The sequence below is a fragment of the Elaeis guineensis genome, chromosome 8 (assembly GCF_000442705.2).
Source record: "Elaeis guineensis isolate ETL-2024a chromosome 8, EG11, whole genome shotgun sequence".
Lineage (NCBI taxonomy): Eukaryota > Viridiplantae > Streptophyta > Magnoliopsida > Arecales > Arecaceae > Elaeis > Elaeis guineensis.
The window spans coordinates 131938147-132082325 of NC_026000.2; the positions used below are offsets into that span (position 1 = coordinate 131938147).

The 144179-nt window shown below is 37.1% G+C and overlaps 2 protein-coding genes, 1 long non-coding RNA gene, 1 other non-coding gene and 1 pseudogene across 13 annotated transcripts; 2 read left to right on the forward strand and 3 right to left on the reverse strand.

Moving 5' to 3' along the window:
- Nucleotides 1-4000: 4000 nt before the first annotated feature.
- LOC105049620 (uncharacterized) lies at nucleotides 4001-9047 on the forward strand. Of its 9 annotated transcripts, none has more exons than XR_012143463.1 (5): nucleotides 4001-4288; nucleotides 4456-6235; nucleotides 7514-7668; nucleotides 7783-7867; nucleotides 8312-9047. It is a non-coding gene; the product is annotated as an uncharacterized lncRNA (long non-coding RNA). The 9 variants fall into 9 exon arrangements; XR_012143464.1 differs by having other exon boundaries at nucleotides 5888-6235; XR_012143461.1 differs by having other exon boundaries at nucleotides 6188-6235.
- Nucleotides 9048-14693: 5646 nt separating this feature from the next.
- Nucleotides 14694-69070, reverse strand: LOC105049621 (exocyst complex component 5-like; annotated as a pseudogene).
- LOC114914469 (small nucleolar RNA R71) lies at nucleotides 42951-43056 on the forward strand. Its single transcript, XR_003801726.1, has one exon. It is a non-coding gene; the product is annotated as a small nucleolar RNA R71 (small nucleolar RNA).
- A 507-nt stretch (nucleotides 69071-69577) lies between the features above and the next one.
- Nucleotides 69578-82144, reverse strand: LOC105049622 (kelch repeat-containing protein At3g27220). 2 transcript variants are annotated; one of them, XM_010929339.3, is made up of 7 exons: nucleotides 81776-82144; nucleotides 79867-80055; nucleotides 79235-79464; nucleotides 78868-79038; nucleotides 75473-75578; nucleotides 71746-71952; nucleotides 69578-70007 (listed from the first exon to the last, which is right to left on the reverse strand). In XM_010929339.3, the coding sequence occupies exons 1-7, from the start codon at nucleotides 81977-81979 to the stop codon at nucleotides 69843-69845; spliced, it is 1272 nt and encodes a 423-aa protein (XP_010927641.1). In that variant the 5' UTR covers nucleotides 81980-82144; the 3' UTR covers nucleotides 69578-69842. The 2 variants fall into 2 exon arrangements, with proteins under 2 accessions (XP_010927641.1, XP_073098634.1); XM_073242533.1 differs by lacking the exon at nucleotides 71746-71952 and having other exon boundaries at nucleotides 81776-82111.
- A 23910-nt stretch (nucleotides 82145-106054) lies between these two features.
- Nucleotides 106055-109408, reverse strand: LOC105049629 (uncharacterized; the record flags this gene model as incomplete). The annotated part of the gene is made up of 3 exons (XM_029266343.2): nucleotides 106055-106436; nucleotides 108644-108800; nucleotides 109275-109408. Coding segments are annotated over 3 exons (372 nt in total), but the record flags the coding sequence as incomplete, so codon positions are not given.
- Between the last annotated feature and the right edge of the window lie 34771 nt (nucleotides 109409-144179).

The following is a 144179-nucleotide window of genomic DNA, read 5'->3' on the forward strand; positions in this document are numbered from 1 at the left end:
TATCAGTTGTATTCTTTTTAAACTATTTTGGTTATATAATCATATCATATAAATGCTTGAAAAAATTTATGAAATAATCCTATTATTAATGTTGGCTATTTATCGTCTTTGATATTTCTTACCATCTTTGATGTTTCTTACTATCTTTATCATACACTCATCTTTACATTTTGTACCTTAGACATGGCTGGTTCAAACTTTGACATGCATCTGGGGCTGACTGACCCTACCATGCTCTATCTCTAGACTCGATACCATAGTGACAGTATATATTCTAGGAAGGACATGGGGCCCCTATGCTGTAGACACAGAGGTTCGATCGCCATGCGCATCTGGCGGCCATATGAGAGGATTCGAAAGTATCTTCATACATCAGATTTTTATGAAATACTTAGAGTTTGCGATATACAACTGGATTGGGCTCTCATCACAGTTCTGTTGGAGTGATGGCATCAAGAGACTCACACTTTTCACCTACGCATCGAAAAAGTGACGATCACTTTTTTGGACATTATCGTTTTTATCAGATTATGGGTGCATAGGCCTGCCATCACCGGTACTGTACAGATTATCTGGTCAGACCTATGTGAGGAGTTATTTGGGATTAGAGTGCCGGAGGCGATATTGTCGAGATCTTCGTTGAGACTTCACTGGCTTCATGATACATTCCACCACTTATCGGATGATGCAGATGATGAGACCATATGAGGGCATGCACGATCATTTATTCTTTGCCTTATCAGTGGCCATCTGTTCACCGATAAGTCTGGTTCCCACATGCAGTTGTTATACTTATCCATGCTACGTGATCTCGACGCATGTGGGTAGTGGAGTTGAGGCAGCGCTACTTTAGCCTTCTTGTTGCGCAAGCTCTATAGGACCACCAGACCAGATGCACGTGAGATAGCAAGGCCATTAGTGTTGCTTCAGCTTTGGGTATGGGAGCATTTACATGTCGGATGGCCAGATCGGATGCTTCCCAGAATAGGAGCCCACCAATCAACAGTGGGAGGTGATGTAGCAGGACATGACCCGTTAGATGTAGATGATGCTGGTTTTGAGGATCCATTTGATGGTATATAGCACGATCGAACTGATCCACTGGGATGCCGGTATGTAACTAGTAGCATTGATTTTATATAATAAATGACTGCATATTTTCACATAATAATATAGTGATTTTATTTTGAACAGATGGAGGACTCGACTGACTGGTGCTAATAATCCGATAACGCACACAGTCATATACTATAGGGATCAGCTTGACTAGTAGTGCAACGATCAGATGATGTGGGTGCCTTACACACCAGAGATATTGACTGTATTGCCCAAGGTATGCTGATCAAATCAGCATATATGGAGGATATGCGTACCTTTCATTTGCTTCGATATCATGGAGATTTATTATTTGGAGTGTGTGATGCGACAGTTTGGCATGCATCAGGACATCCCCCTACCATGCGACACTCATGATGTTCTCTATAGTTTGGATCGATGAGGACGGCATAGCCACGATTGGGTTCGAGAGCATCGGAAGCATATTAATGCATGGGAACAGCAGGAGGATTTGATTATGGCTGGTCCACCCATGCTCTCTATGATAGATTATTATGATCCATATCTATAGTGGTACAGAAGCATCACTAGGCGATTCATCTTGCCATTGATGAGTAAGTGGCCCAAGATGAGGTTTCGTCTTTCGAGCAGTGTAATGAATATTGTGGTAAGTATATTTTACTTTTATCTCATTTTGTTATGTTGTTATTGGTATATTTATAAAAAATATTTGTTTTCCTTTCCATACTGATATTTTTAGAGGATCACGTCGCTATACCATATGGCAAGAAGCAACTTTCATTCGGTCACTGTTGGGTGTAAAGATCGAGCACTTACCGTGTTATGGACGGTTTTGTCGATACTATGCGAGTCGTCTTAGAGGATAGATGACTTCAGACTGTGCCATCGACAGATGATCCGAATACCTCTTCATATGCCCAGCACACCTCATACTCAGACTTCTCAGACTTCGACCTCTCTGTAGATGATGTGTCTATATCACCGAGGATGAGTGAGCCTGGAGACATATCGTACCGATCCGATGAGCAGGACGTCGATTAATATGGGAGGGCCAAAGGCAGGGGTCAATTGAGAGTTTTTCGAGGTAGACGCCATGTACATGTTGATAGACCGAGCACGCCATTACCTCGCACCTCATCTGTCGATATCGTGCTTGAGCCATCACGCCAGTGGCCACAGATGACGTGTTTATGAGAGGCGGACACGGAGGAGGCCCAAATATTTTGATATATACGTCTGTCGATAGTTGTAATACTTATACATTTTTTTCTTATTAAAAAATTTTGTAATCATCAACCATTGGATAATATTATTTTGAAATTAATATTATATTTTTTTAATCTGAAAGCATATGTTACAATTTTTGTTAGTTGTGTAAAAAATTAATTGTTGACCTTGATACAGGTTATATGGTTGAAGTTTGGGATTGTCTATCATTTCTAAGATATTGTGCCATATTAATTATAAATAAAATTAAAAAATTTGAATTTATATCTCAAAAAAATATATTTAATATAATAATATAATATGATACTATATAATAATATATATTTATATAATATAATATAATATAGTATAATATAATATAATATACTATAATATATTATAATAATATAATATTTTTAATAATAAAATATAATATATTATATATTGATATTTATAATATTTTATACTATATTATGATATATAATAATATTATATATAATATAATAATATTATATTATATAATACAATAATGTATAATAATATAATATCATATATTATATATTGATATTTATAATATTTAACACTATATTATTATATATAATAATATATAATAATATAATATATTAAAATAAAATATTAAAATAATATAATATTTTAATATATTATATTATATTATATTATAATAATATATAATAAAAAATAATATAATTATATATTAATATAATATATTACTATATAATTTATAATAATAATATTATATAATATATATTATATTATATTAATATAAAATATTAATATAATATAATATTATAATATAACATTATAACTTAAAGTCGTCCTGTGATAGGATGATTTATAAAATCGTCCTATGTTAGGGCGACTTTATAAGCCGCCCTATATTAGGGTGACTTATATAATTGCCTTATCATTGGACGATTTATAGAGTCACCCTACTATAAGGCAATTTATGCTGTGTATCCACGCTGGTATTAGGATTGCAGTAAGAGAGCTGAGTCAGCATACAAAGTCGCCTTATGATTGGACGACTTTATTTTGGACAGTAGTTTAGTAAATATTTTCGAAAGAGTATTATTTTGATAATTTTTTAAAAATAAATATTAAATCGATAAATTTGCCTATCATTCTAAAGTAAGTTATAAGGTAGTGTTTGGCACGAAGCGATAACCTCAAAATCAACAATGATGTGGGTGTGATCATTATATGTGATTGTATCTTAGTGATTTCATATGGCAATAATTGCAAGTTATCTTTAGTATTGAAATCACCGTCCAAAGTTGACTAGTACTAAAATGGGATAGGTTGTCTGGATGGCCATAAAGCAATGACATTGGATTGGAATTTAGGTACAAAAATATATTATCCGACTCTCTATCTTCCAATCTCATTTAAAATATGCCGAAGATTTATAATAATAAATATATATATAAGGATAGTTTGAATAAAGCCAATCAAATTTGAGATTAGATCCTATTAGATCAAAAAAAATTAAATAATTAAGATTCTATATCGATAATCTAAATTATTGAATATGATCTACTATTTTAAAATTATTTGCATACTAAAATTTAGATGGTTTAAAAATTTTTAAATTATCAAAAAAATATATTTATTTATTTAATTTAATTTAAATTATTTAATTTTTAACTACTTTCAGTGGCCTTCAAAACGTATAATTTTAAACCTGATCTATCTGTTTTCAAGTCTGACGCGCGTTCTCTCTCTCGTACACACGCGAGGGACGGTTCTGATATTACATGGACGGCAATCGCCAGGGCACACCGAATAAATCAATCATGGATATCCAAGATGAGCTCGCCGTCGCCGTCCTCCGCCATGGTCTCCACCGAGAAGGCGCTCCGCGTCGTCCTGAGTATATCCCAACGCCTGCCCCTGGTCATTGTCCGTTGCCATGATTCTAGGGCTGGTCTTGGCAGAGGACGTCGGCGCCCCCGATCCATTACCACCCTATCGGGCCTCCGTCAAGGTTTGACGATCCTCCTCCCCCTCTTCAATTCTTAAATCTCATGGCTCTCTGGTTTCAGTAATTCTTGGATTATATTAGAAAGATTGGTTGCTGTTTTTTATTACTTTGCTGGGGATTGATGTTGTACTGTAGGTTTCAGCTAACTTTTTGAGTTGTCTGATTGGAAGATTGCCTGCGATGGACAAGAATATCGATGGGATTTCTGAGCATTCCATGAAAAGTTCTATTTTTGATTGATACGAGTGGTCGAGCGGCTTCAATGCAATTTTGAAAGTTTAGGAGGATTGGAACCATATTGAAAGGAATGATGATGCTTATGGTGTTTGCGGATGTACCGTAAAAAATTATAATATTTTGTGATTTTTTTCTTAGAATTACACCTTATGATTTGAGACAATTTGGTGTTTGGTAGCACACTGAAATTTCATAAAATCTCTCAAATCATGGAATTAGAAATTTCTACTTTGAGTAATGCTTTTGAAGTTCATGATTTGCTCCTCTATAGCCTTTTAACTTTCTGATTTTGAATTTTCTCCCTTTTAACAACCTAGCTTCCACTTAAAAAATAAATCAAGTTTCAAAACTGAGAAGTTGTAAATCAAAGAAACAGACAAGATCATGATTTCAAAATTTCAGATGTCTAACACGGCCTAAATGGATGAAGTTTTCAGAATTATGGAACGTAGATTTGTTAGATGAATTACCGGTCACATATATAAAGGAGGCAAAAGTGCCTAGCCAACTCCATAAGGAAGCCAGTCCACTTAATTGAGCTCATACACCTAGGTATTTTTTCAATGGATCATCCACTCCTTGGCTGCCCTGGGGATCCAAAGGTAAAAGTTGTCCCCTCCCTCATCTGATAATCCAACCATGTTAGCTGCTTATAGACATTATCTACATATAGCATATGTATAGATTATGTTGGAAACCATGACCATGCAAAATCACTGGGCAAAATGGCTCTGACTACTTGTCTCATCCTCTAGATGGAGGTGAGGTACCAGATTGGCCCTTAGTAGCAGGAATCTTCTATTTAGAATGGTGCACCCATGTCGAAATCTCATTGGAAACTTGTTCTAACTCACTTCATAAGTGCTTATTATTATTTTTTTTATGAGATCCACTTTCTCATACATGCAGTTTTGGACCCACATTGACATCTGCTTCTGGTAACTAAGGGTTGATAACTTGCTGCACCTTGTGCCTTAGTTGTGCCTTTAATAACAAGGGTATTGTTTTGGAATTTGGAGGTTACCTAATAACATGGCAGAATGACTAGTAAAGTGTGGCTCATTTTAGGACATTAGTTACTATGGTTGAACGCTCTGTAGATTGAATATGCATTTTCAAGTCGCACTACCAATTGAATTGTTTCATGATAGTTGGGCTATGGTTTATGAACTTGTGTTTCGTGAGAGAAGCAAGCATGTACACCTTGTGAGAATTTTGAATTATGGAAGTGTGTATTTGTGATTTAGTACCTTTTGAATCAAGTTGCTGACCTTTTCACTATGTCCCTTCAACTAGTGAAGTTATTAAAATTATTCAACAGGTTTGAATACTTTGGTTTCGTATCTAAGTTTTGACTTGTGGCAGAGTAATGTAGGTTGGAACCGCACCCTCATCGTGACAAGATTAGCGGGTGACCTCTGGACCACCCTTAGACAAGTTATGGGAAGTTCACTCATAAGTGGCCAAAGGACTTAACGTTTTGTAAAATTAGGTCAAGTTGCAGTGTTAGAGGCAATCCAATGCACATCAAAGGCTCTAGAGTCTACAAATACTGTATTATATACTCAGTTTTACTAATAAAATTTACTTTCTTTTGAGTACACATTAATTCATGGTTGCCCTCTATATACTTTTGCATGGTGAATTCTACATGAGCTCTGGTAGATTTGAGAATCGACGATGTGGAGTCCTTGTTTGCGGAGCACTTCAAAGGTATGTCATGAAGTCTTTGGCAATGACAAGGCTTTCTTGGTAGCAAGATGGTAAAGATACTAGTTAATAGTTATCCCTCCTAGTTACTTAGCTTCCAGTTACCTTTGCCTTAGATTTTAAACTCATAATTACATTCAAAATTCTGGGTTTATTTTACTTTGATTTGGATAGCTCTGAAGCACATGCTTGGCATCCCAAAATGCTTCATAGAGAGTTGACGATGAGATGGTCAGACCATTGATTGTGGTGGTTTGCTCATTTATAAAGCTGCCCAAAGTCTTCCCCAAATAAAATTTGGTTATCGGGCATTGTTTGGGCCCACAATCTGAACCAATTATAATTAATTAGCTACCCTCTCTCTCTCTCTCAAAAAAAAAAAAAAAAAAAAAGAAGAAGAAAAACAGCACCATAGGGGCCAATAGGATAAATTGATGCTCAAATAGTGGTTGCCTTGCTCGGTAGGAGCTGTAGAGCAATGACTAGCTAGTCTAAGCAAGCTCCTCTTCACCCTGTGCCTGACCTAATTGCTCCTTCCTTTTATGTTGTGTTTTCAAACTTCGCAACAAGAAATATTCAAAGAAGTACTCCTATTTTAAGATGTTGGAATATTTAATTTTAAAAGCTAATGCAGGAATATTGGATCCAAGAAGGTGGCCATTAAAAATTTGGGGATTTGAGAAGGCGGGACATCTCCTTGGAAATTGGCATAGATCTTTTAAGAACTAAGAGATACCATGAGTGTTGCTGGCATTTCCTCTAACGCTCTGGATTCCATTGAGATGGAGGACTACATTGCAGTGGAATAGTTGGCATAGTTATCTTCTTTTTTCTTTTTTTTTTTTTGATTAGAAGCTTTTGTTCGTTTTGAGGCATGATATCTTATTATGCTTAATAACTGATTATGTATTTTTTCTTCTTTTTTCCCCCTATTTTCAAGGAGAAGTTTCTTCACTTGTACAAAATATGCATCTTGATACACCTCTTTGGATCGTTATTTCAAAGTGGTCACATATGTGATGCAAAATGAAGTATGGCTGAGTTACTGTTGCTCTTTGCAGAAGATAGCAACATAGCAACAGCGAATACTCTGCAAATTTCCTTGTGCCATCACCGTATCCTCCTGGAGTCATTCTAGTTGTAATTATAAAAGGCTGTTTAACATTATTATGACATACACAATACTGGAAAATAATACATGTATAGGTGGTAATTGCTGCTTTTGAGAACTCATATTAGGCTGTGGCTGTTTCATGTACATTGGCTCTTTCTGCCCTGCAGTGGTCCAAGAGTGATATCTATTGTGAATTCTTCAGAGAACCGAGGAGGAGGACGTGTGGTTGCCGCAGCTGTAGTTCCTGATGAAGTAGATGGAATCAAGGATGTGCTACAAAAATGGAGTGATCTTGATAAAGTTGACCTCATTCTAACTTGAGGTGAATTTTACTTCTAAATTGGCAATAAATGTCTGTCCTTATTCATGCTTTTCATGTTGTATGGTTGCCTCTTATTATATTTTGTCTAAGAAGTGGACCTGTCTTTTCAACCAGGGGCATTACACCTGAAGCTACAAAGGCTTCAATAGAGAAAGAAACACCTAGTCTTGTGCTTGTGATGCTCCAAGAGAGTCTCGAGGTATCATCATCTTTCATGACAATTGTCAGTGGAAGTCTCAAAAGAGCATATTCTGCAATGCATTCCTGCTCCGTAAATTCTAATAACAAAATACTACTACTACTCCCAAATATTATTCCAACTTCATGAAAAAAGAATCTCACTCAACAAATGATGATTTTTGTGATAATTTCTTTTTTTTCTCTCTCACAAGTTATGCTGAAACATTTCTAATGTTTTGACTACTTTAATCCGTTCCTTTTATTTGTTCACATAATCTAAATATTTCCAAATTTTTGTGGAATCACATATGGCTGTAAATGGTTGCTTGACCTCTTATCCTGAATTTCTTACTCTATTTTATATAATAGTTTCACATTCATACATACCTGGTGAATGCATATGTTCTTGGTCACTATAGAAAGATATGTATGGCTGACGATGGAACATGCAACTAAATTGCAGTTTTGGACATGTTCACTTTGGACACATGCTCATACATATCAGAGGATTGACACTTGTCGTATTGTACCAGTAAGGTACCGATGCAAGACCTAGTATTTGAGTGTAAAACCTTGATTATAATTATTTAGAAGATTCATATTTTCATTCTTGGTGTCTTCCCTTTATTTTGCTAAGTTTATATTCTGACCACTAATCCAAGAGACAATGCATTGATTTCTGCAAGAACAGGTAATACCATTTGCAGTGCTCTCTTGGGCTGCAGCTGGGATCAGAGGATTGACACTGGTGATGACATTGTTCTGATCCTATTTTGTTATTTGCAAATTTTTCCACTTCATCACTTTGTAGACCCCAGATAAAAAGGAGATAAAGGCTAGAAGCATCCTCACCATGTTCAGCATACTGCAGCGCAACCAGTGGACCAATGGGGATATAGCTTTAAGGCTGCAACTGCTGGTTCAAAATGCTCATGTTCTCATTGACACTTACAAGCAGATGGACTGCATAGAATTTTGCTGCCATTTCATGTTGAAGACTGCTATAGAAGAGCTAAATCAAGGATGATTGTTCACTTGGAGCAAAACATTGATGTGTAGGCTGTGTAATTACTATCTGTGTGGAGAGAACCTTTACTGTACAGGAACCTTACATGGTAAAGACATGTACTTGTGACTGGAGGCCATTTTTTGGAGGACAACTCGTTGTTGTTAATGGAATGGAAAAATGGTTTGCTGTTGGTGGACCCTTCTTGGGGGGCCTTTCTGTTGCTTGATCTCTTGTATGCTGGTCAATTTAAGCAAATATATGCAAGTATTTTTTTTTTTTTTTTCCTTTGCTGCCTTTCCTTACCTGCTTGCTCTTCTGAACGATGGAATAGCTTGTATCTTTAGGGCCTGTTTGGATGCCCCGGCAAGCTCCATGGATACGTTGTTGGGGTGGGGGCTTGAAGAAGTTGGTAGGAAGACATTCGGGGGGAGAGGATTTTTTCCCGCTATGGAAAAATTTGGCCTGCAGAGTCCTCAAAAAATTACCGTCGCTGGAAAACACTCCGCAACGGTCGGTGAATTTTTGACATATAATTGCTAAAGTTCAAGAAAAACACACTTGCGGTTTAAGATTTAGAGGATGCACATCCAGGGGCATGTTTGTTTGAGGAGAGCTCCCATTCCAGCAAGCAGGCTGGGGAGAGTTGTACATCAATTCTAAGATGAAATGAGAATGGTGCAATCCTATTAAATCCAATCCCGGCTCTCCTCAAATATTTAAGTTCCATTTTGGTTCTGATTTTAGTTACAACTCAAATGTATTGGAGGATATGACCATTTTGATTTCCATTGCAATTTTGATTGTAAACCAAAAGAAGTATCCTCTAACTAGTGTGAGAGAGTTCTTGGAGAAGTGAAGGGACTAGTAGTGATGATGTTGGACTTACTGATATTACCTAGTAGTCGACATGCACCATCAAATTTGTGGATCATCGTTTAATGGATGAACTAAGATAAGATGGTAGAGAAATTACTTCCTACACTATGTGCACCATTTGGCTGTGCACACCACCAATCATAATCACTCATTTCTATAATGATGCATCGAAATACATGTTTGATGAATTGACTTACAAAAATAAGTAGTTGCGATTGGTGGCATGCACGGCCACGTGGTGCATACAGTAGAATAATTTTTTCAAAATGTGTGAAACCATCACAGTTGGTACACTACCATAAAATTTTCTTTAGATATATTCAAACTTGTGATTTTGCTATGATCTTCTTAAGCATGACTGTTGGTACCTCCAAACTCTCCGAACAATTCCACATCAACAAGAAGCTATCACAACCACAAATACTAACCGGTCATTTTGTGGGAAAATGAGGGGTGGAACTCCCCTTTGCTTGGCCTTCATACCTTTGAAAAAAAGAAAAAAATCATGGTAGCTGTTCAAATTAAGTTGGTTTCCTAAGCTTCACAAGATATCATGTCATTCGACTGTCTGATATCCACTGCAGCCCCTTTGATGATAATTTCCAATCAAGTAATCCAATTGGGATTGTATCTCCCAATTGGATGAATTCCATGACTCTACAACATAAAACAAATGCACCAACATTAATTTGTAGAATTGTTTTCATATATGAAAAGAGGAGAAAGGGAAGAAGATGGATCATTTTAAGAAGACCCTGATGTCCAGTTATTTTAAGAAGATGGATCATTTTAAAATAGTATGTGTTTGGGCATACTATTTTATTAGTATATATGAAAAGAGGAGAAAAGGGATGAAGATGGATCATTTTAAGAAGATCCTGATGTCCAATTATTAGCTTGGGTTTAGTTAGCATCTTTCAAATATCATCTTGTTCATTGATCTCTTAGCTCATAGAATTGCTGCAATATATAAATTCATAGATTTGTAATTGATTTCTAATCAAACAAGCAACTGATTACAACAAATAAAATAAAATAGAGGAGGGTATTTGAGAAATAGTATATTTTTATGATATTATATGATGATCATATAATTTAATACATGATGGATCTTAACGGGAATGGATGGCTGCTATCACAAATGCACACATAAAGACATGCATGCCAAAAAAAAAAAAAGAAAAAAGAAAAAAAGATCAACAAGCTTTTGAAAAGTTTTGCACTTTAGGGTTGAAGTATTTCTCACTTAAAGTTGAAAGACTGTCGCGATTTTTTTTTCTTCTTTTTTAGTGGCCAAAAGTCTCTTCCATACAGGGGTAGTACATGTCAATTGCCTTCTCATCCTGGTAGAGTTTCTAACTACAATTTTGAGCAGGTCTAGAGTTGGCACTAAAAATTTCTTTATTTGGCAATCTTCTTGATGAACATTCAATCATTTCCTAATGTGTTTAGTAAATTCTTGAAAAAAAATAGAAATGAAACAATTTTTATATGCCAAATTAGATTATATGATCTAAAGGATATGACAAATTGAAATCTAATGATTCACTTTGATCCTTATCCAAAAACAAGATTTAGATTATTTAGAATCATGTTCATATGGTTTGTCTGATCTGGACTCCAGATGATGAAATCTAAAATCGTGAACTGTAAGATTCTGACAAAAATGATTATTGGAGACTACACAAACAAAGAGAATGCAAGGATCAACTCCGGCAGGAGATAGCTGGTCTTGATAATTAAACTCCAGCAGCAGATAGCTGGTCTTGATAATTTAGGTTACTTGACATTAACCGCAGGAAATTTCTAGACCATCCAAGGTAGTCTCTTCCATGTAATATCTTTCAATGATTGCTCATCTACCGACAGATGCATAAATTTCTTGTAACGTCATTATGCATTTGGAGCACCACAAAGAAACATCTATTTCCTAAGGTAGATCATTCCTATGGAGTTAAAGTAACATTTGACTATTTAGACCTTTTTGGTAGAATTGGATTGGACTATGAATATGATTTTACAGGTGGAAGGGACATGGTACCCAATGATATAAAATAATTTTTTTTTTAAAAAACAAGTTTGGCTGGTATGGGACATCCAATAGAAGAACAGAATGCAACTAACCTTGTGATATCCAGCCCTAAAATCCCACCCCTTGCACAAATTTTAGGGCATGAAAAAAAGAGAAACAAAACAAAAAAAAAAGAATATTGAAGACTCCCGCAGGGAGTCTTCTTCTAGGAGAGCAAAATCGGAGAGGAAGTCAAATCTGGGAAGGATTCGGCCTCTCCTCTGCCCTATATAAAACCCCTCTTCCCTCCTCCATGGTCGGCCACAGCGAGCATCGATTTTTTCTTCTCCTTCTCCTCAGATTCTTCCATTGAAGCCACGGACACTCTTACCGTGTTTGTCTTAAATCCTCATCAGAAATCTCACCGGTGATGGAGGTAAGCCTTGGTCCTCCTTCCTCTCTTCCTTCCCCTCCTTTCCATGGCATCGTGTACCTCCGCCGGCCGTCGGGTTTGCCGAAAAATCCATAAAAAGGAATGCCCTATTTTTTTTCTATTCGATCGAGTCCTCTCTTTCTCGTTTCCGGCCACCGACACCGTTGCCTGTGGTGCCACACCCCTGTAGCATAACCCCTACCTCCCTACCTTCCTTCTTCGAAAGTTTTGGCCGTCGGTGATCGGCCAATGATCGTGAAAATAAAATGAAAGGATTGGATCCCCTGTTTTTGAATCTTTCCCATGTTTCTCCTGTCGGCAACCCTTGCCGCCGGCCGTCCTCTACCCATTGCCGTCGACCACCCACTATGGTTAGCCGCTGCTAGTCCTCCGACCAAGAACCACTAGCCCCCACCCCGCATTCCTCCCTGTTCGGCCAAAAGAAGAAAAGAAAAAGAAAAAGAAGAAAAAAAGAAAAAAGAAAAGAAAAAGAGAGAGACAAAAAGAATTCTCTCTCCTCTCTTGTTTTCCCTCTCTTTCTCTCTCTAAAATTTTTCTCCCTCTATTCTCTCTCCATCTGATTTATGGACCCTCGTATGAACTTAAGATGATGTATCCAAAGAAGTCCGAAACTGCTTTAATATCCGTGCAAGATGTCGGACCCCATCTTGATCATGTCGAATGCCCTTGAAATCCATATTGATTAACTATATGATTGATCTTGATCTTGATTTCAATCTATGCCTCATAATTTCTTGATCGAGTCATCTAGATTTGATTTTCGTCTGAAAAATCTTGAATTATCCCAGCATCCGGACTGCCTATCGAACTGACCACCCGATCTACAGTATTCTTTCTTTATGATTGAATTAATAAATAAAAATTAATGATATTTTTAATATATTAAATAGGTTTGATAAATTTATTTATCAAAGTTTGAAGGGCTAGAACAAAAAAGGTAAGTAATCCCAATATTTCTTACTTACTTTTGAAATTATTGACTAGTTTATCATGAAAAAAATTATTCTATATTTTCATAAAATAAGGATCGAGTATATGCATTGTGAAATTCATGATTTATCATAAAATAGTGATTTATGAATATTTTAATATGAATGACTTTTTATGAAATATGAACTCCATATTTATGAAATATATGCCTTGTTATGAAAGAATGATTTTACGATTGTTTTACTATTAAAGATTATTTATGGATTATGAATTTTATGAAATTATCTAGTATCTTGTTTATATATAATTTAAAAAAATATAATTTGATGAAATATGATTTAAGAATGTCTATCTTAAGAAATATGGAAAAAGGCTCTCAGATAGCTATATATAACCCTGCCAGTGGGTAATAGTAATTGGCATATAACCCTACCAATGGGTAATAGTAATTGGCATATGACCCTGCCAATGGATAATAGTAGTTGGTATACGACCCTGCTAATGAATAATAGTAGTTGGTACATGATTATGATCCTGTCACGGGTATAATAGTGACCTTAGTATTTAGTCTGAGAAAATTATTAAAGATCGTGATACGAAAAGAATGACAAATGATTTATGAATTTATATACGAAGTTAATATAATTTATGAATTTGTTTATGTTATTCATTGAAAACTATGTTTATGTAAATTACATGAGATATGCATATGCAAAAGTATTATTGATTTATGATATATTGTTATTATGAAAATTTTATGTTTCAATGATAATCATCTTCTCTAAATGATTTATTGATGCATGTATAAACTTATGTTTGATCTGGATAAGATAGTATAAGATTTACTTACTAAACTAGTGTAGCTTATATCTTTTTCTTTTTTTGTCCAGACAAATAAGATTAGGAAACAAGGATGATCTAGACTGGAGGGTCTACACTAGTAAGCATGGAGATTTACGGTTGAAATTGAATTTATAAGATTATTATGGGCTTGTAATCAACTACTGATGAATTTTGATATATGAGTTTAGTATTATTTTTTGGATTTAGTCGCTCTGATTCAATATTGATTTATTTACTTGATGAATAATGAAATTGAATTTTTTGTTATAATTTATTTTTGATGAATTTTAGCTGATTATGATTGATTGGCTTCGTATTATCGTGGGCCCCATTCTTCGATAGTATGGTCGTATTATGTCCCAGATTTGGGGCGTGACAAACCTTCTCTTCAACAAAATTAGTTGAACCACAGCAAGGAATTGGACATCAGAATGCAATCAATGTTTCTTCTGTAGATGTGGAAGAATCAAGTACAGAGTTTATGGTAATGCTGCATCAGATCACAACATGCTAGCAAATCTCCTTATTCTTACTCAATGGCTCAAATAGAAGAGAGCAGCAGTTGGGGGTTTAAGTATTATTCAAACCACACTTCTCTGACATGAAGATGTTTGACCCATACTAGATTACAAAAGGAGGTTATGCAATCTGAGATTCTTTTTTTATATATAAACAAATGAATGACACTTACTCAGTTCTAAGTAAGTCGATACAAAAATAGATTCGAGGATTTGAAAGAATAATTATTTGCAGGATGCCATTATGAGCTTCAAGATACATGACAACAAATTTTTCAGATAAAAAAGAATATTCTACTTGGGAGCTCTCTCAAAGTTCCCTTGAAAATAATATATGACTTGCTATAGCTACCACATTTCAATTCTCACAACTCACTGTTGCTTTTGGGTGACTATAATTCAGACATTAAGTTGTTGAGCCTGGATGCGATCATTGCAGTTTTGTAGTCATCTCTAAGCTGAACGAATCTGGAATTGGAGCATATAAAAGAACAATAAACATGATCTCAAGCAGTGTCAGTAAGCAGCAAAAATAAATGACCTAAAGCAAACAGACAAAAAGCAACATATTTGGAATGTATACCTTAATGCATCTTTTCTTATGCTTGGAGTTCCCTCAACTAAGGAAGCAAGACTTTCCAGTGCAACAATAAATACATTTGCCATGCTGTGAAAAGGTAAAGAATTTTAGTCCCTCATGATAACAAATATACAGTTTAAAATACTGTCCACATGCAGTAATCCTATGATCACGTACATGCCCAACAACTCAAATTTTTCATCAACTGAAGGAGCATTAAAGCTGCAAACATATTCGCCATACTCCGTTATGTCACGCTTCAGGTGCAGCCCACCACTGCAAATACAACATAAATATTTTCATGGATATTGACTTAATTGGTATAATTACCATAAGCAAGTGGATGACGTCATTGTTCAAGATTTTCTGTTGATCTTAGCATTGAAACTGCAGTAAAGCTAGTGTAGAAAAATGGTGCGAACTGAATACATATTTATATGCCTACAAACATGACTGATCATCATATGAGATGAACCTCCAACATCTAGATCTTAACTTACCTTCATAAATTGGGTTTTGATGCTGTAAACTTAATTCTTGAATGCTGTTTTTATGCAGTACATCATTAGACATAAGATCTACTGTTGTATGATCCACAAATATATACAATGATATCTCGAGGGACTTGTGCTTTGATATATCTTACTGTATGAAAAAATTCCTCTTGAATAGACATATAGAGACATATAATGAAAGCCAAAAAGAGATGCATAAGAACAATAAGAAGGATATGAACAAGAGATGCATAAGAACAAGGCCTCGAAGTTGATAGGCAAAGCGTAACATCCATTAGAGAGAAAGAGTAAAAAAAAAAAAAAAAAATCAAAAACTACCTAAAATATTGGGATTTTTTTATCAAAATAAGGTTTATTCTAAAAAAAATTACCAAAATAATACTCTTCTCAAAGTATTTATGAAAATACTGCTCCACATAAAGTCGCCCTATCATAGGGTGATTTTGTGTGCTGACTCATCACTTCGCCCTCCATATAGAGTGTGGAGTCAGCAGCAAGAGACCCGTCTTATAGTAGGACGACTCATAGAGTCGCCCTACCATAAGGCAACTTAGTCGCCCTACCATAAGACAACTTAGTCGGGCCGAAACACCGATCCACATCCCTCCCTCCCCTCTCTCCGTCAGTTAGGAAAAAACCCTCCCCTCTCCCCGAACTGCTCCCCGCGCACCTCCCCAATGATCCTCTTGGTCCCCGACAAGAGAACCCCCCTCCCTCTCCCTCTCGATCCCCGATAGCCCTCCCTCCTCTCGACCCGCCCTCCCTCCTCCTCTCGGCCTGCCCCCACTCCCTTCCTGGCGTACCGCCACTCCTCGCTCCTCTCGGCCTGCCCCCTTCCTCCCCGACGTACCATCGCTTTTCGCTCCTCTCAGCCCGCCCCCATTCCTCGACATATCGCTGCTCCACACTCCTCCTCTCGGCCCGCCCCCACTCCCTTCCCGACGTACCACCGCTCCTCGCTCGTTTCAGCTTGCCCCCTTCCTCCCCGACATACCGCCATCCCTCCCTCATTCTCTTGGCGGTCCTTGATGCCCCTCCCCACCCTCTTCCGGCCTCCCCCACCTTCCGGCGGTCCTCAGCACCTTCGCCCTCTCGGTGGTCCTATTGTGCCGCACCACCCCCAATCAAGTATATTTCTTTATTTTAATTTTTTAATTTTTTACATAAATTAGAAATTTATTTCTTCATATGGTCAGTTTACAAGGAAGATAAATTTAATTTATAAATAATATTAATTTTATCTAAGTAATATTAATTTATAAATAAATTATCAAAATAATTATCTATTCAGTCATTTGTTTTTAAAAATTTTGCATTGCATAAAATCATAGACCAATCTTTTGATTAATGTACATATTCTAAAGCATCCATACAGTTATATTTTTTTATATGGATGAGAGAATTATGTACATTGATCAGTTGATTGTCCAGTTTGGATAGTTTGAAAATTATAATTAATTCTATAGGTAATTATGGTAATCAAACGATGCACAATAAAAGTCGAAAAAAATTTCAGACAGTATTTTTCTTTAGTTCTCCTCACATATTTTCAGCCGTGTGAGGAGAATTAAGAAAAAATACTGTCGAAATTTCTTTCAACCCCTATTGCGCATCGTTTGATTACTGTAATTACCTATAGAATTAATGTAATTTCTGAATGAGATAAAATCTAATTTTACTTATTAAATGGTGATTGGATGCATTTATTATGTAAGTTATTTTAAATATTAAGTACTTCCTCCTAGTGAACATCTGTTTATATATTCATGCAGTTACTTCTCACAATAATTTTCAATAAAATGGATCTAAGACTTGTCACTGTTATCTTCCATTAGCATGGGAGGATCAATCGTGACGCTAATGGTGTATATTATGATGGTGGAAGGTTTCAGATGACCATAGCGGACCGTAACACAACATATCAAGAACTTGTGCGAGTCTGCTATGTTGTCACCGGATGGAATCCCAATCACTGTGGAGTTTTCTTACTATATAGATTTTTAATTCATACTGTTGAACAATATTTGACTGTACCTATTGAAGATGATTAGAACACGAACATTATCTTAGGCATCCCATCAGAGGAGGCTTTTCGTGTGGTTGAAATTTTTATTGAGCCGACAATGGTAGGAGTTTCGAGTGGTGGTGAACAGTATGTGTCTCAGGTTGTATCTTCCCTATTTGTGCAATCGGGGATGGGGGATCTCTACCTGATGCAGTTCCAATGGTTGATGAAGCTGGATATGAGTATGGAGGTATCTCCGTATGTACCGTTGGTGAACCAACAGTATTCGTAACTGATAGTCCTCAGTTTATAGTAGGTACAGAGTCTGCATATCAATATCAATATAACACCGTATTTGATGATACGGGATCGGTCCTAATTATGTGGCAGCTTTCGTAGAGCATGTGGAGCACGAATCTTATAATTCTGTACCACTTAATCAGCCACATACAATACATGTCGGACTTGGAGGATTGGAAACCACAATGGCCGATACAATTTTATTTGAAAATGAAGTCGCTGCTAGTTATGATTCTAATCCTACCGATGACGAAGATGAGGATGATGATGCAGAATCTGATGGCAATGATAGTAGAGAGTCTAGTACAGAATAGGATGTCCCACAACATGAGGCACCCTTTGTTCCTGAATTCAGGCTAGTTGATGCATCCGACGATGATGAGGCCGCATCCTATGGAGCATCACCAGAACATCCATTTTTTGATGGGAATGAAGAGTTAAGGGAATAGTATTCAGGTCGAAAGAACAAGTCCAACATGCCATGAAACAATATGCCATTCACACCCACTATCCTTTCAAAGTTGTCGAGTCAGATAGAGTTAAATAGAGCATCATGTGTAAGCAGTTTGATATTTATAGTTGGCATCTTTGTGCATTCCTTCGGATCAAGATGCAGCGATGGAAGATTTATGTATATAAAGGGCCATACACACGCTTGAATATAGATGTGATGTGAGATCATCCACAGCTTGATGCACGCATGATTGCCGATATCATTAGAGGATCAGTTAGGATAGAGATATCTAGATCCATATCAGCCTGCCAGGCTTATGTACGTGATAGATGACAGTGCGAGGCATCTTACAAGAAGACGTAGATAGCCAAACAACTTGTTATGGGTGAGTTGTTTAGAGATTGGACAGAGTCCTATAACACATTGAGTCCTTAGCTAGCTGCAGTTTGTCTTGACAATGAGGGGATCATGGTAGATTTTGCAAAATTTTCTACAACAGAAGCAAACACAGAGGTGTTCCATCGAGTTTTCTAGGTATTTGGTCCATGCATTCAGGGCTTCTAATTCTGTCGCCCATTGATTAGTATTGCCAAATACTAGAGCAAGATGGTGGAGAAAAAGAAGAAATTAAAAAGTGAAATAATTAAAATTGCAGCACCAAGATATTCAAGTTTTGCACATAAGGTTGAAAGAGTCCCACCATAAAAAATGTATAGTTGCAACATGGAAGAGAAGGTAAAAGCATTTAATCTCATGAAAAAACAATATTTTTATTTTATGTGTTCCTTGTAGCTAAAGAATATAATGTTTAGAAGTTTGCTTCCCTTATCCTATTTATGACTCAAACAGCACTACTTTCTTCAAGTGACCCACTAAAGCATAAAAGAAAAAACTTCTACCAAAAAAAAGCATAAACCGAAAACTATTAAACTTATAAAACTGAACCCTGATGAGTTTAAGACTTTCCAAACCTAACTAGTTCCCATAACAGGGCCCTTGGAAACTAATCCTACTATTGAAAAGAGCAGAAGAAATAAGAAAATCAAAATAACACTAAAAATTCAATTATCTATCTACCCCTGCAAATCTAAGAACTCTACATACTACCAAGAAATCTTCCATAACCAAATGGTTGAATCATTGTGAAATTGATCTATTTGTCTGGATGGATTAAGCTTTTTGACCATCCATGCAATGTGCCCCTATCAACTGAGGAACAGTTTATTGTGTAGCATCAAATGAGATACTTTTCCTTGACATAACTTTCATTCTCGCCTAATTGAAAAATGGGAGACTTCCCTTGGAAATCTATTTGATTCTACATGTCTATCCATCACCCGTCAGCTTGACGCTTAATTTTCATCTTGGTGAAGTGGCTTCTCTCTTGTATGAGGCAGTGCTGACTGAACCAGTCCACCAATGTAGTGATTTGATATAGGAAAGCATGTCCAGGGAGCTTTCCTAGAAAATGTTCGCTGATAGTATATACATCCCCTGATTTTTCATCTGCAAAATTAAATGGATAATCAAAAGGATAATGCTGACATACTTAAACTGACATAGTAAAGGGTGAGTCAGATATTTAAAGTTTGAAGGCTGCAAGATAGCAAAAGCATAACAATTTGGATGCGATGAACTATAAAGCAGGTTTTTCCCTGAGCATTTAGGTAATAGATAATTCAGGCCAACTGTAAGTAATAGAATTTGAGGAAATAATTGGGAATTACTGCAGGTTTTATAAAAGGAAAGTGTTAGAAACTTAGACATTAGGGTTGCAGGAATCACAAGGCAAGATTTTGCTCAGGAATGCACTAGAAGGTTGGAGAGAGGAAAAAAAGGAAAAAGAAAAAAAAGACTAAGGATATGTCAAAATGGGATACAAGTATGGTTGCATGGAGATGATGAAGAGGGGGAAAAAGAATGCGAAAGATATGTAGCTTGCAACTTGAAAATACGGAGACAAAGTTAATGTTACATAGACGAAATTGTCCTTGTATAGTAATACATGGTCATGAGATCAAGTGTATCCATCTGATGTAAGCACGGAAGGCAATGGTGAGAGTATTTTGGGTCAGAAAATGCAGAATATGACATTTTGGTCACAATTATGGACTTTAAGCCGATAATGATGAAAGCCAAACACAAAACAGGATTAAGCATCTTTTACTTTATTTCCTATGCTCCTTTTAGAACTTAGACACATAAGGGCTGAAAATGAAGAACTGGAGCTGCCAACTCTCTCAAACATTTAATTAAGTTCCAAATGTTTAAAGAGAACAACAGAATTTTTCAGTAGATCTTAAGGCTAAACAGCTTAAGAAAAAAGGTTGACTGTCAGTCCAACATGCTCAATGGTTTTCCACACTCCCAGAAGCTTTTTTTCAACAGATCTGACATACATATTACTGAACAGGTAGTGAGAATGGTTACCTTGGGCTGAAAGTGAACTTTTTCCAATGATTAAGAAGCCCTTTGTGCAAATGATTTCCCTATGATTGCATTGTTGAACTCATCAGAAATCAAAGATAGGTGAAATCAAATCATACAGTTATCACAATACATAAAGTAGTGCAAGAAGGCACATGGTAATAAGTGACTATAGTGCTTGAGAGGCATGCAGGCTAAGAAGCAAGAACAAATGAGTTAATTACCGAAATGAAATATAATGTCTGAGTATATATTATATGTCAAAAATTGCTTTTCATTGCATGCATATAATGTCTAAGTAAATCATATGGTACTGGTCCTCCTGGATAGTTAATTATCCAATATCTGCTAATTTAATGACATGGGTCTTGTCCTTTTCTATTTGTAATACCAAAGGCTTCATAGCCAGCAGCAAGAACAGAAGGTTTTCCTTTTCAGTATAACTAATGAATATCATATTACTCATTCTTTTTTCTTTAACAAAATTAATCTGGAAAGAAAGAAAGGAAGAATAGGATATGTCTAACATGAAGCCATGTGCATGAGTCAATATACCCTTTGATTATACTATAAAAATGCATAAAATAAAATTGGAATATAATTTAAGTCTTGAATAACACAAACATCAATGAAATACCACTTCTTCTTTTTTACCACAGCAATCAAATGAATATTCCATCTTGAATCAATCATGTGCGTCACACATATGACATGGCATTCCATTATTTGATTGCATCACTTCTGTCCATCAAACATATCTTCCTCCTGAATCTCAAGTGCTGTCTATCATTTCGTAGATTAACTACATCTCAACTGTCCATAAAAAAATTCTCCTTCCTGTTGATCAAGAATTTCATCAAATACACCTTGATTTGCTAATTGGTTTCCAGCCAGGAATTAAATGCTCTGACTCTGTTGGTTGACAGCATCCAAAATGTATCAAATATTCCATCTTAATCTGATCAGATATCTACCAGATGACTTCCCCTTGAATCGTCATGTGCATTGCACGTGGCAAGTCCTAGTATCGCTAGATGTTCATGCTTTGGCAGTACTTTCAGAAGAAATGATGAGCTAGGAAAAACTTTTGCAAAATACCATGCATGCTGGATGGGGCTAGTTGGTCAATAATGTACAGCCAACTACAATCCAGTTGCATTGCCTCATCATATCCCAAGCAATGGAGAAAAGTGAATCAGAGGAGGGTGTGCATGAGGACGAGGTGGGGATGTTTAACTCTTATAGTCCAATACATGTGCGCAGCCATATGGTCCCTATCATGCAAATTTTGATACCAGAGATGCATCCCCTTAAGGATTATTTGACATTTTACAAAGTGCATAGTGTATTTTGCCAGGTCATTTGTAATAAGAATGATTTTGCCACATAATCATACTTACTAGCTCAGTTAAGAATGACTGTTTATTGAGACCTTCCAAAGTGGTGAATGCAGCATCAAGCACACGGGACAAGTATGCTACGACTCTGACAATCAACAAACCATTAGATAACGGTTCTATGTCAGTGCTAACTCACTTTTTGGTATCCAATTTACAGTTGAACACACCTTATGCAGGCATTTGTGGGTCGGTGATCATGAGCAGAACCACCATTGGGAGTACGATAATCTGAAGTTTTTTGCTCTGAAGAAAGCAGTCGTTCCACCTGTGAAGGTTTAAAATAAAACTAATAAACATTTCCAAAGAGGTATAAGAAAGTTTCCACATTGACAAATCAGTGTATGATAACGGATAACAATGCTATTATCCAAGCACTAACAATGCTTGAGAGGAAGCTGTATGCATCTGCATGAAAGCTATAGAATGTAATCTGATACATTGAAAAAAGAGGGAAGAATTCCCAGATGAAAGCTCCAACATAAAATCAATATAAGTGCTGCTGGGAAACCATATGTGCACAGGTAATTGTAATTATTCAATATTAGTTCTTAGTTGATGATTTCATCAGACTAAACACATATTAAGTATGTGATGAGGTACCTAAAAAGAAGGTATATCTGTTTGTGGTGACTCATGCATATGATTCCAGAGAATGTGTCAGTGCGATATAAAGGAAAAAACAACAGAAATAGCAAATTAAGCAAAACAGTTTTTTTTTTTTATTTATATTATTTTTGAGACTTCATTCTAGTAGTTCACCATTAACATGTCTAATAATAGTCAAAGAAAATTAATAAAAGAATTGATTAGAGGAATATGTGGAATAACGAAACATTTCATGCCAGAAGAGTTCAACACAACTGACTCATGCACTTATATGCAAAAGTTATATATCTGGCATAGGAACAGAACAATCAAGGATTCAAGACACAATTTTGAGTAAGGCTGAACTAAAATAGCTGAATGAAAATCTCAGGTTCCTCAGAGGAATAGATTATATCGAGACCGTACAATCTCCTCGAATGCTATATTATTAGCAAAATGTATGGAATATGCCATTTGGCTCCATTGTAGGTTAGGGAGCAATATGTTTCTTTGTAGTCAAGGAATACATCATACTCAAATGTAGGTGTGCAGAAAATGGATGCATACTTAAAAACATATCTCTGGAAGCATATGATCATATGGTGGGAAAACCTTATGGTACAGACCTCAGCCATCACAGTGTCGATGCACTGCAGAAGTCCTTTGTGAGCAGCACCCTCAACAGTGGACACAGATGTACCCATCTCTTCACAAGAAGCCACATGAGCACCATCCACAGGTAGTAAGAGGTGCGAAATAGAGTTTGAAAAGTACTGAAGAAAAGAAAAAAGTAAATGACAATATCGCAACCTGATAATAATAATAATAATAATAACAACTAATTGACATTTAAGAGTTAAAGGTTTACTTGTTGAAGTATTGCCACACTGCTAGCACATCATTGAACAGCAATCATGAAAGATCTGAAACTACTTTCACCAGCAGCAGCAGCTGCCTCAGCCTGCACATCAGAAGCAATGCACTGCTTACATGCCCTTTCAGCCATATGATAATTCTTTTTAATATAAAGCAAATATGTGACATGAATGGGTGGTCAAAAATATATTTGCTTCACTTAGAATGTTGAATGGAATTATCATACAGCAGAAGCAGCTGCAGCAGCCACCCTCCTACTGACACTTGTTCCAATAAAGAATTTGTCCCTAACGCAGCAGCCTCATTCAGGCTCTCTCTGGCCCGCTCAAGCCCTTCAGTCAAGTATTGACTGAACTGCAATCGTTGCCGCAAAGAATTCATAAAAAGGACTGTATTAATAGTTTAAGCCCAATTAGAGGTACAATAATAGAGCTCCAATCTTACTTGATCCAGCAGACAATTTAACACTGATTTCACATAAGTTGCAAGAGTAGCTGGCTGGAAAAACCAACATCATAATAAGTGAGTTGGTCACAGCTCCATAGCAATAAGTAACACATCTCAGAATCTTCCTAAAGATAGAATCTGTGTGATAGCAGCATATTCTATAGAATTCTCCCATCATATACCACTTAATATACAAGGATCCACTTTGCCAGGTAAATATGACCTTCAATTTCATAAGTTTGTGAGATCACATATGCAGCAGTACTTCAACTCAAGTAGTTAAACAGAATGGTTGTTTCACCTCAAAAAGGTCACAAAAGATTAACAAAACTTTCATTAAACAGCAAAACTTTTAAAATATATACAAGTTCAGACACATCAATAGTATTTTAATAGTTGATTGGAGTAAAATGTGGGAACCATAATAAGGATATGAACACATCTTACATACCAGTACTATATTAGGATCTACCATAAATTTACATTAGGCTGTGGAAAGATAAATTGAAATTTGAGGTTTTCCAATTAGGGATCGCCTACTTGTGCTTATGTGGACCAAAATGGTAAAGAAAATTAGAGTATAGATCAAGAAACTTCCCTGCAGTCATTTTACAGAAAACAGTACAGAAAAGGATTTTCTTTTGTCATGATTATAAAAATTATAAAACTTTTCTTCTTCTTCTTGTTTTTTTTTTGCTTTAATATTTGGAGAAGGTATGTGATGCAGGACAATCTTAGGGAACCTAGCAATTGATACCGCACAAATATGATAAACCCTAATCCAAACTTATGCAAACTTAAATGGAATAGATGAAAATATCTGAAAATGTGATGCTATGTGACACTAAACAGCAATCTGATGCTAAATGTTAAGAAATTACTAGGCCTAGGACTCAATCACAACCCATTCTAATGCAAAGAGGATGTTTGATCCGGATGCTTAAATGCTACTTGATGAAATCAGATTCAGATAATATCATTTCACAATTAAAGCATATGATCCTGCAATATAAGTATTGAAAGCCACCAGAATTCCTTGAAGGATGCAAAGCAACGGATCTTCGTTCACCTAGGTGAATATGCTACAATCGCCGTCCAGATCCAGTCTGTTCCTATTTCCTGCTCATAGATCATGTGTGAAAACCTAAGATCCGAGACTTTTTCAGTTAGTAGGAATCGGCACACTCCAAGGACTAGGGTTAGAATGCTAATTTGCTGCAAGGTTTTCCAGAACCAAAGAAAGAGGGATGCTGGCTCTGCAGAAATTGAAGATCTGATTGGACTCATGCAGATCAGGTTTTGGACAGATCAAAAGCCGAAAATAGGTGTTGAGTGATTGTTGTAAAGTGATGCCACGAGGAAATGGCCATAAAAATAGAAGCCTATGTGCTTTATGTTGTAATATTGCAGAAATGAAGAAAAGAAAAGAAAGCAAGGATCGCTGTACTGGTATCGGTACTCGTACCGGCACCGGACTGGTATGGTACGGTATCGGTATCGTACCGTGCCGACACACGATATGCTCCGGCGTACCGATTCGGGACTAGTACAAATTTTTTTTGTTGTTTTGTTTCTTTTTTTTTTGGGTCTCCAAGTTATTAGTTCATAATTATAACTTCAAAATTACATTATATTGCATATGATTGACATATTTGGATTTAATTTTTGAGTTTGGTAGCGGTACCGAGAATCTTGATCCAAAATTTTAAATATATATTTATTTACATTATATTACAACTCTATTATCCTAAAATTATAAAAAAATATATAAATATGCATGAAAATGTATCTGAACTTTTAAAGTATAAAGCATAAAGAATGATATACTAATCTTAAGATTTGTTCTACATCTAATTTCTTGTCGAGTGTCTGTGATGCTCGTAGATATCTGGATCATCGACATAGTCTAGAAGAACATCAGTCCATCTCTCTAATCAGGAAGCACTGTACTCCTGAATATTCATCCCATAAGGCATTCTATCTGGATTATAAGACATCTCAGATCCCTCACTCAAACTGTGACTCTGAGAAGTATCCTTGGGATGATGGTATGGCTATGGAGGAGCCCATCCAAATATGCCGGTAGCAAAATCTGATCCATAAGATGCTCCAGACTGCATAGAATAATAACTATTAGAAGACGATGCCTCGGATGCACAATATCCATATAGATCATAAGGTGGCTGCATGTAAGAAGATTCATAATGTGAGGATGATCTAGATACACCCATGGATCCTACTCCACGTGCAAGATCGTCTGCAGCTACATCGTGTGCTGGACGAACTCTAAGAGCCCGTCGTCTATATGAAATTAGCTCCCCACGGTCTCTACTGACTTGTCCATCATGGTCCCTATCTTGTGTGGCATAAGTATACCGAGACTCATCGGTGAATCGAATATCACCCTACGACTGTGTCTTATAAGCAGTGGTTTCCTATCCTCCAGTTCCTCCCTAGTTATCAGATCCATGACTACTACTAGTACCATCATCACTCTCCTTGATCTTTGAATATGAGCCAGATAGCTCCTGTACTCTCGAGAGATGCACGTGCAATTGTCTTTCCTTTTTCTTCCCTTGTTTCCCTCTGTGATTGAGTTTTCTATGATTAGGAGGATGGATATCTTGTTGCTGACCGACTTCGTCTCAATATTTCTCGCTCAAACCTCTGTGAGGATGTATCGGACATCGAGTCATGTGATGAATGAGTCCTCTGTGTCCCCTTAAGCTGTGGCTGATCAGCTGGAACCTTATGTGGAATATTTCTTTCTGCCCATTGCCCTGGATCCACCCTGATCTCCCTAGCTACCACACTAACTGGTCATGGAGGGAACCTTGGCTCATCAAGCTCTGGCTCCTACTACTGACCTGCAAGCCATCCGATGATCAGATCGTCGTCCTCGTCAGCATAATTATCTAGTGTCGGATCAATGTGCTTCGGTTGTACTTTCTTCTGAATGCATTTTAGCCTCAACCTCAAATTATAGTGAACATATACAAGATCATTGAGGCACTTTTGTGTCAGACAATTTTTTTGTTTGCTGTGGATAAAGACGAAAGTCGATCAATTACGCTCACAGCCACTAGCAGAGACCGTTTGGGAAAGAATGTGGACAGCCACACCTTTCAAATATTCTATGGATATTTCAAAATGAATCCACCATTCAACTGTAAAAGCAAAATTACATATCAAATTTTATGATATTATTAGACATATGATGTCAGTCTATGCTGCTCATTATTGATACATAATTTATCTAGATTCATTTTCTTTTTGCTTATGACAATTGATAGGACTCCAAAATTATCTGATCCCTCTCTAAACTGTTTCATCTATAAAAAATATATTTATTAAATTTATAAATATATCGTTAAGTACAGATCGAATTCAGTTGAATAATCACATCTATTTTAAACTAGTATACCTCTTGCAAACACAAGGATGCGATTTTTGGATTGGACACCATCTTATATATCACATTACGAAGAGCAGCAAGAAGCTCGTTATCCATATCTATCCCAGGAATGGTATATTGGAATCTTGAATTCAAATAGTAAGCTGCAGATAAATTCCATAATTGATTAAGTACACTTTTACAAGTATAAGAAGAGAAATATTTTAAAGTATTCTTGAACCTATGCTTACCAATTAGATACAAATCTCTATCCATCTGATAGTTCCAACGACGCCCAATGATGTTAATAAATTGTTGAGCATGCTGCGAATCATTCTCACTGATTTGTTTCTTTGTCCTCTCTATCATGTAATATAAGAAGCCCATCTGGAGGTATTTTTCACTATCCATGGTACGAAGCACCTCGTATAATGGCTTAATAGCTTTTACTATCTTCTTAGCCCGCTGCTATAATGACTGACTCATCATCAAGTTCTCCATACGACTTCCATCAGTGCTGGCCCTCACATATCTGCTCTCCTACCACTCGACACTGACAAATATCCGACGTAAGACTGCTTTCTTCTGAAGAAGACTATCAAGTGCTATGTAGTTGGTAACAAATCATGTGACACCTGATCTCAAGATCTCCCTCTCAATATACGTTCGCATCAATGAAAGAACCCATGTGTGATTGTACATGAATCTAGTAATAGTCTGAGCAATCTCCACTACCTGCTGCAACCTATGAATCTTTTCAATATCCATCAGTATAAGATCAATGCAATGTGCAGCATGTGGGGTCCAGTATATCTGCAGTCGTCGTTCCATCAGCAACTCTCCGACAGTCTTATATTGTAATCCATTATCTATGATGACTCGCACGACATACTGCTCATCCACTGAATCAATCACCTCCTCCATCAGACCAAGGATATATGCGGCATTGTGCATCTTATCTGAAGCATCAATTGATTTATGAAAAAATATTTTTTCATCACAATATGTCAAAAAATTAATGATGCTCCATTTAGTAGGATCGGTCCAACCATCACACATCATTGTCAGTCCGTATCTGGATCATTTATTTGTGTAAGAAGCAATACATCTTTGTAGATCCTTCTTGTTACTGTCAAGAAGCCGACCATAGATGTCCTTAGGTCCTGACAGATCTACACCCTGATCGGCAGTCTCTATGGCTAAAATAGTAGATCGATAGTAAGGGTTGCCTGCTGCATTTGCTGGAATATGGCTGAAATGAAATCATGATTCAATAGCTCGCCACATATCTTTTTTTTTATCTTTTTTCACCATAGTGTCAATCCTCTGCTGCTTTGAATTCTTGCTGAAAAAAGTATGTGAAACTAAATCTTGGATGGTGGCTCCTGCTGGAATATCTCTGGAGGACCTCCTCCTACTGTCAAAAACTTCCAACAAAGATGAAATACTTTGTCTGCTCCCTCTACCACCGAGCTCTCTGACTGAGGTAGTCCTCCTGAACTCGGATTCTCCCCTATCGGTCGCTAATCTAGACTCTGATTCGTAGCATGATGGTCCAAATCGCTCTCTATATCTGGCCATCTCCTCCTGTCGGTACTGATCATCCAAGCTCGTTTGAATCGCAGCCTCAATCTGTGCCTTCTCATCATTTGGAGTGGAAGCCTTTTCTGACTCTCTAGAGTGATAAAAAGATGGCTCTGTAACTCGACGGTCCACCTCTGCTCTCTTCTACTTTGCCCTTTTCTTCGTTGCTTTCGAATCAGTGAAGTGCTTCTTCATCAACTGTCGGATCTCCTGTAGGTATTTTCGACATATAGATATATTAAAATAACCACCAGTCAGATGCTGCTTTAACCTAATCACCCCTCCTCTTTTGAACTATGTATTGCACCATTTGCATTTTCAGTGATGCTGAGTCGAAAGCATCTCACCATGATCTCAATCAATGTCACGCTCTGAATTTTTTTTCTTACTCATTTATGCAAGTATAACAAAATACTGCAGTTTAATAATTATTAAAAAATATTATATATAAATTCAAAAAAATTTAATAATAATTTTAAAACTCATAAATTCAAAAAAAATATGTTATATGCTTCAAATAATATTTTTGAATTAGTTAAAATATAGTACTAATTTTATATATTTTTATTTGATTATATTTTTTATTATTTAAATAATTATAAAAATATTTTGTAATTTCAAAAATTTCAAAAAAAATTTGAGGTTAGATTCAAGTAACTTGAATCATTCTAAACATGATTTTGAATCTTTGATTTTATATTTTTTGAATTTATTTTTTTAATAATATTTTTACGAATATATATATATATTTAAAATATATATATATATATAATTAATGAAAATCAATGATTTTAGTGTCATCATGTAGATTTTTTAAAGATCTATAACATATGATCAAATCATACCAAAATCATAAAATTTTAGCATGATTTTTTCTTATTTTCTTACTTTTTCGTTCTTATCCATTTTTTAGCTACAAAAATATAAAAAATAAAATATTTACTAAAAGAATAATACATTATCTTACTCCCGATCGAAAATCATCATCTCCTCAAACTACTATAATTTGATAATTTTTTTTCTAATTTTTTTGAATATTTTTAATTGTTCGTATTGTCGAAAGCCTGAGAGCGTCTCTCGGAAGTTCTGAGAGAACCTCTCGACTTTCAATGAGAAAAGAAAGCCTGGCTACCATTAATTGATAGCCTAGGTCCCACCACAACATCCACATCCCCCCACTCTCCATGTGCTCTATCGATACGGTTTGGTTCAACGTCGAACCGTGCCGAACCGAGCCATATCGCCCGATTTTGGGTGGTATGGCTCCAAACCATGCCGAACCACCCGATTCGGTGCGCTTCGGAGGATCTTTCAAAAAAAAAATCCAAACTGGATCAGCTGGCCGTCGGTCTGGTTCGGTATGCCTCATACCAGGTGGTTCGGCCTAGTACGGCATTACATAAAAGAAAGAAAATAGGAACACAGATAGGAGACATTATTGAGAAGGAAAAATAAGAGGAAACAAACCAATCTCACATCGGTTTGGTAGGGAATTACTCCCTAGGGACCCCACCCCATATTCCACACCTTGTAGATAAAAGAGCAACACAACCTTGATTTCATTGATGAAAAATTCATCATACAACATCCCAAAAAACTCTAACACAAAGAAATCATAAAAAGGCATAGTAACCAGCCCCTTATTTAATTCCTAAAATGCCCTCTTGACTCTTTAATAATACATGTGACTTACCTAGTCACTTAATTTTAGACCCTTCCAAACCATACTAAAGAAAATCTAGACTAAACAGAAAATATAATTAAAATAAAAAAGAAATGACACTAAAGCCGGAAACTTGACAAACTCCGATGATGCTCGATTAAAGATGTGAAGCTCCTATTATGGCACCAAGTCAATCCAAGGTTTCTGATGTAAATGAAATGAACTGAAATCCTAGAATAAGTTACTTTGGTTGAGCATAGACCATATCCTGTCAAGATCATGATCCATCCCACCTATAGGTAACTTATTCAAGAATCAAGCATAAAAGAAATTGAATAGAACTTGAAAGCATTTTAATAATTGCAGATAATAGAAAATAAATACATAAAATTATATAAAGATATATGTACTCCCCTACAGACTGCATCTTAGCCAAGCATGGCTCGGACTGGATACATCTTCTAGAAGATTCAGAACCCTGTCACAGCACCTTCTCTTCCTGAAGCGCTCTCCTTCTTCTCCACTCTCCATATCTCTCAAATCCTAAAACAAAATCTAAAAAAATAAAGAAAAATAACTTCTGTGGCTGCCTACTGCTTCCTCGTTGCCCACGGCCACTCGTTAAATAGGGCTCCAAACCACGTCCAACTCGCATAAAGGCCCCAGCGGACATCCACGTTCGTGCAAACCTGCTCTTTATTCCTTTCCTATCCTGTGTGGGCCTCATGCAGCTACTTCCTTCATCTCAACGTAAAGCATGCTCACACAAAGCCAAAAAGCTGTAGCCAGCTGCGTAATTTGCTGCACAAAGCTCCATCCCATGCACCACATGAACAACCCAGGCCCTTTTCTCTTCTATTGCTTTAAATGCAATGTGGGCCCCTCTTTTTTAAATACTCATGCCAAAGCCCCCAATTCTCCTAAAAATCCTTTTTCTTTTGTATTATTGCCATCCATGTCCTTGCTTCACTTTTTTTCCCCTCTTTAGCTTTGATAATCTTCCTCTTTTGATTGGATTGGATGACGGCTCAAATTCTTCTTCTAATCGATTGATTAGGATGCCTTGAAATGTGGCCATTGGATCTTCAATTGATTGATTCTTGGCCCTTGATTTGATGTAGCACCTAGGGTTTCTTGATCTTGAAGATTACATCATGAATTATAGCCCTTGGATTGGAAATGTTGCTTCTAAACCGTTAGATGATCTTCCTCCCTTTGATGTGGTTGCTTTTAGCCATCATGCTTGGGTCTAAATCACTTTGAATTAACTTGAATGGACCCAATGTACCAATTACCTGCAAAAGCGATTAAGAAGCATCAAATTCAAACTAATATAAATTAAATAATATAAAATTTAATACTTCTAATATCCTATTTCATGTATTGATCACACCCTCCAACTTAAGTTTTACTCATCCTTGAGTAAAGAAAGGATTTAGGACTAAGTACCATTTAGCTTAAAGGTTCAAATTTCATCAGGTAATTTTCAAAAAGACCATTGATGTTCAGTAGGATGTGAGTGAGGTATATCATTGGGATATTAGTACTAATCAATGGGAAAATTAAGCCAAGAACACTAAATCCTTTCTGAACTTTTTCTAAATTACCTCCTACCATTATCTCTAAATCGTCTAACTTTCATATGAGTAAGTGTAGTATTGCTTCCATCATTTATTGACTTTTTTTTTGCATGATCAGACTGCCTCACTTTCCAGCCGCTCTCTTTTTTTTCCATCTTGTGGACCATGCTAAGCCGCTCAGCTTTGTAAGCCCAAAAGCCCAGATTTCTACATGAATCACTTCCAGCGCCTGCGTAGAGCCTTATCATGCCACCTCACTCCTGCATACAGCTCCCTCCATGCATGAAGAAGCCCAAGCCACCTTTTCTCTTCTATTGCTTTAAATGCATCATAGGCCCCTCCTTTTTAATGCTCATGTCAAAGCCACCCAAAACCTTTTTCATTTGTACTAATGCCGTATGTATCCTCTTCCTTTCTTTCATTTGAGTCTTCCACGTGTGCAGCGCCCTTCTGTGCTCGTATCATGCCCGTGTTTGTCCTATATACCGTATATCGTATCACGTTCGCACGAGTCCTCATCCATATTTACTCTTGGCTTGTCTTAAAACTCGGATTTGGACTCAGTCTTTGAGTTGGATCTTTCATAAATAATGGATTCGGGCTTTCCAACCAATGATACCTAAAAATTAATAAGAGAAGTATCAAATTCAAGCTAATATAAATTAAAGAACATAAAATTTAATACTTTTAATATCTTATTTTATGTATTGATCACACCCCCCAACTTGATTCAGGATGAGCTCTAAATCCTTTCTTTACTTGAGGACGAGCAAAGTTTAAATTGAGGGGTGTGATAGATACTATAAATATGACATAAGAGATATTAGAACTTGTGTTATTTAATCTTTATTATTTTATATTTGATAATTCTTATGTTCTTTTTCAGAAATTATCAAACATGGGAATTATTTATAAAACAACCAGCAAAAGCCCCCAACATTTGCAATTAACGAGAACAAGCCCACTTTAAGCACTCGAAACGATGGATGGCCTGTGGGCATCCGAAATAGATATGCTCACACGTTGGAAGTAAATGCATGCAGATGTAGCATGCAGGAGATTGGGGGGAATTACATGAGACTTGGGACCCACAGAGGACATGAACCCATGCTGGACACAAGTGGCTGGGTGCAGCATGCAGCTAAGAGGGGGATTACAAGCATAGGGGGTTCTTATGTGAGAGTGGAGTTTTTTTGGGAGAGTGTGAAAGGAAAGGAGTCTTGGGAGATTTTCTGAAAAGTGTGGCTGTGACCCACGTTGCTTTAGATGAACGCATGAAGATGTGCGGCATGCGTAAGTGAGGACACCGGATGGATGCAGATGCAAAGTGGGTTCGGAACAGCAGACGCGGGACTAATGGAATGGGCTCCACAGTGGACCCATGCAGAACAAAGGGCGTGCGTAAGTGTGCGATCAATTGCTGTGCACGGGTGTTGTTGGATGCGTGAGCTGGGCATACTACGTGCGAGAGGAAAGTGAGCTGGAGCCGGGACTTGCGTGCAGCTTTGTGTAGTAGGTAGGGTGTAACGCCGGAGTTGGGCGAAGCAATGGACATCCAGGATTCAAGAAAAAAGAAAAGAAGAAAAAAATATTTTTGAAAATTTTCAGAGAGAGTTTGATTTGAAAAAGCCTCTTCTCGATTGCCTTATCCTTCCCTGTCCTTCAATCTCATCCATCTATCTCCTAATTCTTATTCATATTTTTAGTCCCACATCTAGAAAATATGAAAACCGCAACCCTACTTACACCTATAAATAAAGCCTAATACCTCTACCAAGAGACATATCTCTCTCCATATCATAGCTCTTGTAGAGACCTTCATCCCGTCTCCTAGGTTCTTTAGCCATCTTATTTCCACTTTCTTCCACCCTTCCAACATACGAGAAGGAGAGTCAGCTAGGGGGAGGTGCGAGACTCAGAAAGAAAGAAAGTTCTGCAGAGGAAGGCTGTGGGAGGAGATCCTAGTTAGGACTTTTTCTTCTTTTTGTTTTAATTTCTGTTTTGAGTTTAACTCCAAGCCCTGTTAATGGCTTAGCAGTTAGGAGTATATTGTAGTACAAAGTTTAAATTCAGCAATAAAATTCTGTTTTAATATTTATTTAATTGTCACTTATGCAAGTTAAATTCTGCAAGTTTAATTTCAGCAAATATGATAGTTTAATTTTTTTGCTCTTTTCCTTCTTATTTGATTTCTGCATCCCTTTTATTTTCTGCAACATTAAATTTCAGTAAATAGTATAAGATTTCTTTCATGTTTTTAATCGATTTCATAGCTTCTAAACATATCATGTCTGGCTACACAATTCCTTTGGGGTTTGCGATGAAGCTAGACCATGGTTAGAAGCTGATTTTTTTTGAATTTTTTTCATGTTTTTGATGTTTAGAGTCCTCCTTTCCTTCCTTCTTGCCAAGAGACTTGATGAATTATAGTTGGATAAAAATTCCTTCATAGTTCATGCTTGATTTGGTGCAAGAAGTGGTAACAGGTAGAAGGTCCACAATTTCTACAACTTCTCTTCTCCTCTCTCTTGTGGAAAAGCTTGATGAATTATAGTTGGGTTAGAGCCCCTTCATAGACCATACTTGAATAACACAAAAAAAGAAAAGAGAGATCAAAATCCTCAACCCTTTTTTGCTGTAAAACCTTGATAGGTCATAGTTGGGTTAAAGTCCCTTCATGGCCTATGCTTGGATCAACACAAAAAGAGAGTCTCTTATCTAGGATAAGGCAAAATGCTTGATGGATCATAGTTCAGTTAAGTCTCTTCATGGTCCATGCTTGTTCATGCTTTGCACTTTGATAAGAAGACCTAAAGGACATTCCATGAGAAACTATGAGAACAGCTATCTAAATCATTGGTCTAGTGGATTCAAAAATCCTAGATCCTTTAGTTAATATATTACTGTAATAGTTTCTTTCATTGCTTTAGTAGTAGTTACAAGCAAATTCTCCTTTTCTTCTTTAAAGCTCGTCTAAGCAAGAGTTTGAACACACTTCAAACACCCAATTCCTCGTGGGATCAATCCGTAGTCGCTGAACGTGCTATCCTGCACACTGTGCACTTGCGGTTATGATGCGCGTCGTCAGGGCACCAAAAATAAACCCAATTCTAACTTACTACATAGCTAGGATGAATCAGGATCGTTTCACAAGGATCTTGGACAATTGTTTATAATTAATAAACGAAAGAGAAGATTGATTTTAATTAATTACTAAGAAAACAATAATTTAAGTTTAATTCACAAAAGGAAATTGAATAGGAAAGAAACCTCGGAAATTCAGAATCCACCATGTAAAACAGATTCTATTTTCTTTGACTTTTATGTCACAATGATGAGATTTGTAATTAAGAAGCAGCATAATTTATCTCGGATAGGTACGAACCATATCCTTAGATTATGGCTCGTCCGTCTAGAGTATAGATTACCTTAACTCAACTACAAGTTAGAGACTTGAACTTGAAATGTAACAATCTATCTCTCCTAGTGCGTACCGTATCTGTAGATCACGGTATGTCTGTAAAAAGAATAAATCGTACACGTCGAATCCAAATCTCTAAGAAATAAGAAAGAATATTAAATGAGCATGAAGCATAAAACAATTCTTTATTTCATTGCATGGAAAATAAATACAAGATAAAGAAAATAAATCTGTGTTGCAGGCTTCATCGTCTTTCCGAGTTGAAGGAGTCAGCCTTCCATAGAACTCTTGCGCGCTGACATCCTGGGATTGAGCAGATGGATTGTTTGGAAGGTTGGAGATGGAAGAGGAGGGCTGGTGTGTGATGGATGGTGGAAGCTTTTTGGATGTTTGGAGGGTTAGGCTAGATGAAATATGGAATGAGAATGATGGAAGAAGAGATGGAGAATGGCGGTGTCCAGTGTATCTCACTTTCTTCGCTCCTGTGGTTTTCCTTTTAATAAAGCTCCAAGCCGTGTTCGAGTTGTGTAAATGCTTCCGCACCGCGTTCTCGCATCTGTTCCATAGCTCCAGCGTTAGTTTTCCGCCTGCTTCATAACATCTTTGTTGCCAGCTCCTAACTCGCGTGCAAACCGCGTGGATGCCGCTTTTATTAACCTGTCAGCTATGCATTTAAATCTCTCAGCTCTTGGTCCAGCGTCCGCGTCCAATTCTCGCACTTTACCAGCACTTGATCCCAACACCAAAAAGTCGCGCACCATGCCAACCCACGTACCAGCATAAGCCACGCGCCACTTCCTCTATTTATAGTTAACTTCCCAACACCAAATCGCATGGGTCCCATCTAAAAAGTCAGTTTTTATCATGTGAACCGCTTTCTTTTAAGCCACTGGGAGGGTTGTGTGCTAAAAACCATGCACGTCCAAGCTTACATACCATCTATTGACTTCATAACATGCCAAGCCTTGCATTAAATATATTTTTAAAATTCATGCACATTTGCTTAGTCCATCAGGTGTTGTGATCTTAGAACTTGGATATGCACCTAATCGATTTGGATTCGAGCTCAGGCTTGGTCACATAGTCGATCTGTAATTAGGCCTTTATACTTGATAATTCCTGAAAAAAATAAAATAATAAAGATTAAATAGCACAGGTATAATACTTCTCGTGGCATAATTAATGTATTGATCACACCCCCCAATTTGAACTTTTACTCGTCCTCGAGTAAAATAGATAAATCAATAATACGTACCAAATTGTCCTAGAAATGAGAGTTATCGTGGCAATTCTATGTCAATTGATACCTGGCTAGATCATCAAAGGGATATTTCATCGGGTTATCAATTCTACCCATCTAGTGGTTGAGTGAAGTCCATAGAAATTTCTAGAATTTTTTTTCTTTTGCCAACTTCCCACTTCACTCTTTAAGTCCTCTAACTTACTGTGGGCTTAGTGTAGTGTCTTTTTGCATTTTAGTCCCCTTATACCTTTTTTTTTTTTTGAAGCATATAGTCAGTGCAATGTCCTAACCCCTTAAGCTTTCTAATTGACCCTTATAGCGAGTTTTAAGCCAATGACTCCCAAATCAGTTGGCTTTAGGGCATTAGGTGTAGAACACCCCTCAGGCTTACTAACTCGAGTCAAAAAGGCTACGAGTTAAGACTGACTTTACAAGAGGTTCTTTCACATTCCTACCTTTTGACGCGAACTATAACGCTTACTTAGGCGAAAGGGCTCGGTTACTCAGTAAGAAATGCTGAAAACCTATTTTATTAATCTAAATAGACTGTAAAGTGGACTTTATGCATACTTTGACTTTTCCACTTATACCCTCATAAAGTAGATTCTTTATTGAGATCATTGGGCCGAAGATTTTAAAATTACTTTAAAATTTGTTCAGGTCTAAACCCTACCATTTATTGGACTTCCTTAATAATTTGCCCCTCAATATCTCTAAAATTGTCTAAACCGTTAATCATTTATCAGTTAGAACACCTGATTTACTTCAAATCAAGACAAAATTTGGTACACAAAAGTGATTATGGTCATACTTGAGGACTTGATTAATTTAATTATTCTCTCCCCTCCAACTTTATTTCCATTGCCCCCGATGGATGAAGAAAATAACAAAGTAGAATAGAGAAAGAAATTACAAGGAAAGATACCACCTGGATTTGATGTGCTCGTTCATTGTCAGGTGAGGGATTCTTCCTTTGTGGGCGTGATTGGTTCATGACTTCATCTGGACTTTGGATGAGATGCTCCCCCCAACTTGGCTGATTGCCTTTCTTAGATTTTTTTATGAAAAGAAAAGAAGCTAGATAATTAAAAAAAAATGTATAAATTGGGTTGTCTCCTAGGAGCGCTAAGTTTAAAGTCTTCAGCAAGACTGAACTGAGTATCATAGCGGTATTGGATCCATTAGATCAACAGATTCAATTAATTCTCCATCGCTAATTCCATTTATGTAAGGTTTCAATCACTGACCGTTTACTTTAAAGGTGTTCCCCTGTTTAGGATCTCTGAGTTCTACGGCTTCATAGGGAAATACTTGAGTTACAATGAAAGGTCCGTTCCAACATGAACGAAATTTATCAGGAAAAAATCACAACCTAGAATTGAAGAGCCAAACTTTTTGATTGGACTCGAATATTTTTCGTGCAATGAATTTATCGTGGTATGCTTTAGTTCGAGCCTTATAAATTCTGGCACTCTCATACGCTTCATTGCGTAGCTTTTCAAGTTCATTTAGTTGAAGTCTCCTATTGGAACCCACATTTTTCATATCAAAGTTAAATTATCGTATGGCCCAAAATGCACGATGTTCCAATTCCACCGGCAGATGACAAGCTTTACCGAATACAAGTCGATAAGGAGATATTCCTATGGGTGTTTTAAAAGTAGTACGGTAAGCCCATAATGCATCATCCAAGCGTGCTGACCAATCTTTTCTATCGGGTCTTACCGTTTTTTCAAGAATATGCTTGATTTCCCTGTTGGAGACCTCAACTTGGCCACTTGTTTGGGGGTGATAAGGTGTGATGACTTTATGGGTTATTCCATATTTTTTCATTAGCGTGTCGAAGTGCTTATTCGTGAAGTGTGTACCCCCATCGCTAATTATGGCTCTTGGGCATCCAAATCGACTAAAGATGTTATGCTGAATAAACTTGATCATGACTTTGTGATCATTGGTTCGGGTTGCCATAGCCTCTACCCATTTTGATACGTAGTCCACTGCTACCAAAATGTACTCGAATCCAAATGAGAGAAAGGGTCCTATGAAATCAATTCTCCAAATATCAAAAATTTCTACTACAAGTATAGGGGATAGGGGCATCATATCTTTTCTCGAAATATTCCCTGTTTGCTGGCATTGCAGGCAATTACGACTGAATTCATGTGCATCTTTGAATAATGTCGGCTAATAAAATCCACTCTGCAACACCTTTGCTGCAGTTTTCCTTCCACTAAAATATCCCCCACATGCTAGCGAGTGGCAGAAGTTAAAAAAACTTTGGACTTCACACTCGAAGACACAACGTCGGATTACTTGATTTGGGCAATATTTGAACAACTCTGGTTCTTCCCAGAAATAGTACTTTACTTGGGAGAAAAATCTGTTTTTCTCTTGTTAGGTCCAATGTGATGATATTTGTCCCACTGCCAAGTAATTGACTATATGAGTGAACCAGAGAAGACCAGTGGAAGAGATTGAAAAGAGTTGTTCATCTGGAAACCTATCTCTAATCATTTCTTTATTGTGTTCTATCAGGATCCTAGAAATATGATCTGCTACCAAGTTTTCAGAGCCTTTTTTGTCTAAAATTTCTAAATCAAATTCTTGTAATAGAAGGATCCATCTAATCAGCCTAGGTTTTGTATCTTTTTTGGATAGCAGATGTTTCAGTGCTACATGATCGGAGTATACTAGGACCTTGGAGCCCAAAAGGTATAATCTAAATTTATCTAGGGCAAACACAACAGCGAGTAACTCTTTTTCAGTCGTGGTGTAATTCAATTGAGCATCTGAAAGAGTTTTACTTGCATAATAAATTACATGCGGTTCCCAATTAAAGCTTTGCCCAAGGACTGCCCCTACAGCATAATCAGAAGCATCACACATGATTTCAAATGGTAGGGTCCAATCCGGAGATTTTATGATTGGTGCAGTGGTTAAGGCAGTTCTGAGTTTATTGTAAGCGGTTAGGCAATCTTCATTAAAATCAAAAGAATTTTCCTTGGCAAGCAAGTTGCACAAGGGTCGTGAGATCTTGCTGAAATCCTTAATGAAGCGCCTATAGAAATCTGCATGGCCTAGGAAGGATCGCACTTGTTTAACCGAGGTTGGGGGAGGCAATTTCAAGATTACTTCAACCTTTGCTTTATCTACTTCGATCCCCCATTTGGATACAATATGTCCAAGCACGATTCCCTCACGAACCATAAAATGGCTCTTCTCCCAACTTAAAACCAAATTTGTCTCTACACATCGTTGGAGAACCTTGGCTAGGTTCTGAAGACAATCATCAAAGGTAGAGCCAAATATCAAAAAATTGTCCACGAAGACCTCTAGAAATTTGTCGACCATATCAGAAAAGATGGCCAAAATGCACCGTTGAAAAGTGGCTGGTGCATTGCAGAGACCGAATGGCATACGTCTAAATGCAAATGTTCCATATAGACATGTGAAGGTAGTCTTTTCTTGATCAGCAGGGAATACCGAAATCTGGTTATATCCCAAATATCCATCTAGAAAATAGAAGAAACTTTGTCCTGCTAGCCGTTCTAAAATTTGGTCAATAAAAGGCAAAGGAAAATGATCTTTCCTAGTAACGGCATTCAACTTTCGGTAGTCCACACATACTTGCCAATCAGTTGTTGCACGAGTAAGAATCAATTCACCCTCGTTGTTCTCTACTACGGTAATACCTGACTTCTTAGGTACTACTTGGGTTGGACTAACCTATTGGCTATCCGAAATTGGGTAGATAATTCCAGCATCTAGCCATTTCACTACTTTTTTTTCACGACTTCCCGCATATTCGGATTCAATCTTCGTTGCATGTCCTTATATGGTTTTGCCTCAACCTCGCAGTGAATATGATGCATGCAAACAGAAGGATCTATACCCTTCAAATCGGCAATCGACCACCCTATAGCCTCTTTATGCTTTTTGAGCACCCCTACAAGTTTGTCTTCCTGATCAGTAGTTAGGTCAGATGCAATGATCACTGGAAGGGTATCATTGGATCCAAGAAATGAATATTCCAGCATGACAGGAAGAGGCTTTAGTTCTAGAGTAGGTAGTGCTTCTAAGGATGGTACCAGAGGACTTGATTGAGTTGGTAATTGTTCATATTTTACAGTCCAAAGGGGAGTGGTGCTAAAATTGGGAGGTTCTAGCAAAACATGTATTTCTTCAGTGTATCCATCGATATCAAAATTATTCATTCCAAAATGTGTTAGACATGCCTGTAAAGGATCTGAGTTGAGTAAGGCAAGAGCTTTATCTTCTACAACTTCCTCTAACAGGTTGATCTCATTATGGTCGTATGTAGGTGGTCCCTGAGATGCATTGAAAATATTCAACCTCAACTTCTTATTTTCGAAAGATACATCCATAACCCCAGTCCTACAATTTATACAAGCATTAGCGGTTGTTAAGAAGGGTCCACCTAGGATGATCGGTATTTGGCTAGGGTTGCTGCCAGATCCATATCCAGCACAAGAAAGTCAACAGAAAAATAGAATTCATCTACTTTCACCAACACATCTTCCAGCATTCCTCGAGGTACCTTAATAGATCGGTCTGCTAGTTGTAAGGTCACTGTCGTGGGTTTTAACTCTCCAAATCCAAATAGGTCATATACAAAACTCGGGAGAAGGTTGACACTTACACCCAAATCTAATAATGCCTTCTTAATCGTGAGATCCCCTATGACACAAGAAATAATAGGGGTACCTGGATCTTTCAGTTTGGGTGGGGCAATTTGCTGAAAAACTGAGCTGGCCTGCTCAGTTAGGTGGACTTTTCTTGGTATCTGTGCCTTTGATTTTCATTTCTGTGTACACAGGTCCTTTAGAAATTTGGCATAGGTCGGAACTTGCTTAATGGCATCGAGAAGGGGTAAGTTTATCTGAACCTGTTTAAACAGTTCCAACATTTCATTCATTTTTATACCCTTCTTATCAAGAGGCAGAGGGGATTCTAAAGTACTAGGAAATGGAGCCTTAGGTACATGTGCTGGGTTAACATGTTCTTTCCTCTCTTCAGGTTTCTTCTTTTCTGGTGTGGCTGGAATTGGTTGCTCTTGTTGTTGGGTTATTTCAGGTTGATTTAAGGTTTTTTCGCTTCTAAGGGTCATAATCGATTTGGCATGTTCGGGAAAAGTTTTAGGACTAATGGTGCTTTCAGCCATGTACTGTCCTTTTGGGTTATTAATAGGCTGACTGGGTAATTTGCCTTCTTCCCTCCTACTGAAAGTTGTTGCTAGCTGACCTATCTGGGTCTCTAGCTTTGCTATTGATTGCGTATGGGAGTGAAGGAGTTGGGTATTCATTTCTAGTCCTTTAAGTGCTTGCAGCACCTTTTCTTCGAAAGCCGAGTTATGAGTACTTGGGGTGGGTTGAGGAGGGTTCTGGTATTGTGACTGAGATGGATGTCTATAAGCTACATCCAGATAACCTGATTTTTGTTGCACTGGAAGAACCACTGGTTGTGATTTCCACGAGAAATTCGGATGATTTCTCCATCCTGGATTGTACGTACTAGAATAGGGGTTGTTCCCTGGTCTATGAGTAGTTTGGGCTTGATGGACTTGTTCTTGTATATATTCAGAAAACTGTAGTGCAACTGGACAATCATTCACACAATGAGTGGGCTCGAACATAATGCACATATATCTTGCATCTAACAAGATGGAGAAGAGGAATGTCCCATACTTAATAATCGATTTAATTTTTGGGACAATTCATCTATCTTATGATGGATATCTATTGAGTTTCCTACTTCATATATTCCACCTCTCTTTGGGTTTAACATGGGTTTATCTCTAATGAAGGTAGACATATGATGTAATGAATTTTCACTTAAAATTTCAAACAGTTGCCATGCCTCTTCCTCACTTTTGAGCATGAATGTTCCACCGCATGATGCATCGACCATTTGTCGATGTCTTTCAGATAGCCCATCATAAAAACATTGGATTAACTGCCACTTGGGTACAGCATGGTGGGGACATTTTCTAATAAGGTCCTTTAACCTCTCCCATGTTTCATGGAACATTTCTCCATTTAATTGGGAAAAACTAGTTATGGCTTTTCTTATTTGATTAGTTTTTCCTATGAAAAAATATTTCTTGAGAAACTCTCCTTGCAGCTGGTCCCAGGTTGATATAGTCATGGAATCCAAAGTATGTAGCCTGTATTTGGCTTTGTCCTTAAGTGAGAAAGGGAATAATTTGAACCTAAGAGCATCATCGGAGAAGTTGTGAATCTTGACAGTTGAGCATATCTCAAGAAATTCTTTAAGATGTTTATAAGGGTCCTCATTACTAAGTCCATAAAATGAAGGTAACATTTGGATTATACTGGACTTAATTTCATATTGGGTGGCCTCCACAGGAGGCACTTGAATACAAGGAGAGTAGGTATATGTGGAAGGAGTAAAGTACTCCTTCAACTGCCTAGGTGGATCATTCTCCTGATTTCGTTCCATATTTTTACATCTGTTGGCTCTAAAGGTTTTTTCTATTTCTGGATCAAAAGGTTGGATTTCTGGTCGTAACGATCTACGACCGAGCATACACCCTACAATTATACTTGACAGCAAATATAGAAAATTTTAGTTTTTATAATATATATATATATATATATTTTAATAAAGTGAGAAAAGAGTGAAGGAAATCTAAAGAGAAGAACCTAAGAATCTTAAATCTATGAAAAAGGAGAAATTAGTTAATATTTAGATGTTAATTGCAATCAACTTAAACAAGCATAGACTCTCTATCCTAGGGTTAACCTAGATCTAGACAGCTCCTATCTTCCAAGACCGCCTTTGAGCACTCCAAGCTCAAGACTGACTAATTGATTCGGCCAGGTAAGTGTAAGATGTGGGAGGTTCCCTGCTCGTTGCTTTCCTTAGACACCAACTGAGTTGGCCAGATCAGTCAACGGAACCAATTGAAAACCACTTTCTTTAACCACTTGCCTTAGACACCGAGCAATTAACCAATCCGCACTCGGTTCAACTCTAGAGCTTTCTTATCCTATTGAGCTCGAAATTTCTAAGGCTGTCGTCTAGTTGATTTTAAAATTAAGGCTTGGTTTAATGCAAAATGAAGGATATGATTTTTAGACCAAGGAAGGGTGATCAAATCCCCACCTTATCTGATTAATGGATTATTGCCCTTAAGATTAATTATGGAAATGAGATGCAACAAACCAAGATGTCCAATCTTCGTAAGTAGTATACAGTCAAGACTAAATTAAATCACTTTGTTTCTCTTTTTAGATTTTATGATTAATTCTCTAATTTTCTAAATGGCTTATGAGGTGTCAATGTAGAGATAATTTTTTTTTAAGCAATTAAAATTAAAAAAAAATTAATTATATTAAAAGTTAACTCAAGAATATAAAGAAAATAAACTAAAGCAATTCAGCAAATAAGCAAATATTTATAATATTTTTTTTTATAAATCAAGAGAACAAAAAGCAAACAAGTAATTAAAGAAAGCAATAAATAAATTTATTTTTTTTTTTTCAACCGTGCCAAGATCCCCGGCAACGGCGCCAAAATTTGATGCGCGTCATCAGGGCATCAAAAATAAACCCAATTCTAACTTACTACGTAGCTAGGGTGAATCAGGATCGTTTCACAGGGATCTCGGACAATTGTTTATAATTAATAAAAGAAAGAGAAGATTGATTTTAATTAATTACTAAGAAAATAATAATTTAAGTTTAATTCACAAAAGAAAATTGAATAGGAAAGAAATCTCGAAAATTCAGAATCCACCATGTAAAACAGATTCTATTTTCTTTTACTTTTATGTCACAATGATGAGATTTGTAATTAAGAAGCAGCGTAATTTACCTCGGATAGGTACGAACCATATCCTTGGATTATGGCTCATCCGTCCAGAGTATAGATTATCTTAACTCAACTACAAGTTAGAGACTTGAACTTGAAATGTAACAATCTATCTCTCTTAGCGCGTACCATATCTGTAGATCACGGCATGTCTGTAAAAAGAATAAATCGTACACGTCAAATCCAAATCTCTAAGAAATAAGAAAGAATATTAAATGAGCATGAAGCATAAAACAATTCTTTATTTCATTGCATGAAAAATAAATACAAGATAAAGAAAATAAATCTGTGTTGCAGGCTTCATCGTCTTTCCGAGTTGAAGGAGTCTAGCCTTCCATGGAACTCTTACGCGCTGACATCCTGGGATTGAGCAGATGGATTGTTTGGAAGGTTGGAGATGGAAGAGGAGGGCTGGTGTGTGATGGATGGTGGAAGCTTTTTGGATGTTTGGAGGGCTAGGCTAGATGAAATATGGAATGAGAATGATGGAAGACGAGATGGAGAATGGCGGTGTCCAGCGTATCTCACTTTCTTCGCTCTTGTGGTTTTCCTTTTAATAAAGCTCCAAGCCGTGTCCGAGTCGCGTAAATGCTTCCGCACCGCGTTCTCGCGTCTGTTCCGTAGCTCCCACGTTAGTTCCGCCTGCTTCATAACGTCTTCGTTGCCAGCTCCTAACTCGCGCGCAAACCACGTGGATGCCGCTTTTATTAACCTGTCAGCTATGCATTTAAATCTCTCAGCTCTTGGTCCAGCGTCCGCATCCAATTCTCGCACTTTACCAGCACTTGATCCCAACACCAAAAAGTCGTGCGCCATGCCAACCCACGTACCAGCATAAGCCACGCGCCACTTCCTCTATTTATAGTTAACTTCCCAACACCAAATCACATGGGTCCCATCTAAAAAGTCAGTTTTTATCATGTGAACCGCTTTCTTTTAAGCCACTGGGAGGGTTGTGTGCTAAAAACCATGCACGTCCAAGCTTACATACCATCTATTGACTTCATAACATGCCATGCCTTGCATTAAATATATTTTTAAAATTCATGCACATTTGCTTAGTCCATCAGGTGTTGTGATCTTAGAACTTGGATATGCACCTAATCGACTTGGATTCAAGCTCAGGCTTGGTCACATAGTCGATCTGTAATTAGGCCTTTATACTTGATAATTCCCGAAAAAAATAAAATAATAGAGATTAAATAGCATAGGTATAATACTTCTCGTGGCATAATTAATGTATTGATCAGGTTACTTTTAAGACACATCATATCTAGTCATGAAGATTCTTGATTCTTTGCATGACAATATAATTTAAAGAAATGAAAGATGATTGATCAAGGATGGCAAAGTTAGGATCATCCTAATTCGAGGCATATACTAAACCAAACTAATGTACAACTAGGATTGTTCCTAGTTTCAGGTCTGGGCAATGCAGGAACTAGTCTGAACTAAGCAGAATTGCCTAATTCCACTTGATTCGGAAAAGGGGTGGCATCCGAGTCGGGGTTGGCTCAGACATGAGTCAGGTTGGAAGTAGGCTAGGTTATTGGTGACAAGCATCAGGTCTTGAAAGTGGGCTAAAGAACTAGTTAGGGCATTTACACCCCTTTATTGAGTGCAAAGGACTATTTATAGCGAGAAGTCTCCCTAAGTGGGCTTCCTTTACCATATGATGCTAATGGCTAGGACCAAGATTGGGGAGGCCGATCTGAGATATGCTGATGGTTATATCAGCATCACTGGAGAGAGGTGGCATACCTAGATGGGTAAGGAATTGCATCTAGCAGATAATCCAAATACAAATCTTACCTAACTCATGTTAATATATGCTATCATGCAATCTTTTGTTTGTTAATTAAATCAAATATAGGTCTTGAAAGTTTATAGTTCAAGAATAGGCTTAGATGAGGAATTTTTAACTGCCCTAGGCAACATGATTTATAAGATGGAACTTCATCCTTTTGTTGCCTAATGCATAGATGATATAAGTCTTCACCATATGGAATAATACTATGTCTAGACAAACATGCAAAAATAGCCCCAAATGGCGTGTGTTTCAGATATTAAAGTATTTAGGGAGGGATCTGGTAGCTTGACCAAGTTGGGAGTTGTGACAAGAAAACTAGACATGAATCTGGGTAGTCTTGGACACTAAGGCTAATTCAACTAATATTTTATGATAAATGGTCCCTAATATGCAATATCAATGGTTGCATTTGCAGCTGACTGGTTGATTCAATTTGGTAGCACACCAAAACACCTCTGAATAACATTCTAGATCCTTTTGTAGCTACTTTTCCTTCAATGGCTACGATTGTAACTGGTCAACTTACTTATAAATACATAGCAGACAGGAACTGCTTGACCTAGAGGAGATTAAATGACCTAGTATACATGCACTACAATCTATAACTTAGACTAAAGTGCATCAAAGAGGTGGAACTAAAATATGATGAGATGATCCAATATAAAATGACTTTGTGTATGATAAAGAAAATCTTATGATAGGGTGACTTGAAGGCCAAAAGAGCCAGCTAGAGCTTCATAAGCCAAGATCATTTCATAGACTAGCCAGTATCATAGCAAAGGATGTCAAGGTGAATGCAAAGTAGTGGAACATAGGATCATGCCACTCAACCATCCGAGAACAACAATAAGGGTCAAGAGGGAGCTGGTCAGGATCATTACATGACTCTAATTTGAGAACTCAAGACAAAGATATCATAGGGAAATATTAAGGAAAATCACCATGGAACACAGGCTTGTCAAGGAGGTAGGACCAGACATGATGGTGGATCTAGTCCAAGCACTCAGCATGGTCAATCTAGTTAGATATGCAAGGAAAAGAAGGTGGTTCCCCAGACATCTACTCAAACCTAGAAAAGAAGGAAAAGTAGTTGTAGACTCATTAGAAAGGGTTGATGAGGAGACAGTTCACTCAAATATCAAGACTACTAAATCCTTGGACATCTGGTTGCCTAGATCATCTCATGATACAAGTGACAAGTGGTGACAATAATAACAATTCAAGCAAGTGCCTAGATCATCTCATGATACAAGTGTCAAGTGATGACAATAATAACAATTCAAGCAATCATGCATGATGCATCTATTGGCCAAGATAGCAATAGTGGACAAAACGAGTTTGAGCATGATTTGCAGCCATATGGTGCAAGACCATTCACAAGTGAGTCTCTTTATGCTCATACCACCCACAATACAAGCCATGACGTATGATGTAAAGCCCGCAAGAATAATATAGCATATAGGAGAAGGGCCCTTCAAGATGGTTCAAGATGTAGTACCGATACAGCTGATAATATAGCAGATAAAGTAGGAACCCTAGACATTTCAAGATCTGTTAGATATTTTCATCATCTACCAGATCTTATTCTGCATAGCCAATGTATGATCCATATATGTACCCTCATTTGGGATTCATATTTAAGTGGCTACTGTCCTCTACAAACTCAACCAAACTACATGTCATAGTTTGCTGCCTTAATCTTCCCTAAGATTAGATGACCAATCCAGTATCAGACAGATGATCGGTATCCCTTGGCGATCTGAACTAGCAGGATTATCATATGTAGGGTGGGCATATTGTCTGAGTTGGGGTTAAGTCCTAAAACTAGATTATGAATGAAAATTTGATGTCACATACACACTCCACAAGGGACCAGACATGAGTATGTATTATGTAATTTAAATTTATTTGATATATCTTTGAAAAATTAAGTTTATTAAATCATCTATTTTAATTTATTAATTTAGCATAAACTACATGTTATATGGTATTCCAGGATCACTATGGAAAAAAAAGCTTTTGAAATATACAACAAATAAAATAGTGAAAAACTAATTCCAAGTTTCCAGAACTTAAAAAAAAAATTAAAAATCTAAAAAAAAAAAAGTAAACAGTAAATAAACAAGGGTGAAAAATCCTAAAATCTGAATCAATATCATACCAGCATGCTTTTATGTACCATGTATTAGTACGCTACTATACCAATTCCAGACAAGGCATTCGGTGCTGATTCAAGAAACCTTGGATTTGCTTTTGGCGAAGTTATGAGCCTTGATATACATGTGTGGATACTTGGATGAGGAAATGAAATGTGGTTAAGAGAGTTATCCAAAATTTCATGGCATGGAACAATGATAAAAGTCCTCTAAACCAAGCTTTCACCTAAGGATTATAAAAAAAAAAAAAAGCATCTGATCTGTCACAGGTTCATTGGACTGCATCAAATTGGATAATATATAAAAGGATGTACAAAGCTTTCTAATGTGCTAGATACATGAATAGTAATGTTCAAATTTCATAGAGTACTTTGGATGCATCAAACCAGATTTTAGAGTTTTGATTTAAGATAGTGCAGTTTGTGGATCCTCAAAACAATGTTTAACCTGTCTACTTAAGAATCTCCTAATGGTCATGTTTCTGACCATGTATAAGTATCAAATGCTTAGGATTTTCTCTTTTTCAATCAAATTATTTGGATTTGTCAAAATTTTCTTTTTTGTAATTTCACAGAGAACTTTATCTTCTGTTTTTTCTTTTTTGTTTCTGCAAACATGGAGAAAAAGTCATTTCTGGTTCAAGCTTCTAAATGTGGACTTTTCCATCATGATCATGTCAATGATTCACATATTGTGAATTCCCATTCTTCTATGCCTTTTTTATTATATTTTTTGGTTATTCAAACTCATAGTTTGCCACATGTCTTCTGTTCATGGATTGTGACATGTAGAACATACATATGGCAAACTAGCTTGACCATCTTTGACCATGCACTAATTGCTTTTCACTTTTCTCTGAGAATACCTGCCCAAACTAGATATACTCTGAAATCTAAACCATGATCTTCTCCTTCATAAGATCAAACACCAGGGTTGCCATTCTAGTTCAACAGGATTGATCATGAGATTGCACTGTTTCTCTGATTGACTAACTTGTCTGTAACTTTATGGTCCTTGGAACTTCACAAAATTCTCTAATGTGAATATAATTCATCAATTGCCTTTGAAGGATGATGAAAATTGTAATCAGTCATCTATTTTTTCTCTTCTCAATTGTAAAATATTTTTATTAAAAAAAAAAAGGAATCTAAGTTTAAAACTCAAACCTTGTTACCTTAGAACTTAGCCTTTACAAAATTAGTATCATGTGTGATTTTTCTCAAAGAAGACAATCATGAGCATTAGGGAACTGCCACAAAATCTGATACCAATATAGCTCCTCACCTATGTTTCAGCACCTCCAGGTAGATAAATTATTGTTCTAAGAATGTGAAATAGAACAGGAGAAGTGGTGCAAGAGGATTGCAGTTCTTTATTTATTGGTGCACAATCATTAGCACAGGTGCTTTCAAAGAAAACATCCATGTCAAGTCCAACAATAAGATTAAGAAATAATTGTTGACAAACAACCTAACCTGGGAAGAAAATAAAATGCATCTAGATAATGCCTCCTCATTCCAGTGCACAAACTCCGTCACTACAGAAACTGATATCTGTTGTTGAGGTGATGGAGTAGGTGCAGCTTTTGAACGTGAAGTTGTTGTAGCAGAGTCAGATTGTTGTTGGATCTCAAAACGCAACTCTTCTATCTGCAGAAGACGAGAGATAATTGTGAAGGAAAAAAATACCATGATAAAAAAACTAAGAAATTGATGTTGGCCATCTCATATTTCTAAGCAATTGATGTTAGCCATGTCATATTTCAAATAGAAAGAAAAATTAATGAACTATGAATCATTCAGAGAAGCATATAACCTTTGATTGATAAAGCTGCCTAAGGGAGGCCTGCTCATGCTCAGGAGTCAGGATATTCATCTTTGTGGGAACTAAATAGGGACTCTGCAAGGCCTGAAGTGGGAAAAAAAAAAAAAGAAAGTAGCTCATTATTAGATAATTTAGATTGACCAAAAGATAAAATTTTCATCAGTATGGAGTCTTCAAACATGTAATTAGTTTAGTGATCCAAGAGGAGATAAGGTTTACACATCCTGTATCATGGTTTATGTAGCAAATTAATAAATGGAAAAAGGTAAACATTACTATACTGAAAAAACTCTGGAAATAATCAAGCTAAGACGGTTTTTTCAAATAAAAATGCTAGAAACCTCCCTTCCAGAGCAGAGATATGAGCAGGACTTCAGTTTATTGTTTCCACATTATTTGAACTTTGAAGAAAATGCTGCCTTATCCTTATATTACCAATAAGATATAATCAGATTCTCGATTCTAAACATTGATGTGTATGATAGCATCAACCAGGGCAGGCAATTCTAACACGAATGCATAAAGGCAGCCCACAAGATTCAACCAACCTGCTTGCAGTGGGCTGGGCTAATCTTCTTGTTGAGTCAATATATCTTTAAATAATTATTGCATTTAATAAATAACACCTTCATTGCACTAAAAAAAATCTTAACGGAACCCTAGTCTTCTCCCTTCTCTCTAATCTCCATTGTTATGACTCTCCTTCTCTACTCTGTTCCCTTATCTTTTTCTCCCTCATCTCCTTTCTCTTCCCTCTTCTTCTATCTTCTCATTCTCTATCTCCATTCTTCCTCCTCCTCCACTCCTTTGCTTGGCTCCTTGTCACTGCTCAGTTGGGCCGCTCTGGCACCATTATTTGCATGTCAACACCAGATTTGGCTGCCATTACCAGATTCCGGATCCATGTTGTCGTCCTTCAAATGCCCTCATCTGATTTGGCCAATCCTTCAGCACCCATCCCAAGTCACTGAAAAATCCAACTGCCCCGTCCCATTTATCCCCTGCTGCCATAGAATCTAGTTACTCTTTTACAGTTCATTGAAGTTATGATTGGCTTCTCCACCATCCATCCCTATCATTACTAGATCCAACCTCCTACCACCATCCATCCTCTATTACTGTCACGTATGCCCCTCTTGTTGCCATCTACTGCTTGCCACTGCAAATCTGGTTGAACCATCACCCTATTAACTACCCACTAGACCTCAAAAGCTTAAGCCGTTAAAGAATGGGTTAACAATGTATATCAGGCCTTAACACCCCTCTCACATGTAGCCTAGACCACATAAATGAGTCAAGAATGAGTTAAGAAACAATTCAAGATGACTAATGGGTGAATTAAAGAAAAATGGACTTCGAGGGGATTGAACTAATAATTCGAGCTTTGTTACCCTATTAACTAACCAATAGACCCTAAAAGCTTAAGATGTTAGGAATGGATCAACAATGTATATTAGTCCTTAACACATTCTAACCATCTCCTTTCCCCTTTCTTCTTCCCTTAACCAGGTCAGGTTCAAGTCAGTCTATTTTACATGCTAGCTGGTTTGGGCTAAGAAAATCTGACCCATTGCTAGTTGCATAAGGTTAGAACTTAGAACAATTTGGGCTTTGGACTGGATCGATACTTTGACATCGATCCAGTCCAAACCCAACCATCCCAAACCTATTGCCACTCATAGCATCACTACTGGAGCGATATGCACAACTCACAAGAATGCATCAACAATATTACCAAACCACTTACCAGTTCACAAGAGCCTGGGGCATTCTTTCACATACAAAAATAATTATAATAAAACATTCATATTCTTTAGTCGCACAAAAAACAGAGGAAAAAGCACTCTTCATATCAAATCTAAGAAGTACCATGGGCACCCACAAATGATGTAAAATAACATTTTCAAAATGCTCCCTGAAATCCTACCTCACAAGTACTATGATAAGTGTAGGTATCAGATTATGTATCTGCCCATCACTTAGAGAAGAAAATGAAGGACAGGTATACTAATAGGGATAACTTAAATATAGAAATTCCTGCACAAGTGGGATTCGTGATGCCATCAGGGATAATCTATGCACAAAGACGATGCAAGCTGGCAATATCAAATATGAAGGACCAAGAATGTAGAACTGAACAGTAATATTACCCTCAACATCTAAGTCACCGCAGCCCACATATCCTAATTCCTTAGCAAGTTCTTGTGTCTTTTCATATGCCACAGCAAGAATTCTGAGATACTGAGACCTCAAATCAAATGGAAGCAGAAATTAACATCTCACAAAACCCACCAAAGCATTGAATGCAGCATCAAGCATCCTCTATATGATTAAACTCACTTGGAGAAGGCCGCCTTGTTCAACAGGCGGTAAATCCACAAGTGATGGTTTTGTCAATAGCCTGTCAAGAAGGCCTGTTACCCTCTTCTCCAAAAACACGCTGTATGCAAAGCAATAAAATAGCAGCTTTATATTGGTTGTATTACAAAATTCTAAGATAAACACAGAAAAAAGTTTGCAGCATACCTGAACAAGGATGGACATAACATCATTAGGAGATGGAAAAACAGCTGTTATAGTAACTGCCTCTTTTCGCATAGTCTCTACAGGAAATAGGAAACCCAAATATATCAAATACAACATAGAGTATCAGATATCTTCAACATCAGTGGTAAAGATATGGAAAAACCTATGATTTCTCCATAGAGAGAAGAAAGACCACTTGCAATATTGCTAGTGGCAGCTTGCAAACCCAAATTACCAAGAACCAGTTCGGTGTCTGAGCTCATAACTTCTACATCAATAAACATTGGCCGTGATGCTACGTAATGCTGCATGACACTTGTCCCTCCGTTAAACTGCACTTGCAAACATATATTTAAGACTATATTTCTCCAAATAAATGATATTTTCTCAAGCATCATGATTTATCTGAAATTTATTTGAGTTGCAAGGATGAGAACTGTTTTCTTAGAAATAGCCTATAATTCTGTTTGTTTTGAAAAAAAAAAAATCAGTTACTAAGTGCCGATTTGGTTGCTTGAAAAAATCAGTAACTAAGGGCCATTTTGAAAAATTTCAGTCACTAAGAGCTTGTTCAGTTGCCAGTAATTGAAATGTATAGAAGGATATACAAATTACAAGTATTTATAGGTACAGTACCATAAATCAACTTTCTTGGTTGTCTATCACTACACTTGCAATTAATAAATATTATTTTTGCATATCTTTGTTGTATATTGCTATTTATGATAAAATTATAAAATTATTACAATAATGTTGGGCTTTTTTACCAAAATAGTGTCCTTTTTAAAACAAATTACCAAAATGATGCCATTTTCAAACTATTTACAAAAATACTGTCCAAGACAAAGTTGCCCTATCATATGGCTACTTTCTATGCTGACTCAGCAATATTAACACCAACTGGAGGGAGGTGCGGCCAACTTAAAATCATCCTATGGTAGGACTACTATATGGGTCGCCCTATCATGGGGTGACTCTATGGGTCACCCTATGGTAAGGTGATCTTGAAATCAACCTTTATCAACCACCATCCCTATGGTAGGACGACCTTAAAATCAACCTCTATCGACCATCTCTGGGATATCCTGAATTCTTGATTATGCAAGAGTAGAAAAATATAAAAATTGACACTGAATTCTTCCGACTAGTATCCACTGAGCAAACCATTTGAGAGATGCACCTTTTTAATTTTATCTTGGAGCTGTGGAATAAAAGTTCATGCGACTTGTGCTTTTTGGCTGTTATCAGTTAATGACTTTGAGACAAAAAAAAAAATTAAGGCACTATGGATTCACGGATATACTCCATTTAAATAGCATATCCCCATAGGTTCAAAATGGCTAAAAAGAGCGAGGAAGTAGGAGTTTTTGATCTTGTAATTAATCTCTGCATTCCTCCTTTTTTTCTATTACAAGAAAATTGAACTCCAAAGACATTAGAATCCATCTAGATCAAAATCAACTCAGTCTTTGGAGTCAAAATCAAATTAGTATATATATCAAGATGTCTGGGACATCTTGTGCAGTGATGTCTGGAACATAATGAAAAGGTAATTGAAATTAAAGCACAGAGAAGCTTGTGCCTTTTCCTCTCCAAGATGAACACTTTCAAGTTTGATTCTTCCCTTCCAAGGCCATAGAACACATATAACTCGAGGAAATACTAAAATTGTCAATGAGGAAATACCTTTGGGGGCTGTGTCATGCACAGCATCGTCAACGATGTGAGCCCACGGCTAAGGGAGAGGAGTTGAGGGAGACGAGCTGAGGGAGCCTGCGGATGGCTGTTGGTGAAAAGGGAGAATGAGAGAGAGAGGAGATGGAAGCGGCACGAGAGAGAGAGAGAGAGAGAAGCTGAGGGAGATGAGTTGCACAGCGGCTGGAACCCTAGCACGAAGAAATAATGGGGGAAAGAGGAAAGAAGGTCATGGTGATGTTACAGCCCGTTAATGAGTCACACTACCGTAGGATGACTCATGTAGTCGTCCTATCATAGGGCGACCTATTGAAGTGCCCTATCATAGGGCGACTTTAACAGTCGTCCTAAGATAAGGTAACTCTAAGTCGTCAATCACTCACCTATCCACATGGCAACAATTTTGCTGAGTCAGCACATAAAATCATCCTATGATAGAGCGACTTTCGATTGGACAGTATTTTGGTAAATAGTTTGAAAAGGATATTATTTTGATAATTTATTTTAAAAAACATAATTTTTGTAAAAAAGCCAATATTATTGTTTCTTCCTCTTCCTTTTCACTTTCATCCTAGCTTTTTCCAGCAATTCTTTCTTTTAGATGGGAAATGCCATTAACTATATTGATAAAACATAAAATTTTTGCACCTGAGATAAAATTTTAGCACATTCTGCCATTGGTCTTAAATCTCGCCTTTGCGACGCTATATCAAAGCGAGCCAACAACCTATTCTCCAATTCTGAAATAGATAGACATATTAAAATTTACTATAAATGTGAGTTCAGAAAATAGTAGAGAGAGTAATCGTGTGAGGAATACCATTACAGTAGTCTTGAAGATTTGCAACTGCAACTTCTAAACCTTTGCTTGCATTTGCAGCACCTGCTACTGATTGCACACCAACACTGTGCTTTCCAACATCTTCTTCGGCAAAGGACCTTAAAGAAAAAGAAAATTAATATTAATAGTTAAAATATGCACGCTTTTGCACTTAAAAAGAAGGAATCTAAGCTATAAGCCTATAACCCTGTAGAACAGCACGCTACACATAGTAAATCATTTGTGCCGGCCCAAGATCCAAAACAAACACCAAACGAAAAAATATTTGTGGAGAATCGCAAGAAAAAAATAATTATAAAAGAACAAAAAAATTGAAAAAGAAAATAATTTATTTAAAGAAGAATAAACATCAAAATCTTACAAAGGTGCCTCATGAAGGAATCTCCACACATACAAATAATCTCTCCTCTCTCTTTCTTCTCACACCGTTTCTCTATAATTCTACATCAAAAGGAGATACCAAGGTCCCTTTAAATAGATCACCACGTAGATGAGAGTTTGACTCCTATCTTGACTTACAAACCAAATCCACTACAATACAAACTCTTAGATAAAGTTCTATTTCAAATAGGACGCACACAAAAAAAATAAATTAAAAAAATAAAGAGTCATGGTTGGACACGCAATGATTCTCAACACTTCTCATTGCTAAGTCTATACTGACAATGCCAAGCTTGCTGCGCTAGTCTTCAAACACTCAACTGCTAATCCTTTGGTAAAGATATCTGCTAGCTGGTCTTTCATTGAAACTAGAAGCAAATTAACCTCTTCATCTATAATTTTCTTTCTAATAAAGTGATGATGAACCTCAATGTGCTTTGTCCTTGCATGAAACACTGGATTCCTTGCCAATCGAATTGCATTCTCATTATCATAATAAAGAGGAACAATATAGTTAGTGTCCTGACTTAAACCATCAAGCAATCTCAGAAGCCAAGTCAACTCCTAAGTTGCCATCGCGGCCGCACGATACTCTGCTTCTGTAGAAGATAATGCAACAAGAGGCTATCTCTTGTTATATCAAGAAATAATATCAGATCCCAAGCTAAAAGAATAATCAGTGGTAGACCTACATGTGTCTACATCACTAGCATAGTCTGCATCTGTAAAACCTGCCAAGCTAACTGAAGAATTATTAGTATATAATATACTATAATCAATTGACTTAGCAATATACCTTAAGATCTGTAAAATAGCATCAAGATATGGCCATCAAGGATGCTACATATATCTACTGACAATGCCAACTGCATAAGAAATATCTGACCTTGTGATAGTCAAATAAATCAAACTGCCCACACCTGTCTATACATGGTAGGATCATCAAGAAGTTTGCCTTGCTTTTTACTCAACTTTAAATTTGATTCAATTGAGGTCTGTATATGCTTGCAATTAGCCAATCCATACTTATTTAATAAATCAAGGGCATATTTTCTTTGACAAATAAAATAGCCATCCTTAAATTTAGCTACTTTAATGCCAAGAAAATATCTCAATTCACCAAGTTCTTTCATCTCAAATCATATAGATAGCTGCCCATGAACACTGCCGATCTCATCAACATCATCGTCGGTGACAATCAGATCATCAATATATAGGCAAGCAATTACCATACCTTTGCTAGTGTGTTTCATAAATAAACTAGAATCTGTAGAAGATAGAGAACAACCACAAAATAATAAATAGTTTGCTATTTTTCTATACCATGCTCTAGGCACCTGCTCGAGACCATATAAAACTTTCTTAAGTTTGCAAACAAATTCAAGATGATCGGAGTCAACAAAACCAGGAGGCTACAACATGTAAATATTCTTGTCAAGATCACCATATAAGAAGACATTCTTGACATCCATCTGCCTGTTAGAAAGACCATCCCTTGCTAGCTGCTAAAGAAATAAGCACTCTGACAATAGTTAATTTTGCAACTAGATTGAAGGTCTCGCCAAAATCAACTCCATATTTTTGTAAAAATCCTCTTGCTACAAGCCTAGCTTTGTAGCGTTTAATAGAACCATCTCTCTTCCCTTATATCTTACAAACCCACTCACGAGAAATAGGAGAAACACTGCTAGGTAAAGGAACCAAATTCCAAGTCTCATTCTTTTTAAGAGATGAAATCTCTTCTTTCATGGCATCCACCCAAACACCAATGCCTTTGGCCTCATTATATGAAGAGGGTTCAAGCTAATCAAGAACAGTAGAAGCATAACAATAAGCAAAAGAGGAATAATCCCAATCACCATACCTATCAATTGGTTTCTTCTTTCTCTTGCTTCTTTGCAATGGTGATGGATCCTTAGAAACTTCAGGTTCATCTTCAAGTAACTTTGTATCTTCTTCTTTTCTGAGAATATATTCTTTTTTTTATAGAATTTGAAGCATGTACACCAATTTTTCATAAACTTTTATTAGCATCTGAAGTTGGTAAAGAAGACTCTGGTAATTTAGTTGAAGAAGAAGAAGCTAGAGAAAGTGAAGAAGGCTCACCATTATAGGAATAACATCTCTTCAAGATACTCTTTTCTCATCAGAAACTGATCTAAACTCATCAACCTGGAAGTAGGATCCATTAGAAGACCACCAAGAAGAACTTTCATCAAAAACAATGTGTCTGGAGATATAGATTTTCATAGCCAAGAAACATGCACCTGACAGACTTGTCATCTAGCTTATTAGAGAATGCATCATAATGATGCACAAAGCAAACACATCCAAACACACAAAGATGAGAAATATCACAACAATTTCCAAATAATTTTTCATAGAGAGTCATGTTATCAATATTTCTTAAAGGTGTCCTATTAAGAACATAAACTGTTCCCTGCATGCACTCTGCCCAAAAGTCATGCCTCGCATTCTTTGCATGAATCATACTATGGATAGTCTCAAATAAATGCCTATTCTTCCTCTCTGCCACACGTTTGTTCAGGCAAGTAAATTGTCTATCTATGCTACGACTGATCAAATAATTAGAGAATTCTTTTGATACATATTCCCCATCTCCATCGATTCTTAAGCAGTCAATTTTTAATTCAAAAAGATTTTCAACCAAATTCTTAAATTGTCAAAATTTCTCAAATACCTCTGATTTTTCTCTAACAAAATAAACCCAGGTATATCTAGAGAAATCATCAATAAAAGGAATTGCATACCTCAAACCAGTGAAAGATGGAGTATTGATCCTTCCTGTGAGGTCTGAATGTATCAACTGTAGTGGTCGAGAAAATCTTGTTTGGCTCTCTTTAAAAGATAGCTTATGCATCTTTCCATACTAGCATCCAAAATGCAAATAGTACTAATGTTGATCTTCATCTTAGGAAGCCCATTAACTAGTCCTCTACTTTGTATATCTTGAAGTTTGTCATAATTCACATGAGCCAATCTAGCATGCCATAAGTCAGCAATATCATGTTTAAGGGTTTGGTCAACATAAGAATTACCAACAGACATAACATAAACTTTGTTCACTTTCTTGCCTTGAGTAATGAGCTCTCCAGAAGCTTTAACATTAGCATAAATCTTCACAAAGGTAGGTCCAAATAAAATAGAATCCCCTTTATCCATGATTTGTGAAATAGAAATCAAATTTTTCTTCATGCCGGCACATAATAAACAATATTCAAGGAAATAGAAGAATTAGATGATATGAGAGATAAATCACCAACACTTTTAACAAGATGAAGTGAATCATCGACAGTAGCAGTAGCATCAAAACCAATATAATCATGTAAAGAATTAAATATCTCTCTATAACTAATCAGATGATTCAAACAACTAGAATCAATAATCCAGTCATGAGCAAAATCAATATCTGGTACATGAGAAGTAAAAATACATGCACGCTGACGATCAAGATTAGAATCAACAATAGTAGTTGTTGGAGCCCAACTACTACTTTCTTTCTCTCCGTTATGCTCTGATGTAGAGGATGCAACATTAGACTGTTTAAGCTTCATCCTACAATCATAAATTTTGTAGCTCAGTTTTCCATGAATTTTGTAGCTCAGTTTTTCATGCCTATAATAATTTCCTTTGAATTTATAATTTTTCTTCTGATTAGGATTTTTTTCCTCATATTCTCCACTAGCTTTTTTTTTTGAATTTTTAAATTATTATTTCACTTCTTTTTTTTATTTTTACTGACAGAAAATAAGGTCTCTTCTTCCTAAGGGAATATTGTCAAATCACGCATTTGAGTAAGTGCTTCTTGATTAACAAGTATATTTTCCGACTCTGCTAATGTAGATTGTTGAGCCGATCCAAAAATAGCTAGCATATAAGCATTATACTCTTTATCTAAACCTCGAATTAACAGTTTACGCCATTTATTTTCATCATAATGAGAAGTTGGATCAAGCATACTAAGCTCATCAAACAATTTTTGTCCCTTAAGAAAATATTAAGAGATGGTAAGATTATCTCATAGGGGAGCACCAATCTCATTTTCCAAAAATTAAAGCCGAGCCTCATTAGTTTTTGAGTGAAGAGCAGCAAGAATATCCCATACCTTTTTCGGCTCCTTTATACCTTGAATATGCTGGTAAGTATCTTCATCCACATTCATTAGAAGAATAAGAACTGCATTTGTGGCTTTGGTCTCTCATCTTTTTCTTGCTTTTGTATTATCGAAGTTTCTAGTAGCTTCACCATATCTATCCCGTTTATGACCTCCCATAAATCTTCTCCGACCAACTAAGATTTGATGTAGGCCTTCCAGAACGCATAATTGGTGTTGTTCAATACTTTATCTTAGTAGCTTCAACCATAATGATTCAACTCTTGAATCACAAAACAAAAGTCCAAACATTTGCACCGCCACGCAACAAATTATTAAAAGCTCTTCAACCATGCTAAGCTATTAATGCACAAATCAATAATCTCCAGGCCTGTGGCTCTGGTATCATATAGAATGGCATGCTATACGTATTAGATCGATTGTATCGGCTTAAGATCCAAAACAAACACCAAATAAAAAAATATTTGCAGAGAATCACAAGAAAAAGATGATTATGGAAGAATAAAAAAATTAGGAGAGAAAAATAATTTATTTAAAAATGAATGAATACCAAAATCTCATAAAGGTGCCCCATGAAGGAGTCTCCACATGCACAAATAATCTCTTCTCTCTTTTTCTTCTCATACTGGTTCTCTATGGTTCTACACCAAAAGACACCCACGTAGATGGGAGTTCGACCCCTATCTTGACTCACAAACCAAAATCCACTACAATATAAACTCTTAGATAAAGTCCTATTTCAAATAGGACACCAAAAAAAAAAAAAATAGAGTCCTAGTTGGACATGCAATGATTTTCAACAAATCCTTAAGTGAACCACATGAAACAAATTCATAGAATGTAGGCAAAACACAAGAATACACATGATAAAATGGTGTATCCCGACTTGATCTCCTTCTTCATGCCATTTGCCTGTAAGTTACCTTTCGGCATTTCCTCTTTTGCAATTTTTGCCCTCTTGTTTCCTGAATTATAGTTAATAGACATTATCATCACTTTTCATCATTCATGATCTATAACCCAACGTCACTACACTAGTCCATGGATGACACCCTAGTGTCCAAACAATAGCATGTGAATAATGCTACATATTCTTGTTTTTACTTCTTATGGACTTTTAGGGATTTTCTTCTTCATTTGTTGTTGGAAGTTGGGACTTATATGGGGCCACCAGATAGCATATTAATACTTGAGCACACCTTAATATCACATTTTCAGTTGTATTCTCCAAATACCTCTTACTTAACCCAAATACTACAAATTAAAAACAAGACCTTCCATCTTTCTACTAATCCCCATGTCTACATAATTTCTACCCATGCTCTACCAATTTTCTAGCAAGTTCGTTCATTGTTTGAAGTTCATTACACCATCCTACTTCATCATTTCTGGGACCCACTTGCTTGCTAGCTACAGGAAGAGCCTCTAATATCTTAAATTTGTGCTTTAGATGATGGTTTGTACCGTCAACCTCTTTAATGCAATCTTCATAGTTGGGTTCACAATTCCTATAATTTATTATCATTATTATAGGTTAAGATTATGTACTCCAGATAGAGTTGCTATATCTGTCTCCTCTTAGGTATAACTAAGTAACTAAGAGTTAATGTTATCCCACCTTTAGTCAATACCATATTAGCTTACATGCCCATTTCAACAGCATTATGTTACATCACCAAACTTGTACATGTCCATAAATCATAACCTTTTCCCCATCATCATGTATTATTAAGCATCTCCACACGTCATCTTGCAAACCCTACACCAACTCGTACACCTTATACTATTCACTGATCTCCTTCTAGCACCCCTCCTTCCTCATCAAGTAGTCTGGTACCCGTGATATCATTGACTTGTTATTCCCATGACAAACTCTTGGTCTGTTTCCACCTTGAGTTTGAAGCAAGGGACTAGAGAGAATTTATGGTAGCCATACTATATCCATTTTTTTATAGCATAGCATATTATCATTATATTATTTTTCTTCTTGAATGTATAACAGAATTTGTACTTGTGCACTCTTATATGGTGATAATAGCGATCTCAGTGTCAGTTCATAGATATCAATATTGTTATGACCCTGGAATATATTGGTTCATTTCAACAATTGTGAATCAAGTTTTACATTTCACCATCACTAGCTACACAACGTTCTTTGTTATGATCTATAATGTCAAAATCAAGCAAACGACTAAATGCCCTTTAGACATCACCCTTCTAATACCCAAATCATTGACATTCCAATAGATAACTTTCATGAGTGAGCCCTTATATCCATCTCCAATATCAATACTTTTAAGATTCAGTAAAGGACACCATAGCGGTATGTTATAAGGCTCGGTATGGTTTAGTACACCTCCATATGTCAATTTACTGACATATTGAGCACTTGTACTGTATCACACCAACCAATATATGTTAGTAAAATCTTTGTCAAAAACTACTATGACTGCTTAAGCATTGCTCATCTTTATTGTAGTCAAGGACCAAATTCCAAGAATCTTGTAGCGCATTTTAGTTGGCATGCACCTTTTCAACTATCATTTTGGAAGCCATCAACTCTATTATTTCCTCTAGCATACTACCATTTCTCCAAATCTAATCAATGAACAACAATTCCAACACACTCCACACCCAAAAACCCAAACATGTATTGTGTGCCTTTTAAATAACAACTTATTCTTATAGAAGGGCAATAAGTTATAATCCACTATGTTTCAAGTTATTCATTCCTCAAGGGAACCATTATCCCTCTGACAATGGTTATTCACTGCAAAATTATCCAATAATCTTAACTTTTTAGACCATTACCCATCACTCCTATAGCATGAATCATCTAAAGAAACTTTCACATTTGTCATTCGTGCAACCATATTTAAGGTTCATCATAACTTTGCCGCAATAAATATATCGCCTCCCTACTATATGATCCACTTTACCATTTAAACTGGAATCTAAGAAGTATTATGATCCTTTCAGATTGGGCAAAATGACATAAAGAACTTGTCGACCAAACCCTCCCACCAAAATTTATAGAAAAACAAAAGAAAAGAAATAATAACTAGGCATGAATTTGAAACAGCACACAATGCCCTTGTTGCTGCTTGCAAATTTATATCAGATCTTCATTTGGGTTCCTTTCTCCAGCATCCATGCTCACTTTCACACCTAAGACTGTTAAGGTCAAATTTTAAATCAATTAAATTGACATCATTTAAAATGAGGCCAGCACACAATGTGAATATAGACAACCAGTAAGGAGAATGATGTAGAGTTCTTGATGATATATAAATTGATATAGATCAGATTGACATGTTACAGTCACTTTTATTACTACCCTGACCAAAGCAGATTTCAACACTGATGGGAATACGCTTTCACTTGAACAAAACAAATTTCTTATCGAATGGAAAATTTATGCACTTGTAGCTGGACTAGTGTTTCTTGAGCTAGCACCCTTGTCCAGAAAAGTTTTGCAGGTATGTAAGAAATATTGATAGGTGACATGTTTGCACCCCAAGAGACCAGTGGATCAGGAACTTCTAGTTAAGTTGTTTTTCCTAGTATATGACTATATGTATGTCAATTTGTAGGGATTTACAATTATTCTTGAATAAGTCTCCAAATTCTCCAGATTTACAATTTTTCTTGCTACAAATAATGAAAATGTGTTATCAATCAAGTAATGTTCTATTTATCAGATCCAACTTCCTCCTTATAAGTATCCTACCAAGGCTATGACTGCATAACTTATGTATCCACTGACTTCATTCCCCTACATCTAAGAAAGGGAATATTGCCAATTGAAACTTTGCAGATGACCACGCATTAATGGAAAACAAATAAGCAACAGGCCAAAAGGGAAGCTAAGCCGAAAACAGATATGTGAATACTTTCTGACTAAAAGGAAGACATGCAGCAGGAAAAAAATAAATTGGAAGGAAACCAGATAGGTTTCAAAACCTCAAAACATTTATAGTATAAATGTCCCGAAAAGGTTTGCATAAAGACCGATCATCATGGACAGATAAAAGGAAAGGCCTGGATTCTGATTAAAGAAACATGCAGACATTGAAAGGGAAAAAAACCAATAGCTTACTCAATTTTTGTGCAACTGAAGCAGCCTCAGCGACACAACTATCATCAGAGAATAGAGGCGAAAGTTCCAACAAGTCATCAGGGCTACCATTAAACTCCATCAAGTACTACAGGAATTATGGTAATTATATGCTGCACACTATAGATAGTAAAAAATAGCTGATCTAGAAATCCAAATTAACAACATTCGAGTCTTTAAAGATGTCCTACCTTAATTAGATCTATGGTTTGGCTAGCAGTTTCTCTCTGGGAATCTGCACTCTGATAAGGAAAGAATTAATTATATATCATAGAATCTCATTCCACATATATAAAGCCATAAGGGCAGCATCCAAGATTCTCAGTATGTCAAGCTCACTCAAAAACTTGATCTGGGAAGCTGTGATATATCAAAAACATCTAGAAGGACTTTACATCTTTACCTACAAATGATCACCAATTTTTGCAGCAGTTTGCCCCACACTAGAGATACGGGAATCCAACCTTGCAAAACTGTCAAATAAGCCATCCATACCTTTTTCTAACCATAAAGAATACAAAGCACATAAAAAAGATAATCATAGATCTAATATTTTACATCAGAGAATAGAAAGCACATAGAAAAGACAATCACCGATCAAATATGTGCTGTAGAGAATACAGAGCACATAGAAAAGACGATCATAGATCTAACATTTTGCATCAGAGAGCACAATTTACATAAAAAAAATCTTGGGTTTCAAGAAAAACCAGTCACATGCCTCTATCAACATTTCTCATCCACGAACTGTAAGAGTTATACAGCAAAAATAAAGCAACATGAATGAAGAAAGGACACGCCCAACATGTCTTGTCCAAGAAATCATAAATTCATTCAGGTGTTAAGAAGATAAAAGGAAAGCCTCTCTATCAGAAACCGCATCCCATTTCATGCAGTACTAGAACTCTAGTTTCCCTCCAAAATTTTGGTCTAAAGGATTTCTTAAGTTTGCCTTAGAATTCCACCAAGGGCTTCTTGGTCTCTACTTCTCTCTTCTAACCTATGTTGTGTTTTCAAGCTTTAGTCAAGAATGACTTCGCAACCCTAGCAAATCCTTCTATCTTTTCTTCTAAAGAGAAAATAGTTTATCTTTGATTTCCCACAAAAAGTTCTCCTCTCTTCTCAAAGAACTTATTTGTCATTGTTAGAATTTCTATATACATTTCTACATTTTCCAATGTTCTCTGAAATGTACATATAAACTATTTTTGGTGTTCCTAAGTCTCTAATTTTTAGGCCCAGTTAATAATAGAAAATTGCCAATAAAATGAGCATTCTATAGCGTTTCAAAAATTCCCTACTGTAAGGTTCCTCAACCAATCACACCACAAGTACCTATTTAAAGGAAATTTACTCAGATGAAACTTGTCCTCACTTTAAGATATCTTTCCAAACATGGTATTAATTTTGCATACATTTGAAGTAATACCCCAGTGCTTCTTCTGAGTGTCCATATTTTCAACATCTTTTCACAAGATGCATGCTTAATCAAACCAAACATACACGCCTTGATTTATATCATTTTTTTCTCACCACTTATTGAGTGAAACCCACAAATAAACATGTAAATTGGAGAGAAGCTTCTAAGATAAATTATCTAGCTCCCATACTTAGACCTCTGCATGTTCAAGTTATAAGCCTTTTCAAAAATTTACCAATGAAAAAGAAATAGAAGATCTACGCGTATTCAAGTATAGGGTTTCAACCCTAAATCTAAGTTGCTATTGGATTATTGACCCAAGCATCCCTTAAATTACTTCTAGTAAAGGGCCTCTTATTGTAATTGATCCAAAATTCTGGTGCTGATCAACTAAAAGCAAATGTTTGACAGCATAAATGTCACATATGCTTTTTACAAGATTTAAACTCGATTTTGTTTGTTACTTTTGGGGTGATTAATAAATTTTGCTTGATTTATGGCCAGCCTTTAAATTACCACAGTAATTTATTTTGCTGCACATCTTACATGAAATTTTTGAGACAATGACAAAGTACAAGGGTAGGAGTTGATCCTCCAATCCAGCACCATTTTAACAAGCAAACATGCCCTTGGGATCCTTTTCCCCCTCTTGCAGCGGGGTGGAAAAAAGGCAAAGATACCATTGACATTTTTGAGAAATTTGTAGTTAAAATACTACTGCAATTTGATAAGCTAAATTAGTAGAAAATCCCAAATCTCAAAGATCTATAACAATAACTTCCTGATCACCATGTTCAAGGAGTTTTCATGATAGGTTATATTATACCAAACAGCCCAGTCTATTTTTTACCTTCATCTTCTGAGTGGTGCACTTTGTAAGCAAATAACAGACCATCTGCCATGCTGCAAATTTAGAAGAAGGGTGATACTTTAATTTAATGATCTTCCTGGCAAATCTACAAAGTCTTAGGCTTTTGTCACTATCTTATGGAGGACAAACCAATGGCAGATAAGATTGAAGTTTCTCGAAACTGTGTCCTAAGGTGCTCATGTGTTGGTAATGCTCTCATGACCCTCTAATATATAAATGGATGGTGGTTTGGATGGAGATGGACATACAAAAACATGCACATGCAAACAAATCCACAAGAAGAATATTTCCATGATTTTCATCTAACACATTCTCTTTTTCTAGAAAAAAGGAATTCGTAGCCTTCATGCCTTCACATTTCTATCTCAAAAATGACAAAACAAATTTTAATCATGGCTCCATAATGGAATAGTGAACGTCTCCCTATATATCTTCATAAGTTCATCAGGGCCTTCAAGTGACGTGGAATGTAGCCTTCTTAGAAAGTGATGACTGTCCACTTCATTGGTAATTAACAAGCTGATAAAATTTTTTACTTCTTTAACTCCTTTCTGCTAACTTTCTAAAGAATTCGGTATTAGAATTTCACTTTTTGTCCATGGTACTCTATAATGTACACTCAAAAAAAAAAAAAAATCTTATGCTTATCCAATTTCAGTTTCACTTTGAGACCCATTCTCTCATTTACCTCATCACTCTTAAAACCCTCATCAATTTCTTCTTAAGCCCCAAGTCCTTGTAACTTTGCTTCCATGAAGCCGAAAAAATTAATAATAATACTAATGATGATGACGATAATGATGATGATATTCTTTTACACTAACATTGAGAAAGTCAGAAACAAAGAAACCAACTAAGATCAGCAATTAAGCAACAGATCTTATTGCACACTGAATCTTTAGAGAATCTAACTGTACTAACATCTGCAAGGGTCTTTCGATGTTTGGCATCTTGGACAGCAACCTCCTTCCCCAGATGCTTTAGCCTCCCATCAATCTTTAATTCACAAAACAAATAGACAACATCACTCCACATACAAAATCAAATGATACCAACCAGCCATCACCAGCAAATCCCGAAACATGAACCAGCCGTCGGAGATCGATCAACTTCTTACATGAATCCTTAAATAGACCAAGCAGCTTATCAACCATTGGGAACAGCGGAGGGTGATGCCCTGGCCCCCATTTTGCAGCATCCAACGTACCCTCCGGCGAATCCCCATCCTCCTTTTGGAAGGAAGGGAAGTGCTCCTTCAACAAATTCCCAAACAACGCATCGAAAGAGAAATCCCCCTGCATAAAAACGAATCAGATATGAAGAAAAACAAATCCAAAATCTATCCATTTCACATTAAATCGAAGCAAGTAAGGAAATGCGGATCGAATTACCTTGAAATCATCGATATCTAGAATGAGAGGAGTGGCCATAACTATGAGATTAGCAGATTCAGAGCAGTGTATGGAATTTAAAATGGCTTTTTTTTCTTATTTCGGCTCTTGATGGAATAGGATTTTTTTTTTCCAGGGTATTTGGGATCTGAATTTGGATTAGGAATAGGAAGCTACGTTTTTTATTTTCGTTTGTTTTGTGGTTGATTAATTGGCGGGAGAAGCGGCGGAATCGTTTCCGGCTGACGTAGTCCAAAAACCAAAAATTTGGGTGCGGAAGTGGTGCAGGGTCGCAACTGGCGATTATTTAACCATGAAGGTTGCTCTATTAATTCTTTGCGTAGGTGGCATTCAAGTAACGTGCATAAAACTTGGGTCTGTGACAATTTAATGGAGATAAGCAGAAAGAGCTTATATTATGCTCATGATGATGAAAAAGGAGAAAAAGAAAAAAAGGGCAAAAAACGAAGAGATGGTAATGATGGGGGCAATAAAGCTAGCAGGTGTCATAGCCCTAAATTATCTAATAAAACTAAGTACTACATAGGTTCATCAGTCTCAACCAATCCTCCTCCCAACAGCTTAAATTTTTGGACTGTGGATCTATAATAAATTATAGAAAAGCTAGACTTGTTGCACATCAAAATCTTTATCAGTCATATAGACCCCTCATTGGACGATATCAAGATGAGCAGAACTCAAGCCATATGTGAGTCTCCCTCTCTTAAGTAGGAGCCAACTGTAATAAAAGTACCATAAGATCATATAAGAAAAATCACCATAATCCCATATTGACTAATAAAAAATGTATCACATGAATTTATTAATTTGGATCAGTCCTCTCGAAGCTTTGAGGCTATGAGTCCATAACACAGGTCGGTCCCACTACTAAATTCATCTTTATAGGTTAGAAAATGGGGTCACAAATCAAGACCTGCACTCCAAGAGGGATGAGTATGAATACAGCCAGCACAGCCACAGAAAGAAACCAAAATCCAGCCCAGTGGAAAGCTAGATTTCATCGGATTTGGGTCAAGCTGGCACTCAACCTGACCAAACTCGCTCGTAGCTCGCAAGCTGTTTCATCTCAGTGACACCTCAGAGCTGGGACCCAGAAAAAACAAGGACTGAGAAAAATCTATTTATCATTACAAAGCAATTGTAAATGGACGAAAACCTTGATTGAGGCTAGGTAGCTAATCCACAAAACTGAACTGGGTGCTATTTTATCAGTTTTTGAATGAATATAGGATAAAGAAAATAGTTCTCCTTTTTTTGGATATTAAAAATGTTGTTGGGGTGGTGGGGGGGGGGGGGGGGGGGGGGGGTTTATATTAAAAATATAGCCCTGCTCGTTACCCATAAACCTCTACCATCCTGATGAGGGAATCGAATTCAAAACCTGGATGCCAGGTACAACAAGAAAAGAGATTTTCATCACCAGGCGAAGCTGGCATCTTAAGGTGCTGATATTCACTTGTCATGAAGTTGTACTACCGCTAACTACTCTCCCTGGTGACAATTTTTGTACTTTTTTTTTCAATTGCATGTGTTCAAAGATAAGTCCGCCCACATAGATCAACAGAAAATATCTTAACAAATCAAATTTCTGAAATGTAGGTAGTTATGAACAATGGCATGTCTTGCACCTCATCCCAAGAAGCAGTAATGTTGACAAGAACTAAATAAGATCGCTGAGTTACATATGTTACATGTAAAATTTGGGAAATACTAGTGGTTGACTTATAAATTTATACAGGGACAAAAAGATGAACCCCTGAAACAATTAACAAGCTACAGATAGAAAACTAAGTACAGCTCGCAGGAACTTGATTTTGGATCTCAATTAATGAATAGATTATAATCTTAGTTTAGTTCTCCACATGCATCCAACAACCTTCTTTGGAGATGGATCATCTGGTCCCCTATCGCGCTGTCCAGATGTGAAATATAGCCATCCATCCCAGAAACCAACCAAGGTGGTCTTGATGCGGAAAGGCATCCGCCCAATCACCGACCAAGTCTGTACATATAAAGGAGCAGCAAATAAGTCGATTGGAAGAAAAGTGATAATCACAATTACTAGTGTCAGAACTATTTACAATAAATGGATTTTTTTCAGACATTAGAAATTGTCATTTTGAATAGAACAACTGGCAATTACTGTAAGCTCAAAGAGAACACTGTAATAAGCTCAAAGAAATTAAACAAGCTAATCAGCAGAATTGCCATCATGCTGCAGGATACAGGACAAGAGGTTATTAACCAAATTACGGTTCCTTGTTGTTGGGGTCGGAGCTTCTAAAACCAAACAACAAAATGAAGGTGAGAACGAGCTAAAAATATGACCATTCCTTACTAAAAAAATTTATCTGGTGCCAACATCTGGTTGAAAGTTGACCATAAAAGTTCTCAAATTTTTTGACATATCACATTCAATCCAGCATCTTGAACCTGTACACAGGATAACCTTAGCAATCAAGGCAACAAACAGGTTCAGGAAACTTGAGGCCAAGGAGTACTAAGAACAGTGCTAGAAATGAGTACTTCATGTGTATAGGTTATTGTTTAATGCTTTAAACTTCAGTTCTAAGAAACCGGTTTCCGATTGTTATCAAGTAACCCCATTAACACCTACTATTACAATGGGACCTAATTACACCAACTTTGAGTCCTATTTAGCAATAGGTTCCTCTAAGAGGCTCATTGCTAGATAGAAAATTCAGTCTCTGGTTCCTTATAATGAACACCAGTGGATTTGTAGAGAATAACTAAATGTAATTATTCTTCATTATCCAGTGCAGTATTAAAGCCAAACTATTGATTGCCACTCCATCAACATGTCTCTGCATTATATATAACTATAACCACTTCCATATTTTATAACCATACCACCACTTAGCCCAATTCTTATTTTGAGCGAGAGAAACAAGAGAACTGCACCTCCCAAAACTGGAAGTGTAATTACCAACTTAAATGGATAATTAAAAAAAATAATACTGGGATATCACAGCCATCCATACTACCTCTCACATGCACTGCATACAACACAAAAGAACAAATAAAAAATTTGAGGCAATTCATATGTAATCGAAGTGCCTTTGAAAAAGTCCATTCACCATTTTTAGCCGGTCTTCTAGTATTCGAGCCTTTTGATTGCACTCACAATTCTACTAAAGCTTATGCACAAAACCAATAGAATGAAACTTGTAGATCCAAAACAAAACTGACTAGGGATAATGAAGCAATATTGGCAAACCAGACCAGAAATCATTGAAAGGGTGCTTTCCAATCAAAACCAGCTTGGCCAGCCAGTTTGGATGGTTTAACCAGATATAATCATGAGAACAGCTCTGCATTTTCTTAAACTTGTTTCAAGTAGCATAGTGGTTAAATTTATTTTCTTTATGAAGGAGAACTAGATTTATATCCCAGATCTTTAACACAATAAATTTATTTAACTATTTATTAATAAAAATGGCTAGCATGTCACAAAATCATTCCAATTCTACCAGTTGTTTTCTTGTTTTATACATTGTTTGATAGCTCAGCCAATAAGTTCAGATTGTTTCAATGGCAATCACATTTCGCTATACCAGGATTTTTCCTGGATTTGGTTGTAACAGGTACGACCATCTTGTCTAGTCTACTCTTTAAACACTAATATTAAAGCAACACAGATATTAAAAAAAAAATCAATTAATTAATTAATAGCAAATGATTATGCTATGGCAAGTAGATATAGATAAAATGGTTTATACCAAGGTATCTAAATGAAATTGGAAGACTTCGCCAACTAACACCATCTTTTTGGTTATAGGGTGTTTCTCTGTCGTGCCTCCAACGATAATAATGGAATTGTTAAGTATAACCCATGCAAATTCTATATGGGAATCTGGTTTAGGCATTGGAGTCAATTGCTTCCATTGTATTCCATCATCTAGCATGTAAACATCACCGTACACAACCTGTACAGAGATAAAATTGCAAATGTGAAAAATGAAATCTGAGAATTCAAAACAAGAATGACATGCAAACTCAAAATGTAAAAAGGGAAAGAGAATTTGACATTCCATTCACATACAAAATCATAGTCAATATGAAACCCAAGAGCCAGAAAACAGACTTACAATATCATTCTCTATGCATGCAAATACGCATATAGGAGTGCTATGAAGGTTGGAATGGACAATGCTATCTTGTGGACACATGCAAAGAAACTTGTATGAAGCTCTAAATCCATCTTATGTGCCTCGTTTGGTATCACTTGAGGAAAAGTGACACCCAGACATGACACTGTATGTGGGCAAATGGGGTGTGTTTGACAAATAACATAGATGATAATCATGAAAACCATGGTGATTAACCAAGTTGGAGGTCAATCAGACCAAGGAGTGCTTTAAGGGTTCAATATTTAATGCTCTCTTGTGGATACATGCATAAAAGCTTCCATGACGCTCTAAAGCCATTTTGTCAGCTTGTGTTTAGGGACTTTTTAGAGTCCCATAAGTGGTGGTGCATGTAGCTCAAGTTGCAGATGGAGGCCAGCCCCCACCTGGATGCCTGTAACTCCAATTACACAATAAAGTGATTTGCTCGTTGGGCTGCAGCTTCGAGCTATCTTATGGTAGGTTGACTCGCAGTCAAGATGATGAAGGGATGAGTTGCAGCTGCCCAAGAAAGATCTTCATTTTTTCAGAAAAAAAAAAATCTCTCCTCCTCCACTTCTCTCTTCCCCAGCCCTGTTCTCAAACCCCTCCCTGTTGCCACCCTCAATGTCGTCACCTCGAGGAGGCCCATGGCCACAGCCACCTCGGACTTCACCGCAATAGAACTCTCCTCCCCCACCTTCCCTTCTCCTCTCCTCTCCTGCTTTGCTCTTGAGTCCCTCCTCACTGCCCCATCACCCGTAGAAGGCCCATGGCCACCACCTTTGCCTTGGACTTTACCGCACCACCCTCCTCCACTGCACCTCTTCCTCCTTTGTCACCAACCACCCCCTCCACCGTTCCTTCACCCAACTTGACCTCCTTGAGGCCTACACCACCACCCACTCCGTCCCCATAGGCACCCAACTCCATGCCCAGGTCCTCACCATCAACAGCTTCAATGCCGACTCTTCATCCAAAACACCTACTATTTGCATGTGCGTCGAGAGCTTTGATCAAGCATCTGCTAGTGAGGTGTTTAATGGAATGTCTGTTAGAGACACCACTCTCTGCCCAATCTCACCTCCAAACATAAAAAATGGCTTTCTTGTAAGCCGACTGCCACAACTTAAGTTGCAATGCAACTTGAATTGTGGTGCAATTTCAACTACAGATTTCCAAAAAGCTCCTTATCATACCTAAGGAAAAGTAATGCCCAGACATGCTGGCCAAACATTGGCAGATGGGGTGTAATTGATAGATGATAAAATTGATAACTACGAAACCAAGCAAGGAATGCCGAACCATATTGAACCAGCTGTTCAGGGCATACCAAACTGGACCAAATAGAGACTGGCATGACTCAAGCTCTATATTCAATTCGCTCCCCTCACTTAGAAACATTGAGAGTGTGAGAGAGCCCCCCCCAGCTCAAAAAAATCGAGAGAGCAGAAGCACCCCCTCCCCTCCCCCGTAAGCGCCACCCCCCTCCACCAGATGGTCTACCTTCCCGCTGACGACAGTAGGTCCCTCCCTCCCTCTCACATGTGGTTTAGGTTAGCATTAGGTTAGAGTTTGCCAAGGCGGCCCTCGCCCCTCCTCTCTCTCTCCTTTTCTCCCTCTCCCTCCCTTTGAGAAGGGGAACGAAGCAATCCCCGATTTTTTGCTATTTTCAAATTTTGAATCGAAGTTGGCAAACCACATGCTGACTTCAATTCAAAATTTGAAAACAAAAAAAAAATGAAACAAACCAGAATGGCACGATATGGACTCAATACCATACCATCCCGTCCACCCACCAGTATGGGTCCCGATATCGATTCCGTAGACCTTGCGAGCCAAAGCATTCCAATAAGTTGGAGACTCATAATGCCAAATAGTAATAAAATGAAATTTTTAAGTGAATAATGAGATCATAATCCATGTCTGTTGGTCAAGAATGTGGTGGGCTGTTGGCCAAGTAGCACATGTGAGAGATCATAAATTTGAATTAGTTATCCAACATGTGATAGTAAGTCATGAGGAAATAAGCCATATCCATATGGCATAAAAATGTGCCCATGTAGCTACTAAGTGGACAAACACAATTAAATTTGGGTGTACTGCGAATGGGCTCCTAAGATGACTCTTCCAGCTTTTACAGGTTCGATCTAATTGCAACTAAATATGCCCACATATTTGATGTGGCCCATCAACGCAAACCCAAGATGGCATATATTTTAATAGTTCCTTGTTCAAATCTCTTTCATTATGAACACAAACATACAAAAATTACCAGAAGCAGTTTTATTTCATGGTAGAAATAAAACTAAGGGTTTTCCTGATCCATTTCACTTCTCCATCTAGGAAGTGATCCCCTTTTCCATGCCGAGAAAAAAGGCAATGTATTTGAGGCAATAAAAAATGGCAAATTATTGACCTAATGTTTTAAATGATTTCCTCTTTAATTTCACTGTCCAAGTTGAAGAGGCATTACTTTGATCGAGCAACAATATCTTAACAAGGAAAAGAGACATTAGAAGGTTGAACTTCAACAAGGATATATTTTAGTCTCATTTTGTGGGGGTCGTGGGGGAGGGATGGTCAGGTAAGGTCCATTAGTTTAGATGCACCTAAATCACCTAGACTTTTCTTGAAAGGCCATGGTTGTAATGTTTGATAAACTATAGAAACACTAGACCAGGCCATGTGAATTGAACATAGCCTACCAGATTGAAAAGTGGCAATTATGCAAAGAACAAAACCAGCCACTAAGGCACAGGTATGGTTCATGCATTTATTGGTGGATAAGGAGGGCCTACCCAATCTAAACTCTATCCAGTTGCCATTCACCAAAAAAAAAAAAAAAAGCTACTTTTCTATCAAATGATAGTAGCATGATAATTGATAGTTCATTCCTTAAACTGAACCAAACGCAATGTTTGAACACCATAACTTCTAAAAGTACTACAGTCACAATCTTCATTAATTACAGTAATTTTGATGAGAAATCCTAAATACTTTCAGACACCAAACTATTAAAACTATTGTAAGTTATCTTTTTTGCATTGGGCTATGTTATTGAATTCTCTATAAATATTACTATATCCAAAACTTATAATTACATGACAGCAGAACTTGGCAATCCAATACAGAATATAATGGAGAGAAAGAAATAATAGATGCATAAGGTTCATAATAGATAATCATGGCACAAAAAGGAATAAGCTCCAAATTATTCTATTTAATGGTGAAGCGAAAAAGAATTTGTGATAGATTCCAGATAAATCAGTATGAAAAAAAAATTCATTCAATTAGCAAAATGACTGCATTTGAGAACAAAAATAGTAAAAATGCATACCTCGTGTCTTCGAGAACATTTAAAAATTGGCGATCCTGGTTTAGCCATAAAATCACCCTCTTGACCACCAATAACATATAGCTTATCATTAGCAACAACACATGCCCTGGGAGCAAAATATACTTTGAGTGAGGAACAAAACAATATTAGATGTGCACCAAAAGAAGAAATATGAGAAAATATGTTTCCTTCCACTGATGGTTCTTTAGTGGCTCTTATACACAATCTCATAGTTATACATTCTATTATAAATAGTAAAGGTGGCATGATATAATAGGTTAAACAAATAGAGTGCAACGACCTATTTACCTACACAATCATGGGTGTCAGAAGTTGGCAGGAATAAAGAGGGAATCAAACAAATTGTGTGCAAGATCTTTCTTCTTTGTGGGCTCATCCATGCATTCAGTTAACAATCTATGCATAATATCAAAGATTTCATCGTGCTGTAGGAGATAGAATTAGATATTGTATATGTTGGAAGATAATTAAAGTCTAAGTGTTAAATCATTAAAATAAGAATTGTGTGATTTCTTAAATCTAGCATAACACACAGCTTATAGTCCAACTTACAAGATAAGTAGAGGACATAATTTAATTTGCATGTACTAGTAATATTACCAAAAATCACCATTTTGTCCACTTAGGACAAAAGACAAGAGGGCAATTTAATCATTCATTTAGTGCCAAGAGAAACATTGGTTGTTTCAGTGCTTGTGCTTGAATAATCATCTCTAGGTCAATATTGCATCCAAGTAAAAATCTTGAATTGCATAGATGAATAAACATATGCAGGTCTCCTTAACCTAGTTATATATGAGTTTAGACACAAGACTTGGCATTAAACAACGAATAGAAACATATTATATAAGTTAAAAGATTTGTTGAATTCATAACAAAGCAAATGCTACCCTCGATTCTAAAAGTCATTTTATTGGCAAAATGATGGCACATCATGCATAGAAGGAAAAAGAATGAGACTTTGCCAGTCCCAGCTCAGCCTAGCAAAAAAATTAATTTTCAATTTATATATGGAAACTAGTAAATATATTTGTCCATGAACTAGTGGCCATAGAAGTACATTGAGACATGCTACCCCAGATTTGACTTAACTATGGAACCCCCCCAGCACTGAGGTATGGAACCCCCCAGGCCCAGCCCCCAGGGGAAAAGATATGGAGGAATCCATACCGTATCTTACCTGGCCAGTCCCTTCTTCAAGACTTTCACCCTTATACACTAATTGTGCCCCCACTTCTTCATATCAAAGATCCAAGTTTGTATAATCACGCACCCTCTATTCCATATCAAGCAATCAGGTGAACTTTTATTTGTATATTGCATTATGTTGCACCCCATCTCCAAAAAGCAAACCTCTGATCCTAGTTCCACCGATTCACAGGCTTTCCAACTACCAAACCACCAATCCATAAGAACCAAACCTCAGCCAAGTAATAATACATAAACAGTCCATCAAGGATTCAATGTGTGTGGAACAAGGCCATCCCAGTTATTCTGTTGAACGAGACAATGCCAAGTCCCGACATAATGGATGTGCCTTCCCATCCTAATCTCCATGCTACCCATGCCATCCTGGCACTCAAGATGGTGCCTCGCTCAGACACTCAGGACAATGGGACACCCTGCTGTCCCACTGGAACTTAAATCCTTGCAACCATAAATAATAAAGATGTAAAAAACGTAGCAATTGTAAAAGGAACACTAAACTTTAAATTTAAAAAGATAAAGTAATTCTATGCTCCATCTTATTATTAATCACATCAAGTAGCTTTTGTCACAATTATCTCTGCATCCACTGATCTTTATTCCTGCTGTACGATCCTATAGTTTGTCTCATGACATGTCCAGAACACTGTGGCTTCAGAGGCTATCTTATTGTTAACCAGATAATCCTTTAATGAATCAAGATGATGGATATATATATCACATTGTTGATGAAAAAATTAGTAGGCAAGTGAGATATGATCATGCTTTTTTTTATCCTTTAGCTTCCTGAACAGTAAGGTCATACAAATAAATTATCATTTGCATGCCTCATATGCAGATAATCAACCATCAACTCTTCAACTATCAATCTCTAATTAGTGTCTTCAAAAATTAGATCTGTAATGATTTAATAGGTTTTCCATTAGATCAAATGCATCTTCCAGTAGAACAGCAGTTTACTGCTTTATCTTGCTACATGATATATCTCCCTTCAATCCATCGTAGATCTCGGCCCAATACCTTTCCTTTAAAAGCCAGCAGAAGGTCAAAGTTTTGGATTCAAAGCTGAGTTCAAGACTGGAATTGAGTTGATTAAGCAAAATGAGATTAAGTTGAGCTGCTCATGTCTAAGTTTCAACAATCCTAACATTCTCTTTTGTACAAATTGAACCTTTGAAGAAAGTCTAACGACCACCAAACCATTTTTATTAGAGCGATCAAGATACCAGAAATCCAGAAAGAATGCATCACCAAAAAAAAAAAAAAAAGGCTACAAGTGCCCATGAGAACGCAGATAAAAATAAGTTTATAAAGAAAAGAAAAAGGAAAAAGAAAAAATTATGGATAATTCTAGTTATACCACTTTTAACGGGTCCAAATTATTGTACAACTTTCTGCTGATTTAGAAGTAAACTTGACTGAAAATGACATGAAAATACAAAGAATTGCAACCAATCTCTATTGATAAAAATCCCATGATTTTAAGATTACAAAAAAGAGAAAGCTGCCTTCTCCATAGTAGTATAGGCAAATGCTTGAATGGACGATCAAACTATACTGAAGCAGCAAGCAAGGCCAAATTACTTTTGCATGCAACATTAGAACAATAAACATAATCATTTTAAAATAATAACAATAATAAGTGGATGCCAATACTTTGAACAAATTTGTCAGCTGATAGTTTTCTTAATCATAAAAGGTTATATACTTTCACCAAATCTAAGTTGTAAGACAAGTAGACAACATTAAAGGTGAGACTTCACCACCTCCTTCCTTGACAAGCATCAACAAACATTAAAAACTTGAGGAAAGAGTAGCCAACACTGAGACTGCACATTCATTACTTTCCACAAGAAATATTAATCAACATATTCATTTATCAATTATAAAATGAAAAAATATAGTATTAGTATTTATCAAAAAACATATTAGTTGGACTTAATATTTCAAACAATTAAACAAGTACAAAGAACATGACATTACAAAGCAAAAATTACAGTAAGATAAATGGAAACAACATGTTGCCACCTCTTAAAAATGTATTATATTTTGAGGCCAATTACCAAGCAATTATGTGAAGGAAAACTAGAGGGCCATGACAAGAATCATTTTATATTATAATTCTCATAGAATAATTTTATACTATTAGATAACAAAGGGACACAAACCTGTGAGGTCCACCACGTGGTATTGAAATCTCATTTTGCCATTCTTTCTCCAATGCTTTTCCATCCTTTACTGCAAGGCTCCAGTGCTCCAAACCAGGCTCATGGCGGTCCTCCTTGCTGCCACCCATAACATGGAGTCTGCCCCTCCAAAGTTGTGTTGCTGGGGCATACCTGAAAATCATTGCATTATTCAGTCTTGGAATGGGAAAGAAAAATCATAAACATGGAATTTGTGTGGAGGATGCAGAATAGAAGAAGGTCTAAAGAAATTGAGCGGGAATTTGTGGGGAAAAACTTGCTTACATTAGGGTCAAGAAGAAAATGAGACAATAAATGAAAGAATAAATATAAGTTAAATTATACATACCTAGGGACAGGTAAGGGAGGCAATTCATGCCATACTTTTGTCTCTGTATCCAGCACAAAATTCCGATTTGTAGGACCTCTGCATTGTGGGCCAAATTGTCCAGTGACAGCATAAATGTATCTTCCATCTGTTGCCATTCCTAAATGTGAATTTGCCATTTCTTTTGGCATATCAAACCTTCCGCCCCATGTATTGTCAGAGAAATTATAAATATCCACATGAGAATGCACCTAGAACATGAAGAAAAGGCCCAGAACAAAGCAAATAAGATCATGAAGAATCATGATGACAAGTATCAATCCTACAGTTGGACACAAAAATGGTAAAAATATGACACTTGTTCGTTAGAAAACCAAACAACTATTACCAACATTTTTTTTATCTAATTGGGGTGAAATATGTGGGTGGCTCACTTGATATTCATCATATGTTCCTCCCAAGGACCAAACCTCACTAACAAAACTGACCAATTACATTGATACTCCAATTAAGGTCAAATGAAGATCAAGAACCATATTGTTTGTGAAATGCGAATAAAAAAAAATATGAACAAGAAGTCAAGGACAAATGAAGATCTGAATCTACTAGAAGGAATAAAAATAATAATTCTTAATTTCATCAAGGTCCCTTACATAGTCAATGGTACCGTATCCAGCAAACACATATAAAAGATTCTCAATCTGTATGGCAGCACCATCTAGACGAGGTACAGGTGCCTCTGCCATCTCCTCCCACTCTAATTGAGGAGCTGGTAAATCTGCAAAAGTTGCATTCAGATATTTGGAAATTTTTGCTTTGTCACTGTTCAATTTTCCTTTTGTCTGCAGGGAAAAAAAAATGATAGTTGATGATATTATTTCATCTAACTAGCCAACAAGTAGCAAAACAGGGAAGGGAACACTTATATTCCTAAGGAGAGCCAACAAGTAGCAAATAAGAGAATACGTGTATGCCCAAGGATTTGTAATTAAGCAATAAAAATATACTGATTATAGCAGCTAGTTGTTCAAAAAAGATATCTGTGTTCAACATAATCAAACATGTTTGATAAAAACTTTCCTGTCCAAGATGCAAAGCTTGTAGATATAATCATGAAAAGGCACACTAATAATTATGTGAATAATTTAAAATATAAAGCCTAACTGGTAGTGTAAATGAATATGGAATACTGAGTTCTAAGGAAGAAATGACCCAAATAATCAGCAAGCCAATCATGAAAGTATAGATCTTTCAGTTCATTATTAGAGAACTCCTTGTACACATGCTACCTATAGGTAAATAACCGAAGAATCCAAAATTAACAAAGAAGACTCAAGTAAACATAGCAAAGACTTCGATTATTCTTTGCATAGATTTATACATGATGCTCTTTGATTAGTTATTAGAAGGTTACGTATCTCAAAGTAACAAGATGTTCTGACCCCTCTTCTTTATATAGCTGGAATGTAACCATGAATGTTTGATTTTTTTCTCCTTTTTCTTTGAGAAAAGAAGTTTAAGAAATGCAAATTTGGCACCATTTAAAGTTGACAGGCAAGACAGCCGGTTGCACTCACTTCTATTTATAGTGAACAGAAAGATAAATTATTTTTGACAGCGTTAAGATAGAGGTTAGTTAAGCAAAGTGCTTCAGAGGTGTTATCAGAACAAAGTATGCCTTAGACTAAATAAAGATTCCGTATGATGGCACTTTGACCAAAGTGTTTACAAAAACACCACTAAGCGATATCAATGTTAGAAGCACATGAGACTATTGTCACAGCAATAAAAATCAATAATATTGAGAAATGTACAGAAGTTGCAAAAAAAAAAGAAAAAGAAAAAAGGATAATGTGGAAGAAGACTATATGATATGGTGAAAGGATATCGAACAAAGATTGCAAAGGCCACCATAAAGAGTATGATCGACATTTTTGCCAATAAGAATGAAGGAATAGTCAAAAACCTACAATAACATGGATGGATGCTGTGAACAAATATGTTCTAATAGCAACGAAGAGTGAAAAAGTACATTGAACGCAGCTGCACTGAATTAGTTAGATTCTAGTTAATTATATGAAGGTAACAATTTGAAAGATAACATTTTGGACCCTTTACAGATGCGACCATTGGAAATCACATCCGACGTCGGCATTGCATATCAATATTTAATTCAACAGCCACCATTTCTGCGCTTGGTCTCTACATAACACATTAGTCTTAAAAAATAACCAGTAGTTCGTATTTTGTCTTTGATGAAGCATAACCACCAGCCACATTCTCAAGAAATTGACTAAAAGCGCACGCGCGCGCGCGCACCAAAAAAAAAAAAAAAAGCTTTTCATCACATAAGAAATAGAGAAAATTAAGAGAAACATTTACATTAAAAAAAAAGAGTAATATTACGACAAAACTTCAATTTGGCAGGAAAGGAACCCATATTGCATACCAACCAACCCAAGATTTCTTTCCACATTAGCACCAACAACCTAAATCTGATTCATTTCTTCAAGAATATAATTTCCACACCAGTTACTGGCAAAGAATCAAGATCCAGATCACCTGTTTACCCTTGGCCGAGCCCACACCGATGACATTATCGAGCGAGCTAACCGACGTTGTGGACCAGTAGCGCGAAAAGGAAGACGATGACGGAGACGAAGAGGCCCAGAGGAAATCCGCGACGAGGACAATCCCGAGAAGGGCGACGACCGCGAAGAGGAAGACGTACTTCCTCGGCGTGTGCTTCCCTCCGAACTTTGCCATGGATCGCAGGAGAAACCCTAGAAACAAGAAGAAGCGAAGAGAGAAGAGGGGGAGAAGAAGAAAGAGGAGGAGAAGGTGAAGGGTAAAGGAAGGGAGCGCGAAGGAGAAGCGATAGGAGGAGAGGAGAAGGCATGGGGAAGGGAGAGGAATACAGCGGGCGGGGTTCTATGGTTTCACGTGCACAGGTTCTTGTTTTCGGTGAGCTGCCGCCGGGTATACGCGGTGCAAGCGCGATGGGTCGGGTCGGAACCGACCGGGAGCCTACTGGAATTTAACCCCACGGTCCCGGACGTCCCTCAGGCCACTCGCGGCTCGATTAGACCCGCTTTGATCGATATTTGAAGATTCGTGGATTAGGTCCGGTTCAAAATTTAGATCCGATGTAATTTCCGGATCGGTTCAAGAATTTGTATTTTTCAACCCGACATCCGGTCTAAATTGAATTCAACAAAAAAAACCTGAATTATGTAAATTTCCTTCCATTTCGATCTAAATATCTTTTCTAATTAATTAAATAAATTTTTATTTAAATTAGTTCTCAATTTCACCTCAATAACTAGAATCTTTTGTCGTACTAATTTTTTTTTAAAAAAAATTTATCAAATTGATGCAGATTTCAACTTATTAATTAAAATAATATAAAAGCTAAAAATACTATTTAGAATAATTTTTTCTATTGATCTTCGGCCTAGTCAGCAGCCTTCCCTAGCTTACATAAAATCCTGCCAAAAAAAAAAATTTACTATAAAAATGCCATTCAAAATGACAATTTTAGAAGCGTCATTCCAAATAGTATTTTTAAACTTTTTTTTTTTGTGCATGATGTCTTGCACTAACACCTTAGTTTAATTTTTTTAACTATTTTTTTTGATATGTTTCTCATTATTATTTATATTTTGATTTATATGACTTTTTTAATATGGTATTTTCTTTTCCAACATTTTGAAACACATCTGAAAACCTATATCCATATCCACAAATCATAGCATCCTAACGTTTGAAATTAAACAAGCAAAATATCTAAAACTCCGATAGAAATAGTAATTAATAATATAAGATAGAATAAAAATATCAAGTCTACAAAAGGAACCCCACAGTCTATAAATTCAAAAAATACTAAATCTCACAAGGACGTCGTGGTACCCGTGGCCGCTTGGACCTTCTCAGGAAGGTCCTCAACGATTGCTCCTGCTCCTGTGTCACTTGTGATGACCCCTTTCCTGTATTAGTGGACATCTCTTGATCAAACATATGAGGAATAATAGGTGCTGTCAGAGCATCTACGAGTTTAGTGGCCCTCTCAATCCCCTCATCTGGATCCAAGGATGGGTCTGTAATAAAAGGATCAGACCACTCAGATGAAGACTCATGATGCTAACTCAGACTCGATGCTATCATCTAGGGCATGTAGAAAAATGAATGCCCTGGCATCTGTGGATAAAAAAGTGGTGGCATATGTGCAGCATGCGACGATGACATCTACGGAATACATGATAATGGCATATGTGAAATATATGGTGACGGTGTATAGCTCATATCTGGAGCATCGGATGCTCCATGCCAAGGCGCACAACTATTTGAATCATAGCCAATCACCATCATTGTCCCTCAACATGATCTCTCCTTCTCTTGCAGTATTCGGATCCGTTCGTCCTCATCAGTCGTAGATAGAGCACGATGAGTGTCCAACATAATACCTGATAAATGATCAGTATATATAACAAAAATAAAATTAGCAATACATTATAGATAGGTAAAATAAAGATATAACAGAACTACATAAAATATTTTGTATTAACGATTAGAAGTAAAATGAAAACTTAATGAATTGAAATTCAATATGAGATGGACATAAGGCATAATTTTTATAGCCTTACCAACATGCGTACAGTAAAACTTCCATTCTCGTATCCTGAAACTACATAACAAGGCTACCCAATGACCGATACTATAATGCTAAAAAATCAAGCCATGTAGTCTTCGGTATATAGATGGTCTTTCAATATGTCATCACCATGAACTACATGATCTCGTCGTGCATTCCAAATGGTGATATACTCTGCACATCTGATATGCTAGTCAATATGAGCTCTCCTTCATCGATCAATACGATGAGATCACTAGCTGATATCAAGCTGCTCTAGGATGTCTTGAATCCGACCAAACTGCCATAGCATACAATCTGGAAGGTACCACTCCACCACATCAAAATAAATAACCGGCACCCTAGCAGTCCATATATCATGTCTATTCATGCAAATCTGTGGTAATATGGATATGATCTAATCTGTGTATGGCTCTTATAAAAATTAATAGAGTTAAAAATAAAATCGGATTAGTAAGCTTATTTTTTAATAAATTATAAATATTATAAAATAATATTTATACATAAATTAAAATTATCTGTCTATGTGTATCAGTCAATGTATCTAGCTGGCATCTATAAACTCATGCTATCTTCATCGACACATGGTGAATGTTGAATGCAACATTTTATCTGCTTGACGATTACGTTTGCATTAGTTGAATTTCATTGAATTAAAAATAGTACTAAGTTTCAAGTAATGGAATCAATATTTTTATACCTATATCCTCAAGATATGTCTAGTCTGAATGGAACATCGAGGTCATGCTGCTCTGGTAGCATCTTAAGCAACTGTCTTCATAATGGACTGATAGTCGGCATCCTCTCCCATACCCAAATCTGTCAATTCTAAAAAAATCATACATAATATGCCTAATTAGAGCTACAATAGAATATAAAAAATTAAAATTTGTATATCACATACCTACAATAATATAAAATAACCATCAATTTCTGACTGGTCTGCTGCAGAATTTCGGCACACAATCTTGTATAAGCAAGCTAGTACTGCACTATCCCAACTGAGCCTACGAGCGAAATCTAAATCCTCTAATAATGATAAAAACATCAACTTCACCTTGTTAGATAAAATTCAAGCAAAAGGACATCCCTTAATAACCGTAGTACGTAGCTCCTAACATAGTATCGAACCATCTCCTCTGGTGCATCATCTCCAATGTACAAATATCGATAATGATTATCTAAACACTCCATCCTCAGTCATGAATGATCAAAAAACTGCATCTCGAGCTGAAACCCTAGTAATCAGTAGCACATAGCCTGCCACTCTGGAATGCTAAGAGTAGGATCAGCTCCTATAACTGTCTTACCATCAACTGGTAGTCCGGTGAGGACACTAACATCCTAAAATATGATGGTTGCCTCACTGAATGGAAGATAAAATGTGTGTGTCTCTGGACACCATCTCTCACACAAGACAGTAATAAGACCAACATCCATCTGTATTCGTCCAATCTGATACACTCCATAGAATCCCAGATATCGTAAATAATCTATAATTCTATCTAGAATGTCCTCCATCCTCCATATGTCAGCATCGGCTCGTCGTAATCAGAGGTGTTTAGGCTCCTGCAATAAGATAGAATAATTAGATAACATATATAACTTTAACAAGATTCTTTTTATAAAAATATAAATAGTAAGAGTAGGAATAGAATGTTTACATTGCCATCTAAGATGGCCTGTAAGCGATGGATTTCCTATAATGTAAGAATACTGTGATTTCGAGGGTTCGGATGCCATCCTTTATAAGACATAATACACTAATGAATCCAAAATAATGACATACATCCCAAGTATATTAGAATATGAGAAATATGATACTAATTCATTACATGAGAAATATAACTCTGCAATCATACATAGAACAATACATAAAACAATATACAACTCTGGATATAAACTACACAATAGTTCAACTATCAGAAATACATAAAATGATACACAACTCTGAAAATACATAGAGCAATATATCTGCTATCTTTAATTTCTTTCACTTCTTGAAGTTGATGTGTGTGAAAGTAACCTAGGACAATGATAATGATCATTACCCTATTCCTTACAAATACTACAGTATAGAATTTTGAATAATTGGATAACTAGGGCCAACAGTATTAGAATGTTGTTCTACAAATATGACCTCAACACCAACAGTTCACACCATAGGACTTACGAAAGGTGAGGACAGTCTAGGAGTATTATCCTCTTGGGTTAAAAGTCTACTAAAGTACCTAAATTCCGATACCATCATTTGAATAGTATTTTCAGTAGAGGGTATATTTTCAATTTCAATATATAATTCAATATATCGGCATTCTAAAAATTTCAAAAAAAATATCAATATTTTTTGGACATCTTCATCATCATCAATTGAAACTAAGATATACTTGCTCTACATTAACTATCTCAATAAATTAGGAGATCTCCACCTCAATTTGATTTTATATTTTTTTTCTGTCTATAGGAATATAACTATATAAATAGTTCAATAATTCTTGACGTGATAATGATAAAGACAGCTTAACCATCCGGCTCGTAGGCAGATAATATTGCAACCATCTTCACCATTTTCTATTGTGGCATCATAATACAATAGTAGATGAATCCGAGCATTGGCTATTTTCTCAAAAAAATCTATGACAATATCAAAATCAAAATATTTAATATTAATAATTATTTTAATAAAAAGATTTACATAATAAATGTATCATATCATCAACTAATAGGTATAGATAGGTCCTATCCTATTTAGGAATTGTATTAATTCTATTGATAATTACAGTAATCAAACGATACGCAATAGAGATCGAAAGAAATTTTGATAGCATTTCTCCTTAGTTCTCCCCACACGATTGAAGATATGTGACTAGAACTAAAGAAAAATACTATCCGAAATTTTTTTTGAATCTTTTGCATATCATTTTATTACTATAATTATCTATAGAATTAATTATAATTCTTAAACTATTCAAACTGGACAGTCAATTGACCAATGTACATAATTCTTTCATCTATACAAAAATATATAAATATACGGATGCCATAGAATATGTACATTAATCAAGAGACAGATCTATAGTTCTATGCAATACAATATATTTAATTTTTTTTAAATTAGCCATCTACCACAATATTGAGGAGCATTGCAGATGGATCGGATTTGGCTGGGTACTATCCCTAATCGAGCTCGATCCAAAAATTTTTCTCGAGCTTCAGATCGAGTTTAGGCTCGATGATTTTAAAAAAAATCATATCCGAATCCATTTTCAATAATATAATAAATAACATTAATAGATACATTAATTTAACGAGTACATTAGCCGAAAGGAAGAGATGACGGAAAGAGCCCAAGGGGGAGAGAGAGAGAAGGAAGAGGGGTGGGGGGGGTTGGGCAGAGGGGGAGGGGGGGCAGTCGGGTGGGCAAAGAGCGAGAGAAGGAAGAGAGGGCCAGGGGGGAGAGAGAAGAAAGAAGGGCGTGGGGGAGGGGGGCATCGAATAGGAGGGGGAGGGGGCATCGGGTGGGCGGTTGGACGGGCAAAGGGAGAGAGAAGGAAGAGAGGGTCGGTGAGGGGGGCCCGAGGGAGGAAGAAAGGAAAAGAGGGAGGGGGAGAGAGAAGAAAGAAAGGGCCGTGAGGGGAAGAGGGAGAGGGGGAGGGCACGACGGCTTACTGGTGGTAGGGTGTCGGATAGAAGGGATCAGTGTCGGTGGAGTCATCGAGAAGAAGGAGCTTAGGATGTGGGAAGAAGAAGGGGTAGAGCTGACTGTTTTTTTTTTATATCTATATAACGATCTAAAAATGTCATTTTGAATGACGTTTTTCAAAGTGCCATTCAGAATGATGATTTTAAAAGCACTATTCTAAATGATGTTTTTAAAAAAATCATTCTGCATGGCATTTTTATACTTTTTTTTTTTGCAAGGTTTCATATAGGCCGGGAAAGACTTGCTGACTTGACCAAAGAAATATCATTTGGAATGATATTTTCTCAATAAAAAATACCATTCCAAATGGTGTTTTTAGCTTTTCCATTAATTCAGTAAATAAGGTGAAACCTGTATCAATTCGGTAAAAAAAATTAAAAAAAATTAGTACGGTAAAGGACTCTCAATAATTATATCTCATTTTATCTATTTTTATTTAAATTATATTTAAATATTCATGATTTATTTAACCTATCATATATATATATATATACACACACATATATATAACAATACTCTATAGAGGAGTATTGTAGTGTTATCAACTCAGGAAGCCAAAACTCTCCTAACGCGCTATGTGTCAACTCAGAATAGAAGAGGACTCCTGAAGGAGTCCTCTTTCTCTCTTCGATCGTCGAAGCTTCTCTATTCAGCTGTCGCACCCTCTGCAGCCCCATTCCATCGTCGTCCCTCTCTGTTCCCTGCTGGCTTCAGCGAACTCGAGCCCCTGCAACTCCACGCAAGCACCGGTGAATTCGAACCCCCACGGCTCCGTACGAGCATCGGCAAATCCTAACCGCTGTCCAAGCTTCCCTATTCAGCTGCTCCAAGCCTCCCACTATAGCCACTATCCAAGCTTCCCTATTCGGCCGCTCCAAGGCTCCCATCATCCAAGATCTCCCTCAAGTGATTTCTTTCCTTTCCAAGGCCACGGAGGGGAGGCGAGGGGGGTTGGTGGTGCTGGAGTCGGAGGAGGGGAGGGGGGTTGGTGGTGCCAAAGTCGGAGGAGGGGAGGGGCGGTCGTCGGTGCTCTCACAGAGCCATGGGGGCTCAAGTTCACCAGGGTCGGGAGAGAGAACAGAAGGGGACGATGATGCGACGGGGCCACGAAGGAGATGGGAGCGGGGTAGGTGGCACCGAAGCTGGGGGAGGAGAGGGGGTTTGGTGGTCGCACAGAGCTGAGTGCAGTGCGAACGATGGATGCGGTGTAGACGGTGGTGGGGTGGGGCCATGGCGGGGGCAGTGCGGACGGTCGCGACTTCGGCTTCATGTGGCAGCGGCGAGGGGAGGTGGCGGGAGGATGGGAAGGGAAGGGAAAAAAAGAAAAAAAGAAAAAAAATATTTGGGGAGGAAAAGAGAAAAAAATTAAAAAAAATTATTTTAAAAATTATTTTTTTAAAAAATATTTTATAAAAATTACTTTTTAAAATTAATAATTTATTATTATTTTAAAAATTTATTTTGAAATGAAAGAGAAGGAAAAAAAAATATTTTTTTTGGTGATGCAGGATAGGCAGAAAAAAGAGAGGAGAGGGGAGGGCACGTGGCGGAATTACCTTACTTTTTTTATTAGGAGAAAAAAATCGGACAGTTTGATTTTAATAAAAGAGAATAAATCTTTGAAAAAATATCTGAATACGCCTGAGAGAAGGATTATTGCCTTATCTGTATATTAGGAGAGAGAGTTACATAATTTGAATGAAAAAAATATAGCTGTTCGAAAAGACAATTCAAAGATGAAAAATGAAGTTGTTAAATCTGAGTCATTTTCTATTTTCGTTGGACAGAGCAGCAGAGGAAGAGAGACTGAGAAGGCCAGCAAAAGAAACAAGAAAGAAGAGTTCGAGATCAGAGGAGAAAAAGCCAAGAGTTTTGTTGAGGTGATTTGGAAAGAGTATTTACGTAAATTTTTTTCTTCATTAGTTGAGATTTTTTTTCTAATCAGTTTAGATTAATTGTTATGACAAATCATAAAGTACTAAAACTTTCTTTAGATAAGAACATCATTTGAGGGATATTCGGATGGTTGCTGGTGCCGATACAGTAGCTGTCCAGTCCCAATTAAATGAGGGTCTGAGAATTACTTGGATTATCCAAACAACCTTCGGTACAGATTTACAAAAATTATTAGAGAGTATATGGTTGCTACTGTAGATGCAATAGCCATCCACTATCAATGAAATTAAGCTCTCAAGATTACTTCAATTGGCCAAGCAACCTTCTATAGAGGAAAAAAATATTTGAAAATTAAGAGAGAAATACCGTTGGTTAAGGGATTAGGAAGAAAGGAAAAAATTGAGAAAGAAAAAAAAAATAAACGGAAGACGAAAGAAATTTATATATAATTTTTTTACAATATCTGAATAATTAAAAATAAAATAATAATATCTGAAAAATTATTTTTATACATCCGATCTCGCGTAACGTGCAGATGAAAAAAATTCAGGGAAGAGTTTATGCGCTTACTCAACAGAATCCACAGGCTTCCAATAAAATGGTGACAGGTATGAAAAATTTCGAGGACGAAATTTCTTTTTTGGGGTGAAGAATGTCAGCCCAAAACCTAGCCTAAGCCCAAGCCCATACCGTCGAGACCCAAGCCCAAAAAAAAAAAAAAAAATAGAGGAATCAAACCGGGAAGAAGACTCCCGATAGGAGTCTTCTTCTCCGACGAGACCCGGGCGAGATCGGAATCCTAGGACCTCTCGGAGTCCTAGGGTTCTCTATAAGAAGGCCTCTCCTTTCCCTTGAAGCCGATCATCGGCTCTTTCCCCTCTTTTCCTCTCCGATTTTTCCGAAGTAGAGCCGCGGATCCTTACCTTGTTCTCGCCGTGACTACTCAACGACGAGGTCACCGGAGGTCGAGTTATTTCTCTAGGATTAGCGAAGTGGAAGGCTTCATTGATGATCTTGATCGAGTTTAGGAAAGAGTCTGATTTTAAGTGAGGTTTTGATTTTGGAATTTGTTAGATTTAATTTTGAATTAAAATTAATGTAAAAATATAATTTTGGATAATAGACACGGAAGAATCTCCTAGAAGTTAGTCGATCTGTTCATTCAGTGCTCCGTGAAAGGTAAGTAATGAATCATCTTCTCGAGATATTCCATATTTATTCTGAAAATAAATAATTATTCTCTGAAATTATGCATGAATTATGAAATTATGTTTTGTAAAGAAAAGTGCTTTTGAAATATTATGATACATCGATTTATGCACATGTTCAGTGAAAAATTATGATATATTATAATACAAAGTATTTTGATATAGATCAGATTTATGCTCTCAGCCTAACTATGTTTCAGTGGGCCCCGCCAATGCGGATTATACGTTGGTACTCAGTGGACCCTGCCAGTGGGGGTTATGCGCTGGTGTTTGTGGACCCTGCCAGTGGGGGTTGTGCGCTGGTATTTGTGGACCCTGCCAGTGGGGGTTGTGCGCTAGTATTCTGTGGACCCCGCCAATAGGGGTTAAACGTTGGTCATAGTCAAGGCTGTTGAGTTACGAGTGTTTTGCATCGAATCGGATTTATGATTATGTTATATGTGAATATTTGAAAATATTTGATTTGTATTAAAACAGCATAAAATATACTCTTATGTTTATTTGCAATATTATTCTTGAAAATTACATAATATCTAAAATATCTAGTTGAGATATTTGTTACTTACTGGGCTGTCTAGCTCATTACCTTTCTTTCTATTTTTCAGATTCAGATAATTAATTTCGAGCGTGGGAAGAAATATTGGGACAGAGCTTTTAGAGGCGAGATTTAGCGTTGTCAACTTCAATAAACTTAGATCTATTATTTTATTTTTAGCAAAAAAATTTTATTGGATGTAAGACATTTGATTTAATTACTTGAATTACAGTTGAATAATAATTATTTGAATTTATTCCGCTGTGATGCATTGATATTGTGATGAGATGCCTTGCATGCTTATGGAGAGAGTTCTTTATGAATATGCGGCGGTTGCCGTGACCCTCGATTCACAATCTCGGGTCGGGAGCGTGATAATTAATATGGTATCAGAGCATAAACGGATAAATTATGACACATAGAATTTGACATAGTATGAGTGTAGGTGGGTAAACATTAGAAATATTGGGATGATAAAGTATGAGCATCATAATAAACCCATCCTAACAAATAGATAAATGAATCTAATAAGATTTTACTACTACAAGGTTATCATGCCTCCCCGTAGAATGACAAGAACTACTCAAGAAATTGCAAGAGAGACATCACAACCACGGGATGGTAGCACTCCCCATCTGATCAGTGGCACCCCTCAGGAGGAGGGAGTCGTAGATCCTAATGGGAGTACTTCGAGAGCACGTCAGGAACCAGATATGGCTCAGTTAATGCAGACCATAATCAGGATGGTACAAGCGCAACAACAAATATAGCAGCAAATGCTTGAACAACAGTAGATACAACGAGATACACAATAACATCAGCATCCACCACAACAACATGGAGAGCAACCAGTACAACGGAACAATATTTCAAAATTTAAAAAGCTTGCTCCTCCAGCTTTCAAGGGGACTACTGAACCTTTGGAAGCTGATAACTGGATAATGGAGATGGAGAAGGCCTTCGCTGTCCAAGAGTGTCTTGATGAAGAAAAGATTCGATATGTAGCTTATTTACTACAAGGAGAAGCATACAACTGGTGTCAGCGACTACAGCGCAAGCATGAACAAGACGGCGAAATACTTATCTGGGAAAGATTTCGGATTGCATTCTATGATCAGTATTTTTCTCGGAGTATAAGGATCCAGAAAGAGCAAGAGTTTATTTATTTGAAGCAAAAGGGTATGGGTGTAACTGAATATGAAGCAAAATTTACAGAGTTAGCAAAATTTGCTCCGAGATTAGTGGATGGTGAGCAAGAACGTGTTCACAAGTTTGAGATGGGACTGAGAACTGAGATTCGAAAACAAGTGGTTCCATATGAATTGACAACTTATGCAGATGTGGTAAACAAAGCACTGATAATTGAAAGGGAAGTCAATGAAGAATGCTTGGAAAGGGAAAAAAGGCAAAGAAAGAAAGTACAATCAAATGATACACAAGGGCAGAATAATAAAAACATCAAAAGATCAGCTAAGGGAGCAGTAGACAATAAGACTCAACAGATTGATGGTGAGCCGTACTCCAGATGTGGTAAAAATCATGCAGACAAGGATTGCTATTGGAATACAGGTGCTTGTTTCAAATATGGTCAGATGGATCATAAAATTGCTAGCTGCCCGCTAAATACTGAAAATCAAGTTGGCCAAAGAACTCATGAAGGACAACATAAGGGTGGTGGATGATTTCTAAAATTCAGGGAAGAGTTTATGCGCTTACTCAACAGAATCCACAGGCTTCCAATAAAATGGTGACAGGTATAAAAAATTTCGAGGACGAAATTTCTTTTTAGGGGTGAAGAATGTCATAGCCCAAAACCTAGCCCAAGCCCAAGCCCATACCGTCGAGACCCAAGCCCAAAAAAAAAAAAAAAAACAGAGAAATCAAACCGGGAAGAAGACTCCCGATAGGAGTCTTCTTCTCCGACGAGACCCGGGCGAGATCGAAATCCTAGGACCTCTCGGAGTCCTAGGGTTCTCTATAAGAAGGCCTCCCCTTTTCCTTGAAGCCGATCATCGGCCCTTTTCCCCTCATTTCCTCTCCAATTTTTCCGAAGTAGAGCCGCGGATCCTTGCCTTGTTCTCGCCGTGACTGCTCAACGACGAGGTCACCGGAGGTCGAGTTATTCCTCTAGGATTAGCGAAGTGGAAGGCTTCATTGATGATCTTGATCGAGTTTAGGAAAGAGTCTGATTTTAAGTGAGATTTTGATTTTGGAATTTGTTAGATTTAATTTTAAATTAAAATTAATATAAAAATATAATTTTGGATAATAGGCACGGAAGAATCTCCTAGAAGTTAGTCGATCTGTTCATTCAGTGCTCCGTGAAAGGTAAGTAATGAATCATCTTCTCGAGATATTCCATATTTATTCTGAAAATAAATAATTATTCTTTGAAATTATGCATGAATTATGAAATTATATTTTGTAAAGAAAAGTGCTTTTGAAATATTATGATACGTCGATTTATGCACATGTTCAGTGAAAAATTATGATATATTATGATACAAAATATTTTGATACAGATCGGATTTATGCTCTCAGCCTAACTATGTTTCAGTGGGCCCCACCAATGGAGATTATACGTTGGTGTTGCCCAGCTATGCAACCCAAGAAGGAGGGTGAATTGGGTTTCTAAAAATTTTAAGCTTAACTTATGACTTATGAAAAATATTTGACAAGGCTCAATAAATAGGGAGAGTAAAATTAATTCAAGGCTAATGGCTAAAAGCAAGAATGCAAGAGAATAATGAAGAGTTAAAGAAGAGCAATTAGACACACCACAAACAAAAAGATTTATAGTGGTTCGGTGCCAATCTTGCACCTACATCCACTCCCCAAGCTCCTACTTGGAAATTTTAATCCACTAATCTTGTATTCAACCCGAATACAAACGTCGAAAACTCCGACTCTAGCTATCCCAAGCTAGTCCACTTGTTTCTCAGGTACAAGCCAACCCAATACACTCCGATTCAAGGTTCGGATCAATCTTTCTTTGTTTTGGAACCCTTCCAAAACAAAAACAATCACTCAAATAAAGTATAGCAATGAATAGCACAAGTAAGTACAAAGAAAGCTCCTTTAATGAGCGTATGATGCTTTAAATACACTTTACTCAAAGAGAAGAAGACTCTTTTGATTTCCTCAAGGTGGTTGGAGACTTGAATATGCACTTGAGGAGTTGGTGAGCTTGGATTAAAGGCTTCTTGAATGCTTTGAGTGAGCTTTTGCTTAGGACTGAAAAGTTTGCTTGAAATTCCCTTTTCAAAATCTCTCTTCTTAATTCTTCTTCTTGTTTCCCACCTTTTTGTCCCTTTTATAGCTTCAAAAAATAGTGAAAAATATTCTAGGCTGAAATAGAGCCATTAGACCACATTAAATGAGCATTAAAAGTACTTAAAATGGGTTAAAAACTAGCCGTTGCGAAAAAATCCCATCACAGGGGTCGACTCATGCCTGGGGGTCGACTCATGGGTCGACCTCTGTGGAAAAACATCACAGAATCGAACGGGATGCAAGGTTCTGTAAAACTGGCTTAAAACCCGCAGAGGTTGACTCATGGGTCGGCTCATGCCTTGGAGGTCGACTCATGGGTCGACTCACAGGGTGTGCCAAGTCTGTGCCGGCCAGAAATTTCAGCGTGCCAGTCATCTCATGTGCCATGAGTCGACTCATGGGTCGACTCATGATTTTCAAACATGCATATCTTTCAAAATACAAGTCCAAAACCAATAAAATTTTCACCAATGGATCACAAATCTTTTGTTCTATTATTTGATACTTTCAAATCAGGGTTTTGATAAAATTATAATTTTGCCCCTAAAGAGCAATAAGTCTTTTTCATGTGAAAAATATTAGTACTCCTTCAAATGCTTTGTAATCATCAAAATCAATCCAAGGAGCAACAATCTTTTCCTTTTTGATGATAACAAAATACTTGAACAAAAGCATATATATGAAACAATGAGCATGAATTTCAAAGGAATGAAATGTATTATAGGTAGTTTGAAGATAAATAGAAAATTCACAACCAACTTGAAAATTACTTATAAATACATTTGCTTGAAAAGAAGATTGAGTCTTTTGGTATGCGATACATATACCCATAACAATTTGCCTATGGCTTAATAATTTGAAAATTCGATTATGTGATTTTGGTATCAGAGCGGAAAGTTTGTTTACCTAAGAATGTGAAAGTTGCATATTTGAAAATATCTCATTTGCTCATTTGCTTGTTTTATTAGCATCTTGAAAATTTGCTCATTCTCATTTGATAATTTAATTTTGGTATCAGAGCATGTTTAAAAATTAAGTGTATCAATGCATGTCTAAGAATTACTTTTAAAGTGTATCAGAGTATGTCAAATTTTAAGGTGTATCAGAGCAAGAATTAATTTTAAAATTTGCTCATTTGCTCTTGCAATTTACTCATTTTATTTTTAAGTCTTTTGTTTATCTTGCTTTTACTTGCTCTTGCAATTTACTCATTTTGTTTTTAAGTCTTTTGTTTATCTTGCTTTTGATACTTTTCTTTAATTTCTCCCCCTTTTTGACATCATCAGACATTGTTTACTCCCCCTTTTCTTTTGAATACATTTTTTCTTTTTGTTTCTTGAACTTCTTGTACTAATCGTTAATTTTACTAACATTAACGTTTACTCCCCCTGAATACAGCAATCATAAAACAAAATTTTCCATTGAGTACTATAGATATGAAATAGCAGGTCATAGCATTTTAAGCATGCACAGAATTGAAAGTAACTCAAATTAAAAGACATACTTAAAAGTCAAAGAGTAGATATATAATCAAAAAGAGATTGATACCATAGTTGTTCCAATATATATTCCATAATATAAAAGTCAATTAGTTAACATCATTACATGGCCCAAAAGATAGATCTCAGAAAGAAACAACAGATAAGGCTAACTATAAGGATCTAGTAGAGCTCATGACTAGATGGATCAGAATCAGATGTATCGAAGATAGGGTAGGGAGATGATGGATCACGACCAATGACTCATCCTCTACCTCGTCTGCCTCTGCCACGAGTGGAGGTGCTGGCACGAGTAGGTGGGCGAGATGATCCTGAAGGCTGAGAAGCAATAAACTGAACTGCAAGAGAGAGCCTGATGGTGTCAAGAAGGTTCAGAGCTCTCAAAACAGACTGAAGCAGTGCAGTGAACTGTGTGGATGCATGCTCACTAGAGCCTCTGATCTCTCTCCTCAAGAAATCAAATCCACCCTCTAATACTCCTCTAAGTCTGGCTGCCTCCGTAGATAGGTCTGAGACCTCAGTAGTGCACTCCTGTGGCTGTGGATGGGCTAGAGCTAATACTTGCCCCTGCAAGTCAAGTACTCTCCCAGTCAGTCTCAAAATATAACCCTCGAGCTGCTGAATCCGAACTGACTGATCTGAGATCATCTGAAATACAGTAGAGATATGGGGGATCAAGGTCTGATCAGATGCATCTAATGATGTGGATCCCGGTGTAAAAGCTGAAGTGCTCCACTGACGAGATAGCAAGGAAGCCACACGCTGAGAAATCAGCTCAATCTGGTCATCAACCAATCTGATCTCTGAGAAAGGTGCTCTGCTGTCTGGCTGCTGAACTGAAGTGTACCTTCTGGTAGACTCTGAAGGGCCAGCCTCTGGATCTGAAACAAACTGGATGTCTGGAGATGCTGTCCTGAAGTCATGGAGAGGTGATGAAGGACCTTCTTCCTTAGTTCTGTCCTCAACTCTATCCTCAGCTCTCTCCTCAGCTCTCTCTTCTGCACCCTTGATCCAGCCACCATCAATCCTAGTGAATCCTATGCGGTGCAGAGTATGTTGGTTGATGGTGTCAGAGTGAGAAAGCCTAACAGATGCCTCCCCCTCAAAACTAACTCCAAACCTCCTGAATACCAGTGGAGGGCCATACCAAAAGGCAGATGTGCCTTAGATCTATTCAGCGTTTCTCTCATGGCCTCAATCATTAAAACAGGGAGGTTTAAGGGGGTTTGGGTGATCACATAAAATATTATGCATATGTCTCGGCCTGAAAGGAGGTCATGTCTACCACTTCTCGGGAAGAAAAGCTTGGTTACCAATTGATGTAGAATTCTCATTTCAATTGACAGGATCTTGGCTTCTAATTTATTTAGACTTCCCGAGTAGGTTCCTTCTAAAATCACATTGATCCCTTCTTCCTTCACTGGGAGTTCCATGTTTGAATATCCCTCACATGGCAAATGAAGAATCTCTCCCAAAATAATAGGATCTAAGCAGATATCAATTCCCTTAACAGTAGAAGTTACTGTTCCATTGCCATAGCACAGATTCAGATAAAACTCTCTAACCAAATCTACATATGTAATTTCTTTAAGAGAACAGTAAAAATCCCAACCTTGGTTTTTGATCTTTGAACCAATGGAGAAATCCTCTTTTTCAAAGAATCTGAAGTCAACATTTTTGCTGGTTTCTACCTTTTGACAGAGAGTGAAATTTTGCTAGGGCTGAGAGGAGACTGAAAGGAATCTGATGCAGATGCTGAAGCAGGAATGGGAGCAGAGGAGGTCTGAGAAGCTTGCTTTTTCCTGCGCACGTCCTCTTCCAGCTCACGGACTGATTTCCTTCTTTGAGGGAGTTTCATTTTTGGAGCCATTCTCACCACAAGAGCAAGCAAGGAGACTTGGAAGATCAAATGGGTGAGGAGAAGGAGGGTTATTAGAGGATGGAAAGGGATTTTTGGCAGAGAGAAATCCCGGTTTGGAGAAGAATGGTGGAAGCTAGGGTACGCTCCAACCGCTTCAATCAAGGGAGAAAAATGCGAAAAGCTCCTTTCCCAAGGGGCGATTTGAGGTGGAGAGGTGATGGGAGAAGGATCTTGGGCTAAAACTTTGGATTCGGAGAGAACGAAGATGAGGACTACAAATTTTGGAGGGAGGAAGACGAAGATGGAGGGGTCGGCTCATGAACGGGTCTTTACTTAAGAAGAAGATGAACTCGTGGGATGTTGGCCGAAAATTGCGAGTATGCCATTGGGTCGACCCTAGGAGGTCGACTCATGATTCACAAAATTTCAGGAAAAATATGAATAAATTTTAAAAAAATTCAAAATTCTGGGAGAAGAATTTTTGCTCAGTGACAAGTTGTGAGAGGGATAATCTTGAGCTTTTAGGTCCAAGAGAGATGATGGAAATTGAGCTCAAGGAAACTTTGACATCGATTCCTTGGAATTGGAGAAATATTTAAGCAAATGGATCAAGAATTCCTAGATTTCTCATAATTTTATAGAATCTATCCTCACTTAGGGCCTTTGTAAAGATATCGGCTAATTGATTTTCAGTGCAAACATAGTCAAGCATTATATCTTTATTTTAAACATGTTCTCTTATGAAATGATGTCTTATTTTAATATGTTTAGACCTTAAATGTTGAATTGGATTTTTAGTAAGATTTATGGCACTAGTGTTATCACATCTTATGGGTGTTTTATTAAGTTTGATACCAAAATCTTCGAGTTGTTGCTTAATCCACAAGATTTGAGTACAACAACTTTCGACTACAATGTATTCGACCTCAGCCGTAGACAGTGCTACCGAATTTTGTTTCTTGCTAAACCAGGAGATTAGGTTAACTCCAAGAAATTGACAAGTTCCACTAGTGCTTTTTCTATCTAATCTACATCCAGCAAAATCAGCATCTGAATATCCTATTAAATCGATTAATGAGTTCCTAGAGTACCATAATCTTAGAGTTTGAGTACCACTTAAATATCTAAGGATTCTTTTAACAGTATTCAAGTGAGACTCTTTAGGATTAGATTGAAATCTAGCACACAGACAAACACTAAACATGATATCAGGCCTACTTGCAGTTAAATATAATAGAGAGCCAATCATGCCTCAATAATATTTTAGGTCTACACATTTACCTTCTTCATCCTTGTCAAGCTTACATGAAGAGCTCATGGGTGTGCCAATTGCTTTGGAGTTCTCCATTCCAAATCTTTTGAGTAATTCCTTGGTGTACTTGCTTTGGGTGATGGAGATTTCTTCCTTTGTTTGTTTGATTTGGAATCCGAGGAAGAATGTAAGTTCTCCCATCATGCTCATCTCGAACTCCCCCTGCATAAGCTTAGCAAAGTCTTGACAAAGAGATTCATTAGTAGACCCAAAAATAATGTCATCAATATATATTTGTATAATTAACATATCATTTTAATTTTTTTTAATGAAAATGGTTGTGTCTACATTACCTCTTGAAAAACTATTATTTAGTAAAAATTTGCTTAGCCTATCATACCAAGCCCTAGGTGCTTGTTTCAAACCATATAGAGCTTTATTTAATTTAAAAACATGATTAGGAAAAGCATGATTTTCAAAACCTGGGGGTTGTTCTACATAGACTTCTTCAGCAATATATCTATTCAAAAATGCACTTTTGAGATCCATTTGAAATAATTTAAATTTCATAAAGCAAGCATATGCAAGTAGAAATCTAATGGCCTCTAATCTAGCAACAGGTGCAAAGGTCTCATCAAAATCAGTTTTCTCTTCTTGATTATAACTTTTAGCAACCAATCTTGCTTTATTTCTTATTACATTTCCATGTTCATCTAATTTGTTCCTAAAGACTCATTTTGTGCCAATTATTGAATAATTTTTAGGTCTTGATACTAAAGTCCATACATTATTTCTTTCAAATTGATTAAGTTCCTCTTCCATTGTATTAATCCAATTATAATTATTTTCAGCTTCTTCAATAGTTTTTGGTTCAAAATGAGAGACAAAAGCACAATGATTAAATACATCTTTAAGCGAAGAACGAGTTTTTACCCCATGCATAGGATCACCAATAATTAGCTCCTTAGGGTGATTGTGAACATACCTCCATTCTTTGGGTAGGTCATTTGTACCTTGAGGTTGTTCTTGATGTTCTTCACCTCCCTCATCCTGTTTGCCTTCATGTTCCTCATCCTCTTGAATTGTTGAATCTTTCAGAGTGATCTCCTTCATTCCTTCTATAAGAGGATCTGCATCATCAATACCTTCATTCTTCCTTGAAGGAAGATCATTAGATTCATCAAAGACAACATGTATGGACTCCTCTACTACTAAAGTTCTTTTGTTAAAAACTTTAAAAGCTTTACTAGTGGAGGAGTAACCAAGAAAGATTGCTTCATCTGATTTTGCATCAAATTTTTCAAGTCTTTCTTTACCATTATTTAATACAAAATATCGGCAACCAAAAATATGAAAATATGCAATATTAGGTTTTCTTTCTTTCCAAAGCTCATAGGAGGTTTTCTTTAAAATTTGTCTAATCAAAGCACGATTTAAAATGTAACATGCTGTGTTAATAGCTTCCGCCCAAAAGTATCTTGGAAGGTTGCTTTCACATAGCATGGTACGGGCCATTTCTTCTAGGGTTCTATTTTTCCTTTCTACTACCCCATTTTGTTGGGGTGTCTTAGGTGCAGAGAAGTTATGGCCAATTCCTTTTTCATCACACAAGTTTTCAAAGTCTTGATTTTCAAATTCAGTTCCATGATCACTTCGAATATTTTGAATTGAAAATCCTTTCTCATTAGTGACTTTTCGGTAAAATTTAGTGAAAACATGAAAAGTTTCATCTTTGTGTGTCAAAAAGAAAACCCAAGTAAAACGAGAGTAATCATCTATAATTACAAAATCATATCGTTTTCCTCCTAGACTAGTAGTTCTAGTAGGTCCAAATAAGTCCATATGCAAAAGCTCTAAAGGTCTAGAGGTTGAAACAATATTTTTGGATTTAAATGAAACTCTTGTTTGTTTACCTAGTTGGCATGCATCACAAATTCTATCCTTTTCAAAATTCAATTTTGACAAACCAAGAACTAATTCTTTCTTAATTAATTTTGAAAGTGAATGCATGCTAATATGTGCAAGCCTACGATGTCAAAGCCAACTAGTCTCATTACTTTTAGCATTCAAGGATACTAGGCATTGCATGTTTATTTTGGCTAGATCATTTAAATCTACCATATAAATATTACCATGTCTATGTCCAATAAATTTAATGCCATCATTAATAAGACTAGTTACAATGCAAACAGACGATTCAAAAATAACTTTATATCCTTTATCACAAAATTGACTAATGCTTAGTAAATTATGCTTTAAACCATATACTAACAAAATATTTTCAATGTATTTGGAGGGAGTGATACCAATATTACCTATACCGATGTTCTTTCCTTTGCCATTGTCTCCAAAGGTGACCATCCCTCCATTCTTAGCATCAAAAGTGATGAATTGGGATTCATCACCAGTCATGTGTCTCGAGCATCCACTATCAAGATACCATTTTATGTTTTCTTCTTGGGATGCTAGACACACCTGCAAGCAAAAGTCAAGTTTTTATTTTAGGTACCCAAGCTTTCTTGGATCCTTTTTGGTTAGTCATAATGGTTCCCTTTGGAACCCATATTTTCTTTATATTTGAGTTTGCAGACTTGTTAGAGAAGCAAGTGTATGACTTATATCCTACTCTACCATATTTGAAGCAAGTAATATTAGAAGACTTGTTACTTAAAGAGTTTACATAAATATTTTTCAGATATTTTTGTTTCTTCAAGGGGTTATAGCCAAGTCCAGCCTTATCATATACGGCCTTTTGATTTTCAAGAATTATATTAAGTTTATTTGAACTCAAGGTGAATTTTTCAACTAATAATTTTAACTTGGCAATTTCATTCTTTAAACTTTGATTTTCTTGAAGCAGGATGGATTTTTCAATTGAAATGCTTTCATTTTGTTTTAATAAAGATTGATTTTTTAATTTTAGATCTTTGTTCTTCATCCCTAGTTTCTTTAATTCATCAACTAAATCATAAAAAGCTTCATGTAGTTCTTCAAATGTAAAGTCACTAGGAGTTTCGAAAATTACCTCATTTTCGTGTGTCATAAGGCACAGGTTGGCTTGTTCAGTCAAGTTTTTCTCTTCGGAGCTTGAGTCATCACTCGCACTCCAAGTGGCCATCATGGCCTTCTTCTTGTACTTCTTGGGACCTTTCTTCAGTTGTGGGCATTCGGACTTGAAGTGTCCCAGCTTCTTGCATTCGTAGCAGATAAGGGGTTGGTCTTTTTCTTTTTCTTTGCTCTGTTCTCCTTTTGTGAACGGCCTCTTCCTCATCCCTTGTTTCCTTTTTCTCAAAAATTTCTTGAATCTTCGGGTAATGAGTGCCATCTCTTCATCCTGTTCTTCATCTTCAGTGTCATCAGTTTCTTCATCTGGTGGAGCTGTAGATTTGAGGATAATTGTTCTCTTCTTTTTGACTTCTTCCTCTTGATGTTGCTTCATGCTTAGCTCATGAGTCATCAATGATCCAAGAAGCTCTTCCAAGGGTAGAATGTTCAAGTCCTTGGCTTCTTGGATGGCGGTCACTTTGGCTTCCCAAGTTCTTGGTAAGGACCTGAGAATCTTTCTTACAAGCTCACTGTTAGTATAGGACTTACCAAGACTCTTTAAACCATTTATAATATCAGTAAAGCGAGTAAACATTTCAGTTATGGACTCATCATGCTCCATTTTAAACAATTCATATTTATGCACAAGCATGTTGATTTTAGACTCCTTTACTTGATTGGTTTCTTCATGGGTTACTTCTAACCTATCCCATATTTCTTTAGCAGATGAGCAAGTAGACATGCAATTAAATTCGTTTGCATCAAGAGCACAATAAAGAACATTCATAGCTTTAGCATTTAATTGGGCCATTTTCTTATTAACCTCATCCCATTCTTTCTCGGGTTTGGCTGATTCCACACCATCTATAATTTTAGTGGGTGTGTGAGGGCCGTTCACTATGATACTCCATATATCATAGTCGAGTGCTTGAATGAATATTTTTATCCGAGCTTTCCAATAGGTGTAATTAGACCCATTGAAAAGTGGAGGTCGGTTAGTGGATTGCCCCTCGGCTAGAGAAGTGCCGACTTGAGTTGCCATAGATCTTTGGCTCTTTGATTGTTTAGATCAAAGTAGAGCTAGAGCACCGGGCTCTGATACCACTTGTTGCCCAGCTATGCAACCCAAGAGGGGGGGTGAATTGGGTTTCTAAAAATTTTAAGCTTAACTTATGACTTATGAAAAATGTTTGACAAGGCTAAATAAATAGGGAGAGTAAAATTAATTCAAGGCTAATGGCTAAAAGCAAGAATGCAAGAGAATAATGAAGAGTTAAAGAAGAGCAATTAGACACACCACAAACAAAAGAATTTATAGTGGTTCGGTGCCAACCTTGCACCTATATCCACTCCTCAAGCTCCTACTTGAAAATTTTAATCCACTAATCTTGTATTCAACCCGAATACAAACATCGAAAACTCCGACTCTAGCTATTCCAAGCTAGTCCACTTATTTTTCGGGTACAAGCCAACCCAATACACTCCGATTCAAGGTTCGGATCAACCTTTCCTTGTTTTGGAACCCTTCCAAAATAAAAACAATCACTCAAACAAAGTATAGCAATGAATAGCATAAGTAAGTACAAAGAAAGCTCCTTTAATGAGCGTATGATGCTTTAAATACACTTTACTCAAAGAGAAGAAGACTCTTTTGATTTTCTCAAGGTGGTTGGAGACTTGAATGTGCACTTGAGGAGTTGGTGAGCTTGGATTAAAAGCTTCTTGAATGCTTTGAGTGAGCTTTTGCTTAGGACTGAAAAGTTTGCTTGAAATCCCCTTTTTAAAATCTCTCTTCTTAATTCTTCTTCTTGTTTCCCACCTTTTTGTCCCTTTTATAGCTTCAAGAAATAGTGAAAAACATTTTAGGCTGAAATAGAGCCGTTAGACCACATTAAATGAGCATTAAAAGCACTTAAAATGGATTAAAAACTAGTCGTTACAGAAAAATCCCGTCACAGGGGTCGACTCATGGGTCGACTCATGCCTGGGGGTCAACTCATGGGTCGACCTCTGTGGAAAAATATCACAGAATCGAACGGGATGCAAGGTTCTGTAAAACTGGCTTAAAACCCGTAGAGGTCGACTCATGGGTCGACTCATGCCTTGGGGGTCGACTCATGGGTCGACTCACAGGGTGTGCCAAGTCTGTGCCGGCCAGAAATTTCAGCATGCCAGTCATCTCATGTGCCATGAGTCGACTCATGGGTCGACTCATGATTTTCAAACATGCATATCTTTCAAAATACAAGTCCAAAACCAATAAATTTTTCACCAATGGATCACAAATCTTTTGTTCTATCATTTGATACTTTCAAATCAGAGTTTTGGTAAAATTATAATTTTACCCCTGAAGAGCAATAAGTCTTTTTCATGTGAAAAACATTAGTACTCCTTCAAATGCTTTGTAATCATCAAAATCAATCCAAGGAGCAACAGTTGGTACTCAATGGATCCTGCCAGTGGGGGTTGTACGCTGGTGTTTGTGGACCCTACCAGTGGGGGTTGTGCACTGGTATTTGTGAACCCTATCAGTGGGGGTTGTGTGCTGGTATTCTGTAGACCCCACCAATGGGGGTTAAACGTTGGTCATAGTCAAGGCTGTTGAGTTACGAGTGTTTTGCATCGAATCGGATTTATGATTCTGTTATATGTGAATATTTGAAAATATTTGATTTGTATTAAAACAGCATGAAATATACTCTTATGTTTATTTGCAACATTATTCTTGAAAATTACATAATATGTGAAATATCTAGTTGAGATATTTGTTACTTACTGGGCTGTCTAGCTCATTACCTTTCTTTCTATTTTTCAGATTCAGATAATTAATTTCGAGCGTAGGAAGAAATATTGGGACAGAGCTTTTAGAGGCGAGATTTAGCATTGTCAACTTCAATAAACTTAGATCTATTGTTTTATTTTTAGCAAAAAAAATTTATTGGATGTAAGACATTTGATTTAATTACTTGAATTACAGTTGAATAATAATTATTTGAATTTATTCCGCTGTGATGCATTGATATCGTGATGAGATGCCTTGCATGCTTATGGAGAGAGTTTTTCATGAGTATGCGGCGGTTGCCGTGACCCTCGATTCATAATCTCGGATCGGGGGCGTGACACCAAGAGTTAGTTTGTGTCTTTTAAAAGTTAAAATGTAAGAGAAGTCATGATTCACCCTTATATGGAAACATTTCTCTAGGCTAAAAAATGCACGAGTAAATGATTACCACTGTCATGCTAAAGTGCAACTCCAACCAAGAAAATAAGTGATTCACAAACTTTCTGAATTTTCTTCTGCAAAGAAAAGAAAATTGGTAAAGTGAGTTGTTGTCCTTCTCTGCCCTTTTCACTCTCAACCCCTAGTATGTATTTGGTCTTTGCAATCACCTATAGAGCTTATTCCTTAGGCATGTTCATTTTTTCTTTTTATGTGTGCACCCTTTTCTAGTGAATAGACACTCCAAATTCATTTTAAATTAACAATAAATAAGAAGAAATGTACATGGGATTGAATAAGGACATAATTATCAAATATATACCAATCAATCTTAATTGATGAGATTACAACCTTATGTCAAATGCTCCCTTAAGTAAGCATTGTGGACTGGACATACTGTATACTCTAATTCATGGAGGAAATGGATTTTTTTTTCTTTTGGTCTTTTGGGACTCCTAATGTAGTAAGAAACCAAGTTACACATATCTCATCATCATTGTAGAAAATGACTGTTATCTCTTTCAGACTCTTGCAAACATGCTAGTATGGGCACATGACAGGTTCTCATTAGTTTTTTTAAACTCTAGTTGTTAGAGGACTCCAGCATGATATAAGGGGTTGGGTAGATAAATATTTTATATTCCTTAAAAGAAAGATCTAACAAACTATTGCATGGAAGCATGGGACTCATGAATAGATACAGAAGTGGTGGCGATGTTTAAGTGAGCTTTCCATTAGTCTGTGGCAACAAGAATAGTGCAGCGGAAAGAGGGAGTACAACTTGTGATCAGGGAGGCCCACCAATGGTACATGTATTGCATGTTAGATGGGTCACATTACTTTACAGCTACTGCTTCACCAAAAGCATGTTATACTAACACTGATGCGAAGGATGGTTAGTGCCACCAATCAACTTCTTCTAAGTGATGACAGTTATGATGAAAATTACTAATTATAAAAGTGAGTTGTCTTTCCCATGATGGTCAAAGTCATGTAAGACTAAAGAAGGTGCAGATGCAAAAGGCATACTTCTGCCTGGCTTCCGGCATGTAATCTAACACCAAAAGCATCGTACATCACCTGCCAAAGAAAGAGTGCTTTCAGTAATCTTTAACATGGAAATGTGTTACTAACAACATAGCAAATAACCAAACATAATCAATAGAAAATGTTAGAGCACAAGACCAAGATCTTGGATAACCATCTTTGAATCCCCATCTGCTTATCCTTTTGGCTGAGGGAGGGAGGTGGTGACAGGTCACTCTTTCAGAAGGCTGGATTGTACAGCCACAGAGAAGCAGAAAACAAACAGGAAAAAGAAGGAAAAGAATGATAAAAGAGAAAGATAGAACCAAAGAAGGGTCGGCCATCCATGCCAGCCATCCCCTTCCTATAAACTAATTGAACCCAGATTTATTATGTTTTTAATTATTTAACTTGTCAAATGGCTTGTTATTAAAAAACTTGATGATTGTAGAATTAGTTTTGAATATTATAATGCTGAATATTATAGAGCGGAAGTTTCTAAGTTTTCTCCATTTATTCCTTCTCTTCTGACTCAGGATTGATCATATCAATTCTAGATCACCAGAGTGTTCCCAATTGCTAGCATTTCAAGCAATCAGCTGATAATTTTTAGTCATTTGTAAACAAACTCATATCTGATTTAGAAATTCAGAACTATAGGCTCCACATGAAGTCCGAAAGAGATTGACAAATCAAAAATGGCACAATTGTACTATGACAGACCTGCCTGGGTGTGAGATATGGGATAATTTAACCACACATATTGAAAAGAAAGAAAAGGCATGAACAACAAATGCATACTAACTTATTTTCAGGAGGAAAAAAAACCTTAATTTAGAAGAATATATATGATAACACAAATCAGCAGTTTTTGCTAATAACATGTGCACAACCTTTTGAATTTCAAATGCCATCAGTGGCATCTACCATCTGCAAAAAATTATCAAAGCATTTGATGGTAAACATGCCCAAGAACCAAATACTCAGATCCCATAACTCTAGGTTGCCAGTAGTCTATTCCACCAAATGCTAAACACACATTGTAGAATGTATTCTACTGAGGTCCAGGCTGCCAAATAGGCCTTCTCCACCAAAGATTGCCCCATTCTAGATCAAAAGGACCTTTGCTGACCTAACATATGTATTGTTATGTCCCTCTGATACATCTCTTTACTTCCACCAACCCTAAAATCAGATAATCTTAATGAATCACTTCACTTCAGCTTCTAGTTTTTACTCTCAAAAAAAAAAAAGACTGCATGTTCTAGTTTTAAATTTAAACCTGCTATCGAATTAGTTTTCTACCAAGACTCCTTTTGAAAGATCTCTTCCTCCCTTAAACAACATCATAAATGCTTTTTCATTAAAATCATCCATGTCCCACCAGGTCCTATTCCATATGAATATTTGAAAGCTACTAATTCTCTATTTCTTCCAATTCTCATCAAAAATTTTATATTTAACCTTGTCTAGTTATGTGCTTATTAATAGTTTGCCCAATTTATACCAACCAATAACAGAATATTACTTGATACATACAAAATGTCAGGGTATGACTGAAATTTCCTTAATACTATTTTTAAGATTTGGTGCAAACAAGCAATGTAGAAGAAACGGATGAATTTTCTTAAATATTGCCAAATGCATCCTCTACCCACAGAATTAGGAAACAGATGGCATGCTACCCTGAATACTCTGTATACTACTGCACAGAAAGAGAGAAGTCATGCATCTTCCCAGCTCTCCAACTCCAACATATAGAGTGTCCTTTCCTTGTCTGCTGCCGATATCACCCTCATCTCTCTCTCTCTCTCTCTCTCCGTGATCCGTTCTAAATGGTAGAGACTAGAAAATGTGTTAATCTTATTTTCTAGCACTTATCTCTCTTAGAAGCAATAAGAATTGAAGGTTCTCTAATTAAATCACAATATAAGCCCATCATTTGGAGGATATCAACCATTTACAGAATCTTCATTGTGCACAACTTCACATAATTGCTAAATGATGGTAAGTTATGCCATCACAACCATTAGATACTCCTTTCAGTTGGATATATCATGTGATGGAATCACGGCAACCCATAAAATCTGCAATATGCAATGCACACGCCAAATGCTCACATTAACCAACATATTTACTTGCAACAGATGCTCATAGCGAGCTTCAAATCGGATCTAAAAAAAAGAATAGGCTGCATGTAGAAAGCTGCATAGGTGCTTGTGAAGATTTAAGATACAAATAAGAAAAAGAAAATGGCTTACAACACATGCTAATGTCATGGCAGTTGCAAATGAAGAACCACCAAAGCCCACTTGGAAACCAATAGCTGCAGCAAATGCCGCAACTGTGGCTGAACGGGACGATGGCATCCCACCAGATCCAACAAGTTTTTTAGCATCACATTGCTTTTCCTTGTACCTGGAGATCTAAGACAAATTAAATTCTTAGCAGAATTAGCTTATTGTCAATAAGCTATTACTGGCACCTAGACAAAACCTAAATCTCCATTTCAACATGCAACTAAAGGAGACAGAAAACAAAAATCACACTATGAGCTCCCTATGAGAGCAGCCGCATCACTAAAATCCAATTTTTCTTTCGAGAAACATTACCGAGATATGAAGGCAATACAAAGTTCAACAAAGAGAATTTACTCTGCTTTCTGGACTTCTCTTCTTCAAATAAACAAATACGTGATCTACATCATCGTGAACCAAAAAACTATCGAACCTGAACGCAAGTATTCGTAAAAACAAATCCCCAAGTTCCGCAGTGGCAAAATACGAGCAAGATTCAAGAAATTAAGCTTGGGTCGAACACGATTCGGAGTTTAAAAGGTACTACACAAAGAGTAATTTTTCACCCTAAAGGGACACGGGAAGGAAGGGATACCAGATGGTGAGAAACCGGGCAGACCGGGCGACGGCGAAGGCAACTAGAGAGGAGATGAGAGGAAAGTTGTAGAAGAAGGGAATGGAAGGAGGAGGGGGATGATGTGAGATGGAACAAATCAATGGCCACGTGAAAATTGTTAAGTATTAACAGAAATCAGTTAGATAGTTATAAAATTAGTTGTATAATCAGTTATATAAATAGATAGTTATTGTAAGATTCATTGATTGGCATTAATAAAATCCTCCTTTCCCCTTCATACAAGTTTTTTTTGTCTTCTCTCTTCGATTCTTTCTTCTCTTATCCTATTTTTTTTCTTTCTTCTTTAAATTGGATTGCAACAATTGGCATCTGAACTCGATTCTGGCGTTAAAGAATGGCAGAGGGCACCAGGGCTCAAGATTATAAAAGATTGGAAGCTCAACTTACCTAAATTAAGGTTCGACATGAAAAATCAATTCCTAAATTGAAGGAATTGATTACAAGTTTAACTTTGCAACACCATCAAACAATGCTTCGGCAAACCCTTACAATGGTGGATCTTTTGGTTACCAAATGCCTACTCGCTTTGCGAAGATCGATTTTCCCAAGTTCAAAGGCAATGGAGATGTTAGTGCTTGGGTTTATCGTTGCGAGGGGTTCTTTGAAGTGGATCAAACCCCAGAAGAAGCAAAAGTTCGAATTGCAGCTGTGCATTTGGAGGATGCTCCGATTGAATGGCATCAAGCTTTCGTTAGAGAAAATGGTGGGAGGTTGGATATGAAGTGGGAAGAGTATGTGAGGGAGATTATGGTGTGTTTTGGTGCTATGACTTATGAAGATCCCATGTCAGATCTCAAGAACTTGGTGCAACGAGGTAAGGTTCAAGACTATATCAATGAATTTGATCATCTGTTGAATAGAGTTTTGTCGAGTAGAGAATTGGCATTGAGTTGCTTTCTTGGTGGGTTAAAAGATGAAATACAGTTACCTGTGAGAATGTTTGGTCCCAAAACCCTTCAAAATGCTTATTCATTGGCTAAATTGCAAGAAGCAACGGTTAATGCCCCAAAAAACCAATCAAATCAAACCAATCAGCCTAGAACATCACCAAAACCATCATTACTTTACCAAAAGAAAATCTCCTATCCAATACTCAACCTAGCAATATAACCAATACCAATAATCTCCCTAAAGATGGTCTGTTACCTCTGCCCAAACATACTCTGCCCAGAACTATCCAAACACCAAACAACTAACCAAATAGAAAAACTTTGAGCAGTAAAGAGATAGAGGAAAGAAGAGCAAAAAATTTGTGTTTTTGGTGTGATGAAAAATATACACCTGGGCATAGGTGTACCAAGAAACAGGTTTTCATGATTGCCGTGGAAGAGGACAAGGATGAAAATATTGAGGAGTATATTAATCATGATGGCAGTATGGACATTGAAACTGTTTACCCACAAATTTCAATACATGCTATCACTAGAGTGCCTACCTTTCAGATTACGAGGGTTACAGGAGTTCAAAGGAAGAAAATATTGTGAATGTTGTGGTCAATTTTTTATCGTCTATTGTCAAAAATAAATATCTGCAAAATAGCATCTATACAGATTGAATTTGTGTCTGACAGAGATCTTCCGATGTCTAAATCAGAGAGAAATTGGTGAACAGAAGTTGAATGTAAATAGTAACAGAGATTTGGCACAGCGTAAGCTTACCAGCCCTATTTCTCTTACCCTCTTTTTATAAATGATGTTTTCGTAGCCATCGGATGTTGTCCCATATTTTATGACGCTAAATCATCGGACCATAATCATATAGTGAATTGTTAATTCCCACTGATCGCATTCGTGATATGCGGCCGGTAACCGTTCATGACAGTTATGGTATGTTGAGCAGATTGGCCGATCATATATCGGTAGAACCGATCATATATCGGTAGAATCCATGAGGGACCGTCGGCTAGTAGTTCTGTTATGTCGATGGTCTAAGTTGGTAGAATCCATGAGGAACCATCGGCTAGTAGTTCTGTTATGCCGATGGTCTAAGTCATCTGCTGTCGATCGATAAAAGTCGAATCATTAGTCGATCAGTTGGCTATAGGTCGGTGCAGTTCGCTCAATTGATCGATGAAGAATCGAAACTGCATATTCAGCCGATGTAGAGTCAGAATTGTATGTCCGGTCGGTCGACTGTTGTTGAGTCGGAGTCGATAGTCGATTGCACTGCATCGGGGGTCGATTGACTTACCCCAACAGTTGCCTCCCACTCCCAAGTCCAAGATAAGTTGACGTGTATATTACCACGTAATTGTCGCGTTGGACGAAGGGAGTTATTTATTGTCACATCGAATCCCGATTTTGATGACGTTGTCTTCGAGATATGAATGATCTGCTATTTTGTCATATTGGCAGGTACAATCATCTGTCGTATTAATCGAACGATTCAATATTAGTTGTCAGTATCAGGCATCGTTTCGAAAAGTTGATTTGGCATCTGACGATATGATCCTGACAAGTAGATTTATTCCACGTGTTCGAAAGTTATTGGGTCGAAATTATTCACGTAGATAGAGATGACGTGGCTCAATCTGGAGCAGGTGCATCGAACCATCCGATCAATGGTCGGCCCAGATATTGCCACGTATCGTCATCTGGTAGATCTTCGATTTGACCACCTTCATCTCGATCGTTGAGGGATCCTATATATAGGATCACTCTCAGTCAAATTTTTACTTTTCACTGCTTTTACTGCTGGGACTCTGTCGGATTATTGCCCCAATGCCCAAGGTTATCACTCCCAACCTTTAGGTCAACTTCGTCTTTCTTTCGAGTCCTTTCCTCTTTCCTCTAAAGTCTCTATTTTCTTTAGAGTTATTCTCATGGCTAGGGCTTCTCCTTCTCGAGAAGATCGGTCGGAGAATCCAACTGATGAATCCTAGTCGAGTCCAGATGTGGAGTCGTCTTCACTTTCGGGATCGAATGTTGAACGGCTCCGGAAGCAGTTTTGTATCCCGGAGCCGTTTCAACTTTTCATCCCTAGGGCCGATGGTTGGTTGAATAACCCACCTTCAGATCAGGTGGCCTTCTATGTCAAAATATTTTGGATTATTAAGGACTTTGTCCGGCTCAGTTGGCATCGAACTCGGTCCGACTGATCATTAGCTTTGCTTTGCTGTATCAGATGTTGCCGACCATGCCTTGTCTTTTTCTTTTCTGAGCCTTCTTCATCCTCTGACCTCATTTGAAGGCCCGAGGGTGGTGGTTCTTAAATCTTCGAAAATGCTTTTTCTTTATCACCGATTTTTCATCGTCTATTCATGGATGGAAGAACCAATTTTTTTTTGCTTCTTCTTCCCTTCCTTGGAATTTTTCTTCTCGTTGGGACGATCCTCGAACCGGTCCCAATGACAACAGTCAGATAGAGGTCGACGATCAGGAGGACTTTTACCAGCTGAAGAACATGTCGGTGCCGAAGCAGAAAGAGCTTGTAACCAAACAGGCCCTTTATGATGCCAGCCTTAGTTCGGTTTCTCGTCTAGATATAGTATAGTTGGTCGGTTATTTTTGACTTTCTTTTTACTTACTGAATTGTACTGACCTCCGTTGTAATTACAACCATGCAATAGTGGGTGCGAGTGTTGAATGCCGACATTCATCTGCATGTTGCCAAGAAGAGGACATCATCTGAGGTCGGGCCTTTACGACCACTAAAGAGGCATCAAGCACCAGCTCCAGTCGGCGTTTCGACGTCGGTTGTGGAACCCGATGCCCCATTGGCATCGATTCTTGAACCAGTCTTGGCACTATCAGCTCCGACAGTGCTCTCTACTGCATCATCTGAGGAAAGGGCGACGAGGGGAACTACTGAAACAACATCGGTAGTTCCGCCAGTTGAGGCTCGGGCAGAGGCAAGAGAGCCCGAACAATCTGCGGCTGTGCCAGTTGCTCCTTCAATTGGGGCGCAGTCAAGCTTAAGCTTCTCCTCGCTTTCAAACGTGGGGCCGCCGACAACAGATCGGGGAAAAGCTCCGTTGGCATCGGTGGATGATGTAGTATCGGAGGGCCATGCGGTGCACTTCCACCTCCAAGTGTCCATCGATGAATCGACCCTAGCTAATTCTGTACTAGCCAAGCGACTGTGCCAGATGACTCTCCTTCCGATCGATCGAGAGCGTCGGAGAAAATAGTCGGTGGTCGAAATATTTTCATTCTTTTACCCGACCATCATCGGGGTAAGTCTCTTTGATAAACTTTTTTTATAACCCGACTTATCCTCTGTCTATAGTTGATTCAAGACATGTCTGACCTGGAGGTCGGCTACACGAAGTTCGTTGACATCCGCAGCATGTAGAAGAATAAGGTGGCAGTCATCGATGCTGAGAAAGCGGCTGCATTTGAATAACTTAAGTCGGTAGCGGAGCGAGAAGCCAAACTTCAGGAGGAGGTTTTCCGACTCACTGACGACTTGACATCCTCGGGGGTCGAACTTGCATCGGCTCACGGGGCTATTTCGGCTCTTGAATCACAAGTCAAGAGCAAGAAGCATTCTATCCATCGGCTTCGATGAGAGCGAGACGGATGCATTGAAGAACTTGAAGCCGAACATGGACGTTATCAGGCCAGCTTGAAAATGTTGGCACTGGCCGAAGAAAAATTATCCTCTGCTCGAGCCAATGTTGATTTGGCCAAGGCGGAAGCAGAGTCGGCAAGAGAAGCACTGGGTCGGGCAGTTGAGAATTTTCGAGGTTCGAAAGAATACAGGGAAGAGATCTTCGAAAATGGTTTCACTTCATACTGCATCGGGTGTGAAGACGGTCGAAATACGATCAAAAAACTATATTCGGACCTCGACTTGAGCAGCATCATCTCTCAAAGATCAGAAGATGGAGGTGCTGAAGAAGAAGCCGCTCCAATTCAAGAAGAAGCACTGACTGAGCCTGAAATCGTTCAAGTTGAGGATGCTACACCCGAGTAAAGGAACAATGACGAAGCTTAGTCAGTGTATTTTACTTTCTTTTTGTAATCAGATATATGTAATTGGACTTCGATCTAATTTTGTAACTTTTTATTTTGGTAATGAATGAAAGCATTTTCTTCTAAGTTTAAACTTTGTTCATCTGGAATATTGTCTGCAATGTAAAGTAGTCATCGAACATTAATCGATGATCTGATCATTCGGTTGGACTTGTAGAATATCCGTTAGTCGCGTAGTCATTTTGACGTACTTGATAAAAATTAGGATAATGATTATAAGTTGAATATCTCATGCCTGACATTTAGTCGGGTTTATACGTTGAATTATCTAATAATCGATGGCAAACCGAATATCCCTCGACTGACCGTAGCCTAGTCGGTGTAATTTTAATCTGACCTTGATCATTTTGGTATTTCATTCTGCTTAGTTAAGACTAAGTCGGCATATTAGTCTTTCAACTATGGTCAGCTTTTACAGTGGAAAGCCAACATTGAAAATCGAGATATAATCGGTATTGCGATTTTTGCGGTGAAAGCCTATGTAGTCGATGTCGGTTGAGATTGCAGTCGGTATGTCAGTTTTTGTATGAGAATCGAAATACAGTCATCACCGAAGTAGTTGATTCTTCAATTTTATAGTGGAGGCTGAGATAAACTTCATGTCAAAATACAATAGATATCTCGACTTTGGCAATAGAAGCCGACATATAGCCAGCAGTTGATAAAAATTGTCAAAGACTTATGATTCTGAAATTCTGATTGTATTTTAAATAATGTACATATCGATATCTTTATTGATAATACATCTTCAGATTATCGGTATTTCATGTTCGGAGAATCACCGACCCTTCGAGAGTTTCTAGCCGATATGTGCCCGGTCAAAGAGTTTCTGATATTTTATAAGGTCCTTCCCAGTTTAGAGATAATTTTTCTTGATCCAGGGGTTTTAAGACTTCTATTTTTCTTAAGACTAAATCTCCTGGTCGAAAGACCTTCGGCTTGATTTTTGTGTTGTAATACCGGACTATCCTTTGCCGATATGCAATCATTCAAACTTGAGCTTACTATCGAAGTTCTGGAAGGAGATCTAAGTTGGCTCTCCGATATTCAGAGTTGCTCGGCTCGGTGTATTGCTCCACTCTTGTTGACTGCAATCCGATTTCAAGCGGTATCATTGCTTCTATCCCATAAGCTAAGTTGAAGGGAGATTCTTCAGTTGGTATGTGGGGAGTCGTTCGATATGCCCATAAGATCGGATATAAGTCTTCTATCCAGAGGCCTTTAGCTTCATTCAGTCAGATTTTTAGCCCATATAGGATTGTCCGGTTGGTTACTTCCACCTCACTATTTGACTGTGGATGGCTGACTGATGTGGGTTTGTGCATAATATGAAACTTCACATAAAACTTTCTAAAATTTTGGTTGTCAAATTATCGATCATTATCGATGATGATAGTGTGTAGCAAATCAAATATGTAAATGATAAATTTTTGAATGAAGTCTTTTATCTTACTTTCAGTGATTTGCACCAGAGGTTCGGCTTCTATCCATTTGGTAAAGTAGTCGATGGCGATCACTATAAATTTTCTTTATCCAGATATAAAAAAAAAAGGTCAAGTATGTCAATCCCCCATTGTACGAAGAGCCATGGTGCTACAATCGATGTCAGCTGATTTGCTAGTTGATGTTGTATATTTACATACTTTTGGCATGGTTCACACCTTCGGATGAATTCAGCTGCATCTTTTTTCATGATGGGCCAGTAATATCCTTGTCGCAGAACTTTATAAGCTAGAGACTTGCCTCCTAAGTGGTTTTCGTATATCTCTTCGTGTACTTCTCTAAGTGCATAGTCGGCATCTGTAGGTCCTAAGCACTTCAGCAAAAGGAGAGAAAAAGATCTTTTGTAGAGATGGCCATTCATTATTACATATTGAGAGGCCATCCATCGGAGTTGTTTAGCCTCTGAGGAGTCTGCAGGAAGGGTTCCATTGGTCAGATATTGAACGATCGGATCCATGTAGATTGCTTTGATAGTGAGTTGTAATACCTCCTCGACTTTATCGATACTCGACTATTCGAGGCATCCAACAAATGTCCAACCCCGTGAGTTAAAAGCGATGGTAGCCAGTCATGAAAGTATGTTGGCCTGAGCATTTTCGATTCTAGAAATATGAAAGATCTCGAAATATTTCAAGCTTGTAGTAAAATCTTTTACCTTCTGAAGGTACTTCATCATAATGGGGTCGCGAGCCTCAAATTTGTTCTTGACCTGTCCAGCGATCAGTTGTGAGTCGGTGAAGATCTTCAAACTGTAAATCTCAAGCTCCTTGGCTATCTTCAAGCTGACCAAAAGTGTTTCATATTCGGCTTGATTATTTGAGGCTTTAAAATTGAACCGAAGGACGTATTCGGTGACTACCCTTTCAGAATTTGTGAGTATGAGGCCAGCTCCACTACTTTGTGCATTAGATACTCCATCAACGTGTAGCACCTAGGTCGACTTTGAGTCAGATTTGAAAGTCGTAGCCTCTTTTATTATGTTGTCATCTGTATCTTCTAGTTTATTGTCAAATATAGTACATTCGACGATGAAATCGCCTAGGGCTTGCACCTTCATGGATGGTCATGGGCGATATTGAATATCGAACTCGCCAAGCTTTACTGCCCACTTTGCCATCCGACCTGACGTGTCAGGTCGATGTAAGATTGTCTTTAGTGGCTGATTTGTCAGAACTACAATCGGATGGATTTGAAAGTACGGACGAAGTCGTTGAGCCAATATGATTAGGGCGTAGAATATTTTCTTCATCCTTGAGTATCGAACTTTGACATTGTGAAGTACTTTGCTAGTGTAGTAGACTGATCGATGGATTTGGTTCTCATCCTCCTAGACGAGCACCGAACTAACTGCTTCTGCTGAAGTTGCCAAGTAGAGATACAATATTTCTCCGACCCTTGATTTTGTGAGCAAAGATGGAGAAGCCGAGTATTGTTTCAGATCTTCGAAGGATTGTCAGTATTCATCCAACCATGAAAAATCTTTTATCTGTCGTAAAGTTTTGAAGAACGGCAAATATCTCTCGACCGACTTGAAAATAAATCTGCTGAGTGCGGTAATCCTTCTATTGAGTTACTGTATCTCTTTCTTTGAGCTTGGGTACTTCATGTTAATAATGGCTTTGAATTTTTTAGGATTAGCCTCGATTCTTCATTGTAAAATAAGAAATTCGAAAAATTTTTCGGAGGTTACTCCAAATGCATACTTAATCGGGTTTAATTTTATCTGATGCCATCGAAGTATGTCGAAAGCTTCCTCTAGGTCTCGAACATGATCTAAAGTTTGAAGGCTTTTCACCAGCATGTCGTTTCCATATACTTTCATGTTCTGTCCGATCTGTGTCTTGAATATCTTATTGACAAGTCGTTGATAGGTAGCGTCGGTATTTTTCAAATCGAAAGACATTACTTTGTAGCAGTATATGCCTTTGTCGGTCACAAAAGTCATGTGTTCTTCATCTTTTGGTGCTATGCGGATTTGATTATATCCAGCAAAGGCATCCATGAAACTTAGAAGTCGATGATCAAAAGTCGCATCAATCAATTGGTCAATCTTCGATAATGGAAAGCTATCTTTTGGAGAAGCTACATTCAGATTAGTATAGTCGATACAGATCCTCCACTTTTCATTAGCTTTTCTTACCATTACTATATTGGAAAGCCAATCGAGATACGTAGCTTTTCTGATGAAGCCTGTTGTGAGGAGTTTGTCAACTTCTTCATCAATGACCTTTTATCTTTCAGGAGCAAAATATTGTTTCTTCTGTCTCACCGGCTTGACATTTGGGTTGATGTTAAGTCGGTGAGTTATTATTTTTGAAGGAATCTCGGGCATGTTGGTGACCGACCAAGTAAAAATATCGGTGTTGGTTTTGAGCAATTTTATTAGTTATTGCCGCTCTAAGTCGGATAGTTATGATCCAATTCAGACCGTTTTCTCGGGATCTTCTTCTTTCAACGGGATGAAAATCAGTTCTTCAGCCGGTTCACCCCTATCCTGATTTTTTTTTGATCCAATTTATCAATAGGCAAAGAGTCTTCAGGTTTATTATTTTGGGTGGAGACAAAGAAGCAATATCAGATGAGTTGTTAATCTCCATGCATCTCTCTGACTCCATGTCTTGTAGGAAATCAGACTAACAAATGGTATCTCGAAACCATTACTCTCAGAGCGTTAAGCCCAGGTCATCCGAGTATGGCATTATAAGTCGAAGGTACTCGAACTATAATGAACGTTATGAAAATAGTGCTCTGTTGTGGTTCGGTCCCAGCAGTTAAGGGGAGAAAAATTTCTCCCTCCACTGTGACAGCATCTCCTGTGAAGCCGACCAATGACGTCGAGACTCTTCTGAGTCGGTCAATCGACAGTCGCATTCGGGAGAAAGTCGAACAAAATAAAATATCGGTTGAACTTTCATTATCTACAAAGATTTTTTTATATCATAGTTTGCTATTATTGCCAAAACAACAACAACATCATTATGGAAAGTCTGAATTCTCCAAACATCTTCTTTCAAAAAAGTTATTACATTATCGAGTCAGCATCTTTTTGTCGACTTATCTTCAGAAGTTTCCTCTTGTCTAGTCGTCTGGAGATCATGTTGATCACCTCTGCAGTTGGTTGATTATTTATAGCTTTCTTAGTTTGCAGTTGAGGTCGTCGATCAGCAGGAGGTTGAGTTGGCGGATCTCTCTGATATTTTTTGAGATAGCCTCGTTGAATCAGGACTTCTATCTCATCCCTAAACTGGATGCATTGTTCGGTATCATGACCGTGATCATGATAGAACCGACAATACTTCTTTCGATCGTGGTTCCTCGATAATGCCTTCATCAGTAGGGGTATCGTAGATATTTCGCTCCTTCAATCTCCATAAAGATCTGCACACGAGGAGCGGAAAGAGGAGTATAGGAGTTATACCTACCATACTCGATCTTGGACTCCATCGTTGGGGTGAAGCTCGCTTATTGGATGGTGGCCGACTTGATTTGACCGAAGCTCTTTCCTTCTTTTATTTCTTCTTCTTCTGACTTTTGCCTTCTGTCTGGTGCCAGTCAGAAGCTCCTTCATCTGCACGTATATATTTATAGGCACGCTCCAGAAGTTCAGCATAAGTTCGAGGGAGAGTTTTATCCAAAAAATATATGATCGAGATCCCCTCAGACCTCTTTTCATGGCTGAGATAGTCATGTTTTCATTGAGGTCATTGACCTCAAGCATGGCTGCATTAAAATGAGCCACAAAATCTCGAAGTGATTCAGTCTCTCCTTGCTTGATCGAGAAGAGACTATCGAAAGTTTATGACGGCCTTCGATTGGAGCTGAAGTGAGCCATGAAAGAATGTTCTGGCTGTCCGAAAGAATATATGCTTTCTGATTGAAGTCCGAAATATCAGGCTCGAGCAACTTTTTGAAGAGTTGTCGGGAAGTCGATGCATAAGAGGATGTCGGTCGCCCCCTGAATTGTCATGAGAGTCTTGTAGCTCTCAAGATGGTCGATCGAGTCGGTGGATCCATCGTATGGCTCCACCTTAGGCATTTTGAACCGAGATGGGATCGGTTGGTCCAAGACGTACTGAGAAAGTTGGCGATTGGTCTAAGACGTACCGAGGAAGATGGGAAGTCGTAATCATTGGAGGACTTCCGACCTTCCACTTGAAGCTGAGCAAGTTGGCGATTGATCTCCTGAAATTTACGTTCATAATCATTGAATTGCTGTTGGAAAACTTCAGGGGTAGAACCACCCGATGAGTTAGAGGGAGACACGAAGGACGTTCGTGGTCATTTCCTCTTCCTAATACTATTGAGATGAAAAAGAGAGGGAGAATGTCGGGTACGATGAGTGGCATGTCGAGAGTGTCAAGAATGTCTTTGTTCGTCTTGGCGGGGAAGCCGAAATAGTCGCTCTGGAGAAGGAGACGGTGATCGCCTTGGATGACGGCAGCTGTGCTTGGACGGCACCAATTGTGCCACCGGTTGCTCCGTCGGTGGCTATGGTGGCTGGGTCTGCTGTTGCTGGAGTTTTCTGACCACCTCCATAAGGACAGTCACCTGTTGTATGAGTGCAGCGATCTGGACGTCTGTGGTGATCATAGGACGTGAGGAACTAGGCTCTGCTACTAGAGGAGGGGGAGGAACCTCTTTCCGGCTCTGATTTTTTCATCATTGCAAGTGATCTAACCCCTACCTAGTGCCCCAATCTGTTGCGGCCAACTCTCCGTCGTCTGTAGTCAGGAATGAATACCTGCAAAACAGCATCCATGCAGATCGGATTTGTGTCTGACAAGGATCCTCTGATGCCTAAGTCAGAGAGAGAAGTTGGTGAACAGGAGCTGAATGTAAATAGTAGCAGAGATTTGGCCCAGCGTAAGCTTACCAATTTTATTTTTCTTACTCCCTTTTTATAGATGAGATTTTCGTAACCGTCGGATGTGGTCCCGTATTTTATGGCGTTAAATCATCGGGCCATAATCATGTAGTGGATTGTTAATTTCCACTGATCGTGCCATGATATACGGCTGGTAACCGTTCGTGATGGTTATGGTATGTTGAGCAGATTGGCCGACCATATGTCGGTAGAACCGACCATATGTTGGTAGAATCCATGAGGGACCATCGGTTAGTAGTTTTGTTATGTCGATGGTTTAAGTCGGTAGAATCCATGAGGGATCGTCGGCTAGTAGTTCTGTTATATCGATGGTCTAAGTCGTCTGCTGTCGATCGATAAAAATCGAATCATTAGTCGGTCAGCCGGTCATAGGTCGGTGTGGTTCGCTCAATTAGTCGATGAAGAACCAGAACCGCATATTCAACCGATGTAGGTCAGAGTTGTATGTCTGATCGATCGACTGTTATTGAGTCAGAGTCGATAGTCGGTTGCACTACATCGAGGGTCGATTGACTTACCCCAACAACAGATATTGATTGATTCTGAAAGTACACATATTTTTCTTGATAAAGAAGTAACCAAAAGAGTGGGGTTGCAGACTGTTAAAGTCGAACCGTTAAGGTTGCTGTGGCTAATGGGAGCAATCTGGTTTGTGAATCAGTTTGTAAGGGATTTAATTGGAAAATGCAGGAGAGGGAGTATGCTGCTGATGTGTATATTTTACCATTGCAAAATTTTGACATGGTATTGGGTATACAGTGGTTATCATAATTGGGAGACATCTTATGAAATTTTAAATTGTTACAAATGAAATTCCATGCTGACAGCTAGGAGTATGTATTGCAAGGGAGTAAGTAAGAGGAATTGCAGTCAGTGGGTCAGAGACACATGAGTAAATTGCTAACCAAAGCACCACAGTTAGCTATGATACAAGTATGTGCATTATAAGGGAGTTTAGTACAGGAAGATCTAATGTTGTCTTTGCACTCTCAGTCATTAGTGAATTGGTGAGATGCATCCAGAACTAGAAGAAGTTCTATAGAAATTTGATGAGGTGTTCATGGAACCCAAGGGTTTGCCACCTTATAGGGTTCATGACCACGAAATACTATTGAAGGAAGGGTCTACAGCAGTAAACATTAGACCTTATGAACATGGAACAATGCAGAAAAATATTATAGAGCAGGTGGTCAAAGAAATGCTGCAGACGGGTGTGATTCAACCTAGCTCCAGTCCTTTTTCTTCACCTATGGTCTTAGTTAAAAAGAAAGATGGGAGCTGGAGAATGTGCATAGATTATGGGGAGTTGAACAAGTTGACGATAAAAGACAAGTACCCTATTCCAGTAATTGAAGAGTTGTTGGATGAGTTATATGGTTCTATAGTATATTTTAAAATTGATTTGAGGTTAGGTTATCATCAGATTAGGATATATCCTTCTGATATTCACAAAACTGCATTTGGAACCCATGATGGACACTATGAATTTTTGGTCATGCCTTCTAGTTTGACAAATGCTCCATCAACCTTCCAAATCTTGATGAATGATATATTCAGGCCCTATCTTAGGAAGTTTGTTTTAGTATTTTTTGATGATATTTTAATTTATAGTAGGAATTTATTGGAACATGTCACTCATTATACTGTGGTATTGGAGTCATTGAAGAAGAATGTTTTGTTTGCCAAGAGGAGTAAATGTGTTTTTGGTGGTAGCAAAGTGGAGTATCTGGGCCATTTCATTTCAGAACAGGGTATTTCAACAGATCCAAGGAAGGTGGAGGCAGTGCAACAATGGCCAATTCCTACTTCAGTTAAACAGTTGAGATGGTTCTTGGGATTGACTGGGTACATAGAAGGTTTGTAAGAGGATATGCATCAATTAGCAAGCCTTTAACAGATTTTTCTAAGAAGGACTCGCCTGAATGGAATTCAAAGGCAGAAGACGCATTTAAGGCTCTCACGATAGTAATGGTCACAGCACTAGTGTTGGCTTTGTCTAATTTTTCACTGGAGTTTGTGGAGAAGATTGATGCTTCAAGAATAGGAATTGGAGCTGTTTTGATGCAGAATGGACATCCCATTGCATATATTAGTAAGCTACTATCTCTTAAACATCAATTGTTATCTATTTATAAGAAGGAAATGTTTGCCATTCTATATGTAGTCAAGAAATGGGATCATTACTTAATGGATAGACATTTCATAATCAAAATTGACCATCAAAGCTTGAAATATATGCTAGAGCAAGGGGTTTCTACTACGAGTCAATTTACTTGGCTTGCTAAGTTGATGGAATATGATTATAGCATTTTCTACAAGAAAGAAAAAGACAACACCGTAGTTAATGCCTTGTCTAGAATGCATTGCTCTGAGCTATCTTTAATGGTTGTCTTCACTTTTTCTAATGGTGTCTTGGATCAAATCAGGGTTTGTTGGAATTCTGATCTGCAATTGCAAAAGAAGATGATAGAATTGCAGCAGGAAAGTATGCATAATTCCAAATACAACTTTATCAATGGGTAGTTGAGGAGGAAAGAAAAGCTGGTTATGGGCAGTGATTAAGTTTTAAGGAAGCAGTTGATTGGTTTCTTTCATGATAGTGGTGTAGGAGGACATTCAGGTATGCAAGCTACCTATAAAAAGATATCTAGTGTTTTGTATTGGAAGGGCCTTTTGAAAGATGTCAAAGAATATGTTGCTTCTTGCCGAACTTGTCAAAGGTACAAACCTAATACTAGTGCATACCCAAGTTTGCTTCAGTCTTGCCAATTTTTGATACTATATTCTCTGATGTTACTATAAATTTTATTGAGGGATTGTCTAGGTCACAAGGGAAAGATGTGATTATGCTGGTGGTGGACAGGTTGAGTAAGTATACTCACTTTATTGCATTTTCACACTCTTATTCTACTAAAACAGTAGCACAAGCATATATGGATAATGTATATAAGTTGCATGATATTCTAGATTTTATTACTTCGGATAGAGACCTAGTATTTTTGAGTGACTTTTAGCAAGAGTTCTTTCAGCTACAGGGAGTCACATTATAATTGTCTACTGCTTATCATCCTCAAACAGATGGTCAATCTGAAGTTGTCAATAGATGTGTTGAAAATTATCTCAGATGCATGATTGAAAAAATTTCTTCAAATTGGTGTAAATGGTTACCTTTGATAGAGTATTAGTATAACACAAATTTTTATATTGCCACCAAACAGATTGCTTTTGAAGTTCTCTATGGGTACCCTCCACCAGTTCACTTGCCTTATTTTCTAGCCACTTCTTCTAATGCAGCAGTGGATGTTCTTTTACAAGATAGGGAGCATATGTTAAAGATTGTAAAGTTGAATTTGAAGACAGCACAAAATAGAATGAAGCAACTTGTAGATAAGCAGAGGTCTGTTAAGGAGTTCAATATGGGAGATTGGGTGTTCTTAAAATTGCAACTATATAAATAAATTACTGCCGGTCAAAGGAGTGTTCAAAAGCTCTCTCCTAAATACTATGGTCCATTTAAGATCTTGAATCATATTGAAAAAGTTGCTTATTGCCTGGACCTACCACCAGAGACATAGATTAACCGTACCTTCCATGTTTCTCAGCTCAAAAAGACCATTGGGAATGCTATGGTTCCACCTAAGCTTTCAGATTCTAGCTTTATTCAGGATGTTCCACCTAAGCCTGTAGCTATTTTGGAGAAGAGATTGGTTAAACATGCTAATAAATCTATTATCGAGGTACTCATGCATTGGTCTAATTCTAGCCCTGCTGAAGCTATTTGGGAGTATTACGAGGAGCTCAAGCTTCAATTTTCAGATTTTGAACCTTGAGGACAAGGTTTTAAGGGGGAGAATTGACGTGAGATAGAATAAGTCAATGGCCACATGGTAAGAGATTACTCATTACATGTGAAAGTTGTTAAGTATTATCAAAAATCGATTAAGTAGTTACAAAATTAGTTGTATAATCAGTTGTATAAATAGATAGTTACTGTACATGTGTGATTCATTGATTGGCATTAGTAAAATCCTCCTTTCTCCCTCATATAAGTTCTTTTATTTTCTCTCTTTGATTCTTTCTTCTCTTATCCTGTTTTCTTTTCTTTCTTCTCTAAATTGGATCACAACAGGGGAAGAAGAGGAAGCGACGTCTGAGGTGAAAGTCCTGGCATCATCCATCCACTTCTGCTCTTCTCTTTGATCCAACCCTCTCCTCCCACTCTTGCTCTCTCTTCACTCTATTCCTCCACTGTTCTTCCTCTATCCCTCCCTCCCCGCTCTGCTTCGTTGTAAAATCTTTAATTGAGAAAAAGAGAACGGAATAGCAAAGCTTTTGAAGTAGGGCTGAACAGTGTCGTAACACCAACGTCGGCTAATCATACCCACCACCGAGTGCTGATGCCACTCCCTATTGAAGGATAAAATAGATATCCTTTTTATATTAGGTACAAGTATAATTTTTTTTTATTTTTTTATCTTATGATATTTTAAATTTTTTGAAAATTATAATGTCAAATTTATGGATGTTTGTTCGGCATTCAACTTTCAAATTGATTCAATTTACATTCTATAATTTTTATTAATTTATTATGATAGAATTATCACATCATATCATGTCACCTGCTTATGTAGCCTCCTTTTTTATATTTTAAAGTATCGTCACTTTTTCATGTTTTAAAGTATCATCATATTTTATCAAAAAAAACTCTATCACATGATAATTAACAAAAATTATAGTTAGCATGTAAAATGAATCAATTTAAAAATTGAATAATCTGATTACATTAAATCAAAATTTCTGATGAAATTAAAAATCTCAAAAAAATTTAAGATTTTTTGTATAATTAAATTTTTTTAGTTAAAATTTTCACAATCCATGAGATGGCATTTAGGTGCATGAATAATTTTAGAAAATAATCCAAAAGTGTAGTACAAAATAACTTGTCAAATACTCCATTTATATTTGAAATCCTACATGATATCTGACATTTTTTGGGTCCAGTGTCGAGTATGGGTGTAGACTTTTAATTGGACTGATTTTTGGGTTGGGTTCTAACAAATATATTTTGGATTTGGGAAAGAAATATAGCCAAACCTCACCTAAGCTTCATCCCTTGAACCTCCTATGAACAATGCCATAAATTGAAAAATTTTAATATCTCTTCTATTCTATAACATTTCCTAGGTTGGTTTGGTCAAAAAAAAAAATCACAGATCTAATATATATATTATATAAAAGTAAAAATTGAGAAAAAATTAATTAGCAATGGAAGTTGTCCACATAAGCAGCAACTTCTCACCTATGAATGCCATCTATATCACAATCAATCTTCAGGATGCTACGTATCTTGACTATCCTATCTAACATTCCTTCAAGCATTGAATGACAACATTATGTTATTAAAGGACTGCATTGAAGCTTAGTTATGTACATTAAATTTTGTTATGAAAGTAACTTATTTCAAGATGGTGAGATGAAAGAAATATTTCAAACCATCATTTTCGTTTCCTTCTGATATCCTACCACTCTTCATCTTCTCCAAACCTTAACCCTCTGTCTCATTCTCTTGAAGCATCTCTAATGATGGTCGACCTCCCTTACGATGACGACAACATTTGCATGGCTTGCAAGGCAGCACTGCTGGTGGCGGAGGTGGTGGAGTGCCACACCTGCATCACACTCTATCACATCCAGTGCCTCTCTACCCCGTCGGAATCCATGGCTTTTCTTATCAGTGCCCCGACTACACTTACGGGGGAGAACACGAGATTGATCATAGCCATTTGGGCAATCGAAGTAGACTCATTACTGACGGAGCGAGAGAAGATAAGGAAGCACCAAGTAAATAGGTCTACTAAGCGCTTTGATCTTCGTTCTTCTATCAGTCTTGTCAATATGCCAATGTTCCCTCTGTACCTCAATTTGCAGATGTGGTTCATCATGCCAAGGCAACCTGGATTTAAGAAACAAAATTTATGTACCATATAACACACCCAGTCTAAACATGATGATTCACTATCAGTGCGATCACAATATGTCATGTTTCCAAGCTACAAAGCTTTTACAATTGGGAGCCCAGAGGAGTCAAAATGTCAGATTGCAAGTCAATAATTTTGAATCCGGTGCATAGTTACTAATAAACTTATTCCATAAATAGTTAAAATTATCAAGCTTTTATATTTCACAAGTAGATTGCTGGATGATTCGATTTTTAAGCTCCTAACAATAAAAGTATTATTGATTTTAATATTTTAGCATATTTGCTTTGATGCGACTGACAATTCCTTCTAGAAAATTAAATAACGGTTGCAGTGAGATAGGGATAGTTCTATTGTTGCATATCAATATGAGTATTTTTCAACATCATACTTCAGTAGAGATGCGAAAGGTATTCTTCCTATAAAGTTACATAGCATATGATCTCAAAATGACTATCTTCCACTTTACAACATGCAAATCTTTCAGATAGAAAGTGAAAGAAGGTGGGAGGAGCACCAGATTTCAAATGACAACTTAAGTAATTTATATTCAAATGGCAAAATTTTTATTCGATAAGAAAATAGATTTTTTATTTCTATTATTTTTTATGCACCATTAGTAATGAGACTATATTCGAAAGCAAAATCTATAATAACATTAAGAATATTGATCATGAACTATCACCATCTATATTCATATTGTCATTACTTTATATTCATGGTCTTTTATTTAACAATATTGTATAATATTTTTCAACATCACTTTTATAATTATTTTTTATTTATTCATTGTCAAATTAAGTTATTGATATCAAAAAATACTAAATTATATGACCTAGAACCACTGTGCAATGCGGGGCCATAAAACTAGTTTAAATTTACAAACATTAAATTTGTAGAGGTCATTATAATGATTTTGGACCTCTCCTATGTTATACTATATGTAATAACAAGGAATAGAAAATAATTGTAGTCAGTTGTTTGGGGTTAAAATGGTCAGCTGCAACATAAATAAGATCATTGTATTTATGTTGTTTCTTTAATTGTCGGATTAGGGTTGCACATATGATTTTGCTTCCTTAATATGCTCGGAAAAAAGCTAAACTTGTCTAGGTTTTGCTATTGCCCAATCTGGAACTCAAAATTTTTTTAAGGTCTAATTAGAGTCCAACCTAAGTCTAGCTTTGAAGCCCAAATAGGTTTGATCCAATTGTCAAGCCTAAACTGGTTCCCATGAGCTCGAATCATAGTTGTGTCCATTAAAGGTTGCTGTCCTATTTTGCCAACAAAGGTCTCCGTTATAGTAGTCATGTCATCTTCCCTTATTAGCCTACATCTTTTATTTATCTAGTACATTGTTTTCCTAATTATGTGACTGAAGTTCAGAAAAAATAATAAGTTAGCAATACAAAAGGAAGTGCATGGCATGCCACTGGTGTAGGATCAAAAATTCGAAGAGAATGATCGGATTCGAAGAAGCCTTAAAACTTCAAGGACTTTTGGATTACAAAATTATCATCCACTCCTTAGATTAAAATTGTAATTCAAAAGTAAATTAAAAATAAAGGGAGGTGGAGTTTTCATTGATTTTCGATGCCTTCTTCTGTAGTTACATCCAGATTAAATAAATTTTACAATACTATTACTACCCCATTTTTTGCTTGTTAGTAACCATATTTTTCTAAAATGGTTTTGGATACCATTTGACTATTTACTTCCGCATCCTCCATGTGTCGTTCCTTGTATCGGGCCTCACCAGTCAATCCACCAAATCCAAATAATTTTTGGATGTAATTTTATGGTGCAAACAAATATATAGATGCACAGAAAGAGAGAAGCATGTGGATGTAGGGGGGTTGGGATTGGTGGCCATTTCATGCTACCGTCTATTGTACCATTCACCATTCATCAATCTGAGAGAAAGGGATAGAGATTGAGGGATGGCAGTTGGAGGCTAGTAAGGACTACGATGAGTCTCCACCAAATCATATGTCCATAAATCAATCATGGCATTGGATGGTGCGGCAAGTAACAATGAGAAATGATATTTGTTGATCTATTTATTAAACAGATTGGGTTTAGACTAAAAGATAAACAACATTATAACTACCCATTCTATGGTAATAACCTATGTCTAGCCTCAATTTTCTTTGATAGCTCTCATAACCGACGCTAACTGTCTCCTACTATTCACATCATAATAACTGGATCACATTACATCTCCATTCAGCATGTCTTTTAATAGCCTATATTATTCATTTTTGTCTATTTGGTCTATAGCATGATATCTTCCAACCGACTAAAAAAATTTCACCATATGTAATGTCATTACTTCAAACTTAGCTCTTATTGAAATATTCATATGAAATCCTATAATACTTGTCATATGATTTAGGAGTATGCGTCTCCCACATATCATCTTGAGCAAGGATGTAGTGTAAGCAACTTTTATGAATGTGCTCGAGCCCTCAGGGCATTCAAGAGATTGAATGGTATGACGACCGCTCATAAAGCCCATCTCATGTATTAAGTATGGCTTTACACTTATCACTTGAGTAGATTCAAATATGATAATAGTCCAAGCTAAGGTCAAACTTAGAGAAGATATAAGCTCTAACAAGCTAGTCCGACATATCATTTAATCGAAAAGTAGAAAATAGTACTTCTCCATAATCTTGTTGATAGTACAGCCAAATAAGCACATTCTTCAAATCCTGTCTTTTGTTGGATGGATCAGAGTAGATATGGTATAAGAACTTATGAGTTAAGTTTTTTATGGAAAGCTTATACGTGTCTTTATCCCATGCTCCTTTAATGCCATACAATGGCAAGGGATATCTGACAAGTAGGTATTAGGTTATGGTATCGATCTCATGCTGGATATCATATATGAAAGGTCTTCAAAGCTTATTATGGTCAATCTCTGAGTGCGCCTGACTTCGATGAAGAGCGAACTACAAAACAAATCCATTGGTCAGAATTTTATCAGATGAAAATCTTTCAATATCTAAGTCAACAGAGAGTGATGAACAGAATATTTATAATAGAGTTTGACAGAATTTTTATCCAGAATTATCCCTTACCTTTGCTGTTTCCTTACCTCCCCTTTATAGATAATTTGGATGTCATCGTTGAGCACGTGAGGTTTCGCTTTTTATAGTACTAAAGGGGTAGTAAACCCCTATTAGAGGGCCATAATCATGGAGTTAGTGGACAGTTTATGCCCACTAATAGTCTTGGTATAGAGTCATTATCCATGATTGTGGTATTGTGATTATAGATTAGGTAGTCGATCATTAGGCAGTCGGCCATTAGTCAGTCAGCTATTAGTCAGTTGGTCATTATGATATTAGTTCGGCCATAATGATGCTGATTCAGCCATGATGATACTTGTTCGACCATGATGATACTAGTTCAGCCATAATGATGCTGGTTCGGTCATAAATATCCAGGTGTAGGATCTTCCTCAAAAGAATTGGAGAGAGAACGTGATCGTTTCTCCTTTATAGATGCTTGTCGAGGAGAAGGAAACCACTGTTCTTTAGAGTCAGTATATTACGAATGCCGAATATGTCAAGAGCTGACATGTCATGAATACTAGGGGGGCTAGGAGTCGGCATGCTGTGAGGGCCAAGAGTATTGTCGATGCGGAGTGAGGCACGATGGCTATGCCTTGAAGGTACAGCCTGTGGTATCAGCTGCTTCGATTGCTGTTGTCATTGTTCTATAGTTTGTTGAAGACTGTAAACAGTTTCGGTGAGTATCTTCACCTCAGCCTTGAGTTTTATCGTGGTTTGATTTTGACTTCAGATTTGGTGTTCAGAGACCGCTGTCTTGCAAAAAGAATATAGATGTAGGGCTTAAGAGTGCTTCTGAATGATGTTGGACTGCTGTTGATTGTTAGAGGCCATATATCATGGCTGTGAGGTCCTACACCTGTTGGATCAAAGTGGTAAGCTACTGCTGATCCGCCATCGCCACTTGCTATGGAGCATGGAGCTCCACGTTCTAGCTCAGACGACCTCTTTCCACAGGAAGATCGTTTGCCCTTGTTGATGGACGTATTTTGAACTTTTTCTCTTACCATTGCTCTTTCAGGATTTGTTTAATCCCCTACTTGTTGCAGCCAATCTCCGAATGCGCCTGACTCCGATGAAGAGTGACCTTACAAACAAATCCATTGGCCGAAATTTTATCCGACAGAGTTTCTTCGATGCTTAAATTAGTGAAAAGTGGTGAACATGATATTTATAATAGAGTTTGGCAAAATTTTTGCCTAAAATTATTCCTTACCATTGCTGTTCCCTTACCTCTCCTTTATAGGCGATTCGGGTGTAACCGTTGAACACATGGAGTTTCACTTTTTATGGCACTAAAAGCGTACTTAACCTCTATTATCGGATCATAATCATGAAGTTAGTGGACAGTTTATACCCGCTGACAATCGTGGTATGGAGTCATTCTCCATAATTATGGTATCATGATTAGACAGTCGGCCATTAGTTAGTCGGCTATTAGTCAGTCAGCCATTATGATACTTGCTCGACCATAATGATGCTAATTCGGCAATGATGATGCTGGTTCAGCCATGATGATACTGGTTCGACTATGATGATGCTGTTTTGGCCCTGATGATACTAGTTTAGCCATGATGATGCTAGTTCGGCCGTGATGATTCTGGTTCGGCCATGATGATACGACTTTGACCATGATAATTATTCATGACCTACAAACTTAGAAAAAAATAGAATGACTGATGAAGGTGTTAGAAATCCATCTCATGAAAGCTGAATTATGGAAGTTTCTTCCCTTCAGAGCCTCTCCTTTTGGGATCTTTTGCCTCTTCTTATATAGGTGTGAAGCAAGGGGCTGATCTCAAATCGAGGGGAGCAGATCCGATTATCCCAATAATTTTTTCACATCTAGATATTTTTGTCATCTTCATGAGTCACAATGACGATTCGATGACTACGACTGCAATGAAGTCAAATCTATCAAAAAAAATTTTTTCTACAACATCGTACCGATAAATTCAACTATCTGATGACACATTGCATAACATGACTGACTTGTACTCGATCATATGAGAAAGTCATCAACTGATACCCAACAAAATGTTAGTTGGCTGACACCCGACTAACCAACTTAGAAAAAATATCTATAGATTAGTTAGTCGGCTTTTATCTGATTGACATAAGGAATCCACATCCCGAAAGAAAATTATGATGAATCAATAGATGATTCGACGATAAATACGAGCTCCGGCTCAAGATGATTCGACGATAAATATGAGCTTCGACTCAAACCCCGAAGGGCCAAAGCAGAAAAATTACCAATCTTCGGATCAAAATGAGTCTTACGAGGACCAAAATACTAACTCTGATCAGTTGAATCTAAATACTGACTCTGATCGATCGAATATACATACCGACTTTGATCGATTAAATTTACATACTGACTCTGGTTGATCAAAAGATATACCGATCCGACTTCGATTGATCAAAAAATATGCCGACTTGACTCCGATCGATCAAAAAATATTCCGACTTCGATCGGTCAAAAGATATTCGATTGATTTTCGTATATCAAATATTCATAAAACGACCACAGAATTGGAGTCGGAGTCATGACAGAAGGTATGCTAACTCCCATTATCTAATTTGTCAAATCATTTTGGACTTGAGAGTGGGAGGCAACTGTTGGGATAATCAGATCTGCTCCTCTTAATTCGAGATCGGCCCCTTGCTCCACACCTATATAAGAAGAGCTAAGAGATCCCAAAAAGAGATGCTCTGAAGAGAAGAAACTTCAATGATTCTGCTTTCATGAGGTGAGGTTCTAACACCTTCACCAATCATTCCTTTTTTTTCTAAGTTTGTAGGTCATGAATGGTCATCATAGCCCAAGCAGTATCATCATGGCCGAACCAGCATCATCATGGCCGAACCGACATCATTATGGCCAAACGGATGACATTCTGGCCGAACCAGCATCATCATGGCCAAACTAGCATCATCATGGCTGAACCGATGTCATTATGGCTGAACCGACGTCATCATGGCCGAACCAGTATCATGATGGCCGACTGACTAATAACCTACTGACCAATGGCCGACTGTCTGATCTACAATCACGATATCACAATCGTGGGTAATGACTCCATACCATGACTATCAGTGGGCATAAACTGTCCACCAACTCCATGATTATGGCCCAATAATAAGGTTTAACTATCTCTTTAGTGCTATAAAAAATAAAACCTCATATGCTCAACGGTAACACCTGAATCGTCTATAAAAGTTAGGTAAGAGAACAGCAATGACGAGAAATAATTTTGGACAAAAACTCTATCAAATTCTATTATAAATATCATGTTCACTACTCTCCACTAACTTAGGTATTGGAGGGTCCCCATCGGATAAAATTTCGATCAGTAGACTTATTTTGTAGGCCGCTCTTTATCGGAGTCAGACGCACTTGGGTATTGACTGCAACAGATTGGCATGCTAGGTAGGAGACCAAACAAACCTTGAAAGAGCAATGGCAAAAGAAAAAGCCCAGAATATGTCCGTCAATAATGGAAGATGATCTTCCCACGGGAAGAGGCCGTCTGAGCCAGAACGTAGAGCCCCATGCTCCATAGCAAGTGATGGTGGTGGATTAGCAGCAGCTTACCACTTTGATCCAACAGGTGCAGGATCTTATAGCCATGGTATATGGCCTCCAACAATCAGTGGTAGTCCAACATCATTCAGAGCGCTCTTAAGCCCCCCATCTATATTCTTCTTGCAAGACAATGGTCTTTGAACACCTGATCTGAAGTCAAAATCAGATCAAGATAAAACTAAAAGCTGAGGTGAAGACACTCATCGAAGCTATTTACAGTCTTCAACAGACTATAGAACAATGACAACAGCAACCGAAGAAGCTGGCGCCACAGGTTATACCTTCAAGACACAGTCGTTGTGCCCCACTCCGCATCGACAATACTCTCGGCCCTCGCAACGTGCGGACTCCTAGGCCCCCAACATTCATGACATGCCAGCTCTCGACATACTCAACATTCACAACATACTGACTCTGAAGAACAACAGTCTCCTTCTCCTCGACAAGCATCCAAAAAGGAGAAATGACCACGTTCTCTCTCCAATTCTTCTGAGGAAGATCCCACACCTAGATATTTTCATCATCTTGATGTGTCACAATGGTGGTTCGACAACTACGATTGTAATGAAGTCAAATCTATCAAAGGACTTTTCTTCTATAACATCGTATCGATAAATTCAACTATCTGGTGACACATCGGATAACATGACTGATTTGCACTCGGTTATACAAGAAAGTCATCGACTACTATCCGATGAAATGTTAGTTGGCTGACACCTGACTAACCAACTTAGAAAAATTATCCATAGATTAGTTAGTCAACTTTTATCTGATTAACTAAGGGATCTACATCTTGAAAGAAAAATGATGATAAATCAATAGATGATTCGACGATAAATATGAGCTCTGGCTCAAGTCCCAAAGGGCCAAAGCAGAAAAATATCAATCTTTGGATCAAAATGAGTTTCAAGAGGACCAAAATACCGACTCCGATTAGTCGAATCTAAATACCGACTTCGATCGGTTGAATTTACATATCGACTCAGATCAGTCGAATCTGCATATCAACTTCGGTCAGTCGAAAGATATACCGATCCGACTTCGATCGATTGAAAAATATGCTGACTCGACTATGATTGATCGAAAGATATATCGACTCGACTCCAGTCGAAATAAATACAAGCTCCGGCTCAAGATGATTCGACGATAAATACGGGCTTCGATTCAAGTCCCGAAGGACCAAAGTAGAAAAATATCAATCTTCGGATCGAGATAACTCCCAAAAGGACCAAAATTCTGACTCTGATCGATTAACAAATGTTTTGACTCTGATCGATCAAAAATATTCCGACTCTAGTCAGTCAAAATATATTTCGACTCCGATTAATTAAAAGATATTCAGTTGATTTCTGTATATCAAATATTCATGAGACGATCATAGAATCGGAGCTCGGAGTCATGACAGAAGGTATGCTAACTTCCATCATCCAACGTGTCAGATCATCTTGGACTTGAGAGTGAGAGGCAACTGTTGGGATAATCGGATCTACTCCTCTCGATTTGAGATCGGCCCCTTGCCTTACACCTATATAAGAAGAGCCAAGAGATCTCAAAAGTGGAGGCTCTGAAGGAAAGAAACTTTCATGATTCATCTTTCATGAGGTGAGGTTCTAACTATTGAGATTTTATAAGTACTTCTGCGTATAGATTTCAAAATTTTTTCAAAATCAAAATGCTGGAGAATAATAGACTAAAATATTTTTAATCTAAACATGCATACATTATATATAAATACCTAAGGATCTAGTTTATATGCAGAAAATAATATAATCTGACTTTTAATATAAAAATAAACATGCGATCGGATCGCATATCTGTTTCGCTTTTTCTTTCTTCAAGTCTAGATCTTTTCACAAATCGATCTTCATCTGTAATCTGATGATCTCAGATGTCTTTAATAGGTCTTTTGAAGCCGCACAAGTATCCGATCTTTATGGATATCCATACGAAGTCTTAATCTGATTAGAAGCCTTTGATCTCGTCGGGATGCTAGCTCTCCTATAGAGATCGCATCTTGATGGTTGAAGAAAACTCTTCTTTTCTCTCAAGATATTTTTAGAGAAGAAGAAGACTAGGAGGATGAAGATTTCTATGTATAGATCTGGAGAAGAACCCTTTCTTCTCTTTTCTTCCACATATGAGAGAGCTCTTCTCTCTAGCTTTTTCATGCCATGAAGAAGACTCTTTTTCTTCTTCCTTTGCACACCTCTAAGAAGAACTTTTTCTCTCTAAAATTAGACTACAAGAAGGAAGACTCTTCATCCTTTCTTCAGCCCATGAGGAAGACCCTCTTCCTCACTTTTTTCTCATGCCAAGGAAGGATTGATTTTGTGCGCCAACCAGCAGCCATGCTCTCTAATTTTATCGTGAATAACTAGCAGATATCTCATGGTTTCTCCTTCTTTTCCAATTCCCAAGGGACCCTCTTTTATAGGCATGTAATAAGAGTCCTATTTGTGCATGAAGTAGGGAATTGGTTAGGAGTCATACTCCTAATTATATGGCGTGTAATAAGAATTAGGAAGGGCTGGCCTCTTTTAAATCAGCGCAAATAAAAGAGGATGCGTGGAGTATTTTTTTTTTAGCATGGAGGAAGGCACAAATTCAAGTAAGTCACGTAGAAATGGGGTGGATGGCCAAGAAAGGATGAGGCCTAATCTTTCTTGATTCTTGGTCAAATCCCTAACTAACTCTTGGACCAATCCTAACCAACTTAGTAATTAGTTATAACCAAATAACTAATTAGGTTCTAACCCAATTAAGAATCCAATCAGGCCCTAATCTAATTAAAAAATTAGTTAGGCTAAACCCCATCAAACTAGAGATTGATTTCTTGGATATAAGGTCATCTCAAAATCAATAGGGTTTGATTCAATCAAGTCTATTATCTAATAGGTTTTGATCTAATCAAACTCAAATCAAATTAAATTGAATCAAATTTAATTAAATCTGATTTGAACCCCATAACTTAATCACATTGAGCCCTATTGTAATCCACTTGCAAAATTAAATCCTCTAATAATTTACTAATCCTTAGCGAATTGAATATTGCAACATTTACATTGGATCAACTATCAATCATATTGATCATTAGACCCTATTATGATTCATGATCGTAATTCAACTATCTGATCAGTCAAAAGCCTCTTTTATCTGTGATCCCATTGGTTCTATTCTGTCTAGTGGTGAGGTATATTGTGATCTCTATCACAATATTATCAAAACTTCTTTCAGTGGGTTAGAACCATTCCAACTCTACCTATCAAGGATTATCGATCATTAAGATGATGCTCTTGGACTTTACAATCCATCAGTGGCACCTAGCAGTATGTAGTGGCAATCCAGCAGAATAAAAATAATGAACTTGTAGGTGCAGTTAACGTGTGATACAGTCCCTCTATCATGAGTTCCGACTTGACGGAGATTATGGATAACTCATCAAATCTCATTATTATCATATGTAAGATTTATTCGAATCGAGTTTATCTTGTAAATATCTATGAAAACTCTTTTCCATCAATCACACTGTCTTGATCAAAGACTTCTGAACTTAGTCTCATAAATCACATAGAACTATTTCTTTTTGTTAAGATCAATAGATTCCATCTAGATATGCATCTGCTGTTATAGTGGATCTACTGTCGCCAACATCCACTACAAGGACTCACTGAGGTCATGTTTATATGTAGTCAAACTCCAACAGTCTTACTGTGAGCAGCTGTGGCACCACAGATCAAAAAATTACTCACACTACTGCAGCATCGAGAAAATCACTAACGAGTGAGTAGACATTCATGTGATTTCTTGTATTGGTTACGCTCAGTGCTAGTTATTCTTTAACAACCACCTGCACTCTCGCTCCAATGTTCCTACACTGCAGACTCACAACTCATCTGTCCGAAGGAAGCGATCCGTACATAGATCTGTCTGGATCAATCACTGTCTCCATGATGATCCTATAATCAGGAGTAATTCAGAAATTAACCATCAATGACACATGCCTCAAATTCTCAACTCTTTGAGAATATGTGTCATCATCTTGTTAATCCTTCAGATAATTTATGGACACATACAATATGAATGGAATTAAAACTGTCCATTAATTACAAAATCATATCCTAGAATTACGATATATGTCAGTCAATATTAACTTCTAGGGTATACATCCAACAATCTTCCACTTGCACTAAAGTCAATCTGCCATATACCTAAGCCCTATCTTCTCAAGGCAGGCTTGGATCTTCGGCTGACTAAGTGACTTAACCAGTGGGTCTACCATATCTCATGTTGAGCATACTCTCTACACCTCTATGTATTTTTACTTGAGGTAGTCGCGTATACTGCTGCTCTATGTGTTTGGACTTCTGATGAGATCTTAGCCCCTTAATAAGGACTATGGGCCATTGTCTTTGTGGTATAGTATCATGGTATCTGATGGCATGACATCGAGTTCCACAACTAACATAAGATTCAAAATATGTCCTACACATCTACAACATATTTAGCTTCCATCGAATGGTTACTTGAAATCTTTCCAACATACCGAGCCAAAAACACACCCTGATATTGACATTCTATCATCAACATCCATATATCTTCCTACTTTCAGCTCTAATCCTTTTTTAAAGATCACAAATAAACCCTTAGTGCTTCTCAAGTATATAAGGATGTTTTTACAGCATACTAGCGCTCCTAGCCTAGATTTGACCGATATCTGCTCGTGACACTCACAGCAATGACTATATCAAGTTGAGTATATAGCATGACATACTCCTATACCCAAGAGGATAGCAGACCCCTCTTAGAGATTTCTATGTAGAACTCTTTCAACATCTCTCCTATATACTTTTCTATAAAAATTCAAGCATCTTCTTAGATCTATCTCTATAGATCTTTATATTTCAAAAATATGCGATGCTTATCCTAGATTTTTTATGAAAAATTCTATATACAACCATATTTTAATCGATATCAGCATGGGACACTCCCACTGATCTTCATGTAAACATATGACTCCTTATTTTTGATCAAATAATTTGATCACACTATTGAAATGAATGTTCCAACTCCGAGATACCTGCTTAAGTCCATATATAGACCTTAGCAATTTGTGATTTCCATAACTGGAAGTAAAATCTATAGGCCGTTTCTTATAGATATCTTCTCAAGATATCCATTCAGGAAGGGTAACTACACATCTATTTCTCAGGGTCAATGTCTAACATTATCTCATCGTAGGTTTTGAAATCATCTCTATATTCTCTATCTCCCATGAGAAATACTTTCTCTACATCCTCTATAAACATATCAAGTACCTTTCATAAGGATGAAAGATCCTACTAAATCTATGAGGTGGAGGAGATACTACATATGTTGGGTCATCATGAATAGGTTTTACAGGTCCTATGATTCGTTGCTCTTTAGAGACTCTCTCTTTAAGTTCATCCTTTCACTATCTCTATCTTGGATAAACTATTTTTTAAGAAGATAATATGACAGGTCAAAATCACATTGTGATCCTTTGGAAAGAAAAATAGGATACCCAAACTCTTTAGGATATCTTATGAAATGAGTTTTGATAGATCTGACCTCTAACTTGTCCTGCCTGCTGTGCTTGACACAGGCTAGATATCTTCAAATTTTGAGAAGATCAAGACTCGATTTTTCATCATGCCATATCTCATACGATGTGGTAGGAATGGATTTAGAGGACACCTTATTCAATAGATAAGTTGAAAGCATGTCCCTAAAGAAATAAAGATTAAATTAATGAAGTTCATCATGGATCAGACCATATCGCATACAGCCCTATTCATCCTCTTAAATATCCTGTTGAGCTGAGGTTTACTAGGAGGGGTCCATAGTAAATTATATCATTTTTCTTGAGACAATCGAGAAATTCTCTACTTTAGTATTGTATCTTCGATCTGATCGAAGTATCTTTGAAATTTTTTTGGTTTACTTCTCTACTTTCGATCTGGATTCTTTGAACCTTTTAAAGACTTCAGATTTGTATCTTATATACCTATACATACCATGACTAATCATCGATAAAGATAATGAAGTAGAGATAATCTCCCTCAACTAGTACATTAAATGCACCGCACATATCAAATGTGTATATGGGCAAGTATGTTAGTGGTCCCTTCCTTTTGTCCTACAAAAGGTAGCTTGATCATTTATCCTTAAAGAGATGATACATAGACTCGATATGACTCAACAGTCAATAAACCCAAAAGCTCATATTTCTTCAGTCTATAAATCATTTCTCTCTTATATGACCTAGCCTAAGGTACCACATATACTTCAGATTTATCTCAACTATGGATCTCTCACACCCAATGGCACTTACTGTTTGCTCAAATAAGTTTATAGATGCATCACCATGCAAATGATAGAGACCATCTTTAAGAACTAAATCCAAACGGTAGTCGTGGAGGTTAGATGCCCACGACCACAGTGCAACTCTTGCCCTATTGTCGATTCGAATGGTTACTTTACCTTCTCTTAGCCCTCTGCATTCCATTAGATCCTGTACTAAAGTGCATAAACAGGCAATAGAGTCTAATACTCAACTGAAAGAAGAGAAGATCGTAAGATCAATTTTGAATAATTTCGACATGCTTTCTCAAGACGTGTCCTTTTTCTTTAGGCTCTCCAGGTATATACCTCTGAACTTTTCAAAGTTTCTTAGTTACCAATATTTTAACCAATCTAGATAAGGTACTATTAGGATTATTTATATGGTAGTTTACTATAAACTATCCATACAAAATGGAAAGAGATTATAGGATCAAATCCACTAGTAATTTCTTATGCATAGTCATATCGAGCTTCTCAAGCTACTCAATATTTTTGATCATGGTCAAATAGTGATCATAGACTGACTGTTCATTGCGCATCTTATGCGCTGTACGACTCTGATCATCTTACATCTTTTGTAGATGAATCAGCATGTCGTTGGCAGTGTACATTTCTTTATGCACGCATTGGAGTTCATCACGCACGGACTCCAATTTATAGCATCCATCTCTATTATCATTATCCATCCATTTGTCAAGTATAGCTCGTTGACTATAGATTAGGCGGGCTGATAATATAGGGATAACCTGATCGAGAATATGGCTTAATTTTTAAAATTAAGAATAATTCTTAGATTTTTGAGTCAATCTATGTTATTGGTTTCGGTTAAATAGTTGATATCTAGGATTCGAGCTAGAGGGTTGAAAACTGACACAATACACAATAGAGAGTAAAGATTCAAATTAGATGTTTGTATTTATTTTATAATTTATTTTAAAAACTTTAAGAAATAAATATGCTCCCATTATTTTTTCGAATCTCTCACACTCTCTAGGTGGAGAAACAAAAATCCTAATACGATAACTGAATTTCTAGTGAGTGCTGCGGTTCCATTGATGCCGTGCACCTCACCTAACAATTATTGATAACATGTATATCGATATATGGATAACTCTTTACCCAGATATTTCTCTAAGCATGTTACAGTGACTTGGTCTCTAAGTTATGTGGGCTCATCCAATAGTTATTGATCACACTCCTTAGATAAGCCTGATCCATCATTCACAAACAGGTATAAAGTTGTGATGGATCCCTCACCTAACAGTTATTGGATCCAACCCCATCTTTATCTTGGAGTAACTCTTTACTAATAGATTGGTTATATGTTACTGATGCAACTAAACCACTGTGATCAGTCGAGAACAATCAATGTCGGTAGCACGTCTGCTTATCTACAATGGTGGAAGATCGATAGGCTTAATATTTATAAGGAGGTTTAATTCATGTCTCATCTAATCAGTCATCACATGACTGATCTAATTGACATGGGCTAAACCAAATCATCAAGTAACTACATTTAAGATTTAATCTTTCAAATTGACCAAATAAGTGGAGATCGGGGAAGGCTCTTTCTTGATGGGATCAAGGGTTTTAATTAAGTAACCATCACTCAATTACTTATCTTAGACACTAATTGATCAATTGATCTAAATAGATTAGCTTATACGAATCAGGCTCAAGCCACAAAGTCGAATTAGGTCCTTAGGTTAATTGATTCTTCTTATGGATGTCAATCGACTCAATCTATAATAATTGTATGATCTTAAGCTCTATTGACCTAACCTCAATCAACACTTAACTCAGTTTGATCAACCACTAAATCGATTTAGATCCAATATGATCAAATTAAAATTCTAGATGTAATATAATTACATGACTTAATTTGATCTACTCATGACCAATCTCTCATGCACAAATACAAATTTTCGATCTTAAATCTAAATTTTCAGATCTAAATTTTTTTCATGAAAAATAAATTTTTGATCTCAAAATAATTTTTAGATCATGCATACAATCATATATCACATATATGAATAAATTCAGATCATAAAAATTAATTTCAGATCTAAACATGCAATTACGTATCACATACATGAACAAAATTTAGATCATACAAACTAATTTCAGACCTAAGCATATTTTCATATATCATATATACGAATCAAAATCAGATCTTGATACTCTTTTTAGATCTAAATTAAATAGGTATACATCTTATGTATGATTAAAAATTAGATTTTAAAAATTCTTTTCAAATCATGCATGCTATTTTTATACATATGAATCCATGACTTTAATACCACTATTAGGATTTTATAGGTGCTCGTGCATGTAGATTTCAAAATCTTTTCAAAATCAAAATATAGTGAAATAACAGATAAAAATATTTTTAATCTAAATATGTATACATCATATGTAAACACCTAAGGATCTAGTTCATATACAGAAAATAACACAATCTAATTTTTAATCTAAAAATAAACATGTAATCGGATCGCGTACCTGTTTCGCTTTTCCTTTCTTCAAGTCTGGATCTTTTTACGGGCCAATCTTTATCTATAATCTGAAGATCTTGATGTCTTTAACAGATCTCTTTAAAGCCGCACAAGTATCCGACCTCTACGGATATCCACACAAAGTCTTGATTTGATAGAAACTTTTGATCTCATTGGGATGCTAGCTCCCTTGCGGAGATAACATCTTGACGGTTAAAGAAAACTCTTTTTTTCTCTCAAGACATTCTTAAAGAAGAAGAAGACTAGAAGGATGAAGATATCTACGCTAAAGATTTAGAGAAAAACTCTTTCTTCTCTTTTCTTCTACATATGAGAGAACCCTTCTCTCTATCTTTTTCACGCCGTGAAGAAAACTCTTTTTCTTCTTTCTTTGCACGCCTCTAAGAGAAACTTTTCCTCTCTAAAATCAGAACATAAGAAGGAAGACTCTTCTTCCTTTCTTTAGCCCATGAAGAAGACCCTCTTCCTCACTTTTTCTTATACCAAGGAAGGACTGATTTTCTGCACCAACTAGTAGCTATGCTCTCTGATTTTATCGTGAATAACCAATAGATATCTCATGATTTCTCCTCCTTTTCCAATGCCCAAGGGACCCTCTTTTATAGGCATATAATAAGAGTCCTATTTGTGCGTAGAGTAGGGAATTGGTTAGAAGTCACTCCTAATAATATAGCGTGTAATAAGAATTAGGAAGGGCTGGCCTCTTTTAAATCACTGTGAACTCCTTCATGCAAATAAAAAAAGATGCATGGAGTAATTTTTTTTTCGCATGGAGGAAGGTGCAATTCAAATAAGCGGTGTGGAGATGGGGTGGACGGCCAAGAAAGGATGAGTCCTAGTCTAACTAGAACTTTCTTGGTTCTTGGTCAAATTCCTAACTAACTCTTGGACCAATCCTAACTAACTTAGTAATTAGTTATAACTAAATAACTAATTAGGTTCTAGTCCAATTAGAAATCCAATCAGGCCCTAATTCAATTAAAAAATTAGTTAGGCTAAACGCCATCAAATTAGAGATTGATTTTTTGGATATAAGGTCATCTCATAACCAATAGGACTTGATCCAATCGAGCCAATTATCCAATAGGATTTGATCTAATCAAATTTAAACCAAATTCAATTGAATCAAATTTAATTAAATCTGATTTGAACCCCATAGCTTAATCATATTAAGCCTTATTGTAATCCAATTGCAAAACTAAATCCTCCAATAATTCACTAACCCTTAGCGAATTAAACATTGCAACATTTGCATTGGATCAACTATCAATCATATTGATCATTAGATCCTATTGCGATTCATGATCGTAATTCAGTGATTTGATCAGTTAAAAGTCTCTTTTGTATGTGATCCTATAGGTTTTATTCTATTTGGTAGTGAGGTATATAGTGATTCCTACATAATATCATCGAAACTCCTTTCAATGGGTTGGAATTATTCCAACTCTATCCATCAAGGATCATTGATCATCAAGATGATGCTCGTGGACTTCACAATCCACCAGTGACACCTAGCAATATGTAGTGACAACCTTACAGAATAAAAGTGATGAATCTCTAGGTGTAGTTAACGTGTGATACAGTCCCTCAATCGTGAGTTCCGACTTGATGTAGATTATGTATAACTCGTTAAACCTAATCATCAGTCATATATAAGATTTATTCGACTCGAGTTCATCTTGTGAATATTCATGAAATTTTTTTTCCATCAATCACACTATCTTGGCCAAGAACTTTTGAACTCAGTCTTATAAATCACATAGGACTACTCTTTTCTGATAAGATCAATAGATTCTATTTAGATGAGCACTCTACTCCTATAGTAGACCAACTATCACCAACATCCACTACAAGGACTCATTGAGGCCATATTTAAGTGTTGTCAAGCTCCAATAGCCTCACTATGAGTAGTTATGGCACCACAGATTAAAGAACTAGTCACACTATTACAGCATCGAGAAAGTTACTAACGAATA

Excerpts from the sequence above, each read along its gene's own strand:
- LOC105049622 (XM_010929339.3), bottom strand. The coding sequence starts at position 81,979 with ATGGCAAAGTTCGGAGGGAAGCACACGCCGAGGAAGTACGTCTTCCTC. Across the intron at positions 79,465-79,866 it reads GATACGGTACCATTGACTAT|GTGCATTCTCATGTGGATAT; the intron begins GTAAGGGACCTT and ends TTCATGTTCTAG. Across the intron at positions 79,039-79,234 it reads CCTCCCTTACCTGTCCCTAG|GTATGCCCCAGCAACACAAC; the intron begins GTATGTATAATT and ends AATGATTTTCAG.